The following is a 144,179-nucleotide window of genomic DNA, read 5'->3' as shown; positions in this document are numbered from 1 at the left end:
TGATTCGTTGTTTTTTTGAGCTCAGAACAGATCCGTTGGGATGGAAAAGTGATCTTATATTTTCTTCGACTTCAACCCTCCTAATTTATTTCTTTGCAGCTTGATTCTTTACGAAATATATTATTCACATATGCACGACATATCATATCGTTTTCAGCGAGCCGGCCAGCAAAAACCAACCAACCAACCTCATGTGGAACAGGTTTCAACAGTGACTGCTACAGTCGTTTCTTTCGCATCAGCATCACGACATCCTTTCGGATCGAACAGCAGCTCGAATACTAAATATTTCTGAAAATGGAAAACGACTAGAAATAAATACATAATTAGTTCACATTTCCCATCAGTCGTTCATTCCCGCCAATAATTTATGTATTTTTCATTTCCAACATCACACTCCGCCTCCGTACTCCGTACTGTCACCCTCTGTCGAAGTTTCATATCCGATGGTTTCCACCGGTTGCTTTTGAGCGATAGCAACCAGACACTCATTTGAATTCAGGGATGCTGTCCGTGCGAACATCGGTGCGGTGAATATGCACATCATGGTATCGCATCAATGTGCTTTCACGTGTAAGAAAACCGAAGACGGAGAATATGAGTCGCTAGTTTTTTTCTTCCCCTTACTAAAATAAAATTGCAAATCAGATTGATTTGTATGCAATCGATCAATCGCAAATGAAACGACGCGACGACAAAATTATGTGTCTCAGCATCAAGCACAATCCGAAGCCACGAACGGCAATCGAAACCAGTGGGGAAACCAATCAGCCATATGGTGATGATGTGGGAAATGCAGTTGATTAAATGTGCCTATCGAGGTGAGTGCCGTGGACATCCGAACACCGATGTTATGACGGTTGGAATTTTTGAATCCGGTTCGATCTGAGAAAAAAAAACATCTATTGCAATCAGATTGACCTAATAGGCCGCGGACACAATGATACTTGATGATATAGCAAGAATGACGACGCATGTGAGTTTTTCTCTATAGGCATTCGCACTACACGTCAGTATGGGTGTCTATGGCTGCACATTATTGAAAACTCCTATGCAGATTTCGGAGTTATCACGGTTTTCGCAATTATCACTATTTCTGATGAGAGTATAAAAAATACTTTTTTATTTGAACTCAAGTGAATTTTTGAATCAACACCTATCCCGAGTAAAATCTAACATCAAAATGAGAAAAAATTGAAATCCTTATATGATATCGACTCATCAAATTTTCAATTAATTTCACATTATGTTATCATTTTGCTGTTTAAAGGCAAAAGTTTTGTGAAACTCAGAAAATGGAAACATTAAAATCAACAACTTAGTGAATCCATAGAAATTGAGCAAATTTCAAATGGCAACACAAAAATACAAAGTTAAGTTTCAATGGAAGATTTTATTTATTTTTTTTAAATAACTATTTATTGGAATATGAGATAAATATTAAATTAATAAGATTTAAATTGGGTGTTCAGCCAGAAGTGGTGACTTTCCAGCCCTATTATATACATGATTTGATTATTACCATGAGGACATTATTTGCTTCCGCAATTCTGAGATTTTTGTGTAGGGAAAATTTTAAACCTACTTGTATTGTGTAATGGGGAAAAGGAACTTATGTACTAACTTACTAACTAATACAGAGAGCGAATCGATTCAATTGAAGATTGCATCGATTTTTGTCGGAATTTGTTTATAATATTATGTGACATTACACCTAATGGATCTATATTTGTAAGTCTGTGTAACTCATTTCTACTAAACCAGGGAGGACGCTTCAAAATCATTTTCAGAATTTTATTCTGAATCCTTTGAAGCGTTTTCTTCCTGGTGGAACAACAACTTGACCAAATTGGTACCGCATAAAGCATGGCTGGTCTGAAAATTCGTTTATAAATTAACAATTTGTTTTTTAGACAGAGCTTAGAATTTCTGTTTATAAGAGGATATAAACATTTAATATATTTATTACACTTTGCCTGGATTCCTTCAAAGTGATCCTTGAAAGTGAGTTTTTTGTCATACGTTAAACCTAAGTATTTAGCTTAATCAGACCATGTCAACTCCAAGCCATTCAATTTGAGAATGTGATTATTGTTTGGTTTAAGAAAAGAAGCTCTTGGCTTATGAGGAAAGATAATTAATTGCGTTTTTGCTGCATTTGGTTTAATTTTCCATTTTGACAGATAATCACTGAAAATATTTAAACTTCTTTGTAGGCGACTGCAGATCACTCTTAGATTTCTACCTGTGGCTAACAGACTTGTGTCGTCACAGAATAGCGATTTCTGACAACCAACGGGTAGATTTGGAAGATCAGAAGTGAAAATATTATCCAAGCAATTCAGATTTACAATTCTGATAGCTAACCTGATCAGTTAAATAATTTTGAATCATTTTGAACAAATAAATAGGAAACTGGAAATCTGACATTTTTGCTATTAAACCTTTGTGCCAAAAACTGTCGAATGCTTTTTCTATATCTAGAAGAGCAACTCCAGAGGATAACCCAGAAGATTTATTTGCTTTTATCATGTTCGTAACTCTTACAAATTGATGAGTAGTTGAATGTTCAAAAATTGAAAAAAATTGAATTCTCATTTATATGAGACATCATTCTCAACAAGATAATTTTTTCAAAAAGTTTACTGATAGAAGAAAGTAAGCTAATTGGTCGATAAGTTGATGTTTCTGCTGGATTTTTATCAGGATTCAGGATAGGAATTGCTTTAGCGTGTTTCCAACTTTTTGGGAAGTAAGCTAATGAAAAACACATGTTGAAAATTTTAATTCGTTGTCGAAGCGAACGAGCGTTTAAAATTTTTTCCCTGACAGGACATTTCAAATAATTGGATTTATGATTTCCATTGCAATTTGAACATGAAAATTTATCAGTGGTTTCATTCATTGGACAAACGTCTTTCGAATGCGATTTACCACAATTCAAACACCGAAGCCTTGGCAACGACGACATTGCGTTAAGTTTGCAATACGATTATGCCGTTTATAATGTTCCCAATGAATTTTAATGTGGGAAATGAAACGTACTTTTTCTAAAGTTTTCAAATTGTTTACATCACTTCGATTGAAGTGTATTAGGTAAAGTTCATGGGAAATTCCAGAGCGTGGTTTAGAAGTACCATTCGCTCTTTTTTTCATAAGTATTACTTGGGAAGGGGCAAAACCAAGCAATTCTTTTAGTTCATTTTTAATTTCATCAATACTTTGATCATTTGATAATCCTTTCAAGACAGCCTTGAAGGGTCTGTCTGATTTCATATCATATGAATAAAATTTATGAAGTTTCTCGGACAAATATCGAATAAGACGTTCGTAATCTTCCAATCCATCCACCAAGACTCGACATTCTCCTCTTCGTCCGATTTGAAATGAGACTTTTACTTCCGGGAGAAAAGTAGAAAGCTGTTTCTTCCCAGAACGACAAGCGTCCATTTTGGGAATTTTTGAAGAATTTTCTTCTATGTCGCTACAAACGGATTCAGGAAGAATCTCGTAAATATTGTTAGACGGCATAGAATCAACGGAAGGGAAGTCCGTCCGTTGTCTTTTATTTTTACATTCAGATTCTATAAGATCGTGAATGTTATTGGAAAAATGTTAAATAACGGATTGTGATTTATTCCGAATTGAATTATTTTTAGCCTTAGGCTTGTTGCCTTTCCGGTTGGACGCAGGCATTTTTAAAATTAATGAAATTTTAAATTAAATTAACTAGGCTAAATTAGTCTTCGATTAGACTCCTAGCTAGCCTTAAAAAAGGCTGATTAATTTCTTAGTCACTCTAATATCACTCTTTGTATCACTTAGTCACTTAGTTAGTGATTCAGGTAGCCTTGAAAAAGACTGAAGCCTTGAATCAATGAAACTCTAGGTAGCCAGAAAAAAAATTCCAGGAGCCAAGAGCTATACGCGTGCGGTGCGAACGACTGTTCAACACCGACTGAGGGAATAACACATTGTTTCACACTGTGCAAACTGTATTGAACCATGCATGCTGATCAATACCGACGCCGGCCACGTCCGAATGCAGATCTACTTGGGAGGGAAAGGATTGTTAGTTCGATGCATGTTGCTACTAAGAACCGAGGAATCCTCTACATGCATCACAGGAGAGGATACTTTGTTAGTAAATGTTTTAATAATGTTATCATGTGTTTATTGCTCTGGGTAGCCGGCTACCAAGAATGTTTTAAAGTATTATCGTTTTATGTGTTACTTTGTGCTGGCAATATAATGCACGAAACAGTCAATCTCCGAAATTGACAAAACTCCGGACAGCCGGCTGTCGAGTATGCAGTCACTCGTTTATGCATCTACCTTTCGCGTTTTTTTTAGTCATGCAAAAAAAACACATTCGGATTGATAAAAAAAAGGTATCATCTCACTGCTATGTGGATTAAGCACGTTTTTATAAATGAAACTACGTGATACAAAATAAACGAGCGAATAGGATTCAGACAAAAAAGTTGATTCATTGCATTGAAATATTCTAAACAGTTATTATAAAATCATTTTAAATCACCAAAAAAAGGTCAACAGATTTCACACGCGTCTTGATTCTTTATTATTTCCGCTTTATTATTTTAATTATTTATTAAAATTAATAATTGGTTATATTAGTTGATCTGGGCAGCCGGCTACCGAGAAAAATATTAATTTACTGTTTGAAATATTAATATCAAGTGTTTTTTACTATGTATTCAAAATACCGATATATGTTATCTCTGTTATTAACTTTGTAATATAAACGGATTTGCGCAATGGTTGATTTTTATCATTCATTTTATAATCCTGAAAGACAATCAATAACATGGAAGAAGAAATCATTCCTAATAAAACTTTTCTACGAAGCTAGACGGAAATTGATAGGTTGAATAAAGAGATGATTTAGTAAAATAGAGTAATCAGAAGTAAAACATTGAAAATATCTGATAACTGAAAGGAAAAAAAACTCCTGCAATTGTCGCCTTTTACGACATGGAAGCAGGAACCCAGTGGATCTATTCTTGGTTCATTTTTTTCCGCCGGATTCCACACGGCATCTAGGCTGGTACAGTCCGGAGAGAGCTAATAGGTACTATCAATCTCCTAGTGGACCCCAGCCCCTCAACAAGAACAATGTTATTGATTTGCGATAATAATCAAAAAAAAATCTTACTGATATACGTCATGATCTATTTGAAAAAAAGTTCGGTATGTTGAGATACATGAAATAAATCTGTATAAAATGTTCATTATGACCTAAGTAACAAAAGTAAACAAACCGAGATTTTTATTGCATTTTGTTAGGAATGTCCTAATACACGCACTACCCGAAAACCGTTTCTCGATTCACTAAAAAATCTGTCAACACATTTGACGTATATCGAAATCAATGAAAAATAATCATTAATGCTACTTTCGTCAATGAGCAATGTTTTGACCAATGTACCAAAGAATAAACAAAAGTGTATGCGCGGACTTACGACAAAATAGTTTTCCACGAAAAAGCAGATCTAGTGTGATATTAGGAAAGTGAGTCTTGCTATAGAATTGGAGATATTTAATGGGATCGAGTTGCTATTAAGCTTGTTGAAAAATACGCTGATTAATTTGGAAAGAAACTGATTTGTTTCCAATCGTAGAAGCCGTTTTGAATCCTTCGTCAAATAAAAGCGAAAGTTATCAAAACACACTAAAAACGAGTCGACTGTCATTTTTTCCCACTTGACAAGCAAAACTAGCTCTTACTAATGTTTTCGAGCAAAACTGGCTTTCACACAAGTGCGAGTTACAAAACGACGAATGAACACTGTGACTTTCGCAAAACGACGTAACTAACAGAAGCAAAACGACCTATGTGTTAAGTCAACCAGGAAAAAACGACCTAATTCTGTCCAATGTACATGATCAAATTACAAAACGATGTAAGTGTCGTTTTTGCCTAAAAGCTATCTTTGTAGTTGAAAATTGTGAATTAGTCACTATGATACGTTGCACGCATACAAATTGGACGATTTAGTGAAAAGATGAAGTTGTTTCAATTACTCATTTTTAAATATGATTTAAAATTGTGCGATTATTTTTCAACGTCGCTTTTCTCGGTTCAGCTGAAATGTTACATTCGTCGTTTTGAACATTTTATGCAGAAAAATCGTTGTTCCAATATAAACAGTATTTTAATATTGACATGTTCCGCGTAAAATCATTATTTTTTACAAACATATCAATTGCGCATAAATTCTTAATAAAAAACGTGCTTAATCCACCTAGCAGTGAGATGATACCTTTTTTTTTATCAATCCGCATGTGTTTTTTGCATGAATATTCTTCGGTGTTTCAGTTTTCATGACATTAATCTAATGACCGTCGTTTTAAGCGACAATTTGAGATTTTAATCACTCTTTACTCTGTAATGTCGAAACAGCAAATCGGTTCGAATTTGAATCTAAAAGTGTAGCAATCGATTAAACATTCCATGATATGTCGAAATAATTTCCACTTTAGAGTTTAGGGTAATAACCCAAACCCAATCGTATGGCCATATGACGATTAAATTGCAATATTTTTGAGTCCAACTTTGAATCTTTTCGGGATTGCTATCTTCTATATCGCCTTGAATTTTAAAAATTCATCATCCTACAATTCCAGAATCGGAAGTCAGAATTGGATAAAATTGGATTTATTTTAATTTGAACTTTTGTTTTTGAAATACGATTTGGCTTTTTTTTAGAAAACGATCGAGCTTTGAGAAACGATTCGATACTGGAACCGGAATTCAAAATTCGGTGTAGCCGAAGTCAGACAAATTCATCTGAATAGCTATGTAGTTTACATTTGATTTAAAATGTTTAAAAATCAGTGCAGACATCTTTGAGAAATCGCAGCGCAAATTAAATTTTTGAATACCTTCCGAATCGAAAACTGAGTACAACCAAAAATGAAATAAGTTTTTTTGATTATCGACTATACAAATCTGCTAACCCGATAAATCTGATTAATTTATTTGAAATAGACATTTTTATACTCGAAAATTCGTCTGGTTAACATATGTCATATTCGAACGATTATGTTGCCAAAAACGAACCGTGCTAAAATCGGTCCGAGGCGAAATATCATGTTGTACACAGTCTTTTGGAAACATAAAACCAAATGTATGTAACAGTATAAAAAATCGTGTTTTATGTTGTTCCCAAGAATTTCTTTGCCAGACAGCGCTCAAAACTTCTACTGCTGGAATAAAGCGAAAAGTCGCTTACACAAAAATATCGATATCTCCGTTAAAAATGGATGGATTTTAACAATCTATGGCTTGTTAGATAGCTATTACCGTGCGAAATCTAAATCTGAAAATATATTCTGTTTTCAAGGTCAATTGTGACAGATACTGTCAAAAAACTGAAAATTTTGACATAAAACTTCGTATAACTCAAAAAGTAAACATCCGATCTCAATACCATTCAATAGCGTTTTGGGTGACGGGGAGACCTTTCATTTGCGACTAGTTTGATCAAAATCGGTCCAGCCATCTCTGAGATCTCGACCTCTTAGTTGACAACACACACACAGACATTTGCTCAGTTCGTCGAGCTGAATCGATTGGTATATGTCATTCGGCCCTCCGGGCCTCGGAAAAATTTTCGAAAGTTTGAGCGAATTCTATACCTATTTTTTATATATATATAAAAAACGTGATTAATCCACCTAGCAGTGAGATGATACCTTTTTTTTATCAATTCGCATGTGTTTTTTGCATGAATATTCTTCGGTGTTTAAGTTTTCATTACATTATTTTAATGACCGTCGTTTTAAGCGACAATTTGAGATTGTAATCACTCATTACCCTGTAACGCCGAAACTGCAAAACATATCGAATTTCAATCTAGAAGTGTGATAATCGATTAAACATGCCATGATATGTAAGTTCCACTTTAGAGTTTACGGTAATTTAAGGTACTTCCAGAGCCGGTATTCAGGAACCAGCATAACCCAAACCGATTCGTATGGCCATATGACGAATAAATTACAGTTTTGAGTACAACTTTGAAGCTTAATTGGATAAAATTCATTAATTTTTATATGTATGTATAAAACTAATTAATTTTGTATATAAGTTTAATTCAATTTGAATTTTTGTTTCTGAAATTTGATTAGGCTTTTTTGAGAAAACGATTTAGCTTTGAGAAACGATTTTATACTGGAACCGAAATTCTAAAATCAGTATGGCCGAAGTCAGATAAATTCACCTGAATAGCTGTTTAGTTTACATTTGTTTCAAAATATTTAAAAATCAGTGAAGACATCTTTGAGAAATCATAGCATGAATTAAATTTTTAGGTGCCTTCTGAATCGACAACTGAATACCACTAAAACTGAAAAAGGTTAATTTTTTTATCGACTATCCAAATCTGCTAACCCGATAAACCTGATTAATTTATGTGGAATAGACATTTTTATACTAATCACCCTGTATCCCCGAAACCGGGAGTTGGATCTGACTGAAGAGCAAGATGTTTAAAAGAATCTTGAAACTTTTCATTTGCATCTTAGATCGGTTCAGCCATCTACGAGAAGAATGAGTTACACAATTTTGATTTCGTTTCATATATCATCCTGCAGTTCCGGAACCAGAGGTCGGAACCAAACATAATTCAGGAACTTTGTTTGGGAGCATACGAATTTTCGTATGAATCTGAATTAGTAGAAAAGAAATTTTCCGAGAAAATTGAGTGAAATTATTTGTCACACACGCATTTGCTGATCTCGACGAACTGATTCGAATGGTATATGGATGATATGTTCTTCCAGCATTTATTGCTGTAAGTAGTTTAAATCAATATAATTATGGAATTGCTTTCAACTGGAAAATGCTGCCATCATTTGGTTTACATATGCCATATTCGAACGATTATGTTGCCAAAAACGAGCCGTGCTAAAATCGGTCCGAGGCAAATTGTCATGAAAAAGGATGCTGTACACAGTCTTTTTGGTACTTAGAAACAATTGTATGTAACAGAATAGAAAATCGTGTTTTCCGTTCCTCCCGAGCATTTCTTTGTCATACAGCGCTCAAAACTCCTACTGCTGGAATAGGGGGAAAAATCGTTAACACAAAAATTTCGATATCTCCGTTAAAAATGGACGGATTTTAACAATCTATGGCTTGTTGAATAGGTATTATCGTGCGGAATCTAAGTCTGAAAACATATTCTGTTTTCAAGGTCAAGTGTGACAGATACTGTCAAAAAACTGAAAATTTTGACATAAAACTTCGAATAACTCAAAAAGTAAACATCCGATCTCAAAACCATTCAATAGCGTTTTGGGTAACGGGGAGACCTTTCATTTGCGACTAGTCCAAAAATCGGTCCAGCCATTTCTGAGATCTCGACCTCTTAGTTGACAACACACATACAGACACACACACAGACATTTGCTCAGTTCGTCGAGCTGAATCGATTGGTATATGTCATTCGGCCCTCCGGGCCTCGGAAAAATTTTCGAAAGTTTGAGCGAATTCTATACCTATTTTTTATATATATAAAAAACGTGATTAATCCACCTAGCAGTGAGATGATACCTTTTTTTATCAATACGCATGTGTTTTTGCATGGATATTCTTAGGTGTTTTAGTTCTCATGACATTATTTTAATTATCGTCGTTTAAAACGGCAAATTGAGATTTTAATCACTCATTACCCTGTAATGCCGAAACTGCAAAACATATCGAATTTCAATCTTAGCGTGCGACAATCGATTGAACATTCCATGAGATGTCGAAGTAAGTTCCACTTTAGAGTTTTTCGTCATTATTTATGGTACCTCCAGAGCCGGTATTCAGGAATTAGCATAGCCCAAAATGATTCGAAAAAAATGAAATTTATAAACTCATCATCTGTAATTCCAGAATCGGATAAAATTCACCAATTTTGTATGGGACCTTAAGTCTTGTAATTTGAATTTTTGTTTTTGAAGTTCGATTTGGTCTTTTTTGAGAAAATGATTGAGCTTTGAGAATCGATTCGATACTGGAACCGGAATTCTAAAATCGGTGTAGCCGAAATCAGTTAACTTCACCTGAGCAGTGTGTAGACATCTTTGAGAAATTGTAGTGCGAATTAAAATTTGGGGGTACATTCCGAATCCAAAAACGAATACCGCTCAAACTGAAATAAATTTATTTGGTAATCGACTATCCAAATCTGCAAACCCGATAAACCTGATTAATTTATGTGAAATGGACATTTTTATACTAATCACCCTGCATTTTCTAAACCAGAAGTCGGATCTGACTAAAAAGTAAGAGGTTTTATAGAATTTTAAGACCTCTCATTTGAATCATAGATGGTTCTTAGATTTCATTTGAATCTTAGATCGGTTCAGCCATCTACGAGAAAAATTAATTGCAATATTTTAATTCCGTTTCACATATCATCCTGTGGTTCCGCAATCAGAAGTCGGATTCAAACGTAATTCAGGAACCTTGTTTGGGAGTATACGACTTTTCATATGAATCTGAGTTTGTAGAAAACGGTTTAACCATCTCCGAGAAAATTGAGTGAAATTATTTGTCACACACGTATTTGCTGATCTCGACGAACTGAGTCGTATGGTATATGGAAGTCATGTTCTTCCAGCATTTATTGCTGTAAATAGTTTAAATCAATATAATTATGGAATTACTTCCAACTCGATAATGCTGGTATCATCTGGTTTACATATGCCATATTCGAACGATTATGTTGCCAAAAATGAACCGTGCTAAAATTGGTCCGAGGCAAATTGTCATAAAAAAGGATGCTGTACACAGTCTTTTTGGCACTTAGAAACAATTATATGTAACAGTATAAAAAATCGTGTTTCATGTTGCTCCCAAGCATTGCTTTTTCATACAGCGCTCAAAATTCCTTCTACTGGAATAAGGTTTACACAAAAATATCGATATCTCCGTTAAAAATGGACGGATTTTAACAATCTATGGCTTGTTGGATAGGTATTACCGAGCGAAATCTATGTCTGGAAACATATTCTGTTTTCAAGGTCAAATGTGACAGATACTGTCAAAAAACTGAAAATTTTAACATAAAACTTCGTATAACTCAAAACGTAAACATCCGATCTCAAAACCATTCAATGGCGTTCTGGGTGACGAGGAGACCTTTCATTTGCGACTAGTTTGATAAAAATCGGTCCAGCCATTTCTGAGATCTCGACCTCTTAGTTGACAACACACATACAGACACACACACACATACACACACACACACACAGACATTTGCTCAGTTCGTCGAGCTGAATCGATTGGTATATGTCATTCGGCCCTCCGGGCCTCGGAAAATTTTTCGAAAGTTTGAATGAATTCTAAACCTATTTTTTATATATATAAAAAACCCTTCTTAATCCACCTAGTGGTGCGATAATGCCTTTCTCTTCTTTCATAACAGTCTCATGAAAATATGTTTCATACTTTTATTAAATAATTTTGGATACTAATTTTGACACCAATTGATTCAGATTGATTCGAGTAGGTCACAAAAGCATGCTTCAGAGTTTATGTCACACAGTCAGCATCATTTTTCCAAACTAGTGCTTGACATTTGCGTTGCCTATTTGTATAAGAACAGTGATGCTAATCTAAAAAAAGCCTTCTTAGTCCACTTAGTGGGATTTTCATATATCTTGAAAAATCACCATAGGGGGGAGTACATGAAATTTTCGAAATCGAAAAAAAATTTTTGATGCCAAACGGCTTAGAATTGCATGAAACGTCAAAATATAGTGTCATCTCGAAAAAAAAATTTTTTGAAAATATCGACTTTTTGGGACTTAGAAAAAATATGAAAATTTTTCTAAGTCCCAGAAAGTTGATTTTTTCAAAAAAATTTTTTTTTGAGATGACACTAAATTTCGATGTTTTATGCAGTTTTAAGAGTTTTGGCATCAAAAAAAATTTTCGATTTTGGAAATTTCATGTACTCCCCCCTATGGTGCTTTTTCAAGATCGATAATTGTCAAACCTTTACCACCGGGCAGCACCCCTTAAGCATGTCCGATTTAGGTCAAATTTTGCATGAAGGCTTTTTTCGAGGTGCTTAAACTTTTGAGCACTAGAACTTTACGAAAATAGAGTTGATCCCAAAATTTTGGCACCCTTATATATACAAGAGCGGTAAAAATCAACGTGTTTTGTCGGTTACGTCACTTATACCATCATATATCTGGAACCAAAAGTCACAACCATTTGATCTTCGAACTTGATCAACGGCCCGACAGTAGCTTTCAAACGAGCCCAAGTTTGTTAAAATCGGATCAGCCATCTCTGAGAAAATTGAGCGCGTTCAAATACAACGCTTTTTGTCGGTTACGTCACTTATACAATCATATCTCCGGAACCAAAAGTCACAACCATTTGATCTTCGAACTTGATCAATGGCCCGCCAGTAGCTTTCAAACGAGTCCAAGTTTGTTCAAATCGGTTCAGCCATCTCTGAGAAAATTGAGCGCGTTCAAATACAACGCTTTTTGTCGGTTACGTCACTTATACAATCATATCTCCGGAACCAAAAGTCACAGCCATTTTATCTTCGAACTTGATCAATGCCCCGATAGTAGCTTTCAAACGAGCCCAAGTTTGTTAAAATCGGTTGAGCCATCTCTGAGAAAATTGAGCGCGTTCAAATATCTTCGAAAAGTGCACACACATACACACATACACACATACACACACACACACACACACACACACACACAGACATTTTCCGATCTCGTCGAGCTGAGTCGAATGGTATATAACACTATGGGTCTCCGAGGCTCCGTTCGAAAGTCGGTTTTTCCAGCAATTCTAATACCTTTCTATAGAGAAAGGCAAAAAGGTAAAACACTTTTCACTATGATTTTACCGTTTTTTACATTAGTTAAGATATTTAAATATGCACATATCGCAACACATTGTTACACAGTCACATATTTTGTAAATACCTTTCAAGTTCGTTCGTTAGAACATATTTTTCAAGCTATGTACCGACAACTTCAAAACTTAACACAATTCGAAAAAGGATTCTCAAATGAGTCTGGAACCAGTCACTTAAGATTGCGAAAAGATGAAGCAGTGCGGTGATTTTTCTAAAAAGTAGGAGAAACCATGAAGCATATGACTGAGACAAAACAATGACCTATTATCAGTAGTGTCAACACGAAAGTTTGAAGGTATTTAGGCGATGACATCGCACACCTTTCGTACGATGGTTTCCGACATGGAGGTCCAACCTCACATAGCAATAGAGAAAAATAATGAACAACTGACGATATAGACACTTCGTAAGAAGCAACAAGTGAAAATTTATGGAAATACCCAACTTAGAGAAACAAACATGTAAATACTGGTGTTAGTTCGCGGTTAACATCCTACGGTAAATCTAGTTTTAGTACTTACGTCTAGATTAGTCGATAGGTTAAAATACTCTGTTTCCTTGTAAATATTTTCCTATCTTTGTTCTCTCCCTCTTCAAAATAGCTCGTTTTCAATATTTAAAATTATTTTTGCTTCAGTTTCATTTCAATAATATTAAATTTTCTTCCGCCAATTTTCCATATTTCAACATCTTCCAGTAAAATATATTTGTTCCATAACAGATCCATGTATTCAATCATTTTCCAGTTCAGATTCTTGATTCTTCGCACATGTCTATCACCTGAAAATAAAAAACCGTCTTCCCTGGAAATAAAATTCTTATCAACAACCGATAAAACGATACATTATAAAATGCTTCCCTTGAATTGATGTAATCTGTAATCGAGTCCAAACGAACTGTATCCTTGTATCCTGACAAGATAGCCGCAGGGATGGCTGGTCATTTTTTCAAAAATCTGTGATCAAACCCAAAACCTGTCTGTGAAAATCTGTGACCGTTTTCCGTACCACAATAGCAGTCACTACCTCAGGTCTCACTACCAACACGCTCTGTACCTTTTTCCTCAACCGCTCTGTACTTTTTGGTGCTAAACTGTGCTCGATTTCCAAAATCTGTGAAAATCTGTGTCATTTTAAAAATCTGTGCAGAAAATTCAAAATCTGTGAAACACAGATTAATCTGTGTGTGGTGGTGTACACACGGCTCAAGACGAGAAATGTCTTTCCCCTCACAGGTGACAGCTGCGAACAGCACTGGGCGCACTGCGCACGAACACGCAGCGTATCCTCTTCCCTTTGGGCGGTCATTACAGTCGCGATTGCTGAAGCTGGTAAGTAGTAAGTCGTACGTCCTTAAATCGAGTGATTCCCCCGTCCTCATTTAAGATGGCTACCATGTGGAGGGCCGGTTTCAACATTGGCGATCCTGCCAGGAGCTGGATTAAATCGTAAGCATGAAAAGGATGTGTGAAATCACTCGACATAAGGAATATTTGGAAATAAGAATCCAAATTGCATGATTGACTACCGAAAGTAGAGAGCAAGCGTGTTTGGGACAACCGCCATGTTTTATTCTGCGGTGTGTAATGAAAACCACACAGACGATGAAGTTTGGCGCGTCGGTACGACCGCCGATGTTTGGACCGTTAGAATCAGAACGTTAGATGTGCGTAATGAAAACCATATCTAGACTGGCGCGTCGGGACAACCGCCAGGGTTCAAACTGGGGGATGTGTAAAGAAAACATTCTGGAAGTAAAAGCTTGCGAGTTGGAACAACCGCTGAAATTTGAATATGGTTTTAAGCAACCTCCAACGTTCAGATTGATGAATGACGAGTTTCTGAAATAAACCACCCAGAAAGCCGAAAATAGTGAGTTGGGACGACCGCTAGCATTGTGGCTATAGGGAATCACAGAAACAATACCGTTATTGTTTTAAAGAAAGTCCATTTCGTTGGAGGGAAGCTAGTTATCCATATCAGGTTGATAATAACGCAACTTTCGCGTTAAATGTCATTAGTTAACGACCCGCGATCGTTGAGGGAACGATAAAACAGACCTGAACCGACTCATGATTTCGTCATCTTTAATGTATATTTGTTTACAGATTCGTTGCTAAAATTTTGAAAAGGAAAATGTCAGGAGGAAAATACGTACGGTTGCACCATTCCGACGATGATGCTATCCAAGATGATAATCTTGAAATGAGCGAGTTTTCAGAGGCTGGGAGATTTGTTCGGGCCCCGGTATTTATTGATAACTTCGAAAATGTTACGGAACATGAGCACGATGTTAATCGAGTTGAACGTGACCTAAAACAAGAAAACGAGTTTCTGAAGAATCAGCTTGATGAAATGCAAAGGGTGATTCACGAGTTGTCTGCCGGGAAAACAAATAGTCAGTACCATAACGAGGTTACTGGTGAGGCAGAGAACAGCTGGAATTGTTTTCGAACTGAGTTCCCTCAGCATGACGGGAATATTCCGTCGATTCGTTGGGATCAAATGAGACCATTCCCAAAAAAACGTGGCCGCTAACAAAATGTGGGAAGAATGGACAAAATACATCGAAAATTTCGAAATTGCAGCATCTCTATCCAACGCTATCGACCCTGTGCGTCGATCACAACTTCTTTTCCTTTCGATGGGCGAAGAGTTGCAGAGAATCGTTCGAGCCGCTAGTTTAAGACCGAACTTGAACAATGCGGATTGCTACAGAGTGTTCATTAAAAATATTGAAGGCCATCTCCGTTCGATGACTGACACCGCAGCAGAAAACGAAGCATTTTCTGGTATGCAGCAAGAAAAAAGTGAGACGGTAGTTACATTCCATGCTATTCCATGTTGATGGCTAAGGTCCGCCTATGTCGTTATAACGCGGACGATCAGGAACGGTTCGTGCGTGCTCAGCTACTAAAAGGAATGGCCAACCGCGAGTTTGCAGAAACCGCTAGAACATTTGATTACGAAACAAGCTTTATTGTTCAATCGGCCACGCGAGACGAGGCATATCAAATAGAGACTGCGCAAGTAACTCCTACGTACGAGGGAACAATTCACCATATCCATGAAAGAATGCCAAATGTGCCAACAAAACGTCGAAATGACACCGATTATTCCGGAAACAGGCAGAGCAAACAGCCCCGTAACGAGGAGCAACCGGGTATTAGCCGCAGACAACGATGTTCGAGGTGCAACCGTTGGGCACACAGAAACAGGCCCTGTCCAGCTCTAGGGCAAAAGTGTAATAAATGTGGCAAATTTGGCCATTTCGCCGCAACCTGTAGATGGAAACGTGTGAATGCCATTGAAGATGGTGCCTTTTCTAATCTGGTCGCTGATACAAAACCTGAAAATAAAAAAGACGAGATCAGTGCATTAACTCTTGAGGATGTCTTGATTGATTGTTTGTTGGGTTCATCAGGTCCCATTAAATTCCTCATTGACACGGGAGCAGACGTCAATGTTATTGGTGGGCAGGATTGGATTTATCTAGAAAAGCAATCTATATCTGGTTTGCCAACGTTAAAATTCTCCGAGATAGCCTACGATCGAAGTTTGCGAGCGTATGCTTCGAATGCCCCGATGAAGATTGATTTCGCTTTTAGGTCGAAAATACAGGTGGTGAGGTCATCTAATTCAGTTATGGCCGATTTTCTGGTTGTCAAAAGTGGAAAGCGATCTCTCCTCGGAAGATCAACGGCCAGTGATTTGAACTTGATTTTTGTGGAAACTCAAGTGAACAGTTGCGAAATTACGAAACCCTTTCCTAAGATGCCCGCAGTAAAAATAAAACTCAGCATTGACAAAAATATCCCCCCAACCCGAAACGCCTATTACAACATTCCGGCTGCTTATCGTGAAGGTGCTCGACAGCGATTATTAGACATGGAAGCCAGTGGTATCATCGAAAGGGTTACTAAAGCACCGGAGTGGATAAGTGGAATGTCTGCGGTGGCGAAAGGAAAAGATGATTTTAGACTGGTTGTAAACATGAGAGCTCCGAATAAAGCCATTAAGCGGGAATATTTCCGCTTACCTATATTGGATGAAATGAAAATAAGACTTAAGGGGGCCAAATATTTCACTAAACTGGACTTGAAGAATGCGTACTACCATCTAAAACTGAGTGAGGAATCACGGGATCTCACAACATTTTTGGCGGAGAATGATATGTTCAGGTTTACTCGTCTAATGTTTGGAATAAATTGCGCTCCAGAAATCTTCCAACGTGAAATGCGTCGGATTCTCGAGACCATTAAAAATAAAATATATATAGATATATAGATGACATACTACTTTTTGCGGATACTCTAGACGAGCTACACAGAACCGTAACCAGGGTACATACAATCCTAAAGTTGCACAATTTGACCCTTAATACTAGTAAGTGCGAATATGACAGAACTCAAATTACGTTCTTTTTTTTTTATTCAATATTATAATATAATTTTAAGGCACACTGCTTAAGCTCTAAGATGCCAAGGGTATTTACTAATCTTAATTACGACTAACTTAAAACTAGAATAGTATCATTATGTAATGTAGCGGTAGCGGATTCTCGAGAAGCGATCGGTAGTGGCCGGTGAATTGAATATTGCATGAGGGTCTTCCATATGCCGTTGGCGAAGATCCATGTTGGCCGCATCATTCGGTCCGTGTGGGTCCGCGGGAAACACCCCCAGGCTACGAAGGCCCGGCGGGTGGCCCGCGTGCTGGTTTTCGACTGGGGCGGCCTTCCGTGGACGATGATGGTGATGTTACGGAAGAGAATGAAAAAAAAAAAAGTAAATATTGTGGAAACGGGGTAAAAAGGGGATGTGGGAACAAAATGTTTGAAAACGATAAAGATCTAATTAGTTGCCATCGAGATGGTGAAGAGACAGGGAAGGGGTAACGAAAAAGTTAGTGACAAAAATAGATCTTGTTAGTTCCAATGAAGATGGTGGACAGGGACGGGGATCGAGAGAATCGGGCGGATGTTAGTGTCGAAGCTGTAGGTGGAGTTTATACTTTCTGAGCGAGGGATAACACATTACACTTGTATATCAATGTGTTTAAGGTACTGGTATATGAGAAGCATATATAAACTATCCCGACTCGCCAACACATCCCGAACCGGAACCTCAGGCGGTCTACCTCGGGCCCTAAGGGATTCCAGTAGCTTCGACCTGGCGTCACGATACTCTACGCACGACCACACGACATGCTCGATGTCCTGATAACCGTCGCCACAGGTGCAGAGACCGCTCTCCGCAAGCCCAACACGCCGGAGATGTGCGTTGAAGGTGTAGTGATTTGACATGAGCCGCGACATAACGCGAATGAAATCACGACTCACGTTCATCCCCTTGAACCACGGTTTCGTTGATACCTTAGGAATAATGGAGTGTTGCCATCGTCCCAGTTCGTCATTCGTCCATGAAGTTTGCCAACTTTCGAGAGTTTTCTGACGAGAAATACTGAAAAATTCATTGAAGCAGATTGGTCTTTCATAAATATCACCTTCTAATGCGCCCACCTTAGCCAATGAGTCTGCCTTTTCATTGTCTGGAATGGAACAATGCGAAGGGACCCAGACTAACGATATTAAATAAGACCGTTCAGATAAAGTTCGCAAGTGTTCCCGTATTTTCCCCAGGAAATATGGGGGATACTTTCCTGGCTTCATTGCCCGGAGAGCTTCTATTGAGCTTAGACTGTCCGTGACAATGTAGTAATGGTCTTTGGGCAAGGTTTCAATGATCTCAAGGGTGTACTGAATAGGAGCTAATTCTGCGACGTAAACTGAAGCCGGATCATTGAGTTTGTGAGAAGCGGTGATGTTTTGATTGAAGATGCCGAAGCCTGTGGACCTGTTGATGTTTGAACCGTCAGGGTAAAACACCTTTTCACAGTTGGCTGTTCTAAATTTATTATAAAAAATATTTGGGGCCACTTGAGGGCGCACGTGATCCGGGATTCCACGAATTTCTTCTCTCATGGATGTGTCGAAAAACACAGTAGAATCAGAAGTATCCAAGAAATGAGCACGATTGGAAACAAACGAAGAAGGATTAATATTCTGAGCCATGTAATCAAAATACAAGGACATAAAACGGGTCTGAGAATTGAGCTCGACAAGCCTTTCGAAGTGTTCAATCACCATCGGATTTAAGATATCGCATCGGGTTAGCAATCGATATGAGAGATCCCAGAATCGATTTTTCAACGGTAAGACGCCCGCAAGCACTTCGAGACTCATCGTATGAGTCGACTGCATGCAACCTAAGGCAATACGTAAACAACGATACTGAACTCTTTCCAGTTTAATGAAATGGGTGTTCGCGGCGGATCGGAAGCAGAAGCATCCATATTCCATTACGGACAATATCGTTGTTTGGTACAGCCTGATCAGATCTCCTGGGTGGGCACCCCACCAAATTCCGGTTATTGTGCGAAGAAAATTGATTCTCTGCTGGCATTTTTGTTTCAGATACCTAATGTGACATCCCCAGGTGCCTTTGGAGTCGAACCAGACCCCGAGATATTTAAATGTGAAGACCTGAGCTATGGTTTCACCCCCTAGTTGAAGCTGTAATTGTGCTGGTTCTCGCTTCCTTGAAAATACAACCAGCTCAGTTTTCTCCGTAGAGAAGTCGATACCAAGTTGAAGAGCCCACGTGGACAAGTTGTGGAGTGTATCTTGTAATGGTCCTTGCAGATCGGCAGTTTTGGATCCTATAATGGACACAACGCTGTCGTCGGCAAGTTGTCTTAGCGTGCAAGATGTGTTGATGTATTCATCGATATCTTTTACGTAAAAATTGTATAAAAGAGGGCTTAAGCATGAGCCCTGAGGAAGACCCATGTAGCTAAATCTTATTGTCGACAAATCACCATGTGCGAAATACATGTGTTTCTCGGACAATAGATTATATAAAAAGGTGTTCAAAACCGGCGAAAGACCATGCTGGTGCAGCTTCTTAGATAGGATATTTATAGAAACTGAATCAAAAGCCCCCTTGATGTCTAGAAATACTGATGCCATTTGTTCTTTACGAGCAAATGCCATTTGAATTTCTGTTGAGAGCAACGCAAGACAATCGTTCGTTCCTTTACCCCTGCGGAAACCAAATTGTGTATCTGAAAGAAAGCCATTAGTTTCGACCCAATTGTCTAGACGGAAGAGAATCATTTTTTCGAACAACTTCCGGATACAGGAAAGCATAGCAATCGGCCGATACGAATTGTGATCGGAGGCTGGTTTCCCAGGTTTTTGAATGGCGATAACTCTCACTTGTCTCCAGTCGTGTGGGACAATATTACCCTCGAGGAACTTGTTGAATAAATTCAGCAAGCGTGTTTTGGCGGTGTCAGGCAGATTCTTCAACAAGTTGAATTTGATTCTGTCTAACCCCGGGGCCTTATTGTTACATGACAAGAGCGCAAGTGAGAACTCTACCATCGAAAACGGTGTTTCGTTTGTATTTGATGTCGCGGCGCGGGAGATCTTCTGTTCCGGAACAGAGTCTGGACATACTTTTTTAGCGAAATCGAATATCCAACGGTTGGAATATTCGTCGCTTTCGTTCGTGGTGTTTTGGTTTCGCATTCGTCGGGCTGTGTTCCAAAGAGTGCTCATCGATGTTTCTTTTGTTAATCCGTCAACAAACCGTCGCCAGTAACCTAGTTTCTTTGCTTTAACTAAGTTCTTCATTTGCTTAACTAGCGCTGCGTAATTTCTATAATTATCAGGTATTCCATATTTTCTGAACTTTTTGAATGCTAAAGATCTTTCCGCGTTCAGTGATGAGCACTCTTTGTCCCACCACGGATTGGGAGGAAGGATGTTAGTTTTCGCGCCGGGTACACGTTTCGTCTGAGCTTGAATCGCGGAGTCGAGAATCAAGCCAGCCAAAAGCGTGTACTCTTCCTCCGGAGGAAGTTCTTGTGTTGTTTCCAGTTTCTCAGACATCGCATTTGCGTAATATTTCCAATCAATATTTCGTGTGAGGTCATACGAAACATTGATTATCTCCGATGGTCTTAATCCGTTGGCGATTGAAATTACGATAGGTAGATGATCGCTACCGTGAGGATCGGGGATTACCTTCCACTTGCAATCCAACCGTAGCGATGTCGAGCAAAGGGATAAATCCAGCGCACTTGGTCTTGCTGGTGGTGCAGGAATCCGTGTCATTTCTCCCGTATTCAATATTGTCATATTGAAGTCGTCGCAAATATCATGGATCATAGCTGATCTGTTATCGTCATGAAGACAACCCCATCCCGTACCGTGTGAGTTAAAGTCTCCTAAAACCAACGTTGGTGCGGGAAGGAGTTCTATGATATCACTGAGCCGCTGATGCCCAACCGAGGCTCTAGGGGGAATGTAGATGGAAGCAATACAAAGGTCCTTACCTTTGATTGTAACATGACATGCGACAACTTCAATACCTGGTATCGAGAGGAGGTTAATTCGATAAAAGGAATAGCACTTTTTGATTCCCAAAAGTACTCCTCCATAGGGGGTTTCTCGATCCAAACGAATAATATTAAAATTGTGGAAGTTGAGAGATATTTCAGAAGTTAACCAAGTTTCGCACAATGCAAATGCATCGCAATTCGTGGTATATAATAGATGTTTGAAGGAATCAATTTTTGGGATGATACTTCTGCAATTCCATTGTAAAACAGTGATCAAATCCTTGACCTCATTGGATAAATTAGCCATCGAAGGATACAATCGCTGAAAGAAGGGGCCATTTTACAGTCAACTGTTTCAAAAACGTCTCAGCTACGGGTACAAAGGTCATCAAAATACCTTTCAAGGGGTCAGAGATATTGAAAGTTTTAAAAATCCAGTCCACTATATCAGAGAATTTAATAAATCCAGCATTTGGTTGATTCTTTGACTGGTCTTTAGGGGCAATTGAGTTTTTGTTTGTCTTAGGAAGTGTTGGAAACTCCTTATCAGATCTCAGTTTTTCTAGATCAGGAGCTATTCTTTGCTTCGGTGTTTTACTAACACTACCATTAGCTGTTACTTTTGGAGGCCCCTCAAGGGCCACCTTCGAACCCTTACTAGGTAGCTTATGAGAGGAAATATTTCTCCTTTTCCTGTTGCTACGAGGGATGGCCGAAGATGTGCCTTCGAGAGGGTCGTCTGAATCGCACTCGTCTGTTGACAAGCAAGCATAGGGATTTGCAGATGGGCTTGGTGGTGTAGCACTCTTTAGCATTTCTGCAAATGTGCGCTTGGAGCGTTCCCTCAAAGAGTGCTTTAGCTTATCTCCACGCAATTTGTAGGTGGGACATGCTGAGAGATCATGCGGACCCTCACTGCAGTAGAGACACTTTTCAATGTCTCTTCCGCAAGAGCCATCCGCATGACGCTCTCCACACTTCGAACAACGGGGCCGATTCGCACAATGGGAGGCTGTGTGTCCTAATTGCTGGCAATTAGTACAGTTCATAACCCGCGGCACGAAGAGACGTACGGGTAGACGAACCCTGTCCAGAAGGACATAATTTGGCAAAGCCGAACCAGCGAAGGTCACACGATACGAGTTCGATTGAGGATAAGATTTTGACCCATCCTCGGCGATCGATACTGAATGCAAGCGTTTGCAATCCAGTATCTTCAGATTCTTGAGTAAGGGGTTTTTGAAACCGCCAACCCCGTGCTCAAGAATATCTGCGCAAGTCAAACCTGCATCTGTGACCACGCCGTCTATTTCGACTTCGCGGGCTGGTACATATACGCGATAATCCCGCGTAAAGAGTTCATTTCGAACGATCTCATTAGCCTGCTTTAAGCTGGTCAACGAGACCCTGAGTTTGTCGGAGCGCATTTTTACTATTTGTGTGATAGTCGGGTAATGTGACGTCAGGTTCTTATTTAATGTCAATAAATTCAATGCTTTATCTTTAGATTTGGCCCGGAAGTACACCACATATGGACCGGTCGATAGCGAGGGTTCATCGGAATATTCCTTAATCCGGGGGGTTTTATTACTGTCAACAACAGGCGGATTAGGATCTGTCTTCATTTCTTCGTCTGGAGGGGGAGGACTCATTGTGCTTACTGTAGCACGAGGTTATATTTAGGCAAGTGGTAAATTATAAGAGGGATGCAACAATAAACTGTAATAAGTAATAAGAATAAAGAAAAAGGCAATACTTAGCTTGTTGTACAAATGCAAGGAACGGTCGCCAAGACCTGCTCTTGGTCGATTGCCACTTCAATTGATGCCAAAAAACCTCTACGAGGAAAAGCACAAAGCACCAGCTAACGGTTCGGTGCGAAGGTGCAAAAAACCTCACCGAGGAAAAGGCACAAATAAATTGTTTATAGTTTGTATGGACTAACGGTATCACTTCACTTCAATGTTCGATCACAATCGACACAGGGAACAATGGCCGCTTGTTTATAATCCGCACACTTGGCCTTGATCGGCGGAACAATAACCGGCTAACGGTACCGTTTCGATCGACCGCTCACAATAAGGCACTGTTCTATTATATAACGCGAAAAAAAACCTCTCAGAGGAAAAAGCACTATTGTCTATCACGCAATATCGTCCGACCACTTTATCACACACACAACTGGTTTTCAATGCTTTCGCAGTAAATCCAAATCACGTCTGTTCGCTCGGAAGGTTGAAACGGCAATGACGAGCGGTTGTTAAATGCTAGGGACACCGAGGCAAAACTTCATTCCAAGGAGTATGAGGATGCTCGGCGAGGTGTTCAACCATGTCCAATTCGTCGTGGAGACACCGTGGTAGTTGAACGACTATGTAGAGCAAAAGGAGAACCAAGATTCGATTCTACTCGATACACAGTGGTTAATGAAGATAACGGTAACCTAGTTCTGAGCGACGAAAGTGGACGACAAGTACGTCGTCATGTTACACAGACTAAACGAGTACATCATACGATAGTAACAGAGCAGAGTACGGGCGACTCGCAAGCAATAAAAACAACGCGGCCCTTGAGAGAGAAAGGAGTTCCGTCCAATTTATCGGACTATGTTAGAAAACTAGAAATGTAAGTGTATGCGATACTCACGAGTCAGCTTTCTGGATATAAATCTATCTTGTCCAGCGTGTAATTTTTTTTCCCATGAAATCGCGGAATCGGTTTGATTTTTATTTGGTATCAGATAATTGTTATGTCAGTGCTTAGTTTAATTCCATTCAACCTAAAATAAAGAGAAGTTTAATACTAAATGAATTTCACTTACCTTCAAATACTGAATCAATCGTCGGGAAGGTACGATTTGGAAGTATATTTTGCCATTCTGCTGTGATGCACGTGGTGTTTAATACTTAGCAAGGATGCCAGTGGTCTTGGACGTCTTATATAGATAATTTACAAAGGAAAAGGATGCCAGGAAACATCCTACCGGAATGGTCACGCAGAAGTTAGTTCGTTCAAGTTAGCGGTGTTAACTTGAGTTGTTTTTGCAGAAATGACCATAAAAAATCGGAAGAAAGGAATTTTATATTTGCTATAATTATGAATACATGCGAATGATACATATATTCTTAAATAATCTGCTTACTGGAAAATAAGACCGTGATTAAAAATGTGAAGTGGCATCCCTGTTCGCATGATTAACTGTGGACTAAGGTTGTCTACCCACTAAAACTTGACTGTAGCCCTCTGGATATGAATAGCAAAGCTAATCAGCACAGTAAAAACAAATTCCTAATTTTTCTTTTTTTTTGTGATGTGTTAGAATATCGAAACTGCGTTTTGTTTAAGTAGGGAGAGAATGTGGTGGTGTACACACGGCTCAAGACGAGAAATGTCTTTCCCCTCACAGGTGACAGCTGCGAACAGCACTGGGCGCACTGCGCACGAACACGCAGCGTATCCTCTTCCCTTTCGGCGGTCATTACAGTCGCGATTGCTGAACCTTGAGGTGGTAAGTCGTACGTCCTTAAATCGAGTGATTCCCCCGTCCTCATTCAAGACGGCTACCATGTGGAGGGCCGGTTTCAACACTGTGAACCTGACATCCCTGCTTAACCGTCCTTATAGTGACACCACAGAAGAAAAAAAAAAGAATTCACGCCTTTTTTTTCTTGAGAACGGCCAATAAACCATCCATCAACATTCACTTTAGGCATGGTTCAGGGGATTGGATGTGAGTAGAGATTTCATTCGTGTGATGTCCAGACTCATGTCCAATCACTACACGTTAGATGCACATCTCCTTCGAATTGGACTTTCCGAGACTAATCATTGTGCTTGTGGCGAAGGCTACCGCGATATTGACCATGTTGTTTGGACATGCGTGGAGTATCGTGATGTCAGATCTCAACTAATAAATACCTTGCGTACCCAAGGTAGACTATCCAATGTCCCAGTTCGCGACATTCTTGCTTGTCGTGACGTTCCTTACATGAAACTTCTTTATTATTTCATTAAGTCCATTGGAGTTCCAATTTAAATTTTATTTTATGTTAGATTGTTTTCTCTTCCAAGAGTTCAACCAATAGCCAGCTATCTTATATTAAATAAAAGTGATGAACTGATACAAACAAACCTGAAATAGTTATAAGATCATGTACAAAATAAATGTATTTCATTTAATGTAATTTATAATAGCAACTCGCTTGATAAAAACAGTGTTTAGATTAACTAATGAATACCAACATACTAATAGGATATTCGAAATGTATTAGGTTTAAAGTACTATGTATTGTAGATGCCACGGCGAAGAAAAATTTATGTATATTGCCTATGAAATAAACGTATTTATGAAAAAAAAAACATTCACTTTAAAGAGTAATTTCGAATGACTCGGCACTCGCTGAGACTAAGTCATAATAGTAAACGACAGAGAAAAGTTTTCTCTTTCGTCTGGTGTTAAATTTAATACTCTATCTTCCATAGCTCGCTTGCAATTTCTTTCAAGAGTGGAAGTTGACAGGTTGGTTATTGGCCGTTCTCAAAAAAAAACGCGTGACTTTCTCTTTCGATTATTGCGAAATATTCCTGCTTTTTTCGGTAATTTCTTCAGTGCAGATTAAAAGATGATCGCTTTAGTTATTATTATCGATAAATAATTGAAGAGAAGGATTGCTAAGAGTGCCGTAATAATCGAAAGAGAAAGTAAACAAAGAGAATCTCTCATTGTTACATACGTCGTTTTGAACATTTTATACAGATTTGTCCTTTTTCAACATTTTATACAGAAATGGTATTTGACTAGCGGAACGTTGCCATGTCTACCGATTTACCGGTGTTTTCATATTTTTGACCTAACAGTTCGGCTGAAAAGTTCGTATCGTTTAATAGAAACACACATTTTTTTGCCAAAATTCGTTTTTATTATTCAACCTAATTGCCATCAGAGACGATACAGCGATTATAGCGAGCTTTAAACTTTTCGATACCATTTTTGTAGTACGATTTGTCCTTTGCCTCAAAATAGGCCTCAGTTTCAGCGATTACCTCTTATTGCTTCTAAATTTTTTACCAGCGAGCATTCTCTTGAGGTCTGAGAACAGGAAAAAGTCACTGGGGGCCAAATCTGGAGAATACGGTGAATGAGGGAGCAATTCGAAGCCCAATTCGTTCAATTTCAGCATGGTTTTTCGTTGTTGTTTTTGATCGATTGTGAGCTCACGCGGCACCCATTTTGCACAAAGCTTTCTCATATCCAAATATTCGTGAATAATATGTCCAACACGTTCCTTTGATATCTTTAGGGTGTCAGCTATCTCGATCAACTTCACTTTACGGTCATTGAAAATCATTTTGTGGATTTTTTCACGTTTTCATCGGTAACAGCCTTTTTTGGACGTCCACTGCGTTCATCGTCTTCGGTGCTCATATGACCAGTACGAAATTTTGCAAACCACTTACGAATTGTTGCTTCGCCCGGTGCAGAGTCTGGATAACACTCATCAAGCCATTTTTTGGTTTCGGCGGCACTTTTTTTCATCAAAGAGTAGTGTTTCATCAACACACGAAATTCCTTTTTTCCATTTTTTCCACAATAACAAAAGTAGCTTCACTCAAAATGCAATATCTCACAAACTAATAATCAGACAGCTGTCAAATTTATACACGTATCTTTTGAAGGTTGGTACTAACTGAAAATGGTATGGATTTAATTCTAGTGGCGCCCTCTCATAGAAACGATACGAACTTTTCAGCCGATCTGTTATAATCTCTATACAATAATATCGATACGCTCTCCGAAAATACCCGCGATTATTCACAATTGATACAAATAAATACTGATTTTCGGTTTTGGCTTGTTTAGGAATAACGAATTGTAGCTGTGGGGCCTTTTTGCTGTTTGAAATTAACTCCATTCACAATTTTCTGATACAAACGTTGTGTGCAGATTTTTGGAACAACGACCTGACCACTCTGGTGCGTTGCCGAGAGGTTTATTCGATGTCAATGCAATTCTTTTGAACTCGATTCAATCAATTCAAGGAGACAGTGGCGGATATGAGGCTACGATCCTCTAACCAAAAACAATAAAATACAACAACAACAACAAACAATTCAAGGGAAGTATTTTATTATGTATAGTTTTATCGGTTGTTGATAAAAATTTTATTTCCTGGGACGACGGAGCTATGTGCGATAAATCAAACATCTGAACTGGAAAATTATTGATAAAATGGATCTGTTATGGAACAAATATATTTAATTGGAAGAAGTTGAAACAAAATATGGAAAATTTGCTGAAGAAAATTGAATATTATTGAAATGAACCTGGAGGAAAAATAATTTAAATATGGAAAACGAGCTATTTTGAAGAAGGAGAAAACAAAAATAGGAAAATATTTACAAGGAAACAGTGAGTATTTTAACCTATAGACTAATCTAGACGTAAGCACTGAAACCAGATTTACCGTAGACACCAGTATTCACATTTTACTGCGGAGGGATTGTTGAAAAATTCTCCCTTTGGATATTTTTTGTTTATCTAAGTTGGGTATTTCCATAAATTTTCTTTTGTTGCTTCTTACGAAGTGTTCTTACATATCGGTGCAGAGTCTGGATAACACTTAGAGGAGCATCCCCCAAAGATACAAAATTGACAATTTTCCATGATTTTGAAACACGACACGCGTTATCCTTAGTTATTAATTCCTGGAGGATTACTGTTATCACAAATTCTCACACCTCTCTGCGGGAGATCAACGATATCAGACGTAGATCAAAGCTGATCGAATCATCCAATGATTGATCTTTCATGAATCAATAATCATTTTAGCTCAAAATCGCTACCGATTTTGTGTGACGAAAGATCAGTACCGGTTTTGATCGATGTAATTTGAAGATCACCGATCTTAAAAAGATCAAATCAGTAGTGATAATTATTGGTAAAAATCACAAGTGATCTTCTTTGGCAGTGATCTCGATTGGACGATTTTTTAATCTTGCTTTTCCAGCCCAGGTTATTAATAAATGTGTTCTTAACTGTTATCAACTATATGTTAATGTGCGCTTATGTCTAGTTCTGCGCGTAGAGCTTCTACGCATTGCAATCTTTGTTTTCATTTTTCGGGCCAAAGTAACTGTTGTTTTATTCATGAAAGAAGATGGACATTTTTCTGTTAACGTTAAACCAATCGAATGAAGCATAAAACTTTTGCGCATCCCTGAAGGATTACGAGATGATCATTCATTAACATGGATTTAACGAAAACGATTAAGTATAGACAAACGCATATACATTTGATTGAGGACATTTCATTATTAGCAATCTTTTTAATTTCAATATCTCTGTACAGGAGTACAAATGTTCATGAATTGTTTGATTTTTGTAACACCAAATCAGTCAACGTTTTGAAATTTCTTACCAACTTATTTTAATCTTAAACAAGGTAAACTTTATCACAACACCTCTGTTCTATAAACACTTGTTATGGAATCATAAATTTCTTCAAATCGAATGAACTCAATTTTCGCAAACGCTTTAACCATCGATGTTATTTTCATTGACATTTTGAAGCGACGCGAACAGATTTCAACTAAAAAAGTTGTTGATTTTGCATTGCGATTATTGTTTTGCTTTCAGCTGTCTCCGGCATTTGACAGCATTTAAATCAACAAATTTTTCAACTACTTTAATATATGCAAATTAAAAACCATAATGGTTGAATCAAAAAGAAATTAGTTGAATCAACTATCGCAAAAATCAAAAACTGCGATATCGCAGTTTTATGATCGGAGAGTTTTCCGTGCATGAGACTATGGATTTTGTGATAATCAGCTCAGCCATCTCCGAGATCACAGACACTTTTTACGTACTCGACGAACTGGCTCGAATGTTGGTTTCACTGTTGCTTTTTCAAACTTTCTGTATGAGAAAGACAAAAAGAAAGGAAAGTTATGTTATGGAGAATCTAGAAATGTATAAATATTTTCTGAATGGGGAAAAAATTTAACATTTTTCGAGGCTGGTTGTAAAAAAGCAATCATCCCCCGATACATCCAATCGAATATCAAATTTATCAGAAGTCGAAGTTTCACGACTTCGAAACTTTGAAATTTTATATAATTACATATTCCTGTAATATATCTATATTGAAGCAAAAAAAAAAGATAAATGCAGTAGTACGAAAAATGATTAGAAGAGAATGGCGATTATTTGGAATGAGATATGCAAATATAACATATTTCATACAATTATAACCGTTATATGACGGAACGGCTCCTTATTGCGAACTCGCGTTATTCCAATCCTTGAGAGTAGAAGATCCCGCTTCGATTCCCCGACACATCGTAAAATTAGTCCTCCCTGTTCCCAGTTCCAGTCGGAAGAGGCACATGGGAAGTTGTAAATATACACAGGTGCAGCATTAGTCACGGTTTTCGTCATCACATATCGAAAGAGCAGCGATAAAGAAGAAAGGTGACCCGGGACTGCGTTGGCTAGTCGGGTCGTTTTTGAACAGCGCAGTAGGCGATGATAAATTATAAAACAAACGAAAACAAGCTGTTTAGTGTCTTTCTCATTTCTTCTTAATAGGTTTAAAATATATGTAATGGGAATTCCTGTATTGTAAAAAGATACTCAATTAAAATTTCCCCTTTCCGTAAATCCCACCATGCATGTGGGGCTAGGGTGGTAGACCAACTCTTTTTTTACAACCTTAATTAACAACCTTTCTTCTTCTTTTGGCTGAGGATCTGGACAAGGTTGATAAATTTCTGCTCACCTTCTAAATTCAACTAATATTGTTAAATTTACGGGGCTAGGTCATAAATTAGATTTGAATGAGTGCACCGCTTTTCAGGGATTTCTTTCAACAAACGAATGCGACATTTTATTACGGTCCTCCAGTTAGCACCGGGCGTTTCAAATGCATCCTAAAATTAAAAATTATCATAGATTAAAGGTAATAATCATTGTTGAAAATCATGCAAGCAAATATTATTTTCACCACATTGTTACCAACCGTCCGGAATATTATTTAATCAAATTAAATTACCAAAATCACTTAAACCAACGGGAGCCTCGAGCCTCGGCAATGCAAACGTGTAATGTTCCACATACGGAAAGTGCTGTTTGGAGGTGCAAGTTACTCATGCCAGCACGGGCATCTTCATTAGTCGACCATTAACCATTAAAGCTTTCAACCGTAACGGGACGATTCTCTGCCATTGGTAAAAACTGCCTGGCTCCAGATCAGGGAAGTTGTTTCTTTTTTTTTTTTGTTGTTGGTGAAATTTTCATAATAACAATTAAGCATTTAACAACATGTAAAAAGTAAATGAGCGACGTCGATAGCCCACACAAATTTCCACCCGAAATCGTGCTGTTGGCATTTCAGCTGAAACACGAAACAAAGGTCTCATTTATTCACTGCAAATATTAAGATAAAGTTTGGAAGAAATAAAAACCTGCCAGCAGGTTCGTTGACTGCCGCCTTATAATGGGTTTCCGCAGTTTCTCGGTGCGCTCCCGGTAATACGATGCAATGGTTAGTGACCTGCAATAAAAACAAGGTTATGTTATAAATAAGGTATCAACAGTTCGGCACAGACTACTACGACGGTTGCGCAAAGGTTTCAAAATAGTGAGAATTTTATGGCAAACATTATTCGAATAGATTACCTTCGCGCGAAATTGATCAAAGCAACCAGCGCCGTTGAATTCATTTTCGCTTGAACAGAGAAAGTTCGATTCCAAATAGCACTGTTATTGGATGCGACGCACCAGCGAACACAAACATGTGTCAATAATGCAGTTTGCTTTAGGATTTAACACTGAAGAAACTTTTTTTCAGAATTTGCATATAATTTACCTCAACTTTTTCACTTGCTATGTTTACTAAACTTACCATAAAGCGCTTAAATATTTTTTTTTATTTTTCTTCAATTATTTGGTTTCAATTAAAGTACACTTTTATGAGTTTTAGTCCTTATATTACTTTTTAAAACCCAGAAAAGTAAAACAAAAACAGGACCGAACGCCTTTGGATCTGTTTCGGTATGTCGTCCACCAAATATTTTGAGACTATATATCTAGCTCTTCCCATGAGTGCTCCAATGCTTCAGAATAGTTATTTACATCAGAACAATTAGTTTTGTCAGCCGTTCCATCGATAATCGCTCACAAACTTTCAACGGGGATCGGAATAAAAGTCATCTTGGCAGTATACTTTGGATCGTTTTCCTATTGGAATACGATATTCTCTGCATGAGTCGATTTGTACTTGTAAAAACAAATAATGGGAAGAAATTATCATGATACAAAAAATATCTTTGAAAGAAAACAATAGATTACGACTTTCGGTACATGGATTTACATAAACAACTCGAAAAACTATAGAATATAATTTACAATCGTTGAATTGTTTGGCGATCTACGACGGTTTGTTTCCTCGATAAATTTTCTATGGAATTGATCCACACTTTTCTTATTTCAACAGACGATGTTCTATTGTATTATGATAAAATTAAATCTGAGCGGAAATATATATTGGAGAAGCCAAGTGAAAGAAAAACTAACAGACTAACTTCTTTCACTTGGCTTCTCCAATATATATTTCCGCTCAGTCATTGCAAAAACTGAACATAGTCATGGCGGCTTTACGTCAAACTAAAAATTAATAAATCGATAAAATTAAAGTCAGATTAAATACCAAGTTCTTTTCTACCGGAAAGTCTTCTCAGTTGTGTATTTGACATCCACAGTAGTTCAGTTGGCAAAACGATTTCCCAGAACGATTCGACTTGTAACTGCCTTCAGTTTGAAAATCAAACAGTTTATCTGCGACCCACAAGGTTTCAAGGAGAAAATGAATATAAAAATAAATTTTTAGGGATAAAGATGTGAATGATTGTGTCTATTAGTTTTTAAAGAATTTGGTTCTATGATTGTTAGGAAAACTCGCAAGTCCTCTCACTCAATAATAATAAGGCGCTATCTAGATCTGTATTCTGGTCCTCAATACTGAATCTGGTTATCGAACAAGGTTTCTGGGTCAGAATACTGAATCTGAACCTGGATTCTGGAGTAAGATTATTTATCATTTATTAGTATATGGTTGAACTCGAAGCAGAATTCAGTACTTTGATTCGGAACATGGTTCTGGATTCTAGACCTGGACAGAGATTGTGCACCTGAACTCCTGCCAGATACCCTAACCTAGATTTTGAACCTGAATCTGAATTCGAAACATGGGCTTAGATTTGGATCTTGGAACTTTTGACTGAGTTTCTGAAACTAAACTTTTAACCTAGACTGTGGCATGAGTTCTGTGCCTGGATTCTAGACCTGAGTTGTCTAGAATTCCTCAATTCTTAACTAGAACCTGAATTATTTTTTTTATTTAAAAGATGTTTTTTATTCAGGCCTATTTACGTACAAGCTTTACGTGGCCGAATTAGCCGATTTTTTAAATAAACAATTTTTCGAAGTGGATCTCGTTGTCACTCTTTTTCTAGGAGGAGAAGAGCTTCCATTTCCCTCCTGCGAGGGTTGAGGGGCACTTTGTTCGTGGCTCGTCTCGTCCTCCATTGCCGCATCGGTGGTTTTGTTGTTGATTTCCGTCTTCTTTTCGTTTTCCTTGTTGTTCGCAGTCTTGAGCTCGTTGCTAGTTGCTGTAGGAGCGCCTTGTTGTACATTGGTTGCAGTTGTTGGTTGGTTTGATGGTGAAACAGGAGTACTACGCTCATTAGTTTTCGTTGTTGAACGGTTGACCTTGTCTTTTGTTGAAGATGTTCTTTTCGCAGTTTCAGTGCAAGGTTTACCGTAGTGTGCAGGTTGTTCACAAAACTGACATGTAACCAGTTGATTTTCATATATAATCAGCGTTTTACACGGATGTTTCCCGTCTTGATTACAAATGATGTAAGATGGAATTGCTTTACGTAGTTGCATACGTACCACTCGCACGCCATTCCGGATACCCGGAAAAAAATTCCGCCATACTTCCCTTTCGATGGAAAGAACTTCACCGTACTGCGACATACTTTCCCGAACATACTTATCGGTGGACTGCGGGGGAAGGTCATGCACGCGTTCTTGTATGGCATTGTCCACCATGTGCACAGGAATTTTGTATTTAATGTTGTCACACTCAACGCTGTGCACCTCGTTGTTAACCGAAGCGAATGCAATTGCATCGCTTTCACGTTTAAACATAATGTACACACAGTTAGACGCCTTGTTGAATTGAATCTCAGTTACATTATTAGCGTCTAGATGCATTCGTTCTTTAAGTAAGATTTCAATTTCATTTGCTGCTGGTCTAAATTTGCAACGCTTGAAATCTATACAAATTGAATTTGGCCTTGTTGGCCAAGTTTCAGGCTTTGTTAAATCGTATTTGACCATTCCGTACACTCTATTGTTCACTGCACTGTATTGTCTTTGTTTCTTTTGCTTCGACCGCAAACGATTTTCGACTGTGTTGGCTGAGATGCGAGCTCGAACTGATGGACCTGAACCAGGATTTTGAATCCCAGCGCCCGACAAGTTTTCTGGTTGTGAATTGGACATGGATTTTGAGCCAGAATTTTGACAGAAAAATCTGAACCTGAAGCAGAAATCTGCACTTGGATTCTGAGCATGGATTCGGATTCTGAACCTAGCCTAGTTTCTTCACTTGAACTACTGACGTAGAGACTAAATTCTGGACCTGTATTCAGGATTCGAAACCAGTTTTTTTACTCTGATAATTTGACCGAGATGGACATGCACCAGAATCATGTACCTGGACTTTAACCTGGATTTTGGATTCCGAGCCTGAACCTGGATTCAGGAACAGAACTGGGATTCCAGATCCAAATTTAGTAGTCTGATTAAGAACTTGGATCTGAGTTCTGTACCTGCATTCTGGATATAGATTCTGACCTTGGATATGTATTCTGACCCTGAACCAGTATTCTCTGCTTGGATTCAGAACCTGGACATGAATGAAGTAATTTGACTTAACCTCTGAATATGAATTTGAGATCTAAGTGCAGAATCTGAATTTTGAACCTAAATTCGGGACTGCGATTCGGGACCAGAATTCTTAGTCTGGACCTGGACTCTGGAACCAGATGCTCAACTCTTGACCTATGGGAATGAACTCTAAACTTGAACCCAGATTCTGGACCAAAATTCTTAACAGATTTTTCGCCTGAACTTGGATTTTGGAAAACAATTCTCTACTTGGACTTTGGTTCTGGGCCTTCTGAATCCAGAGGGAATGACAGAGTTTTGCAACCTGAAACTAGATCCTGTACCTTGACTCCTCACCTGAATTCTAGACTTAGTTTCAAAACATGGACCTGGATTCCTGAGAGGAAATAGGGATCCGAATCCAGTGCCTGAAATTTGTACCTGTGTTCTGGACTTGAACTCCTGACAGGGATTCATAGATTTCCTTGACCTGAATTTTGAACATGGACCTGGACTTCAGTTTTGGACATGAATTCTTATTCCAGACCTAGATTCCTGGAGAAATTTTTGATCAGAATCTCAATTTTGATAATTCTGGATTTGAATTTTGGAGATTTTGGACTCGAATTCTGAAAATTCAACAGAGATCCGAGGCATACATCTTGTTAACGATATTCGTCGTCAAGAGTACTTGTGAACCATCTGCCCTATCCCTCGCAAGAAAGTTACCACAGGGAATAAAAATTACGTGACTCATGCTCATGTTTGACAGACGGTAGGAGTGAAAGAGAAAAATAGAAATCAATCATCGTAAGCAGTTTGATAGCGCGCAGTGAAATTTATTTATTTCCCCATTGTTCAATTATTAAATTTAAATTGATTCATCCACGTAGTGAGTGGAAAAACTAGTTCAATTGAGGTACGTTGTGAATTGCGAAGATTTACTTAGATTACTTACCTGAATAATTGAATTACACTTTCCTGAAAAGTTGTTGAAAAATACTTACCTGAAACTTAACCTAAAACTTACCTATTGTAGATTGTGAGCAATCATCCTTCCGTGACAATACCTGAAAAGAAAGAAGAAGAAAACACTGAATATGTATGAAATAAGTATACTTACCATAGAATAATAATTAATTAATTGAATAAATTACAGCCTTTTGGCTGCTTAGTTTGGCAACTGTAAAGACGGTGTTTACTTTCTGGAACACATCTGAATCATGAATGTGAACCTGGATTCTGATTCTGAATTCTGAACATGTACCTGAATTTCCTTTCTGTAATTTGTATGGATAGATTTTTGAAAGAAGACGTGATTTGAATTTCTAATAAAACATTTAAACTATTTACACTCATTCGTATTTGACTAATTTTTGACCGGAATACCACTTAAGCATTTATCTTATCACTTTCATTCTCTTGCTCACAAATCTCACAAGAATTCAATGATTTACTAATCACATCATTCTTACAACAAATATATTGGCTTAATTCTGGATTGTGTTTCGCAATGATAGTTTTCCACATTTTTTCAGGGCTCAGAAAGTTTTTTTTAACTAGCGGAACCCACTATTTGCGACTCATTGTTCACCTGTTGTAAATTTTGAGTTTTATATCCACTAAAAATAAGCTAGAGCCCACCACTTTTGGAATCATTGGTTTTGGTCGTGAGGCTTTCAAACGACTAAGCTATACTCAATGGTTGAACGAACAAGTAAACAGTAAAGTCTATCAATGGGTCGAATCCGTACAGTTTCGAACTGTGTTAATCAGTATAAATTAGGTGTAGTTTTAATGTACCAATTAATTAACTCACAATTAATGAAACTACTGAAATTCTAACGTTAACTCTGCACAAACAACTAATAATGATTCTACTGCACTGTTCATAAAGTAATGACCATTTGGCAGACAATGTGCATCCTAACATCGCAGTAACAGTTCAGAATTCTCGTTGGAAGCTTTTTGAACATCCAACTTACGGTTCAGGCCTCGCAACCAGTGATAACTTTCTTTTTTTACATCATAAAAAAATGTCTCGGAGGACTACGCCTCGAAAATGACAAGAAACTTAAAAACATCGATGCTTTTTGAATATGGTACGAAATTAATTCCCCGAAAAATCGTTCAATTTCAAGCCGCGAGAGTGAGGAATCGTTCGGATTTTTAAACACTGTCTTGTCAATCCATTTCGAAATATGAACTATTCCACATAAATTGTTCAATAGTAGAAGAGAGAATACAGTGTGACATATATTTCGTCTGAACGCAAAAGTGCAATTTAGTTTGGAAAACAAGTTCAAGTAATTTTAAATGCAAAAATCGTTCAAAAACCATTGAGTGCAAAAACCGGACGCGGAGTTTTTAATGCAAAAAATGTTTAAAAACTATTTTGAATGCTATCGCTGTTATTTTTAAACAATTTTTACAATTTTGATTTTGAAAGAAGAACGGGTTTTTTAAATAATTGCATTTTGTGTACTTGTGCATTCATCCGTTGATATGATTGGTAGCTGGAAATGAATTTGTCCGTTGACGATTTCTTCGGTATTGTAGAATTGAACAAACATAGTCGAAGTTGTAATGTGAGGTCGTCTAAATAATTTCTAATAACTTCAACTAACGGATGCTTATCGCTTTACCGAGTAAAACGAATATTGTTAGAAACTGAACAAGTGCCAAATACAAATTATAATACGGAATACTTCGACAAATTTTCGGGGACACGTTTTTACAATATGTGGTTCACTGTCGAGGTACACTATCAGAGTGACAGTGTATTAGAACGAATTTCCCAAAAAACTAGCAACGGTGAAGAATCAAAATCAGTTCACCATAGCTACTGTTTATTATAATGAAAAAGTAAGATAAGTTTAAATGCGTATTGCAGCTTGGATTGATGCATTAGGTTAGTAAATTTTATTAAATTTGAATTTTTCTTGCACAATTCCAAATACATTGAAGTATTTTTTTATGTGAATTTACGTACCGCATAAAAAAACCGCATAACTCTGAAACTTCGCAAAAAAAAGTCGCGTAAAAAACCGCATAAAAAAGACCTCAGTGTACAACTAATGAACCATGATTTATTTGCTGTCGGGAAGCTAGCAGATGACTTCAACGTCATCCAACTAGTTCAGCCACTCGACAAGAATCCGTCACAAATCACAAAATGCAGAACGGCGTTGAATTATAGAAACATTTACGTGTTGATGAACTCGAAAATCATGAGCGACCGGAATACTTAAGACACCTTGCGGTTGTCCTTCCATGTGATTTAGTCCGCAAATTTATGATACGAATCAATTTTGCAACCACTTCGGTGACTTAAATTCTAATAACGACTCGCTCGCAGACCCGGTAACTACTATCTTTGTTATTAAAGTCTGACACACCATGAATAGCTACAAACTTAGACTAATTTTGCTTAATAAAATAAAAAGTATAGGAATTTTATTTATCCCTTTCATTCGCAGGGTCAGTTATCACATAACCTACATCCAACAATCATTTGTTATCTCTAATCAAATAATTACACTTTTTTCGAACCAATCTTGCAACTGAACTAATTTTACCAAATTCTTATTGATATTTTATATCGGTTCCCGCTTGGTATGTTTAGCAATAGCCCTAGTGGATTGTACCATCGATTTCGTTTAATAGTGCACAGACTGAAGAATTCCATTCCCAGAAGAGTTTTGCCGGACTATTAAATGAACATAATGTAGAAATGTGGATCTGAACAATTTCGTGGGAAATTAAGTATTATTTTCAACATACGCATATTGTTAGATTATTATATAACACATGACAATGTAGTATGTTTGCAATCACCTTTTCTTTGCATTTTTGAGCTGTAGATCTTACATTACATTTTAAATTACATTTTATCAAGACTATCTATTCTTAATTTCAATATTGAAAAACATGTCACAGAACTACCGCGGAATGTTTTGAATATATTTTTTTTTTTCGATGCAATTGGGTGACTTATTGAAACATTAGATTCAATTGCTCTTTTCTTTCACTTGAAGACGAACACTCCTCTTAAAAGTTCGTAGTAATAATCAAAATTGAGTTACTTCTTTTTGGGTTTACAGTCTTTCCAAGGTTTCCATTTCTAGGCTTAACTTCGCATAACATTTTTCTAGTCATGCCGATAAAACTAGTCCATTCCTAAAAGCTTCGTGCAGCAGCAGTCGGTCCAAAATTTGCACTTGATATTGAGAGCGACAGTTTCTATTTGAAGTAATAAAAAAGCAGCTATAAGGGGTATAAATTTCTGCAAAAGCTTCATTTTTACCTTCTCGTATTTGTTTATCGAGCAACAGTGTTTTAATGTGGTAGATGATTTCATGATTTTTTTCAAACCCAACACAGCCTACTTTGATGTCATAGCGTTGCTAAAAAAATTCTTTTTCGTCATTTCTGTGCTGTCACTACAAAACAAAGTAATGGACTTGGCCAACTAGTTGATTCGGTGAACCAAAAAAAAACATTCGTTAGTATGGGACGTCCCGATCAACAAGGGAGAAAATAAAATTGTATCTGAGGTTGTTTCGTTTTTTCTATTTAAATTAGTCATAAACTTGGCCTCGTTAATAGTTAAAATAACAAAAATCATAACTCAATTTAACCTAGGTGATAACAAAATTGGTACAAACCTTGAGATATAAATATCAATATTATATCTAAATTTGTTAGAAATTCAGTACGACTTTTCAGCTGTTATTACCCTTTTTTTGGGGGGGAAAGACTTTACCGTGCAAATCTAAAACTAGATTTCGCGAAGTAAGATAAAATTGCATACCTTCAGACGATTTGATTTGCCATACAAAAAAAACATGCAGGGTTAAGCGACTGGTTTCGAACCGGGAAGTTTCGAGTTGCCAACATACGCTACGATTGCATCGGGGCATGAGAACCGACTGAGGTTGAAAGGATATTTTGGCATCATATAGTAACTAGTGTAAGTCCATATTGCTACAAAAATAATCTATTGCTCTCCACCTCTTTCGTCGTTTCCTTTCAACCGGCATAGGAATGACAAAAGGGCTATTTTAGAACTATGAGCAAGCTTTTTTATGGCACTGAAGAATAGTTGTAAATGAACGGAAATGACTAAATTCAGTGAAACATAACTACCTTACAGAATCTGAGGATATTAACTAATGAATGATAGTTTTTTCATTTTTTTTTTCTTCATACCAAAAGGGCCGACTTCCAAATAACAGTGAACTGAGTCGAATGCTATATAACTTCTTCCAATATTTATTAGTCGAGTATTAAAGCTTTGCCTTACCTTGCTTTGTTCGTAAGAGAAAAAGCGCAAAATCATCTTTAAAAAAAATTATTTTCGATTTAAAATTAATATTTGAATAAAAACTTTACACGATTTAAGTAGGAACGTTCTCAAATTTAAAATTTAGGCCATCATTTAAAAATCAAATATCAAAAGGTTGTTTTCAAAAGCTTCTTTAGGTATGTGAAATTGGAGAATATGTTTGTTACTGCTCTTTATTGAAGTATAGCATTTTTCGGGTTGAAAGATAAAAACATGATCGACAAAAGTGTTTGAGTTCTTTTCTTCTCAATTCTCTAGTATAGCTTTACCTGAAATATAACGGCCCTTAACATAATATCTGGACTTGCTATAATCTTAATAAAATCTGAATGTTTGCTTCTGATTTGGAATCAGATTTATAACATAATGATATATAAATATTAAGATCACATACAATTTTGATAGAACCCTGTTATGCTCTGCTAATCGGGACCTAGGGGTATTATTATTTGTATTTGACAGTACCTTAAGGTACGCCAAACACGGGTGTAAAGCGTCAAAAAAAATTTTATTCCGGAAACAATACTCAGTATCCCAAGTAATGAACCAGAATGTGTAAAGTAGAGTATCTTAAACCAGAGTGACGACATCTCATCCGTAATGTTGGCAACAATTCAAAATATTTAATACGAAATGATGGCAGTTTCGTTAGCTCGTTTGGAACAAAGCTGTCATTCCAAACGAACAGCTGTCGTTAGTCTGGTTTTAGGTACTCTAGTGAAAACTAATTCTATATGGAAATATGTCTAAAAAAACAGCATCAAATAAGTCAAAATCGAAGCCAATGATCAATGATCTGCATGATGAGGGAATGATACCTGATATACCTGATTTAAAAAAAATTATACTGAGAAAAAAACAAAACTAATTAACAGATCAGTCAAACGATTAAACAAACTTCATTTTAATCAAGAAAGTACCCATACTTTTATGAAAATACATCCTGAGTAAAAGCCTAAGCTAAGTAGGTTCTAATTATTTTTAGTTTCCGCCAAAAAAAATAACCGAACATCGAAATCATTTCATAGATAAATTTTATCCTTATCCCGGTATTCAAAACCAGTACTTTAAAGTAAACATAACTAAATCAACAGTCAACAGAAATAAACTCCACAAACTCAATATCAAAGATTAAACATTCTCGGTTTTTTTTATTGTAGCACCCTGTAACGATAATGTTGCAAGTTTTTTTAGCGTTGAAAGTTAAGGAGCAAGACTCTTTGAAAGCGTATGAGAAATGCCAACAATGTATGCGAATGATTGAAAAATAAACCAATCGGATCATTCTGCTTGAAATTGCAATTCAAGAAAAGCGAAAATCTTAGTCTAAAACTCTTCCGCTTTCCTTAAAACTGCTCGAGAAAAAATATTTCAGTTTCTGCTTACATCCACTAACACATTTGAATAGCAATAAACACATTCCTATATGGATTTCCTCTTGCAGAAATTATTGCGATATGAAAATTTACGTACCTTCTATAAGTAAACCCGCAAAATAGGAACCTTTAATTTAACACGTGAAAGTGATTGTGTAACCTTTCTATATGAGAAAGGCAAAAAGGTAAAATGATGTATAACTTTGCCAGGAAAGTACAAACCCATGCACTACCTTCAGTAAAAATATGAAATTTTTTTATTTTCTACAATTATTTCAAACAAAGTATGCATAACAAAATAACTCGAAACAATTTATGAATAAAAAACTGATTATTAGAGGGTTGCCATAAAAACGCTTTGTATATCCCAAACGGTACGGCCTAGACTTTTGGTATATTTGACAAAGTAAATTATTTTCAATAGTTCTAAAATCAAATTCTAAAACCACTGTGCAGCGGTACGAAAAATGTTGAACGTGAACATTTGTGAAAAGGGATTATTGGGAATGAAACTAAAAGAGGAGAAATCTATTTCAGATGATTATTATATATAATATGATCATATCGGCCGTCGCTTTTTGAATATTGTACGAAAATGATTCCCCGAAAAATCGCTCAATTTCAAGGCATGAGAGTAAGGAACCGTTTTTAAATACTGTCTTGTCAATTCATTTCAAAATATGAACAATTCCACACAAATAGTTCAATAGTAGAAGAGAGAGTGTTTCGAATATGGTATGGCATATATTTCGTCTGATTTTTATACAAAAATCGAATAAGTAATTAGTTGGAAAAACTGGAATTAGTTTGGAAAACCTGTTCAAGCATTTTTGAATGCAAAAATCGGATAAAAACATTGAGTGCAAAAGCCGGACGCGGATTTTCGAATGCAAAAATTGTTTAAAAACTTTAAAAACAACGATTTTGAACAGCAGTTCCAAAACTTTTATAAAAATACACCCTGAGTCAAAGCTTAAACTAAGTATGTTCTGATTATTTTATGATTACTGGATTATTCCCGGGTCCCGGGTTGGTGGTTCAATGCATAGGGCGCTGGTCTTACAAACCTGTTGTCGTATGTTCGAGGGTAACTCGTAGTGTCAGTAGACTCGTAGCACTAGCCATGCAACGGTTCTATACACTCTGAATCGGCTGCGAAGTCTGATGAAACAGAAGGTCAAATTCCACTAGTTTTTTTTATTTTCTTGGATAACTATTTAATGGAATATGAGTTAAAATGAAATTATTACGATTTAAATTGGGTGTTCAGCCACAAGTGGTGACTTTTCAGCCCTATTATATACATGATTTGGTTATTACCATGAGGACATCATTTGCTTCCGCAATTCTGAGATATTTGTGTAGGGAAAATTGTAAACCTACTTGTATTGTGTAATGGGGAAAAGGAACTTATATACTAACTTACTAACTAATACAGAGAGCGAATCGATTCAATTGAAGATTGCATCGATTTTTGTCGGAATTTGCTTATAATATTATGTGACATTACATCTAATGGTTCTATATTTGTGAGTCTGTGTAACTCATTTGTACTAAACCAGGGAGGACGCTTCAAAATCATTTTCAGAATTTTATTCTGAATCCTTTGAAGCGTTTTCTTCTTGGTGGAACAACAACTTGACCAAATTGGTACTGCAGAAAGCATGGCTGGTCTGAAAATTTGTTTATCAATTAACAATTTGTTTTTTAGACAGAGTTTAGTATTTCTGTTTATAAGAGGATATAAGCATTTAATATATTTATTACACTTTGCCTGGATTCCTTCAATGTGATCCTTGAAAGTCAGTTTTTTGTCATACGTTAAACCTTAGCTTAACGTATTTAGCTTGATCAGAACATGTCAATTCCAAGCCATTCAATTTGAGAATGTGATTATTGTTTGGTTTAAGAAAAGAAGCTCTTGGCTTATGAGGAAAGATAATTAATTAAAATTATTTAAACTCGTCTGCAGATCACTCTTTGATTTCTACCTGTGGCTAACAGACTTTTGTCGTCACAGAATAGCGATTTCTGACAACCAACGGGTAGATTTGGAAGATCAGAAGTGAAAATATTATACAAGATTGGTGCTACGCTCGAACCCTGCGGAACACCGGCTCGTAGGGTAGCAATTCAGATTTACAATTCTGATAGCTAACCTGAAGAGTACGATCAGTTAAATAATAGGAAACTGGAAATCAGACATTTTTGCAATTAATCCTTTGTGCCAAACACTGTCGAATGCTTTTTCTATGTCTAGAAGAGCAACTCCAGTGGATAACCCAGAAGATTTATTTGCTTTCATCATGTTCGTAACTCTTACAAGTTGATGAGTAGTTGAATGTTCATGACGACATCCAAACTGCTCTAGTAAAAAAATTGAATTTTCATTTATATGAGACATCATTCTCAACAAGATAATTTTTTCAAAAAGATTACTGATAGAAGAGATTAAGCTAATTGGTCGATAACTAGGTCAAATTCCGCTACAGGAATGTAATACCAAGGCTATAGATAATTCTGAGATTTTCCCAGATCAGGGTAATTCTGGTTTGTGTCTCACTGCGTTTGGCTTTTGGAAACCCTTGGGAAAAAGTGGTTATTTCTGATATTCACCGTCAGTTTTTGCAAGTTGATATATGGATTATGAGAACCTTCACTTTTGCTGCGTTGATAGGGAAAAGATTACGGTAGTTTGAAGAATTTTTGGTGCATATTACTCAAATTGGAAAACTGTTATTTTTCAATACATGAGGGCAGAAAAAAAAATCATGACCTCGTTAGCTCGTTTTGTCACAGTCCAACCGATAAATGCAAGACATTAACGTGTATAAATAATAAATGAGTATAAAAAACAACTGGATATCAATAAATGTATTGGTTACAGTTACATATTTAGTAGATCCCTCGAACAGTAATAAACCACTTGAACTCGTACGACAGGCGTATTGACTGATATATTCAATAATAATGATAATTACACTTTGCGACTAATGCCACAAACACGTTATCAAGCGACTGCATATTTATTTACTGCAACGTGGCTCAGCACTGTTGTACTCAAGATACTTAAGGTGATAGTTTTCCCATTGAAATCAATATTATTACGCAGTAATTATTATGATTATGCATTTATCTGCTGTGGCAATCAGGTCCACGTCGAGTGTGTTATAACCGGTCATGTCTGCACAAACGTCGAACAGGTGCAAATGCTGCAGCCTACGAAGCACGTACCGACTGTCGCCATGGTTTCCGCGCTTTATCATATCAAAGCCGTGCAGGATGCACTGATGGATGCTGGACAGAATGATCAGAATACAATTTTTTAATTACTCGTTGCGACAAAGTTATACTGACTACTTCGAACACATTTTTTTTTTGCTTTTTCACATGATAGAAACCGTTCGTATCCATGCATCAGATCCTTAATCAACTATTCGCGCAATGCCCGCACTCTTCGATCATTTGCGAACGCAGCAGGCAAAACCTGTTGAAAAAAATGGGTATCTACGGACAATAATGGATGCAAGAGAGAAGCTGCGCAAGCACAACTCAGGCCACCTCATAAATATGCAACAAGGAGGCGGCGTCTAATCATAAATTCAAATCTCATACCGGCTCCAATGGCTGCCATTTCGGCCAATAGCAAGCCAGCAAACAAGCGCTAATATTGTTGAAAGCTAAATTAGAAGCCGCGCCGTAAAACACACGGCCTACTGCTCCCATGGTAGGAAGAAAAATGACTAGGCGGTGGTGGTCTGATAAATTTAAATTTAATTACATCTTATTAAATGATTATCAAACTGAAACGTATCATTAGCTAAAAAAAAACCATCCCACTCTAACCTATCTGGTCTAATGATTTTAACGGTTGTAATCCTCAGCCAATAAAATTACTCTCCTCGCTGCTTCACACACACACACATATTGAAGGTTGTTTAAAGGTTGCACATAACATGGGTTTTTTTTTGGAGGTTTCCACCTTGTATTATTTAAAAGCAACGATCGCTCATTAAGGTGCAATAATTGGTCAAATAGCGAGAAATATTAGTTTGGAATTTCTTACGGCCCGTGAACTCTATCGAAACGCACAGCCCATGTCTAAAACGGTGGAAATTTATTCAAAACGTAATTTCACCGGCCCCGAAGCACTTGCATTAGATGAGATGTAATTAATTTATTGGCCGTATTGTTTTTTACGTTTATAATTTTTGACTTATTTCGTGGTACCACCCAAAAATCATTTTTCTTCTATAACCACATTACCGCTACATAACACAATGGAAATTGTAATACAATATCCTTCACCTGGCTCTCAAACAGCCGAAACAAGATTGGGAACTCCAAGACTCAAACTATTTTTGATTCACCTTGTGTCAGCCACATGACAGCTTTTGGCACTTTCCCATCCCTAGTACATATCTAGAACTTGATTGCAATCCAATTCCAAGCTTGGGTCATCGTCGTCGTCGGTGAATTGGATGCAGTCCAAAATGTGCTAAAAATAAAACTATCATAAGACAGCAATCGACGAGCGAACCGTGTTCCAACAAAACTGCTCTAATTGATTTCCTACGTCAGACACAGCTACATGTGAGCCAGTACAGCTTGGCCAAATTATGTGATGAGAAAAGTTTGTCTTCTGTTAGTGCCACCTGTAAAACGACAGAAACAACAAAAAAAAAGTTAGTTACAATTATACCGCACGGGGTATGCTGTAAGAGAATTGAAAATGAATATCCCTATATTTTTGTTCCGAAAATGTCCAACGAGTTACAAATAAAAGAAAAACCCGTCTGGTACAATTTTCCCTCTAAATCCTATCAAACCACTTTAACGATCGCAGCAATCCACTGCGTATCCAATTATCGCTAATGTGCCATCATTACCAAGCCAAAATGCACAGCCAACCGAGATCGGGCCGCGCCAAGTCACGTGCTTGTAATGCCGCGCATTTAAAGAAATTGATTACCCCATCAGGGACAGTTTTCCTGCCGAACGCGACCAAGCCAACCTCCTCTAGCTAGCCTCGAAGCAAAACGACATATTCATAACGCTCGTGATCATCATCATCGTCGTTGCCGTCAGGGGGCGGGGGGATGCTGACTGGAGCGGCTTATCGTAATAATGATAACCATAATAACTATCGGTTCAAAAAAAAACACACACACACACTCAGTCAGTCAGTTAGGCCACCAGCACCAGTGCAATCAAATAATCTCGAAACAGTTATTATTCAAGCAGCATGACCGCAGTTCCATCAGTCGCACCATCTTTCTCCTTTCCGGGGACATCGTGCGGGGAGTCCTGATGGGACGCGTAACGACAGCATCCTTCTATACTTGCTGGTGGTCACAGTAGGCAATGTAAACGCACCCTCTCAAAAGTCGACGATACAAAACAACAACGAAAAAAAGACACATAGCAGGCCACTGCTACAATTGCTTTGCTTCGATTGTGTCCCGAAGGGGGAAAACCTAAAAAAATGCGATACATTTTTCTAAGCAGCACAAAAAAAAAACTAGGGGATAGAAAACTGCGGTTTACCATTCGTATTATAATATCAAATATTATTGTTATGTTTATATTCGCTTTTTACGACGGTCGGAGAAATCGATTTTTGCCATCGCAAAATGCCAAAATAAGACAACGCACTGACCGAAGGATTGGGCTTTCCAGTTGATTTACACGGTGATTGGAACTGAACTAGTCAAGCATCGAAACGATGATCCGTTGCGAATTTTAATGTTTATGTGAATTCAATTTGAAACATTACAAAACAGTTACAGCATTATTTCACCTTTAGATTTTGACTTTTGAGGCGATAATCTGCGAGAAATCAAGAAGCATTCTAAAGAATGTACTTAATAATTACTAAAATGTAGAAATTTCGTTCGTTTTATGATGGCGAATTTTGCATGAACTCGAACAAATCCTGGCAGCACCCTCTCAGAATTAAAAATCAGCTCAGTACTCATCCTTGTGGCATCTGTTAGCTCGCGCACCTTCTACTTCCACTCATTTAGTACTATTTCGTGTGGTTTTGACCAATTGACATTATTAGCAAGCACATCGAAGGGCCTGCCACTGCGGGTTTCATTGGTAGTGCAGTCTCGTTCACCACTTAACCCTCGAAACCACAATTTCACGGAGTAATCTGAAAGAGCACTACACTCATGAAATCATATCAATGTTAACTTCCCTCTCTGAGCAGCCTAGATAGCCGTGTAGTGTCGGTAGCGGTTTCCCAACTGGCTAAGAATAACGCTACGGTCCACCTGTACCGGTGGTATAAGTCCACCAAACAGGTAAGCCGTGTGGCATCCGGCGGAATTATTTTTTACCAAGAATTGATCCACTGGTTTCCTGTTCCATGTCGTAAAAGGCCACAAAAATAGGAACTCCTAAGTCAAGGTGTATTTCCGTGCCGATGGCTGAATGGCTGCAGGAGGTTAAACATTGCAGTCGTGAACGGAATATCTTGGGTTTTTCCTCAAGGTGGTGTACTATCCCCACTTTCATGGAACCTAGTCACTGATAGTTTGTTAAGGAAACTTAATAACCTCGGATTTCCGACTTATGGTTTTGCCGACGATTATCATATATTGATGACCGGTATAAGCATTAACACTCTCTTTGATTTAATGCAACAAGCCCTGCGATCTGTTGAACAATGGTGTTGTCAGGTTGGATTATCTGTAAATCCGGGTAAAACATCAATGGTGCTTTTCACTCATCGTAGGATAATTACAGGAGCTCGTCCGTTGCAGTTCTTTGGTTCAGGGGTCACTGTGGTCGATCAAGTTAAATACGTCGGGGTTATTCTTGACTCAAAACTGAATTGGTCTGCTCACATTGACTTCAGGATTGAAAGAGCTTGCATGGCTTTCGGCCAATGCAGACGAGCTTTTGTAAAATCGTGGGGACTCAAACCCAGATATATTCATTGGATCTACACAACTATTGTTAGACCAATTTTAGCATATGGATGTCTTGTATGGTGGCAGAAAGGAGAAGTCGCGACAGTTCAGTCAAAGCTAAATCATCTCCAAAGGATGGTCCTAATGGCGATGACAGGAGCATTCACGACAACTCCTACTGCTGCTCTAGAGGCGCTACTGTGCATTAAACCACTACATGTGTTCCTAAAACAAGAAGCATTATCTTGTGCATATCGTCTTAAGGTTACAGGGCTTTGGAACAGTAACCCTTTGGATTATGCTACTAGCCACACTCGCTTGTGGTCTCAAATGGTTACGTGGGATGAGTATTTACTCGCTCCTAGTGACCTAACTCTCACATGCAGTTTTCCTTTAAAAACATTCAATGTGAGCTATCCTCTTCGTTAGGAATGGTTGTCTGGTTGTCTGGAACGACAACTTGATGAACACATAGTTTGTTTTACGGTTCTCTGTTGAATGGTCGTGCTGGTGCTGGTGTCTACTGTCGTGAAATGAGGCTGGAGCAGTCTCATTCACTTGGTAGATACTGTACTGTGTTCCAAGCAGAAATCTACGCAATTCTGTGTGGAGTACAATCGGCACTTCAGCAGAGGATCTGTGGTAAACGTATTTATTTTTGTTCCGACAGTCAGGCAGCCTTAAAAGCACTCAGTTCGAATGACTCACGGTCGAATCTAGTGATCGCATGTCGAACTCAAATTGAAGACCTCAGCATTTCAAATGCTGTTTACTTCTTATGGGTACCCGGCCATTCTGGTATTACTGGAAATGAATGGGCTGATGAGTTGGCTAGAGCTGGTGCAACGAATGATTTCGTTGGTCCTGAACCAGCTTTACCACTTTCAACTAGTTGGATAAAGCACAAGATACGTTCTTGGGCTGCATCCAAACATGCCAGCTACTGGCGCAGCTTGCAAACTTGCGCTCAGACAAAAGCATTTCTACCAGATTTAAATCTGAAAATGTCAAAGTGTCTACTGCATTTCTCCAAGTATCATTGATGTATTCTGGTCAGAGCTCTGACTGGACATTGCAAACTCAATTATCACATGGCTACTATTCAACGTGCTGAGTATTATTCGTGTGATTTGTGTAAATGCGATTATGGTACTTCATATCATCTGATATGTAACTGTCCCGCATTGACGCAGCTACGTATCCGGGTTTTTGGTTCTCCATACACGGTTGAGTCTGTGTATGCGGAGCTACAATTAAAGGATATTCTCTCGTTTCTCACCCAATGTGGTAAGGAGCTATAGTCAGAAGGGTTCATCGTTCTTCCTGGAGTGAATGAATCCCTTCTGTATTCACCTTAAATAGGGTTTAGCAGATTGTTTGGCATCCTTTAGGGGGTACCGAATTTACTTCTGCTCGTACATACTGCGAATCGTTCTGCATTCTTCCGGGAGTGCAGAATGGTGTCGCTTTTGTAAGATCTCTAAATCCTCTCGGGGGTTGGAGGTTTTATTAACAGCAGACTGTTCGGGACCTCGTAGAGGTTCAGAATTTCCTTCTGCTTCCACTAAATGTGATCCTCAGCAGATTGTTCAGCATCTCTTAGGGGTGCAGAATTTACTTCTGCTTTTATGTGTTTTTGTGTCGTCAATTTTTCCCATCCTCCTAGTCCAACCCTTACCATTTCCTTTCAATCCTTCCCTCTTATATATCGGGAAAATGATGCTAAAAACATATTGATGGCAAGGCACAAATCTCCAAATATCAAGGGGAACGTGCCATTTGAGCCAATTTGTTCTGATTCCTGATAACCCTCGAAACCACAATTTCACGGAGTAATCTAAAAGAGCACTACACTCATGAAATCATATCATTACTTTTGTTAGGGTTCCTTCACCGTTTTCAGCCAAAAACTTTTCCATCTATATTATTCTTTATAGATGTGTAAAAAATACATTAAAAAACAATCTATAACTCCTATTTCAGAAGGATGCTATTTATATTGATATTTACTTAGTTTTTAATAATGATTTTCTAAGTTGCCATCGTTTGGCGAATTTTCAACGCACGAAATATTCAAATTATTCCAATGTTATTAAATCGACTTACAGCCTGGAAATGTTTCTAAAACAGATTGGAAACGGAATCAATTAATGATTTGTGCAAACATTCCACTGATTAACGTTTTTTATGATTCGTTGTTTTACTAAAACTCCAGATATGTGAATCTTATCATCTTGATAGATATAATTATTGCTTCCACAATGCACTGAGACAACAGGATCAGCACACCTCAGCTGCCACTTCAAATTAAAACCGTTAACTCAAACACCAAAACTGTTCGGCTCTCTACTTTTTGAAACAATTCCATTCGAATTAGAAGGAAATTTTCTCGGCTTAAATTTTTCATAAGCATTTCCCATGCTATACCTTTGAAGGATTTTTTGGACGGGATTCTGTGTAAATTTTTCACGAAACGACCTGCAAATTTCGTCAATTGCTTCAAATTGCAAGTTCGGTTATTTATTTGAGTCCAAACGTCTTCAATATCAACCCAGAGTACTTTGAAATTTCAAATTATTTGCATTTGAGTGGCTATGAACAGGTTCGTCCAATATACTCGGACCGTTTGCCTTCTGTTTTTAAATTACATCGATTGAACCGAGATTTGTGAACTCATCGACATATTTTATCTATTCGAATGATCCACTCTCTTGCTCATAAACCGTCAAATTGATTTTGGTAGTATTTCGCTTGAATCATTTGGGACTTTTAAGAGCAGGAAAAACTGCTTTAAAGTGCGGAAGTGTACGTCCCAAGTAACAATTTTTGTTACGCTAGCTTGTTTGCGACTAGTTTGCAATCAGATATTTGAGTAATTGTTACTAACATCTAACCACTTGCATGACTCAAAAAGCGCAGTTTCTACTAGTTGTTAAGTCGGCTAAAATAAGTTGTCGTTACGTTGTAATGCCATACTGAAATAACTTATCTTTTCATAACTTGAAAATAACTTGTTTTCAAGTAAACTAGTTGAAACTTAGTCACCATCGACATTATAAACATTGAATGAATCCAGAATACTTTTCTATCTTCAATTAAAAAAAAACGTGATTAATCCACCTAGCAGTGAGATGATACCTTTTTTTATCAATACGCATGTGTTTTTGCATGGATATTCTTAGGTGTTTTATTTCTCATGACATTATTTTAATTATCGTCGTTTTAAACGGCAAATTGAGATTTTAATCACTCATTACCCTGTAATGCCGAAACTGCAAAACATATCGAATTTCAATCTTAGCGTGCGACAATCGATTGAACATTCCATGAGATGTCGAAGTTAGTTCCACTTTAGAGTTTTTCGTCATTATTTATGGTACCTCCAGAGCCGGTATTCAGGAATTAGCATAGCCCAAAATGATTCGAAAAAAATGAAATTTATAAACTCATCATCTGTAATTCCAGAATCGGATAAAATTCACCAATTTTGTATGGGACCTTAAGTCCTGTAATATTTGTTTTTGAAGTTCGATTTGGTCTTTTCTGGGAAAATGATTGAGCTTTGAGAATCGATTCGATACTGGAACCGGAATTCTAAAATCGGTGTAGCCGAAATCAGTTAAATTCACCTGAGGAGTGTGTAGACATCTTTGAGAAATTGTAGTGCGAATTAAAATTTGGGGGTACATTCCGAATCCAAAAACGAATACCGCTCAAACTGAAATAAATTTATTTGGTAATCGACTATCCAAATCTGCAAACCCGATAAACCTGATTAATTTATGTGAAATGGACATTTTTATACTAATCACCCTGCATTTTCTAAACCAGAAGTCGGATCTGACTAAAAATTAGGAGGTTTTATAAGATTTTAAGACCTCTCATTTGAATCATAGATGATTCTTAGATTTCATTTGAATCTTGGATCGGTTCAGCCATCTACGAAAAAAATTAATTGCATTATTTTAATTTCGTTTCTCATATCATCCTGTGGTTCCGCAATCAGAAGTCGGATCCAAACGTAATTCAGGAACCTTGTTTGGGAGTATACGACTTTTCATATGAATCTGAGTTTGTAGAAAACGGTTTAACCATCTCCGAGAAAATTGAGTGAAATTATTTGTCACACACGCATTTGCTGATCTCGACGAACTGATTCGAATGGTATATGGATGATATGTTCTTCCAGCATTTATTGCTGTAAGTAGTTTAAATCAATATAATTATGGAATTGCTTTCAACTGGAAAATGCTGCCATCATTTGGTTTACATATGCCATATTCGAACGATTATGTTGCCAAAAATGAACCGTGCTAAAATTGGTCCGAGGCAAATTGTCATAAAAAAGGATGCTGTACACAGTCTTTTTGGTACTTAAAAACAATTATATGTAACAGTATAAAAAATCGTGTTTCACGTTGCTCCCAAACATTGCTTTTTCATACAGCGCTCAAAATTCCTTCTACTGGAATAAGGCTTACACAAAAATATCGATATCTCCGTTAAAAATGGACGGATTTTAACAATCTATGGCTTGTTGGATAAGTATTACCGAGCGAAATCTAAGTCTGGAAACATATTCTGTTTTCAAGGTCAAATGTGACAGATACTGTCAAAAAACTGAAAATTTTGACATAAAACTTCGTATAACTCAAAAAGTAAACATCCGATCTCAAAACCATTCAATAGCGTTCTGGGTGACGGGGAGACCTTTCATTTGCGACTAGTTTTATCAAAATCGGTCCAGCCATCTCTGAGATCTCGACCTCTTAGTTGACAACACACATACAGACACACACACACATACACACACACACAGACATTTGCTCAGTTCGTCGAGCTGAATCGATTGGTATGTGACATTCGGCCCTCCGGGCCTCGGAAAATTTTTCGAAAGTTTGAGCGAATTCTATACCTATTTTTTATATATATAAAAAAAGGTAAAAAAGGTAAAACAGAAGAGTACTTTAAGTCACAAACTTGATACAAGGTACAAATTTCACAACGATCCAAAAATTGTCGAGCGGAATTCAATTTTACTTAACTGTTTTTTATGCGCCTTCAATCAAAATCTGTTTATAAAGATATAAAAAATAAACAACAAAATAACCCTAAGTTCGGAATGTTCAAAATTATTCCAAGTAGCGCGATTTCTCATCATTTTAAATTCATATATCATGAGAATTATAATATTATCACAATCGATTTTCAATCCCTATATTATTTGCATAGAACAAAATTGACTATTCTTCCTTTCACTATTTTCGGCAAAAAGTAGTTTTGAAAAAAGTAATATCCTGGTTTTATTTACGTTTCATACACTTTGTGTTCGCCATATTCAAGCCAAGAAAGGTTGTTTTGTTTGCATTTTCGTTATCATAACGTTGGGAAAACCTACCGATAACTATCTGAATCAATGAAGATATTATATGTTATAATCTTATAATATCTAAGTTATTACTACATCAATTCACAGTAACGATTTACATATACGCTTATGTATTTATAATGGTTTCGCAACGGAAAATAAACCTTTTTTCAACTAGTACCTAAAAGCATAGCTGTGATTAAAGATATGTTAGAATCAAGTAACGATAACTTACAAATGATAGTTAGTTTAATGTTTACGTTATAAAGAAACACTGCTGTCACCTTGTTTTAACCAGTATAACATAAAAAACATGTTCGTGCTCTTGTTGCAACATAGTTTGGACTTTGTCGTATCAGAACTAGTTGCGAATTGCTACTTGGGGTGTGTACCTGATTTGGGGAAAAATGTTGAGATCGAATCGAAAACAATTGTCAGATGATTCATTTTTACAGAACACTCCACCATTCTACTACCATTCACTAATCTCGAGCAATCATGAGGGTCGTTCGATTATTCTAATTTAAGAGTATTCGAAATAATTTCCACCCAAAGATAATTTTTGAGCTGTAAGAAATTCACAGGGACAGCTACAGATACAGAAATAAAAGGAACAAGTACAGAAGCTAAGTTCAGGAAATAATAAAGAAGGTACAGGAACAAATGCCGAAAGTACAAAACCAAGTACAGAAATGAGAGAAACAAGTATAGGAAGTCCTGGCACAATTGAGTGCAGAAAAAGGTACAGAATGTGCAGATGGTACAGATATAAGTACAGAAGTTACAGGACCAAATACAGAAAAAAACGTGAGTTGGTACAGAACATACAGGAACAAATTTTGAAACAAGCACAGAAAGTTCAGGAACAAACACACAAATTACAGAAACAAGCACACAGAGTACAAGATAAAGTGCAGACAATAGAGGAATAAATACAGAAAAACGTTAAAACTTCAAAAGTTAATCGCAAATGTTGTCGAGACAACAATTTTGAATGGCAAATTAGAAGAAAAAAAAGTTTTCATTCCCCGCATTCCAACGATTCCAACTGCTATGCCATTTCAATTTGAACGTCATTTTCTCATCCGTTTAACTTTTCTATTACCGTCAATAATCGTTATGAGTCTGTAGCGTGAATTTAGAGTTTTTTCGGATGGTAAATTGTACGCTGCCTGTTTGCGTTTCGGTAAACCATCGGTTTTATATACTAGCAAACCCCTGCACACTTCGTAGCGCAATAATATTAGATTAGATGTAAATAAATCAATACTTCTTTCAATCAATTTTAATGGTTACTGTCAATAGAACGGAGCCTTTTTATATCGCGGACCACAGGTTGAGAATAACGGCTCTGCGATAAAAAACATTTTTTGTTTCTCCATTTTTGGTAAAAGTATGTCGAACCGATGGTTTGCCAACACGCGAACAGGCAACATACAATTTTCCATGTAAAAACTCAAACTTCATGACACAAACTCCTTATGATTACACTTGTGCTCTATTGACGGTAATATGAAAGCTAAACGGATGGGAGAATGACGTTGAATTTGAATGACATGTCAGTGGGTATCATTGGAATCGTTCCCTCGATGACATTTGCATCAACCTTTTAACTTTGAACTTTTTTTCTGCACTTGGTTCTGTATTTTCTATACTTATTGTTGTAGTTTCTGAACCTGTTCCTGTTCTTTCTGCTCTTGTTTCTGAATTTTATGTATCTGTTTCTGTACTTTCTGTACCTGTTTCAGTACTCTGTATTTCCCTGTGCTTTCTCTACATGTTTCTGTCTTCTCTGCACTTGTTCCAGTATTTCCAATATTTGTTTCTCTCATGTCTGTATTTTCTGTATATTTTTCACTTTTTGTACCTGTTCCTGTACCTTCCACACTTGTTCCTGTGCGTTCTGCACTTGTGCCCCTTATTTCTGTACCTACAGCTATGCAGGCGAACTTCGCACCGCTGAAAAATTATCTTTGGATGGAAATTATTTCGAACACTTACGAAATCAGAATAATCAAACGACCTGTGTAAAAGTCGGTTCAGAAGAGTGTGGTCATGATTGTTCGCGATCAATGAAGTTGAATGATAAAATGAGTCTCAGCAATTTTTCATTTCAAGGAGGTGAAAAATGTCAGTGTCGGTTTTCCCACTTCTATCGATGATGTCCGTAAAAGCAGCAGAAAATGTTTGTTATAGTATATTGTACGGAACTGTTCATAGCCACATAAACGCAAATAATTTGAAAAGTCGAAGTACTCAACAAAAGCCGATGTTTAGAGAAAAACATGCCCGAAAACATCTCGAACGGGTTGATATAATTTGGATCGTGTCTGGGCCAATTGAAGACGTTTGAACTCAAATGAATAACCGCACTTGAAATTTGAAACATTTTCCAAAATTTGGAGGTAATTTTGAGAAAAATTCGCACAAAATCTCCCAAGGTGTCAAGCCATTATTGATGCTGAAGGTGAATGGATTTGACAGAAATAGTTCGAAAATTGTTCAGTACTACTGTTATAGCGACGCGAACACCTATTTTCAACTTACCCTGAAAGTCAATCTATCGAACAGAGATAGCAGACCTCACTCTGACAATAAGTTTTCGCATATGAAATGACTACTGGAGTTGCGATGAACGGGAGTGCCGTCACCCTTCCAAATTATATTCGCATTTCACACCAAATTTATTTCATTTATCAATTGAATGTACTATTTATAACAGTTTTATTTGGGTGATGCTGGTGATGCTAATTTCATTTTTCGGGCTGCTTATGTAGAATTTAAGCCGAAAAAACATATAAACTTACTCTTACTATTTCAGTCGTAGACCACGCGGGTCTCTGCTGTATACAGGAGGCGTCTCCATTCAACTCGGTTCATGGCTGTTCGTCGCCAGCCTCGGTAGCTGCGAAGGGTCCGCAATTCGTCCTCAATTTGATCGATCCATCTTGCCCGCTGCGAGCCTTTTCTTCTTATACCGGTCGGATCATTATCGAGAATCATTTTAAAACAATAACGTGCTCGCGTCAATCACTTTCTTTTTTATTTAATTTGAATTGACGGCATTGAACACAATTTACATATCGAAAAATGGAAACCTGTATGCTGTTCATTTGGCGCTCACACCTAATTGAACATGCACGGAACGACCGGAATTAGCTCTGCGTCTAATTCGTATTACTGTTTTTGAATTAGTTGATTTTAACAACAAAATTTCCAAAATAACTATAAAATTGGTTAAAATTGAGAATTTACTTTGCTGAAAAAACTCTTATTTTTAGAGAATGTGTTTAGTTGGTGAATATCCTGGACACAAACCAGCAATATTTCAATCCAACACGAAATTCTCATTGACAACTAATTTTGTTATTAAAATCAGAAAATTTGTTTCTATTTATCTATCACCATCATTACTGAAGGACAGCACAAAGAAAACAAAACTGAAATGGGTATTATTAACAAGTTTATTGGCCAAAAACTCATGAGAAGTGTCAAAGCAAAACAATCCATTAAAAAGCTAAAAAGGAGAGTCTTATTGAAACTGCTTGAAAATTGTTTAGATGTTTTTCGCAAGTGTTCGATATATCTTTATTTAAATTTCTAAACCAATATGTAAAAATGTCGTAAACTGTTATTGGAAATCGCATTTATTCAAAATGTGTGCGAACTTAAAGCGATTGTGCGTAATAATGTTTTTACGCGGAACAGTGAGGTGAATTTCGAATGTTTCACTCTAATTGTGATGAAGTTTTTTTTGTATCTTCAAACCTTCCGAGCTGTCCGTCCGGTGTACTACTTGTATTCGGTTTTTGTTTTCCGAGTGCTAAAAGTTTTCAGCGAGAATGAAGAAAACAGTGATTTAGAAGAAAAAAATTCAAAAAGATGTTTATGTTTCGTTTATGTCTTTTTCTTAAATACAACATCGTATTTATACCTGCCAATATAGAAAAGACAACCGCGTCTGAAATTTTTTCGGCAGCAGTGTGCCATCTAGTGGCTAGTAGTCATTACGGTGTTACCGTTTCGGTGACAGGGCGCCATATAGCTGCAGATTGCAGAAGCCAATTCAACCATTCATATTGGTTGAAAACAACATTTTATTTCCTTGATTCAACTAAAAAATTAGTTGAATGGAAATGAAATGTGCCTTAGCTAAGAAATGACAGCACGTTTAATTTGTGAATTCAACTAAAAAAAATAGTCATTTCAACAAATATTTTATTATTATTAAGGGAATGAGAATAAAAAATCTAAATTTGCAAAAGTAAGATTTTTTTAGTTGTCTCAAAAAATAACTAACTAAAATCAGCAAATCAACTAAATTTTTCGCGAAAATGCTGATTTCGGTCGTTCCGTGTGTGGTTCGAAATAAAGAAACACGTGAATCAATAAAATTTGAACACAAATTAGCTCGTTTGGCGCCAAACGATTTTCATAATAATCTAGTGTTCATATTTTGCTCTCCAGCGGGCAGCAGCATTGCATAACTCGATAGGCGCCAAACAATCATCGTAGATCTAGCATGCATTGAGTGGAAAATTTCCACGTCGATGCATAACATTTTTCTAGATTCTCTCCACTTTCCTGAAGGATTTTGCTTATGTAATATAGCCTAAAACCTCCGCATAAATGTAAGCTTTAGAACAAAAAACAATATTTGCAGATCGGTCCACGCATACCAGAGAACATTAGGTACACACACAGAGAGCAGAATTGTCAAACGTTTTATGCTGTTCATGTAATGTATTCTTCCATCATTTTACTGATTACTCTGCTGCAACGAATTCATAAAAAAAATATTGTGAATATGTTAAAAGCTTTTGTTACGCAAAAATAAGCGAATGCACCGATCACCATATCACCTTTTGAGTCAGTGCATCGAACAGCGATTGTAGATCTCTCTCAAACTAATGGTTTCGACATATGGGAAAAAAGTGAAGAAGAAAAAGTAGCAATAACAAGCAATTTTAGCAATAACACTTTTTTTTACTTTTTATTTAGGACTTAGTAATGATTTAGTAGATTACAGACATATCAGAGGCTCGGATGATTCGCATCGCTAAGTTCGACTCCTCTGGTAGAAGGTAAAAGTTTAGATGCGAGAAACCTTCTGTTTATTCAAACACTGCATTCGTTTATTGGTTGTATCAACATTCGTCTCATTAGTTGATACCTCATCATTTTGCTTAGTACTCCACCTACAATTATCGAATGGTGGAGTTCGTTGTTGAGAATGCATATCAGAAAGTTTTATATGAATGGAATGTGCAATTCTTCTGTTATAGCGGTGTGAACATGAGGTGTGATTGTACCATTATCCTGCTTATCGTTCGTGTCAATGCATAGAATCTCACAACTAATGGTTTTCAATCCATCCTTGAGAATTTACCCGATTCGACTGAACGAACTTCAGCATGCTATAAAAATCGTTCTATAATTTGATTTGTTCAACTCACACCTACGATGGCCATCATTAATCGTCTAACTGATTACATTGCAAAACCGTAAAAAAATTTCAAAATCGACCTCAAATCTTCTCCAAATGATAGTTTAGTAGTAGTAGTAGTAGTCAAACAAATCGATTTGGGTGATTCTTTCAAGAATCGCAGAAAATTATTTTGAAGAATACCACAGTATTATAAATGATAGTATGATTGATATGAGAAAGGCATCATTACATAACTAGGTGGATTAAAACAGATGTTTTAAATTTCTATTGATTACTTACAGCTTCTTCTTAGACACAATGTTTGTGGAATCTGTAGATTTTGAGTTATAATTGTTTAAAAATAATGTGTCTTAAAACACATACGCCCCTTTCAAAAATTAGTCTTTAATGGAAAAAATCAGTGAAAAATACTATTTTGTCACACACGAAAAGTTTCATGCAAATCAAAGGAGGTCGTGCCAGAATTTTGCCATTTCTGCCATTAGAATTGTTTAATATCAAATTTGTTAGTACTTTTTGGGCACTATAGCATTTTTTTAGATGTTTTAATTTTAAAGAACCAAATTTGAACAAGTGAGACCGAACCATCCGGACTGTTTCATCATACTCCGAATTTCAACTGAAAATTACCCTCCGACAGCCCGACATCTGGCAAATGACCGTTTGCGTTTCGTTATTAGTCAAGCGGGTTGATTAGCCAGACGGTTCCCAAACTATCATCTCCTTTTCAACGACGCCCGCTCGTTCCAGCTTCCCGATTCCAAGGCCAGGGTGGAGACAGCAAACAGCACCACCCCGAACGCAACGGTGTGAAGAGCTCCAAACGTGTTTTCCGTGTCTGCTGCTGCTGCTGCTACTTCCTTCGAAGTCGGAGCACCAAAGGCACAGGATCCTATTCACATGATGTATGGTGCAAGGGGTGTTATGTCTCAATTACGACTGCAGACATTATTTCGGGGAGCATTCGTACACCCCGTGCTGCTTGCAAGGAAGGCTTCCATAAGAGGCTTCTGTGTTGGTTGGAAACAAAACACGAGGAGCAGATAATTTCACGGTTTGATAACTGCGCGGAAGCTCCACATCGGCTTTGGTGAGTTCTCTGATTTATAGAATGGTTCATTAGAATGATTTAATAAGGTAGCCATGGTCTTAGCAAGCGTTGGGTTTGGCACACCTTTCCAAACAACCGTCCGTTGCCACAGACAACCAACAGCGAAACGAAATCTTTGCTATCCTGAATACGAATTAGTCCCTATTTCGATAGTAACCATGGTAACCAGAAGTGTTGGTAGTAGTAAAGATAATTTAAATATGCCCGTCGCATATGTCTTCCGTTCGGCAGGAAAATGTTGGAGGGATTTTTTTTTCTCCTCAAACCAAACGGTTAAGACTGGTCCTGGCACGCACAGTGAAAGTGAGTAGAAATAATAAATTAAATATGCAGAAGAGCACCCAGAAAGAGCATTTAATTAAACAGTATATAACAAGGGGAAATAGATGTCTCCGTTGCTTGCTTCCCTGTATTCAAGAAAAAGACATTTCAATAGGTGCCTTCGTAAGGATTCGAGCACCAATTTCGACAAATGCTGAGTAGAATGCTGAGAGGGTCATTCCACCTTAGCAAATATGCGCACATGTACTTGCATATATTGACAGATATCGAGATTAGAATAATTGCATTTCCTTATCGGTTCGAGACAGACGTATTTCGATGACGGTGAAGTAGGTTTCTATGAGCAGGGGTTTCGAAGAAGAAGTAGTTCCGTCTCTGAGCAAACCGAATGAGAAAGTTCCCCTAATTTTTGCTGGCTGGATAGCAATCGAAAAGTTCAGCAGTTTTTCGAGGCCAGTGTTTCGACTGGTACCATTGGGAAATAGTAAAGTAGGTTTGTTATCATTTCAAACTAAAGTATATTGAGTAAAATAAGGCCATGAAAGTCGGATTTTTTTTTCTCTTCATCATGGGTTAATTGTTACATATGATGAATTAATACATGCCGAAATTTCACATTTGTTACCATTTTCCATGTGAGTCACATGGGCAGTTTTAGTATATTAAATTCATCAAACCTTGACTCCAGAACCGAATACTGGATTCGCGCAAAAAGGAAAACCACACGGAAAGACCAAAATCTGTATTTTGGCGAAAAAATTAGTTGATTTTCTGATTGTAGTTAGTTATTTTTTGAGACAACTAAAAAAAATCTTACTTTTGCTAATTTTGATTTTTTAATTCTCATTCCCTTAATAATAATAAAATATTTGTTGAAATGACTATTTTTTAGTTGAATTCACCAATTAAACGTGCTGTCATTTCTTAGCTAAGACACACATCATTTCCAACCAACTAATTTTTTAGTTGAATTAAAGAAATAAAACGTTGTTTTCAACCAACATAAATGGTTGAATTGGTTTCTGCAATTTGCAGCTATATGGCGCACTGTCATCGAAAAAACGTAAAGACCGTAATGATAACTAACCACTAGATGGCACACTACTGCCGACAAAAATTCCAGTCGCGGTTATCTTTTCTATATTGGCAGGTATAAATACGATGTTGTATTGGAGAAAAAGACATAAACGAAACATAAACATCTCTTTGATTTTTTTTCTTTTAAATCGCTGTTTTCTTCATTCGACTTTGCGATATCGACTCTCTCACTAAGCACTCGGAAAACAAAAACCGATCACAAATAGTACACCGGACGGCGTAGCCCGGAAGATTGGAAGATACAAAAAACATCATTTGACATATACAATTAGAGTGCAACGCGTAAAAACATTATTACGCACAATCACTTCAAATGCACACAAAAATACATTTTCCACTAAGAGTTTACGTCATTTTTACATATCGGTTTAGAAATTTATATATGAATATATCGTAATACATGCGAAAAACATCGAAACAATTTGCAAGCAGTTTCAACACGACTGTCCTTTTTAGGTTTTTAATGGATTGTTTTGCTTTGACACTTCTCATGAATTTTTGGCTAATAAACTTGTTGATAAAACAAATTTAATTTCTGTTTTCTTTGTGCTGTCCTTCAGTAATAATGGTAATAAATAAATAAAAACAAGTTTTCTGATTTTAAAAATAAAATTAGTTGTCAATAAGAATTTCGTGTTGGATTGAAATATTGCTGGTTTGTGTCCAGGATATTCGCTAACTAAACACATTCTCTAAAAATAAGAGTTTTTTCAGCAAAGTAAATTCTCAATTTTAACTAATTTCATAGTTATTTTGGAAATTTTGTTGTTAAAATAAACTAATTTAAAAACAGTAATACGAATTAGGCGCAGAGCTAATTTCAGTCGTTCCGTGCACCTACTTTGCCCGGATGGAGAGACCAATTTGACCCAAGACCGATTGTTACAAAGGGTGGACGATTTTTCGCACGCATCTTCATTAAATTGTCGTTATTCGGGAACTGTCGAAGTGGACGAAGCATGGTTTGCTTGTTTGTTACGGGCAATTTGATCTATGCTGCATTACCACAGTGGCAGTTAGTAAAAACTTTGAATGCAAAAACCGGATAAATACATTTGTTTTGGAAGGACCGGTTAAGTTTTTGACCGGTTTTTGCATTCAAAGTTTTTCTGTCCGATTCTTGCAAAAACAATTTTTTAAACGATTTTTGCATTCAAAAATACTTAAACGGGTTTTCCAAACTTAGTTGCACTTAGCCGATTTTTGCTTTCAGCCGTTCAAATGTACAAAAATGGTGGCCCAGGAGAAGATGACGAAAACTTTAAATATGCTGAATATTTGGTTGAAAACATTAGAAAGCTAAACAAGGAAAAACAAAATTAAAAAACCTGTTCTAATCCACCTAGTGGTGTAATGATGCCTTTCTCATATCAATCAAACTATCATATATAATACTGTGGTATTCTTCAAAATAATTTTCTTCGATTCTTAAAAGAATAACCGAAATCGGTTTGTTTGACCGTCTACTGATAAAAACTATCAATTGGAAAAGATTTGAGGTCGATTTAGAAAATTGTTTAAGAGTTAGAGTTCGGATCAGCAATGTTAACTTTTTAAAAACTAAAATTAAACACTTTATTTATGAATCCGGAGTAGCGGATACTAACTAGCTATTACGAACACTCGGCAGAGAAAGAGGATGAGCGCGTGGCTCAGCTACCTTTTATAATGTAAAAACTGCTAACTATGCGATTCTAACGGCGTGTACTCGTGGCTCGCTGTAGTTGGTCGGCAGTGTTTCCTAACGGCTCCCCTTTTTGAAGAAAAGCTGTCCTCAGCGTTCTGTTTCCAAATCTGTGTTATTCCTGTTGTATGAATGGCACCTCGGGATGTCCGCCTGTTGTTGCATGTGCTGAACTCGTATCTTCTCTGTTCCCATCTTGTAGAATTACTAGTGCTGACCTGCGAGCGATGATTACTTTGAGGGCCCATACTGCAATGAATATGATTAGGCTTATAGATATAGATGATATGCCGCCAAATGATAACCATCCAAAAGTTTTGAGGTTCCAGTGGAGATTTTCTGTGGTCAGGTTTAAAATATTGATATGTTTTCGTTGTTCCAAATGAAGTTCCTGTAAGTATTCTAATGGAATGCGGTTTATAACGAAGGTGGAATTTACCTTCACTCCAGTGGTCGGTATGAATGACTTTGCCGAAATTTCTAGATTACTGTTGGAGAACTCTTCCCCGTCTAGTTTTAGCATACAACTGGAAAATTGTATGAGGAATGTGCCTTTCAGTTCTCGTTGATGATTGGAGCAGTTGGATGTTAGCACTACATTCGCATCGTTTACCAGTATATTTCCTTCGTTGATTTTTCTGATGGTTTTACTGTTGTACACTCGTTCTGTAGGACATTGTGCGTTTTCACCTTTAATTATTTGTTGCACACATTCTACCACTGGCTCCAGTTGTGAGCTTGGACAGATATAAATGTGTTTGTATTTGGGGCATTGTGATTTTGTACTATATACTATTGGACCGTTCAGGTAATAGGTTGATGTTAGATGAATTCTTGTTTGGTTGGAAATTATTGATTCCACGAAGTTCATAGTGTACTCCGCGTTTTTTATTTTGGGTATTTTCAGTATGTATATGATGGTTTCTTTACTGTACATGACGTAGGCGCTCGAGATGTCCAGAACATTTTCTACGATTGTTGTTTCTAGTCCGCTTCGAAGAAGGATCTGCTTTGCTGTCTTCATCTCTTGGTAGCTAATGAGCCGACTGCTAGGAATACTTTGCCTGGCCAAATCTATAGCTTCTTCTATGTATTCTAAATGTTTAATGAGCTCGTCAATGTTGAACAGAAGGTTCAATGAATCGAAATAAGTGCGTGTTTCTTTAGCTGTTACATCAAAATTTCTAAGTGTCATTACAATATTGTTTGATATATTATTGATTCTATTTTCGAAGATGTGATTGGTAGTGATTTGTTTATTGTTCTGATCTATTAGTAAATTTGAAGTTCTATTAATTATTCGTAGATCTTCTGCGTCCGGGCTGCCGGACACATACTTCCAAATTTTACCTAATGTTTCCCATCTTTTAGTTCTAGACTGGGGTTGCAACTTCTGGAAACAAGAGTTTAACGTTTCTATTTTAGCGTTTAATAGTGAGCTCATTAACTGTTCTGTTTCTGTCTGTTTTTGAACCTGATAATTTAGTCGCTCTATAGCGTCCTGAATGAGACCTAAATCAATCCGGTGCATTATTCTTATAAAATTATTGCTAAGTCGTGCTGGTCCTAGGGGTATTATTGCCAGAGGGTTTTTGGTCAAGTCGTGTATTTGTATGTCGGTGGTCCCCGTCTTTATCCATGCGAAAAGTCTGAAAATTTAGAAGAAGGACCTGTCTTGAGTTTTTGTGTTTCTCTTATGAGTCTTGATTTGTTTTTCGTCAGTAATAGTTTTGTCTGTCTGACTCTCAATCTTTACAAGTCTGTAGCGATGTCCGTAAGGAGAGGGCTTCGCTCTGCCTTGGCTTATTGATTTTTCTGAATTCATCAGAACGCATAGTTTCCAACTTTGCGTTGTGACTATCGGCCGAAACTTTTATATTATCTTTGGCAGTTTGGATTGTTTTTTGCTTTGCCAGATTTATCTCGTCAATGTTTAATGAAGTGGATGTTCCATATATAATTTCTCGTGGTGAGAGATTTGTAGCGGAGTGCTTTGATTCGTTATATAATGCTGTAACGAGAGAGAGGCCCTCGTACAATGTCATGGTTTCGACCTTTCTTCTATTTGCCAAGTACATTTCGAGCAATGTGTTATGGAAGCGTTCTATAATCCCATTGCTGTTGCTGCAGCTGGCAAAATGTAGAAAAATATTTTGTTTTTCCAAGAAGTCTTTAAATTTTGCGTTATGAAAACCTTTGGCTTGATCACAGGTGATCATTTTAGGGATTCCAAAAATTTTGAAATATTCGACTAGGGTTTCAATTAACTCATCTGCCGTTTCGTTACGGATTTTATATATTTGGGCGAATTTTGAAAAAGAGTCCACGAGAGTAAGGAATTTTTCAGTTTCTTTGACGTAAACATCTATGAATACATTTTCGAAAGGTTTCTCGTAAACTCTTCGAGTGATCGGAATTTTGAATGGTTTTCTTTCATACTTGGAAAATTTACAATCTTCACAGTTTTTTATGAAGGATTTAATTTTTCCAAGCATTCCAGGAAAGTATACTGATTTGCGAGTTTCCTCGTAGGTTAGCTTGTAATTTCGGTGGTTGAAGTTATGGCATCTCTTGATGAAATCCTGTTGGTCCTGAAATGAAACTAGATCCGGTAGTTTAATATTTGAGAATTGTATTTTTATTCTTTTAAAATGAGATCGAATTATGTCTTCACACATTTTTGCAATTCCAGGTTCGGCGAAGATTCCATTAGATTTTGTTGGATCGAGACATTTTTTAAGTAGGTCTGTCAGGTCGTCTTTCGTGTAGTCATGTCTGTGAAATATATGTCTAAAGTGATTGGGAAATATCATACAATTTATGTACGGACTTTTGGAAGGGCTATGAGATTTGCGTATAATGATTTGAACTGGATATTTGTTAATAATTTCTGAGTGATACACAGGATCATTTTCGAACAATTCGTTACACAGTTCCTCGTTTAAGTTCAATTCTGAGGAAGGAATTCTAGAAAGACCGTCGGCAACGACGTTTTGTTTCCCTTTTTTATAAATTATTTTGAAATCAAATTGTTCCAAGTAGAGTCTCTGTCTGGTAACTCTTCCTGTGGAGTCGGTCAATTTCAACTCCTTCGTAAGAGGTTCATGATCGGTGTAGATCTTGAATTCTCTTCCGTATAAATATGGTCGAAAAGACTTTGCCGCAAAATAAATGCCTAAGAGCTCCTTTGCAGTAGCTGAATATTTTTCCTCGGCTTTTGATAATGTGCGGGAGAGGAAGGCGATTGGTCTTTCTTTTCCATCGACAGCTTGGGCTAGAACGGCACCGATTGCCACGTTTGAGGCATCGGTCGTTAAAATAAAAGGTAAGTCGAAATCAGGGTATGCTAGAAGGAGATCGGAAGACATGATTTCTTTCAATTTTTCAAATGCCTCTTCGAAGTCGGGCGTTATCTCGAACGATTTTGGGTTTCCTCTTAATTTTGAAGTGAGAGGTTTGGCTACATGGGCAAACCGTGGTATAAATCGTCTATAGTAGCTTATCGTACCTAAGAATGATTTTAGTTCTTTTGGGTTTTTGGGAAGAGGCCAATTCTTCACAGCCTCTACCTTTCGTGGATTGGGTTTAACTCCTTCGGTTGTTACAACGTGACCGAGAAATTCCACCTCTTTTCTTAAAAATTCGGATTTGTCGCATTGGATTTTTAAGTTTGCGTCTTGAAGGGTTTGAAGAACTTTTGAAATGTCTTGTAGGTGCTGTTCTAATGAAGATGAGAAGATGATTATATCATCCATATAAACGAAGCATCTTATACCGAGATGTTTTCTCAGTACAGAGTCCATTAACCTTTGAAAAGTTGCGGGCGCATTTTTCAGCCCGAACGGCATACGAATAAATTCATATTTCCCGTTGTCCACGTTAAAAGCGGTCTTAGGGATATCGTCTGGTTCCACCTCAATCTGGTGGAAGCCACTGGCAAGGTCTAGCACCGTGAAATATTGTGCTTTTCCAAGCCGATCTAAAATCTCGCTGATCTCCGGGATCGGATACCTATCAGCGGGTGTAACTTCATTTAACTTCCGATAGTCTACGACTATACGGTATTTTTTCAAACCAGAATTGTCGACTTTTTTGGGTACGACCCAAATTGGAGAAGTCCACTGGGATGAGGATTCCCGAATTATTCCTGTGTCCAACATTTTCTGAACTTGTTCTGATACGATTTCGCGGAGATGGTAAGGATATTTGTACGTTCTTTGATGAATAGGTTTATTGTTGGTTGTGTTGATAGAGTGCTTGACTTCGTGTGTGAAAGATAACTTCTCCCTATCATTAAAAAATACCTTTTTATACGGCTTAAGGGTTTTCGCTAGAAGGCGAATCTCCTCATTATTTAAATGACTGGCTGGAAAATTTAGTTTGCTTATATTGCTTTCGCTTTCTAGTAAATAAGAATCGTTTTTAAATGGCTCAAAGCTGAAGTTTTCTTTTTTGCCATTCCTAGACAGAAAAACCGTCGCTTTGTTGTCTCGGGCTTCATATAAGCCGGGGTTTATAGTAACCTGAGAGCTAAGATTAACCTCCTGTTCGATCAAAAATGAACCGTTCGATGTGGTTGAGATCTCAAAAAAAATTTCTTTACATTCGTGGAAATTGAAATTGGATGGGTAATATTTGGAGAAATGGTATTTCTTATGGCCAATTTGTACAAAGTGATTTGATGTGTCTATAACTGCCTTCATTTTTGCTAGGTTTTCGTAACCTATGAGGCCGTCAAAAAATTTGTGGAACTGAAATACGTGATACGGCAATTTCTCTTCAAATGAATCGTGGAAAAGATTTAAACTTACTACGCTGTCTAGCACGAATCTACCGTTCTTATTAGTTACTATTGCAGGGTTGGTGGTTTTTTTCGCTTTAGCCACGTGTTCGGGATTAATGTATGATTTGTTGGCTCCCGTGTCGACCAGATAGTTGAGATAGCCTTTCGTAGTCGGGAACCGCAAGTACGGGATAAAGTTTAGACTGGTCTTGTGTCTAGTCTGACCAGTTGAAAATTTACGTCACATTCTTCATGAGCGCAATTAGACTCCTCAACGTCGTCGTCATCGTCGTTGTCGTAATCATCGTTATCGTCATCGTCATTGTCATTCTTTTCGTCTATTGCACCTTTTTGCGCTTCGTTATTATTTTGTTCTGTTCGCGTGGCTTTAGGTTTGAATGGTTTTTTATGAAAGGATTTACTGGAATCGTACTGTGGAGGTTTGAAAGTGAGTTTTGCTCCGTTTGCATTTTGATTGCTATTATTATAATGGAAAGAAGATTTCGGTTTTGTCGTGGGTTTGCGTGTTTCAGCGTTTTGATTTAATAGAACGGACTGATACACGTCTTCTACACTTTTGGGGTTAGAACTTCGGATTATGCTTGCCAGTGGTTCTTGGATATTATCCAGATACTTAGTCACGGTAATCTTTTCGAGAAGCTCTGTGGTGGAAATAGGATTAAGTAATAAATTTGATTTTATTCTCGACTCTAGCTCTTTCATGTCATTGTAGAATTTTTGGTGGGACCGCTCACCCTTCTTTGTCGTGAACAGGTGATTCAAATTCGTGGCGATATCGCGCTTGTCGCCATAGTGCTCCATCAACACTTTTTTTATTTCTGGAATCGTATTTGGATTCCCGTTGGTGCTAAGGGTGATTCGAGCTTCACCTTTAACTTTGTTTTTAATGGCTTGAATGTAATATGCATTCATGGTGTCTGGGCTACCATTTCTGCCTTTGATCGCGAATGTTTCATAAATTTGATCAATTTCGTCGATCCAAATGAGAAGTTCTCTTCTATTACCGGAGAATTCCGATAATTGTTTTATGGGATCCGGCACGTGGTATACACTAGTGCTATTGGTCACCAATTTTGTAAGCTCGGCCACTTGTTGGCGGAGCTGCTCTAACTCTGTTGTTTGCCGAGTTTCTACCATTTTAAACTGTGAGTGCGATAAAATAGATATAAAGTACTTACAATATGAAAACTGGTGTTAGCATCCGTAGTAATGAGTAGGTCGTGTTTCCGTGGTGGATCTTTTTTACAGTTGTGTCCTAATCGGTGTCGCTGCTTTTGTAGATAATCAACCGTTGCTTAGCGTGACCGGTTAGTTCTTCTAATAAATGATCACTTGCACAACACTGTTATATGTTTTAAACCACTATCACACAGATCCTACCGGCTGCGCCAGTTAGAGTTCGGATCAGCAATGTTAACTTTTTAAAAACTAAAATTAAACACTTTATTAATGAATCCGGAGTAGCGGATACTAACTAGCTATTACGAACACTCGGCAGAGAAAGAGGATGAGCGCGTGGCTCAGCTACCTTTTATAATGTAAAAACTGCTAACTATGCGATTCTAACGGCGTGTACTCGTGGCTCGCTGTAGTTGGTCGGCAGTGTTTCCTAACGAAGATTTTTCCCCATTTTCAGAGATGGTATACAATTTTAACCCACTTTACCCTATATTTCCGGATCCGGAAGTCGGATCCGCATGAAATTCAGGAGCTAAGTACTGAGTCGAATGGTATATGACACTCGGCCCTCCGGGCCTCGGTTCGAAAGTCGGTTTTCACTGTGATTGCATAACCTTTCTATATGAGAAAAGCAAAAGGTATATACTGAGAAAAAACCTTCAGTTTATTCAAAATACAAAAATAAATAAAAAGTATTCAGTTATTCCACCTCACATCAAGTTACAAGGAAACTAAAGATGTTTAAAAAAGAAATGATTGGTTAAAAAGTTATTTTGATAGGATTAAATCTGTGCTCAATTAAAATGTACACTCATTGAAAAATCCAATAGAAAGCTTTTTCCTGAATGCATTCATTCATTTTCGAGGGAGCGGGTCATTTCGCCGAAAGCCATTTCGCCGAAAGTCGTTTCGCCGAAGAGGTCATTTCACCGAAGAGGTCATTTCGCCGAAAGGGTTATTTCGTTCCACATATTGAATTGGAAAACTGCAAATTCTGGTTGTTCATCAAAATTATCTATTTGTTTTTATGTCTCCTGGATAATTTAATGTGGCTCAGCCACATAACCGAAACCAAGCACAAAGCGAGGTCGGATAGCACACTAGCAAAACGATGTGGCGGAGCCTGCTAATGCACCGATGAGCTGAATGCAAAACGTAAATGATTTATTTTAATAAAGTCAACAAGTTCTCTTGGAAATCTCGTTCTGAAGATTATGAAAAAATAAATAAATAAATCATGCAAGTCTTTCTGGATTATTTCAGAAGTACGATTTTAATTCAACAAAACGAGAGTAAACATTATCATTTTTTATTTGTCTTTATTTCAAATCAGTTCCAATTACGATATGAAGACTATTGAAGAATTCGGCAAAATAACCCTTTCGGTGAAATGGCGTTCAGCAAAATAACCCTTTCGGTGCAATGGCTTTCGGTGAAATGGCTTTGGGGCTGTCCATAAAAGACGTCACGCTTTTTTTGACGATTTTTGACTCCCCATCCCCCCTTTGTCACAAATTGTCACCGAAGCAAAGACCCTCCATCCCCCCTATGTCACATGTCACGAATTCAAAATAAATAAAATTCATCTCAATACATTCTCAATATGTATGACAAACCATACAAATATGAGGGAAAAATCGATTTATTACATGCTGTAATTAGATTAAAAAATATCCCTAAAACTACAAAATCATCGGAATTATTTTATTAATATCAATTATATAAATTAACAAAAGTATTTGGTTGGAATTGATGAAACATTTAAATCATTATTTTTTTAGGTAAAGAATAATATTTCCTTAGTATAGCATACAGGGCTGAGGAAATAAAGGCCAAAACCTCATCAAAACGAGATCACTGACGGAGAGTCAGTGAATTTTAAATCACATCGATCAATATCGGTACTGATCTTCCGTCACACAATGAGTAGTGATTTTGAGATAAAATGATTCTTGATTTATGTAAGTTCAATCATTGGATGATTCGATAAGCTTTGATGTTGGAGGAGGAAAATCACATATGATCAATATAAGACATGACATGATCTACGTCTGAAATCGTTGATCTCCCGCCTTTTTTCAAATGGAGTACAATTGAATAAACTGCATCAGAATCAGATAAGAGAAATTCGTATGATATACTATTATCAATGCTAGAAAATCAAATTACTGAAAAAAATTTCAGTGCATAACTTAAGTTAAACCGTTTGAAGGCATCTTTTTCTTGTTTACTCATATTAGGCAAAATTTATTAATTTCGCTAATTTACTCGCTCCTCCGTGCACTTTTGCTGATCACAACAAAAATGACTTCCTGCATCATTCATTTCCGAATTTACAAGAAGAAGCTTTCACATCAACAAATACACGTTTTCCTATAGTATGTAAACGCTTATTGTGGAGATTTTTTCAAGAAATAGGGCAAAGCAGTAATATAATTAGGTATTTCAAAAATGCGCTCATTGAAAATATTGGACGTCACATTCCAAAAACCTCCCCCCCTTCCCCCTGTCACAAAAGGTCACGTTTTATGAAACACCCCCCTCCCCCATGCGGCGTGACGTCTTTTATGGACAGCCCCTTTCGGCGAAATGACTCTAATCCCATTTTCGAGTTACACGAGAAACAAATTCTAGAAAATGGATATTTCATGCGAATAAGTCTTTTTTTATAAATTAGTCGAGGTTCTCTGTCATTGTCAGATTTATTACTTTTGGAATCCTCATGAAATTTTAAACGAATTCTTCTTTGAACGTCCAGACAATGGGAGCGGTTGTTTTCGAGATATTTTGAAAAATTAAAAATTAATCACTGGTTTATAAAAACGCACATTTTTTATAAATTAGGAGCGGATTTTCATAATCAAGGCGGACTGTATTCAAGTTTCAATGTACAACATTGAAGGTATAATTTCCAATTTGCCTTTTTGTAAACCAACTTTATTATTTCTCATCGGCTCATAACTGATTACAGTTATATATTTTCATCTCTTGATTATCTTAGTAATTATATAGACTATGTGAGGTGATTGTAACGACTAGTTTGTTTTTAATGACTGTTCACGGCTTATACAATAAATGCCTCAATTTACAGTTTCCCATAAAAAAGGCCACTAAAAACGGCCGAAACGTCGGGCAATTTTAGAGATTATGCGTTTCCCAATAGAAAAGATGCTGACATTTTTCTATTGGCAGACGATTTATTTCTAAAACTGTCCAACGTTTCGGCCGTTTTTAGTGGCCTTTTTCAAGGGGAAACGTAAATTGATGTATTTATTGTAGATATTTTGTAAATAAAATTAATTTTTGACGCATACGTTGATTTCTAACGAAACTTTACATTTGGCGGTCGATATCAGTCTGTGTCTGTTGAAAATAATTTCGCAGGAATCTTAATTTCTGTCACTGGAATGAAGCAATGATACTTTCGTGCACCTTGAATCATTTTTGTTTGTTGATAAATATCTGTCCATTCTACAGCACCATCGTCATATTCCTCTTGTGACATATAGCAAAACGAGATTGCTGTGAATTCCTTTTTGGAAGCTCGTATAATCGAATGTGTATGTTTTCTTGCCAAGCTAGCTCCTGTTTGTCATTCTCTTCAATGTTTCACCAATTACGTCACATGGTCCTTTACCGTGCGAAGATGCGAAGAAATGCCATTTCGAATCAATGTTTTTAATTCGGTTCTAAATTTACAGAGGCTTGCGGATTTTTTTCTATTTTAATTTTGAGAGGCTACATCGTCCGATACAAAAATTGTTGTTTGAAAAACGTTATTAATTTGCAAACGAAAACTTGCACAGCGGCAAGACTTCTGATATTATAATGAAACTAAAGTTTTTAATTGTGTCTAATTCTTTATAATATAATACGAGTGGATGAATTGTTGCTTGATCATTGTTCCAATGATGACTTTGAACAGCATCTTGAAGAACGAATGAATCGTTCTCGAAAAAATCACAAATTTCAACAACTTCTCCTTCAGTTAATGAAGATATTGTTTGTATTCAAAATCGAGATTGTTGTTTTTTTATATAATCATGAGTTACAAGTTTTTCTAGTTTTCTAGACTGACTTCTGAAAAGTTTATCCAAGACTTGAAAGCAAAAACCGTTTCTGAACTGGTTAACGGCAGCCATAGTTCTTCTTATATCATCGCCATACGTTTTATATCGAAAAACATAAAACTTAAGAGTTTGGAAACCTTTGAAATTACGTAATCGACGTGGTTCTTGAAATCAAGTTTGCTGTCTAAGATTACTCCTAAGTCTTTCACAAACGATTCACGTTTGAGAACGCTTTGCGAGAGGTTGTAGTCATACAACATTACTGAGTGCTTTCGGGAGAAGAATATAACGGAATGTTTGGAGGCATTCAGTACCATGACATGACACCATTTTGCGAAAGCATCAAGTTGAGCTTGTAGAAAGCATGCGTCATCTACACCATTTATCAGATGATATAGTTTGAAATCATCAGCGAATGATAGCTTGAAACATTTAACAGTGAAGTTGAGATCTTTGAGATAGAGTAAAAATATGAACGGTCCTAAATGACTTCCTTGAGGAACTCCAGAACTAACAGCAAATGGTGTTGTTATCCTGTTTCCTATTTTCACAGACATCTCACGACCAGTTAGATATGACTGCATCCATTCCAGTAGAGCACCATTAAGTTTAGAAAAATTTTACGTCCTACAATCGTACTTCTGAAATGACCCAGAAACTTGAATAATTTTTATAGATTTATTCATGATCCTCTGAACGGAATTCCCAAAAAAACTTGTTGACCTTATTAGTGTACCTATGAGGCAATTGTTTGCGGTATTTTCAGATAACTGAGTGCAGATGAAAAATATCTAATACGGCTTCGCCACATCGTTTTGTTCGTATGCTATCCAACCTCGCTACCGCTCGTTCGGACTTAACTGAAGCAAAGAAACCTAGCTTTGACTAGACCGGGCAAACGAGGCGGTTACAGGTTTGTATACCGCTTCCGATCTTGGCTTCGGTTATGTGGCTGCGCCACATCAATTATCCAAGAGATATAAAAACAAATAGATATTTTTGATGAATAACCAGAGTTTGCAGTTTCCTAATAAATTATTTTAAGTATTCAAAATGACCCTTTCGTAAAAATGACCCTTTCGGCGAAACGACTTTCGGCGAAATGACCCATTCGACGAAATGGCATTCGGCGAAACGGCTTTCGGCGATATGACTTTCGGCGAAATGATCCGCTCTCAATTGGATCATTGGTCAAACCGTTTTATGGTACATGTTTTAAATTCCAATACTGGCCCTTTTGGGATCTTCATTGGAAAAAAAAAATTAAAACAGGTTTTTTTGTTTCAAATTAGGTGCCGTTTTCCAATTTCAATAATAACGCCGAAAAATAATAAGACAATTGTCAAACCAACATCTTTAACCATTGTTACGCCCTTTGCTAACATTCTTCTTCCCTCAGTTGATGGTGCCCCCATCGAGCTGATAAAATGTGTCTACGCCAATGGAACGGAAAGGACGATGATACAACTGTCAAGCAAGTCACGTAGTGAAAGTGTAGAAAATGCGTAACAAATTGTCTTCTGTGAAATACTTGATTCCGCTCTTTATCAGTATATTTTAAAATTGAATTCTAACATAAAGGTACGAACTGTCCTGCTTAGATTACGATGTAAACATGAAATATCTAACCTTAATTATAACCTAAAAATGACCGTGCGTGAATCAGTGATGCAGGAATTTGCACGTGTAGAAGGAAACAAAACTAAACGTAAGCTCTAATACAATTAACCCAATTAATTCCAAAAAAATTGAATTTTACAGGTGACTTAATCCCTCATACGATGTAATTCATAAAGACCTAATTTGTCAAATAACGGAAAATTTTATTTGTAATGACTTTATGTTAAATTAACTTGAATTTTACTGGTTTCGAATGTAACTTGCGTTCTTCTAGCAGGTGCGACTGTATGAATTCAAATGCACCGTTTACCAGCCAAGCAGACGCATGCTTCTGTGGCTCGGTCGATTAACAGACGTACTTGCGATCCAATGATTTTCGGTTCAAGTCGCGGTGGTTGCTATCAGTATTTTTTTTTATTCCAATGAATTTCATGTCATGGCATTTCAGACACAATATTAAATGTTCTTCCACGTAAATTTGCGTGAACTGCGACGCTCCATTTATGTGCATCTAATAAGATGTAAAATCACAGGTTTTTTTTAAACATTTTTCAGATTAGATCAGCGTAGACAAATGCTATAGATTTTGTGCAAACCCAAAGTAACAGATATTTCGATCTCTCGAATGAAAACAGATCGTCCGGAATGATACGTCGTAAAGCGAGATTTGAACCGATCAATAGGATATCTAGGACAGTAGTCTTCATATCTTAATCCCCCGGGATCACTTGAAGACTGTTGCACTTTACCTATTGTAGTTTCAGTTTAAGTTTCGATGAAATATGACTTCCGTTCTGTCAACGACCAAAAACTGGCGTTAGGTTTCGAAACTACTCGATTTAGGCCCTAGTGAAGGAACAAGCCGCCACCTACGGAGAGGTCCACTGAAAGGCGTTGGAAGCTCTGTGTTCCTCACGCACTTCCATGAGTAGACCAGAAGGGTGAAGATCCAGCGATTCCATTTGGTCGGATCAATTCGTCGTAATCTACTCATGTGAATTCCAACAGCGGATGTAGACTACACCGGAAGAGAGTTTCCCGACGAAGGAAGTTCTTTTGATTCTAAGCTTACAAACCAGTTGTCTTGTGTTCAAGCCCCGACCGGGGAAGATGTCAATAGGGCAGTAGCACTAGACATGCGATGGTTATTTATGCTAGCCATCAGTTCCGAAGTCTGCTGAAAAATTTAATGGTTGAATTCCAGAAAAAATGGGATCCCAAGACTATACTTTACTTTGCATATTAATTTTTAAAGAGTGCATGTATGTGTATATTGTGAGCACTTTTATACGTTTTTCTTGGATAGGACTGAACTGATTTAAGTAATCTTGGGCTTGTTTGAAAGCCATGCTTAGTTCATTGATCAAACCGTTATCTGCTATATGTTTTAAATGCCAATTCCGACCCTTTTGGTAGCGTCAATGGAATCTTTCAAAACAAGGCACGAAATATAAACAGAAACAGAAACAGATTACATTCTTCGAATGGTATAACATCGCCAGGACTCTGATAAATCAGATGCAAATCCTTCTTCGATTGATCTTCATTATGCCAGGATTCAAATTTCACTGCTCAAACTATTCCATCAATCTTACGCTTGTTGACAAGAACATGTTGCTGTGGCATTTTCACTGATAGACTAATGACAATGTAGATCCGGAATTTTGCTCGGTGCATTAGGCAAAATGTCAAAGTCCACACTTTCTTCTTTATTCATTTATGACAGTGGGGTCATCCTGCCGGACGAGACAAAAATGATATGCGTAAACAGTCGACAGTCATTTTGTATAATCCAATCATTTTTCATCTGGCTGGCAAGAATCGCCCCACGCGCTCTAACCTGTCCTCGGTTGGCAACTTTTGCCCTGCCTCAGAAGCTGTGATGATTCGTTTTTTATGACACCCAATTTTTTATGCCCTTCCAAGCCAGGCCAGCAGCAGGGCGTGCGATGCGAAATGATTGATTGAGTGGTCAATTTCGGAGGTGGAAGGTCGTTTTTTTATTGCCCGGCAATTTCGACAGAGCAACGCTCTCCGGGCCCATTAGATCGCGATCATCAGAAGAAACTAGCGGAAAGAGGGGAAAAAACAGTTCGGGTTTGATTGTTCGGTAATCTTGTATGTAAACTCATTTTACGAAAATCCATCATCCATCAAAAAAACAATAAAAACGAAATTATACAGCAAAGCGATATCGTTCAAAATTTATACCGCCATCACTCCTTCCAGCAGTTATATTTATCTCCATGAACGGTAAGGATTTTCCATTACAAAACCAGCTCTGCGAAAGAAAGTAATAATTCATACATAAGTGAAAACTTTTCCCCCATTTCGATGCTAAAGGTAAGGCGTGTACCATTTGCGGTAAGGAAATGGAAAAATCATACACGAAAACAGAAACTTTTCATCCTCCCGGGCTGGTAAAAACAATTCCCTTAATATAAATATAACATCCCTTTGTTTCGTTCTGTTTCTTCTGTCTATCCACTAGAAGGGGATGTACGGGAAAACATTGTTCCGAAAGCTGGCGCAATTCAGACTGCAGCAAAACAACACTTTTAGTGCTAAGGATTTTAATAACCCGACCATGCCACTAGGAATAATTCAAAAACACAATTAGCTTTTAAAACATAATCTCAACGAACAATATTCCATGTTTCGCAATCAGCCAGTAAACAGTAGCAAAAGTGTCACATTCCACCTCTGGCTACACAGCCCCAACCCCAACGACGCTTCTTGCAACAAGAAAAGGAGCTCACGCGGTCCAACATCAAAGCAAAAATGCTAATTTCTGGTCGGTGGCTGACTTTGATTTCTTTGATACACTTTTTATCCTCGTTGCCTGTGAGCTTCTGGTTCATCCTTTTGCCGATCGGATCACAGCAAGCCGCATGTGTCATTTTTTATTGTTTTTTTTTGTTGGTCGCGAAGCGACAAGACTCTACGCTTATTCATCGCCGTATTCTTCGCATACTTTGATCACGTGAAAGCTTAGGGAACAGAAAAAAAATGCAAGCTTCACGAAGCGCGCGATGTAAGCCATGCGACAGAAAGGAACATAAAAAGCTTACGAACTGCTTGACTGACTGACTGATGGATACGAGTCAGCAAAAAAAAATTGAACGACCATGTGCTTACCAGTAGATAGGTAAAGAGCTCCGTAGTCCTGTTTGTGTTTGAACTAGACCAAGGTACGGTAGAACATCTCCCGTCGGTTTTTTTTCCCTATCGTAACCACCCTCCGACTCGGCAGGATGCTCATACTCCGGCCCCCCCATCCACTGAGTCACACACAATCCACATTCTGGACATCACCGCATACGAAAGACAATATTCTCGCCGATGCGAAGAGCCAAACGCATAAACATCTCTGCTGACGCTGTAAAGTTTATCGCTGAGGCACGCAGACTCCACGTTTTTTTTCTTTTTTATTTCGTTCACCCGTCTCTCCAGGAAATCAACCTCAACCACCCCCGGGAGGAGACTTTTCCTGCGTCCCACGCACAAAAGTCCAATTCGAGAGAGGCCCTTTTTTTATTTATCACAGCGGGGATTTAAATTCCCGTGCGTCGGTCGAACGGTCTTCGTCGTCGTCGTCGTCGTCGTCGTCACAGCCATCTTCGTTGTAGTCGTAGTCACCTTCATCCTCGGGTTTATCGTTACCGTCGGTTTTTGTCATCGTAGTAGTCGCTGGAGTTTGCAAATAAACAAGGGTATAAATTATGACTTTTTGCGATTGGATTTTAAATTTAAATGGGGCGTGGCATGTTGATTGTGTCAAGCTTACCACGATCGGTCGGTCGGTCGGTCGGTGTGGGTTCTGTTCTGTCCTTGATTGAGGTGTGTTTACTGTGTTGGGGGTTTTATATTATTTTTAATAAAGATATAAGCATTAGCATCGGATTTTTTTTACCATGGACAATTTTGGATCTACATTAAAAAAAAAACAAACTTACACTTAACGTAAATTCAAGCATGCCGAGTATTACATCTTTAAACATGTAAAAATAAATAAAGACTGTTCCAGAAGGTATGGACGCACTTTGATTTCGCTGTTAGATATTCAAATTTTATTCGATATACTGATAATATTAGACTACAACAACAGAATATTATTCTAAACATTTGCTACTTAGCCATTGTAGACTAGCTGGCGCACTTTCTTGCGAACGTTCCTCATTAAATTCCGTGCAGACTTCTTGGCGACAAGTTTTGACCCTTTTTTCCAATCTTTTTCGAACTGTTGAATGGTTTCGGCTGCCGAGACATGTTTCCTAAGACGTGCCTTCGTTAATACCAAAAATTTCTCAATTGGTCGAAGTTGTGGGCAATTTGGTGGATTCAAAGTGACATTTTTGTAGTATACCATTCTACCGTTGATTTCGAGTAGTGGCAAGCAGCAAGATCTGGCCAGAAGACAATAGGCTTTGAATCATGGGTAGAAGTCGTTTTTGTAAACATTCCTTGATGTATATTTCGCTGTTCATTGAAGCAGTGGTGATGAAGGGTTTCGAAATCTTACCGCAGCTACAAATTGCTTGCCAGACCATAGCTTTCTTACCAAAGTTTTCAACTTCAATCGATGTCTCGGACTGTTTTAACACTTGCCCTTCTCGCACCGTAAAATATTGTGGTCCCGGCGAGGATTTGTAATCGAGTTTCGCGTAGGTTTCGTCGTCCATGATTATGCAGTTCAAATTTCCAGCAAGAATCGTATTGTACAGCTTTAGAACCCTCGGCCGGATCGATGCTTCTTGTTTCGGACTACGTTTTGGTTGTTTCTGCTTCTTCTTCTTTCATTTGCGACTTGTTTGATCAAAATCGGTCCAGCCATCTCTGAGATCTCGACCTCTTAGTTGACAACACACATACAGACACACACACGTTCGTCGAGCTGAATCGATTGGTATATGACATTAGGCCTAAAGTTTAAGCAAATTCTATACCTATTTTTTACATTTATTAAAAAAGGTATAAACATTTAAAATAATATTTCAACTAAAGATAAAGTAGTAGGAATACTACATATTAATAATAGTTCGATACAATATTGACAGTAATAAAGAATTCGATAAAAATAAAGGGGGAAAAGATGTTAAAAAACACAAGAGCACATTATTAGGACAAAAGAAACATAAGAACTAGCCGGCCTGCTATTTCAATGCCGTTCTATTACTAATAGCGGTAAATTACTATGAGTTTCTGGTTGGTACAGCGCCTTATGTATCGGAAATATGCAGTGATTAGGAGTGGAGTACAATAGAGCTGTAAGATGCAAATGAGGCAATTTAAAAATAGGTTCAAGGCATCTAGTTTGCAATATCTGATTTTTTGCAGGCTCATGCCTCAGTCCGCTCCTGTATAATTTCTATGTAAACGACATTGACAGCTGTCTAGTAATCCCATGTACACTAAGACAATTGGCAGATGATGGCGTGGTTTCAGTTACTGGACCCAAAGCTATTGATCTGCAAAAACCATTGCAAGATACCTTAGATAACTTGTCCGTTTGGGCTGTTCATCTGGGTATCGAATTCTCTGCCAGGGGACGGGTATAGTGTGATGGGATAGTCGATGCCTTTCACGCAGCCCGCCTGGGTTCGATTCCCAACCCCGCACATAGGGTCAGAAAGATTTTCTGGTCCGAAGAGGCGAATGACCTAAGATGTTAAAGCCTCTATAATTGAAAAAAAAAAAAGAATTCTCTGCGGAGAAAACAGAGTTGGTTCTGCGCAGCTTCAGCTTCATATGATGGAAAGAATGATCCAACAGGTTTTAACTTTTAAATACCTCGGGGTGTGGTTCGATTCCAAATGCACGTGGGGAGGACACATTAGGTTTCTGATAACGAAATGCCAACAAAGAGTAAATTTTCTTCGAACAATAACAGGATCATGGTGGGGTGCTCATCCGGAAGATCTAATAAAATTGTATCAGACAACGATACTTTCAGTGATGGAAAATGGATGCGTTTGTTTTCGTTCCGCTGCAAACTCTCATATTATCAAACTCGAGCGAATTCAGTACCGTTGTTTGCGAATTGCCTTAGGCTGCATGCATTCGACTCATACAATGAGTCTTGAAGTTTGGGCTGGAGTTCTTCCATTGAAAAATCGTTTTTGGGAGCTTTCATCGCGACTGCTAATAAGATGTGAGGTACTGAATCCCCTGGTTATTAATAACTTCGAAAGGCTAGTTGAGCTTCGATCTCAAACAAAATTTATGACAGTATATTTTAACCATATATCACAGGAAATCAACCCTTCAAGATATATTCCTATCCGTGTCAGCCTCCTAAATGTCCCTGACTCAACTTTATTTTTCGACATATCCATGCAGCGCGAAGTGCGTCGAATCCCGGAACACCTACGCTCGATGGAAATTCCAAAAATATTTTCAAGTAAGTTCTGGGTCGGTGGATGCACTCAATTATTCCGAAAATATCGACAAAGGCATGGTTCAGGGGACTGGATGTGAGTAGAGATTTCATTCGTGTGATGTCCAGACTCATGTCCAATCACTACACGTTAGATGCACATCTCCTTCGAATTGGGCTCTCCGAGACTAATTATTGTGCTTGTGGCGAAGGTTATCGAGATATTGATCATGTCGTTTGGACATGCGTGGAGTATCGTGATGTCAGATCTCAACTAATAAATTCTTTGCGTACCCAAGGTAGACTATCCAATATCCCAGTTCGAGACATTCTTGCTTGTCGTGACCTTTCATACATGAAACTTATTTATCATTTCATAAAGAAAACTGGAGTTTCAATTTAATAAAGGCCCCTTTCAAGACTTAGCTCTGATCCCAGCTGCGTCCATGAGTTCAACCAATAGCTAAATTAGAATAAAAATAATGTAATGATACAAACAAACTCGAAACAGTTTATGAAATTATTAACAAAATGTCTGAAAATAACAGCTTATTTTATAATTTATAGAAGTTAATCGTTTGGTTCAAATAATATTTCCGAGTAGATTTCATAATTAATGACGAGTTACCTAAGATGATATTTAAGTAATAAGAGAATATGTTTTAATAAATGCAAAACGTTGTGACTATGTTAGAATTAAATTAGGATAAGAATATTATGTAAAAGTGATGCTACGGCGAAGAAAAACTTATGTAAACTGCCTTAAGAAATAAACGTATTTATGAAAAAAAAATAGAAGTTAATCGTTTTGTTCAAATAATATTTCCAAGTAGATTTCATAATTAATGACGAATTAACAGATCGGCTGAAAAGTTCGTATCGTTTCTATGAGAGGGCGCCACTAGAATTAAATCCATACCATTTTCAGTTAGTACCAACCTTCAAAAGATACGTGTATAAATTTGACAGCTGTCTGATTATTAGTTTGTGAGATATTGCAGTTTGAGTGATGCTACTTTTGTTATTGTGAAAAAAAAATGGAAATAAAGGAATTTCGTGTGTTGATGAAACACTACTTTTTGATGAAAAAAAGTGCCGCCGATACCAAAAAATGGCTTGATGAGTGTTATCCAGACTCTGCACCGGGCGAAGCAACAATTCGTAAGTGGTTTGTAAAATTTCGTACTGGTCATATGAGCACCGAAGACGATGAACGCAGTGGACGTCCAAAAGAGGCTGTTACCGATGAAAACGTGAAAAGAATCCACAAAATGATTTTCAATGACCGTAAAGTGAAGTTGATCGAGATAGCTGACACCCTAAAGATATCAAAGGAACGTTTTGGACATATTATTCACGAATATTTGGATATGAGAAAGCTTTGTGCAAAATGGGTGCCGCGTGAGCTCACAATCGATCAAAAACAACAACGAATTGATGATTCTGAGCAGTGTTTGGAGCTGTTATATCGAAATAAAACCGATTTTTTTCGTCGATATATTACAATGGACGAAACATGGCTCCATCACTTCACTCCGGAGTCCAATCGACAGTCAGCTGAGTGGATTGCACGCGATGAACCGAACCCAAAGCGTGGAAAAACTCAACAATCGGCCGGTAAGGTTATGGCGTCTGTATTTTGGGATTCGCATGGTATAATTTTCATCGACTACCTTGAAAAGGGTAAAACCATCAATAATGACTATTATATAGCGTTATTAGAGCGTTTGAAGGACGAAATTTCAAAAAAACGGCCTCATTTGAAGAAGAAAAAAGTTTTGTTTCATCAAGACAACGCACCGTGTCACAAGTCGATGAAAACCATGCTGAAATTGAACGAATTGGGCTTCGAATTGCTCCCTCATCCACCGTATTCTCCAGATTTGGCCCCCAGTGACTTTTTCCTGTTCTCAGACCTCAAGAGAATGCTCGCTGGTAAAAAATTTAGAAGCAATGAGAGGTAATCGCTGAAACTGAGGCCTATTTTGAGGCAAAGGACAAATCGTACTACAAAAATGGTATCGAAAAGTTGGAAGATCGCTATAATCGCTGTATCGCCTCTGATGGCAATTATGTTGAATACTAAAAACGAATTTTGGCAAAAAAATGTGTGTTTCTATTAAACGATACGAACTTTTCAGCCGAACTGTTAGATACTTTTTGGCCACGCTTGGCAATTGGATATGCATTCCGCCTTATATTTGCACCGTTAAAATTCTACAAGTGATGCATTGAAAATTGGAAAAATTCACACAACCAATCTACTAGTACGAGTGATTATCAATATTCGGAAGTTTCTATTCACGTGATCCAATTGTGCCTCTGACATGTTCAAATGTATTAAATTTAAAACTTCTTCAATTTCAACCACTCATCATTCTTGATTAATCTGTGTTCTGTCTGATTTTCGTCACTCCGAGGGATGAAAAATAAACCCCTTTCGGAGGAAAAGTTTCACCTTCCATCTCCACCTGCCCAAGATAACCGAGGGTCATGCGCATGCGTCAGTTCAAATTTAATGTATGAAATAAAATATAATATATGGAAAATGTATGCGCTGAATATATAATGCCTGCACACAAAGCAGGCGAGCGAACGACCGTCCGTACGTCCGTCCGTCCGACCGGGCGAATGTGAATCCCTTCTTAGCTGCTGTTTCCTCCTATTATTCTGCCATGCACTACTATACTGTTATAGAAACGCTTCCGAAGGGATGCTGTCACTATGCTGTAGAACTATGGTTGGGAAGTGGGTGGTGTTGAGGTACAAGAAAGGATCATAAAATAAATTACACATGAGTATTTCGCGCTGAAGCTGCTGCTGCCGGGTTACTACAAGCGAGTGATGTATGCGCTAGAGTGAGACACTTGGTACTCCTCATCCTTGCTTCTCAGTCAGCAGTCGGTTATCGCAGTAAGCCGGTTTGCAACAGGGAATGGCGGTGAGTTGAATAGGGAATGATGCCGTCATATCGCAGGAAACCTTCTTTGCGACAGAGGCGAACTGTGTGTGAATAATATGACTTCATATAGGGTTTGTGCGATGGGTTTCCTTGGAACGTGCCGATAAATGTGAACGGATGTGGTGTGAGTTCAGCAGAGGGGTTGTTGTTGTTGTTGTCGTTGTTGCTGCAGCTCTTGATAGTTTGAAATGATGTGAAAACGAAAGACAAACTGTCGAATCTGTTTTGATATGTGACACAAGCGCATCGTTTGGCGTTCCACACCCGCGAATCGTATAAACGTGTCAGGTGTTCTACAGGAAAAAATATTCGTATCTTTGTCAGACGAAACTTCCAGTTTAGACGAATACTTCCGAACAGAAATCAAAACTCATTTCCTCACTATTTTATGGAAACGATATGATTCATACTATGAATAAAACAACAAACTGCGCATTTTATGCGTGTTTGTGTTTTCACTTAATCCTCCCACTCCCACTTCTATTCACCATGGTAACCGTTTGAGACGAGACATTCAAATCATACTCCTTTATTATTCTGCCTTTTCGTCGGATAGCAGCAAAAGATAGAAAAAAAGATTGCGAAAACTCTAGGCACTATCAATGCCAAAATTTAGATGATTGTTGGTAGGATTGGCGAAAACACAACCAGAGCAAATGAGAAGATACGTCGACTGGTTTTGCCTGTAATTCGTCTTCGTTATGCTGGAATCGAAGCAGTGGCGATTTACGGTACCTACGGAATAATGTGGAAGCAATCATTTCACCTCTCAGGCTTCAGGGTTTGCTTCGTATTTAATGATATGACCAAATATAGGCAACAAATTATTCGGTCCACACGTGTCAGCAAAAATTGAACGTCCGATCCGCTTGCTTTGTTGATTATGATGGTAACGGTGACGATTGGTTGACAGGATAACAACAGTAGCAAAGTAGGCTTTCGGGTGCTCATTAGAGCGTCGTTTGCTGAGATTCCGATCCGGCGGGTATTACGATATCATTAGGGGTTCAACGTCACCGTTTGCTTTGATCTATATTGGTACCAAGACGAAGCACAAACAAAAATATAAAGGAAAATATTCTAAGCATGGTGGAAAAAAAATCCCGAGCATAAATCAAATTCAGCTCAATCGACTCGCACTGGCTGCACTCTATCGCTCATAACTGAGATTTATGGTCGTTTCTTTTCGGGCACTTGATTGTGAAATCCTTGCTGATAGCGTTTCCGAAATCCAATTACATATCGGAGAATTTCAAGAACGTTAAGCGCTTTACAGAATATTTTTCATCATTTCGCCCGGACGTTTTTTTCCCGGACCATTCCCGAAGGCAGCATCCAGCATAGCTTAGGATATGACAGAAAGTGTGCTTATACATCAACATAATCTCATTACGTACGTGAATCGTGCCGGAGTGTAAATGGATGTCGAGATAGGTTCCGAAGGATGAGGATGATGGATTATTCATCCCTTAACATAATTTTGCACTAAAATCGTAACCCTTTCACCGCAGTGTGCAGCATGAGCCAGTGCTTCTATTATGACGCCTGCTTTATTCAATCGTTTTGTGGATGTGTGTGTGTGCGAATAAGTGTGGATGTGGGTGGAGTGTTTACTCGACGGGACTCGGGAGCCATTGTCGGTGGATTGTCGGGCAATGGAATGGGAAAATGAATGAGAATTAGACAGCATTATTCATCATAACAAAGGACGGCGCTGGTTCGAAAGCAGCAAGGATGTTGGATGTTTCGAAATATAATGATTAATAATCGGCAAACATTGCATATGTAAGATTTATGAACGAAATCGATGGGGTTCCGAAAGAACGAAAACAAAGCGAAAGGGTTGAGCGGTCTTTTGTTCGCAAGGATTGTGTTACATCACAAATACATTAAACATACCTGATGAAACTCGTAGTAGATTTACCCTTTTTCATTGACGGGATTGCATTTACAGATAGATTCGTGTAAAATTTCCAAGCGCTTTGGTTCTTTGGTCGGAGAATTGTACGAATAGTCGTCCTGTTAGTCGACTCAGCATATTATTTTGCTTATTACACGGTCGACAATCAACGGGTTGCATTGTAATCGATGGATTTGCTTCGGATCCTTGAAGCTATATTGAGGTTAAGTGTTATGATATTCCCACCAACCCTCATTGATATTTCCAAATGTATTTTTAAAATGTATTTTCTTCAATAATGGGGATATTTGATTACAAAAAAAAAAAATTTTCAATGGTTCGGGTAAAAGTGACCAAGATTGTTAGATCAAAACAATCACGTTCCCGTGTTTTACATTAGACTTAGATATAATGCAGTAGAGCGATTCCACCGTAAATGACCGATTTGTTTTTTTTTAACTAAATGTTTGTATTTTTGCCTTTCTCTATAGAAAGGTATTAGAATTGCTGGTAAAACCGACTTTCGAACGGAGCCTCGGAGACCCATAGTGTTATATACCATTCGACTCAGCTCGACGAAATCAGAAAATGTCTGTGTGTGTATGTGTGTGCACTTTTCGAAGATATTTGAACGCGCTCAATTTTCTCAGAGATGGCTGAACCGATTTTAACAAACTTGGGCTCGTTTGAAAGCTACTGTTGGGCCATTAATCAAGTTCAAAGATAAAAAAAGCTGTGACTTTTAGTTCCAACGATATAATGGTATAAGTGACGTAACCGACAAAACACGTTGATTTTTGCCGCTCTTACATATATAAGGGTGCCAATATTTTGGTATCACCTCTAATTTCGTAAAGCGCTAGTGTTAAAAAGTTTAAGCACTTCAAAAAATGTCCTCATGCAAAATTTGAGCTAAATCGGACATAGGTAAGGGGTGCTGCTCGGCGGTAAAGTTTTGAAAATTTTCAATCTTGAAAAAGCACCATAGAAATTTCATTTCAATTACATGAAATTTCCAAAATCAAAAACTTTTTTGATGCCAAAAGTCTCAAAACTGCATGAAACGTCAAGATTTAGTGTCATCTCAAAAAATTTTTTTTGAAAAAATCAACTTTCTAGGACTTTCTAAGAAATTTTGATATTTTTTCTAAGTCCCAAAAAGTCGATTTCTTCAAAAAAAATTTTTTTCGAGATGACACTAAATCTCGACGTTTTATGCAATTCTAAGCCTTTTTTCATCAAAATTTTTTTTTTCGATTTCGGAGAAGAAATGGAATTGCTTTCAACTCGAAAATGGTGCCATCTTTGGCACCATCTGGTTTAGATATGTCATATTCGAACGACTATGTTGCCAAAAACGAACCATGCTAAAATCGGTCCGAGGCAAAATGTCATGAAAACGGTCCTTTTGTTACTTAAAAACAATTGTATGTAACAGTATCAAAAATCTAGTTTCACGTTGCTCCCAAGCATTGCGTAAACGCGTAAAACTTCTACTGCTGGAATATGGTGAAAAGTTGCTTACAAAAGAATGGCGATATCCTCGTTAAAAATGGTGCGGAATCCAAGTCTAGAAACATATTCTGTTTTCAAGGTCGATTGTGACAGATATTGAAAATTTTGTCAATGCCGTTAAGTCAAGTTATAGAAACGACTATAATACTATGTTCACACTATGAGTTAAAACATGTTATAACTCCGATTTCATGATTTAACCGAAATAACATGTTTTCCCGAAATAACATGATATATTAATCATCAGTCAAGCACAACCCTCTCAGCACTTTCCGTTCATGTAAGGTTGGCTCCATCTAGTTTTTTTTAGATTTTTTTCCACTCGGTTCCGCGTTTTTATTTTCACTTTTCTCAATTTTTTTACCGGATTCATTTTCAATTCCCCTTTTAAAAACAGATTTGAAGGATTTGTTCTATGATGATTACATGGCTACTTTGATTAAAAAAGGAGTTCGACGCAAGCTTGTCAATGACTATGTCAATTGACAAGCTTGCGTCTATGTCAATTGACAAGCTTGCGTCGAACTCCTTTTTTAATCAAAGTAGCCATGTAATCATCATAGAACAAATCCTTCAAATCTGTTTTTAAAAGGGGAATTGAAAATGAATCCGGTAAAAAAATTGAGAAAAGTGAAAATAAAAACGCGGAACCGAGTGGAAAAAAATCTAAAAAAAAACTAGATGGAGCCAACCTTACATGAAATTGCTGGTGGAGTTGAGGGCAGATAAAATATCGGATCTACTCGGTAGCCGCAAAAATAGCCATGTTTACCAAGAAATAAAGCATGAGCTTGGCGAAAGAGGTTTTTTTTGTAGGAACTAAAGAGATAAAAGTGAGAATTCACAATCTCACTTCTAAATATAAGTAAGTAAAACCTGAGTAAAATAGGAAAAAATCATGATTTTTGCTTTTCAGAAAAGAGAAGGCACTCATCGGTCCTTCGGGGGGATCACCGTCGATTTGGCCTTTGTACAATAGAATCCATTCATTTCTTGGAACGTTCCATATAAATAACGTATCAAATCAAATTGAAGAGAGTATATTCGAAGCATCAATTGGTATAAAAAAGTTTCCTTAAACATTTTAAATTCATAAATGAGAAAATATGTACTTGTCTATCCATATATATAAAAATGCAGAGATCATTCTTTGTAATCGCATCACGTAAGAACGGATGGACGGATTGAGATGATTTTTTTTTGTTTGATCAGTTTTTACCCCCACCGGGTTCGTACATCAAAAAAATTAGGAAAACTTGCCGGAAAAGTGGGAAAAATCCATAAAATTGTTTTGTATGGACAATGGAATTTTCCGTTGAAAAAGTCGCCAATGATTGCTAGATCTACGGTTAATGTTTGGCGCGAAACGAGTTGCATAAGTGTTTGGTCGTCGAAGAAAAGAATACTAGATCGTAGAAAAAATCGTTTGGCGCGCAACGAATAGTTTTGTGTGGAGATTTCACATGCATATTTGATTCATGGATATCACAATTATTGCTTGCCAAATGACTCAATAACGGAATGCATATGACTGTTCAAGAAAACCGCTGTAGACAGGAGAAAAGGTTCTGGTATCGTTTATCAGTTGATGGATTGTGTGTAATGGAGTTAGATAAATAATATTGGTCACCGTGAGCGAGAGTTCAACAAATCAGAAAATTTTTGATTGAATCAATAAAAAGATTGTTCTGTAAAAGCGCTTATGTCAAACTAATAGATTTTCCTTGCTTTCTGATGATTTAGCGCACATAATAAGTGGTAATTAGATATCAATGTTCAATATGATTGCTATAATGGATTTATACTGCCATTTTATATTCCATATTCTGAGAAGAATATTAAAATTGGCAAGATCAATATCAAATTAAAATTTAAGCGACGTCTCTCTAAGCAACCAAAAGTTCCACAGTACCTGACAGGCCCGTGTGGGGTTTCAAGAGAGAGTTCAACAGAAGGGGGAAGATGCTCAAGAGGGGGGAGGTTCAAGGAGGGTGGAGACTCAAGGGTGGGGAAGGCGAACGGGCCCTAAAGAACGCGTGGCACTTTTTGGCAACTTGAATATACAGAACAAGTTCTGAGAACACTTTCTTGCTACTTAAAAACTGTACAAGGACTGCTTCAAAGTTGCGTCGGGTGAACATTCAAGTATGAGTAATTCCTTTAAACGGACTGTTCAGAATGGTTTGTATGCTTTGTATGTATGTGTTAAGTTTATCAATACAAAATTCTGATTAGTGAGCTTTTTATCGATTACCGGAATCAAGAATCACATCTGGAAGAGAAAGCGTGGCACCTTATATCCATTATGTCGAAGCCATTAGAGAGAGATTCTTTATTGACTCAAAGGATGGGATGACAATCTGTGCATTTGCTCAATTTTTTCTTAACAGAAGTATTTCACATTTTCACATTATTTTTGGTGATATTGCATTTTGAGCTGAAGCGAATGTGTGTCGAATTCCGTTGATTGTAGGATAAGTAATCAGAAAAATAATACTTAGTCATTTGACAATTCTGCTGTCCGAAAACATAAACTCGAACAAATAATTTTTAGGAGAGACGAAGTTCGACGGGTCAGGTCGTATTTTATACAAATACGAAATTGCAGGTGCGAACGACTTTGAAATCGTCGAAGAATGTTTGGAAGCTTCAGATCCAGAATCACCTCATCAACAATCATCGGATCTTGAGCCGGCAACCCAATTAAGGGCTGGAAAAAAAGAAAAGAAAAATTTATTTCATAATGAATTACTAAAACGTTGGAGTCAAATGGATGGAGAAATCAGAAAGCAGCAAGACTACTTGGAAAGGATTGATGAAAAACTGTTCGAATTAGAATCACGACGAACAGATCTTCTTGAAACATTAGTAGCTAATACAACAGAGATGAAAAATGCTTTCATTACATGTTTAAGCTCCAGAGATTAACAGAGAAATTAGTTATTAATAAAATGATTTGTTCTGAATTACTAACATATTCAGCTATGGCATGCCTTATATGTTCAGCGTTGTCATCATTATCGTTTATAATTGCTGCTTCTTCGGGAATATCTCGATTCTTTTCATTATTTTGCTGATCTATAATCCACTTTGAATTTATACGATCGTCTTTATCATTCAGGAAGTTATGTGGAACACAACAAGCCTTAATGATAAACGATACATTCTCTATTGTATTATCTATTCCTTTACCAATTCGACGAAATCTAGCCTTGATATGACCAAAAGCATTTTCAACGACCCTTCGAGTACTGGCTTGGGCAATATTATAGTTTTTTTGATACTCATCCCCCAGGACGTTGAAAGGATAGGGTTTCGTCATTGAAGTAGCCCAAGTAGCAATTCGCAACTAGTTCTGATGCGACTAAGTCCAAACTATGTTGCAACAAGAGCACGAACATGTTTTTTATGTTATGCTGGTTAAAACAAGGTATTGGTAATTAATTGATATGTTATTTAGTCCAACCAGAAGTACAACTAGCAAGACCATGTTTCCAGTACCAAGTGAGTTCCTGACTGCACTCATGTTCGCACTGGTAATAACTGTTAGCTATAGCGAGTCCGGTGTCAATCGGGAATGTTTATAGGCTGGGTAATTAGGATGGTCAAATCATTTTTCCCAACATTAGCGCATGCATTTTTTTTCTTCTAAGTATAACCGGTTATCCTTTTAGAGCTCGTATCGGGAAGGTCGAAAAAAAAAATAAAACTGCCGGAAAAGCAGGAAAACTTTCGTTACGATACTGGATCTCGTCCACGAGCTTAATTGAATTGAACGGGTTAACACCCATCGTTTTAAACTAAAGTACAACTAGCAAAAAGAAAGTGAATCACTAATGCATCAAATCACGTCTCGTTGGAACCCGCCGGCCAGGTAGATTAACCGGATCACGCTTCAATTAATTCCGCCATCATGTGAGCTAATTGAATGACGCCTAAACGGCCGGTAGGTGAAACTACGCCACTGGGCCACATGGCTGAGATGGGCGGTGAAATTAAACAACTTGTACGAACTTCACACATTGGAATACATCCGTAGCAATGGGAATGGTCCATCAAAGTCCGAACATGTGAGCAAGCAGGCAGCTGATCCGACCACTTTCCAGAAGATGGCGCAAAACAAGTTCTCGAGGTGGGAATGAAATTGCAATGCGATGCCGCATTTTAATTAACCATACGAAGAAATGACTGTTGACATCTCGGACTTTGTCCAGTGTGTCGTTTATTGGGACAACCGCGGATGAGAGAGATGAAGAGATAAGCCTGTTCCTTCATGGGTGTGAAAGCACCGCGTCGCCTCGTGCCGTTCAGGAATCTTGCAATAGCGCGGACAGGCGGTAATCTATAGCCTTAACTGTTGACACAACCCAGCGAACCATAGGCGGCGGTCTAATAAATGGTAATAAATGCCCATTCCTTAATCGATTGTCGGACTGTGTGTTGAATCTGCAGGAAAAAAGTCTATCAAAATGTTTACGTTGAACCTTTTTTATGGGTTCATTGTTTCATGTTAAGGTAGCTCTCTCTTTCGGATTTCATATTCCATTTGACTGAAAATTGGCAAAATTGAATTATGATTAGCAGTTTTTTGTGCGTGAATATTTGCATGGAAAACAACATTTTTAATCTATTCAAAATACCTTTCAGCCTAAAATAGATCGACAAACGCAAACCCGTATTAATCAACCGATTGGTGGTTCCATTTATTCGCAAGTTAATATAATTGAAATAACTTTATGACGTTGATGATTTGTGGTCTGAGGTTGAAATAAATTTCACCAACTTTCGAAGATATAACACTATTCAAAACTGAGAAACGGACAAAGAGAATCTAAAGACTCCCTTCTCTAACCACTTGTGCAGTTGTTTATTCGTTTTCATTAGTTTGTTTCGAAATGCGTGGACTTTCAGCAGAACAACGTCGGAAAATTGTGTACAAATGGTGCAAAGAACGCGGACTGTCACTGAGAAAGACACTCAGTTGGATAAACGTATACTGAAGGCGTTCGAGCAAAAGAAGGAGGTTTCAGTTCGGGATGTGGCCAAAAAAGGGGGCAATTCGGAGTCAAATGTTCTTCGTGCTAAATAACGTTTGAATCTTCGAACCTATCAGAAGCAGAAACAACCAAAACGTAGTCCGAAACAAAAGGCATCGATCAGATCGTTAAACCAGTCCGAAACATCGATTGAAGTCGAAAAATTTGGTAAGAAAGCTATGGTCTGGCGAGCAATTTGTAGCTGCGGTAAGATTTCGAAACCCTTCATCACCACCATCACCATTTTCATGAACAGCGAAATATGCATCAAGAAATGTTTACAAAAACGACTTCTACCCATGATTCGAAGCCACAAGGATCCTGTTGTCTTCTGGCCAGATCTTGCTTCTTGCCACTACTCGAAATCAACGGTAGAATGGTATACTACCAAAAATGTCACTTTCGTCCCAAAAGACATGAATCCACCAAATTGCCTACAACTTCAACCAATTGAGGAATTTTGGGCATTAACGAAGGTACATCTTAGGAAACATGTCTCGGCAGCCGAAACCGTTTCAACAGTTCGAAAAAGATTGGAAAAAAGTGTCAAAACTTGTCGCCAAGAAGTCTGTACGGAATTTAATGAGGAACGGTCGCAAGAAGGTGCGCCAGCTAGTCTACAATGGCTAAGTAGCAAATGTTGAGAATAATATTCTGTTTTTGTAATCTAATATTATCAGTATATCGAATAAAATTTGAATATCTAACACTTGTGAACTATTTACAGCGAAATCAAATTGCGTCCATACTTTCTGGGACAGTCTTTATGGCAGCAAAAAAATTCGACTGCGGATTTCTCAAAAAGTCTCAGAAAGGCGTTTTTTTAATATTTATTTTTAAATAACACCACATCTCAATGGTTCATGCAATTCTAAGACATTTAGCATCAAACCACTTTTTTTTTAATCCCTGGAATTTCATGTACCCAACCACCGCAACATGATCGAAAATTTTCAAACTTTAACCGCCGGACTCTCTTTGCTCATATCCGTTTTAGGTAAAATTTTGCATAGGGACTTTTTAGGTTCTTGAACTTTTGAACACTACCGCTTTACGAAATTAGACCAATTATTGGCACCCTAATGTATATGGGACAGATTGGAGTTGATATTTCTCCACATTTTAATGAGCATACCGAAAATGTTTATTGCAACTTTCAAAAGTATGTTATAATTAGACGTAATCTATCATGCTAACTCTAAAAAGACCAAAATCGATATGGAATATGCGAGTAAGGGCAGTGTGGAAATTATAGGAAATTAGTAAGGGTCTGATATTTTCATTTTTTGCACATTTTTCCCGATTACTCCAGAACCGGAAATCTGATCCAAATAAAATTCAATAGCAATAGACTATGAGACAATGACATTTGAATTTAAGTTTTGTGCAAATCGAGTGCATGTTTTTGTCATTTATAGCACATTTTTTCTCGTTTCTCCGGAACCGAAAGTCAGATTGTGCGGTATTGGACTGAAACAAATAGGCGATAATGTTATCAGGTGTACAGTTTTGCTTCCGCCGTTTTTTTTTTCCAAAATTAAAAGCATTATTGCGAAAAAATGCTTACAGATGTATTATTCAAAGTATTGTCCGTCGCTAGCGACAACTTTCTCCCATCTTTCCGGAAATTTTCGGATCCTTTTCTTTTGATGCTATCCATGAAGCAATCCATTTTTCCAACTCTTCGAAGGATTGAAAATGTTGATCTGCCAGGCCGTGTGCCATCGAACGGAATAGGTGGAAGTCAGAAGGGGCGACATCTAGGGAATACGGCGGATGGGGCAAGACTTCCCGTTTCAACGTTTCCAGGTACATTTTGACCACTTTTGCGACGTGAGGCCAAGCATTGTCGTGTTGAAGGATGACTTTGTCATGTCGCTCTTGATGTTGTGGCCGCTTTTCTTTTAGTGCGCGGCTAAGGCGCATCAGTTGCGTTCGGTAGCGATCTCCTGTGATGGTTTCACCCGGTTTTAAGAGCTCGTAGTAAATCACACCGAGCTGATCCCACTAAATACAAATCATAACCTTGGCGCCGTGAATATTCGGTTTTGCCTTCGACGAAGTAGCATGCCCTTTCTCGAAGTAGGCTTTCTCCATGATTTTCTGCGTTTAGGATTATCGTATCGAACCCACTTTTCATCTCCGGTTACGATTCGATGTAAAAACCCCTAACGATTTTGTCTTTGAAGCAGTTGCTCACATACAAATAGACGGCGCTCGATGTCCCTCGGTTTCAACTCGTACGGCACTCAGTTTCCTTCTTTCTGAATCATGCCCAGGGCCTTGAGACGTTTTTAAATGGCTTGCTGACTCACTCCCAACGATTCGGCAAGCTCTTCCTGGGTTTGGCACGAATCTTCATCAAGCAATGCTTTTAGTTGTTCATCTTTGAAGGTTTTGTCGTGAATACGACTTACTTTACTATGGGGTGCCTTTTCAAAATTAGCCATATGGAAGAATGGGCAGAACTTAATCGTGAATATCTCGACTTGTATTAATGGTAGCAACATAATTCTTTCACCATTTCATCAAAAATATGATCAGGAATTTAGGATAATATTTTGAACAGTGTGAGATAACCACAAACAACTCAAAAATTAAGTTTTCTCAAAATTTCAAAATAATGCGGAAAACTCTTTACTTTCGCTTGGGTTTTTAGCGCAAGGACGACGATTTTGAGGTAGTTAGGCACATATCTTCAACTGAATTCGTATAAAAGGGGAACCGTGGTGAAAATCGATCATTTCTTTTCGTGCGTTCGATGGGAGCAGACGTCGTGGGAGTTAAACCTTCAACCAGCAGCGACGGAGAGAGCGCCTTTTGCGTGGTTAAAACCTCAAACGCTCAGGTAGCAACTTTCATTCGCTTGCTGGCCTTCAAGGCGAGCAGACTGCCATCGCAAGAGTTAAGGGCACTCCGCATTCGGCCGAGCCAACCGATCCGAGCTCTCCGGTGTTGACTTCGGCTATGGCTGAGCTATCAGCGTGCGCATGTATAGGTACGCCGGACCCGACACGATTGATACGGTGCGAAAAGCTCGGTGAGGAATATCGTTGCCAAAGATATGGATTTTATGTCGGGTCCGGCGTACCTATACATGTGCACGCCGGCAGCTCAGTCATAACCGAAGAGCGAAAAAAAGATCGGCTATGGAAATGTCGGCCGAATGCGGTTTGACCCTTAAACCATCAACCAGCAGCGACGGAGAGAGCGCCTTTTGCGTGGTTAAAACCTCAAACGCTCAGGTAGCAACTTTTATTCGCCTTTTGCGTGGTTAAAACCTCAAACGCTCAGGTAGCAACTTTCATTCGCTTGCTGGCCTTCAAGGCGAGCAGACTGCCATCGCGAGAGTTAAACCATCAACCAGCAGCGACGGAGAGAGCGCCTTCTGCGTAGTTAAAACCTCAAACGCTCACGTAGCAACTTTTATTCGCCTTTTGCGTGGTTAAAACCTAAAACGCTCAGGTAGCAACTTTCATTCGCTTGCTGGCCTTCAAGGCGAGCAGACTGCCATCGCGAGAGTTAAACCATCAACCAGCAGCGACGGAAAACACGGCCGTCAGTGTTTCTTTTTAACATAAACATTAAACTAGCTATCATTTGTAAGTTATCGTTACTTGATTTAAACATATCTTTAATAACAGCTATGGTTTTAGCTACTAGTTGAAAAAAGGTTGCGAAACCATTATAAATACGTAAGCGTATATGTAAATCGTTACGGTTAATTGATGTAGCAATAACTTAGACATTATAAGATTATAACATACAATTTCTGCATTGATTCAGATAGCTATCGGTAGGTTTTCCCAATGTAATGATAACGGAAATGCAACCTAAAAAAACTTTTGTTGGCTTGAATATGGCGATCACACTACGGAGTCGCAAGAAGTGTATAAAACATAAATAAAACCAGGATATTACTTTTTTAAAACTGCTTTTTGACGAAAATAATGAAAGGCAGAATAGTTCTTTTTGTTCTATGCACTATTATAAACTCCAAGAAAACAATATAGGGATGAAATCGATTATGATATTACAATTATCATGATATATGAATTTAAAATAATGAGAAATCACTCTACTTGGATTCATTTTGAGCATTCTGAACATAAGGTTTTTTCGTTGTTTATTGTTCATATTTTCATGAACAGATTTTGATTGAAGGCGCATAAAAAAACAATTATTTAAAATTGAATTTCTCTCGATAGTTTTAAAATCGTTGTGAATTTGTACCTTGTATCAAATTTGTAATTTCAAATACTGTAATGTCTTTTTATTGTTGATAGAAAAACAATATGGATTCATTCAATGTTTGTAATGTCGATGGCAACAAAGTTTCAACTAATTTACTTGAAAATAAGTTATTTTCAAGTTATGGAAAATAAGTTATTTCAATATAGCATTACAACGTAACGACAACTTATTTTTAACCGACATAGAAACTAGTAGAAACTGCGCTTTTTGAGTCACGCAAGTGGTTAGATGTTAGTAACAATAACTCAAATTTCTGGTTGCAATCTAGTCACAAATAAGCTAGCATAACATAAATTGTTACTTGGGAGTTTTTATTTATTTACATTTAATCTAATACTATTGCGCTACAAAGTGTGCTGGGGTCCGCTAGTCTATGTATATATATATATATATATATATATATATATATATATATATATATATATATATATATATATATATATATATATATATATATATATATATATATATATATATATATATATATATATATATATATATATATATATAAATTCAGAGATCATTATTTGTAATAGCATCACGTAAGAACGGATAAACGTATTAACATGATTCTTTTTTTTGTTTGAGCAGTTTTTACCCCCACCTGGTTCGTACATCATAAAAATTGGAAAAACTTGCCGGAAAAGTGGGAAAATCCATAAATTTGTTTTGTATGGACATTGGAGTTTTCCGTTGAAAAAGTCGCGTATGCTTACTAGATCATCGATAGGTGTTTAGCGCAGAACGAGTTCCAACGAGTGTTGGCCGTCGAAGAAAAGAATACTAGATCGTTGAAAAAATCGTTTGGCGCGCTACGAGTTGTTTTGTGTGAAGATTTCACATGCATACTTGATGTGATGTGATTCGTCATTACGTCGAACCACGTGCTTAAAGGGCTCTCTGCATTCGGCCGATCCGACCGATCCGAGCTCTCCAGCGTTGACTTTTTCTCGGCTTCGGCTATGGCTGAGCTACGGACGTGCGCATATAGGGCAACGGCTTCCTATTTCATCTGAGCTCCTATTTCCATCTCATCCCTTCACCTCATTACTTTGAACATGAATAATATATTAAAACCTACCTGAACCAAACTGTGAAATGTTTTAAAATGATTATAAAAGCTATTGTCACACTTTTCTATTGAAAGAAATGGTTTTAAGTTCTTCGGTTATCGTTTTTTTCATTTAAAATAAACTCACTTTTCAATTTAGGACACATTTTCGTCTCAAGATTTACAGTTCGTCATGTTTCTGATTATCTACTAATCGATTCGTCTCAAAACATGATCACTTTTTCGCACAATTACACTACCATTGAATGCTGGATGACTTCATAATTAGTAATGTTCACTTGCCACTTGTTTAATTAACGATTTAAAACTTCAAAAACCACTCGACAAACAATAAAAGTCTTTAAAAATATGAGATGAAAGTTTTTCACTTAGTTCACTTGATTGCGCTTTGTTTTCATCTCATTTGGTTTCGCAAAGTTGCCAAGTTTGTTCATAATGTTACTAAAAATAAATTGTTTTTCTACTTCAAATTATTATCAAAAAGTATGTTTTTGGTATCCGTGACATTAGTTTAATTATATTATTGATATTAATACTTCAATAAACCTGTTTTTGCTTCGAATATTACCAGAAAGAGCGTGTTAAATACTAATGAAATAACCATTATGGCAAATCTAGTAGCACTGATTTCATTCCGCTATACGTCAACATAACGCTGTGAAGTGTGTGTGTTTCATCGGCTGTGCACAGAGATGCCAGATATTTTCATAGAAAATATGTATTACGTTGCATAGAAACTCCATATCTGGTCTATCTGTTTTCACTTATAAAATAATGTTAAATCTGTTTTCACAAATAAAATCTGTTAACATCATTTTATTAGTGAAAGCAGATAGACCAGATATAGACTTTATATGCAACGTAATACATATTCTATGAAAATATCTGGCTTCAAATAGTTCAAATTGGTTCCAAATTTTTATATAAATGTTTGTCAGTGTTCATAATCAATTATCTACATAAAAGATTTCCACTCTAACATGTGATTTGCCCGTTGATTAATAAACTTTTAAAGAATCACTGCAATCAAATACTAATAGATACTCAGAGAGAAAAGTCTAATTTTGTACTTCTTTCTTTCTATGAACCTGTGCAAATCTGTATTAAATTTAGGAAATCTTTACAAAATCGGTACTTTGATTTAAGCTAGTATGCGAACGCAAAAATCTATACAATACATATAAATCTGTATAAATGGCATCTCTGGCTCTACACTTTGTTTTAAGAAGGGCTAATGAATAAATAGTAACAATCACAGTTTTGTTTTTATTTAAAGTTCACCAAATTAACTTTTCAGTAAAATTTTAAATTTAAAGCGAAAGGTAACGGAAACGACTGAAAAATTTTTAAACGTTGAAATGATTTCAAACTGGTTCTAAAAATATCGTGTGTTGTCGTCTCATAGTTTGCATTAGACCGTTTTTAAGAAGAATTCTGACATTTTGAACCTGAGAGTGTATTAGTGGAATATTTTGTTTTGATTGCTGTCGCCATTGCTAATGTGTAGGATGAATAAAGGATCAACGATAGGATGGATAAAAATCCATTGAGATGGAATTAGGAGCAGAGTAGTGAACACATCATAAGTGTTTTTAGCTGTTTTATGAATATTAGTTAAATTTTCAAGAAATGTGAATCAATTCTCAACGTGGAGCAAGGCGAATGAAGCAGTAATATGAAATAGTTATAGTGATTTTAGTGGCTAAATCGGGGTTTGAAGGCGACGTCCTTACAAATGAGATGAAATAGGGAGCCCTTACCCTATAGGGTATCAAAATTATTGCTTGCCAAATGACTTAATGACGGAATGCTATGTCATATGTTCTATAAAACCGCTGTAGGCAGGAGAAAAAGTTCTGATATCATTTACCATTGAATTGGGTGTTCATTGGAGTCAAATGGATAGTATTGGTCATCGCGGGGGCAAGGTTAACAAATCAGAAAAAATTTTTCAAGAATCAATGAAAAGACCGTGCTGTAGAAGCGCTAAGGTCGATATAAGAAATTTTTCTTGCATTTTTCTTTCTAATGATTTAGATTAGACTAAGCGCACACAGTAAGTGGTTATTAGATATCATTGTTCAAGATGATTACAATAATGAATTGAGACTGTTATTTCATGTTGCATATTCTGTGAAGAATGTTCAAACTGGTAAGATCAATATCAAATTAAAATTTAAGCGTCGTCTCCAAAAGTTATCAAAAGTTTCACAGTACCTGAAAATATCCACTTTATTAGAGCTCTAAAGTACGCATGGTACGCTTTTTTGATAACTTGAACGTACAGAACAGATTCTGAGAAAAAAAATTAAAAACTGTACATACCGAATTATTTTTTTTACGGATGTCGGTACAGTTTTATTGACTTCCAAACAGCTGAACACATTCGGTAATCCGTTCAGTAAAAGTTTTATTTGCTGAATGAGAGAGTAGAGTTTCACTGAACTTCGATCTGTCATAATTCTACTGACTTCTTCATCATTCAATACCGACGAGATTTACAAAACAATCCTAAAGCCTATGTAAACGTCTTGACCCGTAAAGTATTACTGTTTTTTGGTAAATTGTATTAGAGATCTGTGAAAGGAAGGAACAATTTTGTTTTCAAAACATATTTCCATCCGATTAATTAATTTATTTGCGTGTGATGAATGGATTGAATTACATTTGCTCTCCAGAAATAATTTATACAAATAAAATGATCAAATATCTTTCGGATGCAATTCAGTAGAATATGGGATCACCCTTCATATTTTTAGAATGCTAAAATAAAAAGTTGTAAAAGGCTTTTTGAATATATTCACTAAATGAAAAAATTACCGCTAGGAATCAGTATTATCTATTTTTCGCAAGCAATCAATTCGCACCAATATTTTTTCTCTAGAAATCAAAAAAATTTCATATTTTTGCGTCCGAAAATTATGTTATTTGACAGATCTGTATTTCTGCTGAATGTATAGTGATGATTACTGAAATTCTTCAAGAGAAATGACATTTCAGAGTTCACAGACCGTGTCAGTAAATGTGTCGTAACTTTTACATAGGATTTTCCAATATTCAATAGTTCCTTAGATAGATGACCGTAAGTTGGATAAATTTTACGTATCTTTCAGTAAAAATAATATTTTACAGATCGTTGCCGCAAAAATTATTACCGAACACAAAAATTGAATTTTTTTGTGTATAAGAAACTGCTTCAAAGTTTGTTGTTCTGTCGGGTGAACATTCACGTATGAGTACCTGTTCCTTAAAACGGACTGTTCAGAATAGAAATCTGTGAATTTGTTCAATTTTTGCTTAACAGAAGAATTTGACACTAATTTTTTGTGATATTTCTTTTTTGGGCTAAAGCGAATTAAACCGAATTTCGTTGATAGTAGGTTAATTGGTTAGAAAAATAATGGAGAAAAACGTTAACCACATAATCGTAGGTTGACAATTTTGCTATCCAAAACCATAAATTTAAACAATTAATTTTTGGACGAGGCGAAGTTCGACGGGTCAGCTAGTACTGAATAAAGCCCATGTCAAAAGTATCATTAATATATGGTATCCAACTCAAAATCAATTGAACTAACAACTACCAATGGTCGTTGTACTCAGTTTAATCAAGTTCTTGATTCTTCTTGCATTTTTTCATCTTAAAAAAATAGAGCGAGTGTTCCCGCATCCTATAAATTCAAAAAAAAAGACACCCTCTTCCCTACTAATCCGGCTGTCCGGTGCAAAACCTCTTGAGGATGCAAAAACATGTACATAATTTAGAGGACATGTTTTGCTAATGCTCGAAAAAATAAATACAATTCGATAAAACCCTTGTCCGAAACGGAAAAACGCACAACCCCTCTCTGACATTTCACATTTTTATTGTGTTTCACTTTAGTTTACATTTTCTTTCCACTCGGAAGCTTCGGATCGACGAATCCCCCCCCCCCTTTCCCGACAACAAAGGAATAATATTGATCCTACGCAACATTTCCTATGAATTTGATTTCAGCCACAATTTTGCACATTTGAAACATCATTTTTGCGAACGCACGTCCAGCTCCCTGTTCACAGTTTTATAGCCATGTATTATGATTATGTTTTCAAATTTAGTCCATTGTCATGGAAAATTGACAAGTTTTCCCTACTCTTTTTTTTATTTTATTTCGAATCGTCGGATGATTCGCTTGAGGAGGTTAACCCCTGAGGTTTATGATAATAAATCCCATTTTCATGGTCGTTCGGTCGTTTTTGCTTGCAGGCCCGGAGGATAAAGATTTTTAGATTTTTGCAACCGAAGGATAAAGAAAAATCCGATACCCCCCTGAATTGGCTAGTCCAATTTCAAATCAGAAGAATCGAATTCGACGTAATTCAAGCATGTCAGTTTCATTCCAATGAGAACCGAATTTCAACAGCAGTGCTGCTGTTTATCTACTAATAGGACTTTCCTCGCTAGCAGTGACCATCAATGTGTCGTCGTCGTCGTCGAAATCGAGATCCGTTTTCCATTTTGTAAAGAAATCCAATACGAATGTGCGGATGAAAAACGAGGAAATTCATTAAGCACTTTCCAAAAAATCACGATTAGAGTGAGCAAATAAACGAACGAACGAACGACCGACCGAAGGAACGTCGTCATTCTTCACTTCACTTCGTAATCAGGAATTGGCTGCTTCATTCAGTTTACTCGGCGTGTACCATTTATGTGGGTAAGGCGGTGACGGTGCCAAAATTTGAGGTTAGTTTACGATAAATTCGGGTAAGCTCTGTTGAATAAACTTTGACGTTTTCGTTCTTAGATGGCGATTCGGTTATGTCTCAAAATTAGAAAGAAAAAAAAACGTCAAGTATCAAGTATATTCTGACAAAATCCCAGATTCGAGCTTCGCTTTGAATCCACATCATTGCCGCTGAACCCCGGGCACCCAAATCAGCATTAAATTTACTATTCCACCAAACACACAATAAATCAAGTAGAAACTTCTAAAAGTCAGCGCCAGAGTCCTTGGCCCTGGTCCGAATCCAATATAAAATGGTCCCCTGAAGCAGTGGTGCCGAAAAAAATCCCCACCCTCCCCCGAAACTTCGACCACACTCTCAGGTTCAAGCATTGATAGGATCAGAGGTGGAAGGAGAAGTATTGTCCACTACTCCAGAGCACAGAACCGGCGGTTAGTGAAACGACAGACAGGCAAAATCTGAGGGCAGGATGGATGGAAATCTTTCAATTTGATTTGAAGAGTTTTTCATTTGACCGTTCCCATTTTCGGAACCAATTTCAGCTCATTCTTATCCTGCGAAGATGGCCTTCTCTTTGTGCTCTAACGACAACCGAGCCACGTCCCACGTCCGCCCGTCACCGGCTTTTTTTTCCTGTTCGATTCCGCTTTCTTATCAGACCTCGTTATTCCAATTTCAATTTCACATTTAACTTTTAGCACACTCGAACATCTTGGTCCTGGCAGGATTTATCGATGGGTGGATGGAAATGGATTGCAGACACAGCGAAAAAAAAGCACACACAAAAAAAGCTAAATAAATTTAACTAACATGGATTCCCTTTTCACATTTTTCCTTTTTTTTATTAGAAATTCCAACATGGACACAAAAATGACGACGTTTCTTCTCTTTGGCTGCCAAATATTCCCCTCAGCACTTTTATTTCTCGATTACACAAACTCACACACACCCACACACGCACTCGTCGTTATCGGGATCACAATTCCAATTTTCTAATTACACTTGAGTTCTTTGATTTTTCCTCTTCAACAATGGACACTTGAGTTTTCCTTTTCTTTCAGCACAACCTCTCAGAAACATGCACCTGCCAAAATCTCGGACTACTTGGATAGGGATAAATTCCTGAAATCCACTCCAAACGGTGAAAGTCTTGTTCACAAGCACGCATTCCAAAGACCTACACAGAAATACGGATTGCTTTGTTTGGAGTTTTCTGCACTGGCCGGTAATAGCTGTCAATCATTCGATGAACCCCTGTCGAGCTGAAAACTGACACTTTTCACTGCTAATCACCCCAAATCGGAAATGTGGATGAACATAGATTGCCTAACGTTACCCCACGCCGTTACTTTACAGGGAAACAAAATCTTCCGAAGTTACGGAAACTGATTCTACGAGGATCTATTTCGGACAATGTGTTGTAATATAAATGATAATGAGAGTGACAAGAGAGCATCATTTAAATTTTTGTTTGTTGTTATGTATTTGAAATCCTTTAACAACAAATCAGTGATTACTACAACTTAATAATTTTTCAACTTTACCTATGTCATAATTATATACTCCAGACCTCACCTAAGTCAGAATACCACGCATTTCAGTGTTGAATTTGATCTTCTGCATAAACAGGTTTCGCAGTCGATTCATTAGAGTAAATAACAAGTACACGACATATCATGTCATGTCATATCTAAACTATTTCTTTTATTGACACTTGATAGAAAATGCGCGATGCTGAATGCTAGTGCGTGCATTCAGAATTCTGAATAGTAATCGAGTTTCGAAATGAAAAAAATTAGAAGGTTGTATTCAAGACACGACCGAGCACAATAACATTAAAAATGAAACGTTTCTAGGGTCTTCATAATAAATACAAAAATAAAGATGATAATGATGATGATACACTAAACTTCACTACACTTCCAAGTTACTTGAAAGCTCAATTTTAGATACAAACAAGCTAAAGATTTAAACCTGAACAAATGAAACTATTTTATTTTATGATGATAATTTTCGAGAAACGTACAAACTTATTAATTTGATTTGATTTATATCGTTTATTTACCCCCAGTTTTAACTTAATAATGGTCGTTCACTGGGTGGACTTATTAATTTTATAAACAGTTAATCGATCCAAGAGAATGTTGTACCAGTAATCTAAGTAATGGTGTATTTTATTAATCCTTGACAAATTAAAACATTTTTAAGCTTACAATATTGAAGCTTTCGAATCATTTAAATTAGGAAAATCCATTAACAAATGATCGAGGAACAAGCGCTGCAAATTAGATCCGAAAAATCTATCGCCGATAATTCTAAATTGGCCTAATAGTTACCAGAGAACCAAAATAAAATACTCAATTCAAACCAATTTTTCAATGGTATGCATAGGCATTTTTAATGGTAAAATCGACCAAAAATTTGATAAATACATGGTATATTTCAAAAGAATCGGTAATCACGCGGATTGGGTTTTTCAATAGGTAGATGATATATAATTTACTCAAGCGAACACGGTGTTGCATAGACAACAGGAAATTTTACCAACGCATAATGCAAAAGCGACAATCCAGCAAGTGAACGCATATACAATCCAGTCATCAGCTCACTGGACGAACTACTTGTTTCATACACAGTCAAGCATCGACTAGGCAAAGAAATATTGTGCACCCTATATTTATAGATTTCTCTTCATACTACGCATAACGATACAGTGTTTTTTATGCATGACGCAAAGCCTTCTATGCCGAACAAGAAGTTGACATCATTTTATACAACAGGGATTGGTGGATGAAAACATAGGTCGATTCCAACCATTTTTTCAATAGTATGCTATTGAAAGACTGAAAAGACGTCGTCATACATGTTTAAGTTAAAAGTTTCCGAATCGATTGGTTGTTAAATTATAACAATCCATCAACAAATGACCGAGTTATTAACGTTCAAAATTATGACACAAAAAGGTTACGCGACGGCCCCATAAAGTGAAGAGTAAGGCATTTTTAATGCCAAAAAAAACATTCTGTGCTCATAAGAAACTATTCTTTAAAATGATGATGATGGTCCCACCTTATACCCCTACAAAGGTGTAAGCTGAACGAGTTATCTAAGTGATAATTATTGAACGACCGAAATAAGCTCTGCACCTAATTCGTATTACTGTATTCGAATTAGTTGATTTTAACAACAAAATTTCCAAATTAACTATGAAATTAGTTAAAATTGAGAATTTACTTTACTGAAAAAAAACTCTTTTTTTTTTTTAGAGAATGTGTTTAGTTGGCGAATATCATGGACACAAGCCAGCAATATTTCAATCCAGTACGAAATTCTCATTGACAACTAATTTTGTTATTAAAATCAGAAAATTTGGTTTTATTTATCTATCACAATCATTTCTAAAGCACAGATCAAAGAAAACAAAAATTAAATTGATTTTATTAACAAGTTTATGAGTCAAAAACTCATGAGAAGTGTCAAAGCAAGACAATCCATTAAAAAGCTAAAAAGGACAGTCTTGTTGAAACCGCTTGAAAATTGTTTTGATATTTTTCGTATGTGTTACGATATATCTATTATCTATATATATATATATATATATATATATATATATATATATATATATATATATATATATATATATATATATATATATATATATATATATATATATATATATATATATATATATATATATATATATATATATATATATATATATATATATATATATATATATATATATATATATATATATATATATATACATATATATATATATATATATATATATATATATATATATATATATATATATATATATATATATATATATATATATATATATATATATAAATCTATATATATATATATAAAAATGCAGAGATCATTCTTTGTAATCGCATCACGTAAGAACGGATGGACCGATTGAGATGCTTTTTTTTGTTTGATCAGTTTTTACCCCCACCGGGTTCGTACATCAAAAAAATTAGGAAAACTTACCGGAAAAGTGGGAAAACCAATAAAGTTATTTTGTATGGACAATGGAATTTTCCACTGAAAAAGTCGCCAATGATTGCTAGATCTACAATTGATGTTTGGCGGGCAAGGAGATGCTCAGTATTTCGCCGTTGAAGAAAAGAATACTAGATCTTTGTAAAATCGTTTGGCGCGCAACGAGTAGATTTGGATGGAGATTTTACATGCATGATTGATTCGTCATTTGGAAACACGTGCTTAATAGGGTATCAAAATCATTACTTGCCAAATGACTGTTTTAGCTATACCTTAAACAGAAACACAAGTTCTAATGTCATTTACCAGTAGATGTAGTTAGATGAATTATGTTGGCCATCGTGGCCGTGAGTTGAACAAATCAAATTATGTAACGATTTTTTCACGTATCAATGATAGGATTCGGCTGTTGAAATAATGAGTTCAGATGAAAATATTTTCCTTGCATTTAGCATGCTGAAGTTTGTTCAGCCGATTCGGGTGAGTTTTCAAGAGTGGTTTACTTCAAAACGGATGGTATTCATGACATTTGTAAGCTGCTTAAGCCAAATCATTTCATTTTCCGAACTTTGGATTACTTGACGAATTACCATATGCGAATCGTGAATATCATATCTGAAGGAGAAATCGTGGCATGTAAGAACCATTAGTTGCGAGATCTGCTGTTTTATACATTGGCTTTAACGATAAGAAGAATACTGGTATAATCACTCCTCATGTTCACTCCGCTAGAACAGAATATTGATTCTCAGGACTGAATACTAAGAAAAACGATGTGGTGACTCGACGAATGAGAGACCTTTTGATACAATTCTTGAACGAATCCAGCGTTCATGTCAAAGCTAATGGACACAATATTTAATAAAAGGGTAATTTGAACTTTCGAATGTTCAAGTATTTTTCATTTTATCGCTAATTCGTTAATCAAAAATTGATCCTGTCATTATCCTGCTACGAACATTCATCAAACACGACTAAATAATATCACTAGCGGTGAAGCAGGTTATGGACAACCGTTCAAAATTTGTTTATTACTTTCGATAAGGATTTGCTATTAAATTTTCAAATCAGTACAAATAAGTCTTAACATTCAATGACAAACAACCATCCCCGAGGGCTGCTTTTGGAAATTTGTGGGGTAAATTTAAAGTATTTATCTTGGTCATCTCTTTTTCATCCATCTGTTAATTTGTTTATTTGTTTATTTAGGAGCAAGGGAAAAGCCTGCTGGAGCTGAGATTTTAGTTCTCCTTCTCCAGCCGGCATAAAACCTTCTCATCTTTTGTATCAACAGATAACATTTGTCCAACTGATACATAACGAAATCTTTAGTTACCCTTATTTAAACTACAAAGCTAACTAACAACTATTCATATCGTCTAATTATATAAATAAAACTAGCGGGAAAACATTCGGAGATAACGGGTTTTAATGGTGTTACGAGATAAATTGAAATCAAATTCATCAGAGCAAGTATTGAATACGCGGCACATACTCGAAAACGGTTCATTGAAGCCATAGTTAGTTCTAGCACGAGGAATTCTGAGAAAGGGATTAAACCGCAAATTACGCCGAAGAATGTCAAAACTTAGCTGTTGTAGGAGATGTGCACTATCAATTCGAGATTGGATGAGGTCCGCGACGAAAACAGCTTTTTGTGTGGACACGGCGGACAGATAGCAAATCGAAGTGTATGAGCCTACAACGATTTTCGTAGCTTGGAAGATTAAATGGATCTCTCCAGGCGACGCAAAGCAAAACGAATGAACTTGCACTGAACAGTTTCAATGCGTAGCTTATCTGTTTGATAATATGGTGCCCCAACAACAACAGCATACTCGCGAACTAGAGCGCAATATAACGATTTCAGGCAGTATATGTTATTGAAATTTTTTGAGATGCGAAAGATGAATCCTAGCATCTTTAATGCTTTAGAGATTCTATGTGATCTTTGAAACTAAGTTTTGAATCTAATAACACTCCTAGATCCTTATTTGATGTCTCCCGTTTTAGTACAGCTTGCGAAATAGTGTAATCATACATGATCGTGGTTCGTTTACGAGAGAAGGAGATAACGAAACATTTGAAGGCGTTTATAACCATTCTGTTGACGTTGCACCAGTTAAAAAATACATCCAACTGTGACTGCAAGAAGTTTCAGTCTTTCAGATATTTGATGAGATGAAACAGCTTGAAATCGTAGGCGAATGATAGCTTCACGCATTGCAATGCGAAATTTAGATCATTTACATATAGCAGAAATAGGAATGGTCCTAGATGGCTTCCCTGAGGAATGCCAGAGCTCACGATGAATGATGGAGTAACGCAGTCGCCAATTTTCACGGTCATACTACGACCAGTCAGATATGATTCAATCAAATCCATCATCCCACATGTCAAATCTTTAGTTTGAGAGAGATATACAATCTCTGTTTAATACACTGTTTCGAAGGATGAGATGGCAATTGGTGCATTTGTTTAGTTTTTGCGTAACAAAAGCATTGAACATATCCACAATGATTCTTGATGTTGGATATGAATTTGTCGTAATTCGTTTATTGTAAGCCAAGTAATCAGTAAAATAATGGTAAGAAACATTAACGTTTGACAACTCTGCTGTCCGAAAACACAAATTTAAAAAAATAATTTCAAGCGAGACGAAGTTCGACGGGCCAGCTATATATAAATTTCTAAACCGATATGTAAAAATGATGTAAACTCTTAGTGGAAAGTGTATTTATTCAGAATTTGTGCGAATTTGAAGCGATTGTGCGTAATAATGTTTTTACGCGGAACAGTGAAGTGAGTTTCGAATGTTGCACTCTAATTGTATATGTCAAATGATGTTTTTTGAATCTTCCAACCTTCCGGGCTACGCCGTCCGGTGTATTACTTGTATTCGGTTTTTGTTTTCCGAGTGCTCAAAGTTTTCAGTGAGAGAGTCGATTTCGCGAAGTCGAATGAAGAAAGCAGCGATTTAGTAGAAAAATTTTCAAAATGTAGTTTATGTTTTCTTATGTCTTTTTCTCCAACACAACATCGTATTTATACCTGCCAATATAGAAAAGACTACTGCGACTGAAATATTTTTCGGTAGTAGTGTGCCATCTAGTGGCTAATAGTCATTACGGTGTTAACGTTTTTTTCGGTGATAGTGCGCCACATAGCTGCAAATTGCAGAAGCCAATTCAACCATTTATGTTGGTTGTAAACAACGTTTTATTTCTCTAATTCAACTAAAAAATTAGTTGAATGGAAATGAAGTGTGCCTTAGCAAAGAAATGACAGCACGGTGAATTCAACTAAAAAAATAGCAATTTCAACAAATATTTTATTATTATTAAGGGAATGAGAATTAAAAAATCTAAATTTTTTAGACAAAATGCTGATTTCGGATTTTCCGTGTGTTGTTAGATACTTCAACCAGTAATCAAAAATTGGAACGAGTTGGTTAATTTAACAGACATAGATTTTCCTCCAATAGAACAGCTGAACAAAAAAAATACTATACTATGTTATAGTACATTACTATCAAGAGTTGATCAAGAAAATTTCCAACACGGGAAGATTCTCGGAAAAATAGGAATCGAACGCAATATCTCGACCAGTAGAACTAGGATCACGATTCTTGCTGGAAATTTGAACTGCATAATCATGGACGACGAAAGCTACGTGAAATTCGATTACAAATCCTTGCCGGGAGCACAATATTATACGGTGCGAGAAGAACAAGTGTTAAACCAGTCCGAGATATCGATTGAAGTCGAAAAATTTGGTATGAAAGCTATGGTCTGGCAAGCAACCAACTCGAAACCCGTCATCAAGACTGCTTCAATGAACAGCGAAATATACATCAAGAAATGTTTACAAAAACGACTTCTACCCATGATTCGAAGCCGCAAGGATCCTGTTGTCTTCTGGCCAGATCTTGCTTCTTGCCACTACTCGAAATCAACGGTAGAATGGTATACTATCAAAAATGTCACTTTCGTCCCAAAAGACATGAATCCACCAAATTGCCCACAACTTCGACCAATTGAAGAATTTTGGGCATTAACGAAGGCACATCTTAGGAAACATGTCTCGGCAGCAGAAACCATTCAACAGTTCGAAAAATATTGGAAAAAAGTGTCAAAATTTGTCGCCAAGAATTCTGCACGGAATTAAATGAGGAACGTTCGCAAGAAGGTGCGCCAGCTAGTCTACAATGGCTAAATAGCAAATTTGAATATCTAACACTTGTGAATTATTTACAGCGACATCAAAGTGCGTCCATACTTTTTGGGATAGTTTTTATTAGCAAGAAACAAAATGGATGGACAGAAGTCAATGTGTGGTGATAAGGTTGATTTATACAGAAAAAATTTACTACTGATCATTAGTCATTTTTCAAACGACACAATACTCCGTACTTTTTGCCAATCTCCCTGATTACGTTATTCGTGTGAGATTTGAGATTTGTTGGCTTTTCATCAATTATAACTCCAAGATACTTCATCTCTCTAACACGATCAATAATTTCATCATCAATTTCAACGTTAGCATCATGCCCATGTATTTCGCCTTCAATTTCAATTGCTTGAATGTTAACCAACGTGCTAGATAAAGTAGGTCTTCGTTTAAGTGTGCAACAGCTTCATTCATATCCTTAGATGCAATAAACAGAACCGTGTCGTCAGCAAATAAATTGATATCGCAAAATCGTAAAATTCGTTTCATATCATTAATATACATAACAAATAAAATTGGTCCTAGTAAACTGCCCTGAGGCACTCCAAGTGAATTATCCAGAGAACTAGACACAAAACTTGTTATTTATCGATTGAGTTATTTCACTAGTTTCACTGACCTCACAGAAAAAAAAATGAAGTTTCACCCTGTTTCACGCACATTCGTATGTCGGGTAAAATTCACAGCGCAACCCAAGCAAGGAGAGCTGCTTTGTTCGTTCATTAGTTCATAAAGATGAGATTAGCATTTGATGAATGGTTTTCATATTGAAGATGCCTATGAGAAAACTAAACACCTAGACAAAAAATCGTGTAAATTTACGTCTTCTGAGACCGACATATAAGAACGTCAAAAATAACTCAATTTTACAGTAAATATAACTTATATTTAATTCCCTTTTTGCCTTTCTCTATAGAAAGGTATTAGAATTGCTGGAAAAACCGACTTTCGAACGGAGCCTCGGAGACCCATAGTGTTATATACCATTCGACTCAGTTCGACGAGATCGGAAAATGTCTGTGTGTGTGTGTGCGTGCGTATGTGTGTGTGTGTGCACTTTTCGAAGATATTTGAACGCGCTCAATTTTCTCAGAGATGGCTGAACCGATTTGAACAAACTTAGGCTCGTTTGAAAGCTACTGTCGGGCCATTGATCAAGTTCGAAGATCAAATGGCTGTGGCTTTTGGTGCCGGAGATATGATTGTATAAGTGACGTAACCGACAAAACACGTTGATTTTTACCGCTCTTATATATAAGGGTGCCAAAATTTTGGGATCACCTCTATTTTCGTTAAGCGCTAGTGCTCAAAAGTCTAAGCACCTCGAAAACAGCCTTCATGCAAAATTAGAGCTAAATCGGCCATGCGTAAGGGGTGCTGCCCGGTGGTAAAGATTAGACAATTTTCGATCTTGAAAAAGCACCATAGGGGTGAGTACATGAAATTTCCAAAATCGAAATTTTTTTTTGATGCCAAAACTCTTAAAACTGCATAAAACATCGAAATTTAGTGTCATCTCAAAAAAAAATTTTTTTTTTAAATCAACTTTCTGGGACTTTCATATTTTTTCTAAGTCCCAAAAAGTCGACTTTTTCAAAAAAATTTTTTTTCGATATGACACTAAATCTCGACGTTTCATGCAATTCTAAGCCTTTTGGCATCAAAATTTTTTTTCGATTTCGAAAATTTCATGCACTCCTCCCTATGGTGATTTTTCAAGATATATGAAAATTCCACTAAGTGGACTAAGAAGGCTTTTTTTAGATTACCATCACTGTTCTCATACAAATAGGCAACGCAAATGTCAAGCACTAGTTTGGAAAAAAGGTTTTTAAACCCTCAAGCATGCTTTTGTGAACTACTTGAATCAATCTGAATCAATTGGTGTCAAAATTAGTGTCCAAAATTATTCAATGAAGGTATGAAATATATTTTCATGAGACTATTATGAAAGAAGAGGAATGGCATTATCACACCACTAGGTGGATTAAGAAGGGTTTTTGTGTTTTATGTTTGTTATATACAGTGTAAACTACCAAGAAACAATTTGATCGTTCTGAAAACGGGCTCAAATGCGAAGTATATTCTACACAATGTTTGAAATATTTTTGAAATGTGATCAAATTTGGTCCTGGAGTACAAACGTTATGTTCAAAAATTATTTCTGTAACTTACACTAAATAACATGTTTTAATCCACCTAGTGGTGTAATGATGCCTTTCTCATATCAATCATACTATCATATATAATACTGTGGTATTCTTCAAAATAAATTTCTTCGATTCTTAAAAGAATAACTGAAATCGGTTTGTTCGACCGTCTACTGATAAAAACTATCAATTGGAAAAGATTTGAGGTCGATTTAGAAAACTTTTTACGGCTTTTCGCCCTTTTCAGTGAGGGTATAACATTTCTAAAACACTTTACCCTATATTTTCGGATCCGGGTGAACTTCAGGAATAACGTATGAGACCACAGAATCTTTCATTTGAACCTAAGATTGTGAAAATCGGTCGCGCCATCTATGAGAAAAGTTTGAACACATAGTTTCATTATTTTGCACATTTTACCCCATAACTCCGGAACCGGAATTCACATCCAAATAATATTCAGGAACTTTGTATGGAACCACAAGACCTTTCATTTGAATTTAAGTTTGTGAAAGTCGGTTCAGCCATCTCCAAGAAAAGTTCAAAAAAACGTTACATACACACAGACATTTTGCGTACTCGACGAACTGAGTCGAAAGGTATATGACACTCGTCCCTCCGGGCCTCGGTTCAAAAGTCAGTTTTCACAGTGATTGCATAACCTTTCAATATGAGAAAGGCAAAAACACCGGTAAAATTACCTGGATGGCCTTTCATCGCATCTTGTTGCACGCCGTGAAGCAAAGTTCTTCATTCTCATACAGTACTAACGAGAGTGAACCCTTCATTTCATTGCATTGTCATGGATTGCTTAGTTCATGTGTTAACTGAGACTGAGAGCGCAGGCAATTTTCCAAGCAAGGGAGTTGATCTGCTCAGTAGCATATACTCTCACGCATTCAATTTCTCTCTAATATAGGTCTCTCGTTCAGTTATGTCAAGCAAAGTGTTCACAGCGAGTGTTTTTTTTTTGTTGCTTCGTTCGTTAGATAATTCACAATACAACACTTATCCCGTTTCAATACTAACCGTTTGGGCTGCCATCAGACTGCTATGAGTGTTTTTATCAACCTTTGTTATTACATTATATTTGTTATATCTTCGAACGCAACGCCCTCGCTCTGACTTCTCAAAAGAAGAATATCGATCACTCACTTTATCCTAATGACCGAGCGAATCTTACTATTATTTGAAGCGAAAACTGTTTCGATTTTGTGAGTCCTCTTGAAATCAATATCAATACTACAACACAAGTATTGTCTCAAGATGACGGTACCGAGATAAATAATAATGGAATAAGGGCAATTATGAAAGCTCCTAAGAATTCTATTAAAATCCAACAGAATCATCTAAATTATCCTTTTTTTTCATTATGAACATTCACTGTGTTGTTTTTTGATAACAAACAGTTCGGCTGAAAAGTTCGCATCGTTTAATAGAAACACACATTTTTTTTTTGCCGATACAGACGATACAGCGATTATAGCGATCTTCCAACTTATCGATAGAATTTTTGTAGTACGATTTGTCCTTTGCCTCAAAATAGGCGTGCAGTCCACTCAGCTGACTGTCGATTGGACTCCGGAGTGAAGTGATGGAGCCATGTTTCGTCCATTGTTATATATCGACGAAAAAAAATCGGTTTTATTCCGATATAACTGCTCCAAACACTGCTCAGAATCATCAATTCGTTGTTGTTTTCGATCGATTGTGAGCTCACGCGGCACCCATTTTGCACAAAGCTTTCTCATATCCAAATATTCGTGAATAATATGTCCAACACGTTCCTTTAATATCTTTAGGGTGTCAGCTATCTCGATCAACTTCACTTTACGGTCATTGAAAATCATTTTGTGGATTTTTTTCACGTTTTCATCGGTAACAGCCTTTTTTGGACGTCCACTGCGTTCATCGTCTTCGGTGCTCATATGACCAGTACGAACTTTTTCAAACCACTTACGAATTGTTGCTTCGCCCGGTGCAGAGTCTGGATAACACTCATCAAGCCATTTTTTGGTATCGGCGGCACTTTTTTTCATCAAAAAGTAGTGTTTCATCAACACACGAAATTCCTTTATTTCCATTTTTTTTCACAATAACAAAAGTAGCTTCACTCAAAATGCAATATCTCACAAACTAATAATCAGACAGCTGTCAAATTTATACACGTATCTTTTGATGGTTGGTACTAACTGAAAATGGTATGGATTTAATTCTAGTGGCGCCCTCTCATAGAAACGATACGAACTTTTCAGCCGATCTGTTAAGGAAGCTCTGATGCTTTCTGATTTATTTATGTTTTGTCTTTAAGACGATCTCAGCTATAAGCTGGTTCGCCTCTGTTTTGATTTATTTCAAGTTGAATCTGTGTGGGACAATGAGTTTTTTTTTCAAAATTTTGACTGAACTTCTCGCTCAATCGATTCGAAATCGGGAATTTCCTCCGACTTTTCATTCTTTGAATCATTATACTGAAAATTCCTTACTCAGATTTGGGTTATTTTTTCCGGGTTTTCACTAAAAATCCTCGATTTTTTTCCCAGTTTCACACAATCTTTTCGCGCTTTCACACAATCTTAACAAGTTTATTTGTTTTTCCGTGTCGTCTTTGGCTCATCGGTACGTTAACAGTTGATATTGAACTGTACTAACAAGACTCAGCAGTTCAAAATAAACCTCTGGACAAACGTAAAGTAAAGGGAAATTTTCGATCCCTCAAATTACCAATCTAAACAAAATTTTCGCTGCAAGTCTGTCATTTCGAAGAAATAATTTCATTGTGGATCAGTAATAACGATAAATATTATATATATATATTCCAAGGATTAGCCTAAAGACTAGGGAAACTAGACTTAAATGGATGAGATACAGAACGCACCTAGAAATAAATACTGTGATCCCAAGATGATGTTGTATTAAGAAATTTGGTCGACCAAAAATCTAGAGTTTGGCGAGATTTAGTGAAAAATGAGAGCAAATTTTCATCATGGTAAACTCATCTATCCATAACGGGCTCAAATCTATATCCATAATTAGTCTATACACATAGTATGAGCACTTCATTTTAATCATAATCCAACGAAAGTGTACAAACACAGAATCTAGGTGAAATATTGAGATAGTTTTAAACCAGTTGTGGGTAGACGAGAATATTTTGCAAAGTTCAAGATTTAAGTGTTTCTACATTTCTGATTACAATAGAATTATTTAACTTTTTACTTATCACACTCTCAGAGAGTTTCAATCCGATTATTTTCATTCACTTTTTCTATCGAAACGCACGTGTGTATGATAAACGCCATGGCCAACTAGGATAGAATCTATATGCCAACATTACTAATTGTATACATCAAAGTACCTTGGCAGATTCCATCCTGCATCAAATAATCCAAAAGAAGTCTTCTTTCTTTCATCACTGGTACTCCAAAATGCTCCAATCCTGGTAGATGTGTTGCTTCCATGCCGATATACGAACGACTGAAGGACGTTTCGTCCTCTGGGCAAGCTGTTTTGCATACCGAATCCCGATTTGAATACGACAGACCCGTCGTACAAACATGCGCATTTTAAATTTTAAACTGAGAACACTGCTCGATTCGGTAATAAAATATGTCCGCCCGTCGTCATCAACCTTCCAATCAGAACTAACGGAGTATATCATTTTTTAACTGTTCACAACCCCTTCAAAAGTTAGCCTAACTATGTTTTTTTCCGGACTCCGGAATAACCCTTCTTTCCGTCTCTTTCGCGGATTAGCATGCCATCTCAATCGCTCCTGCGTCATCAAATTTCAATGTTCGGCAAGGGTGCCAACCTTTGACAGTCGAAGAAAAAAATAAAGGGTTACTCGAAAGTCCGCACCCCTTTATCAATGTTCGTACGTAAAAAAAAAGCTGTTCTAAATTTAACATATAATGCGCGGACGCAGGAAGGGTTGGTTTTTTAGCACAATTTCTGACGCAAAACAAGGGTTCTGAAGGTTGTAACTCACGAGTGACTTGTTGGTGGTATGATCTTTGATTTTAAATATAGTTTATAACTTTTACAGTCATGTTACGGTTATAAAAATTGCTCAAGTTAGGACCATTTAACAAAGTTTTCATTGATAAATGATTGCAATACTACCCAAAAACTAAATTTTTCTTACATACAAAACGAACACTTAGTAGCTTTGATAATATTTAAAACAGCACTTCAAAATTCTATCAGTCACCCAAACTTGAATCCATTCATCCCCTAATCATACAACTCAGGTAGGAAATTAGTCAATTAGTTCACAAATTATGCGATCATGATTCTAATGAAGTGTTGATAACCGCGTCGATGACAGGCCGTTTCGAACGGAGGGGGGTAAACAAAGCAGGTAAAGCACGCGACCGGTCGCGAGAGGAGGAGTGACGGCGCATGTAAATGGTAAATGGTTCCGTTCGCTATCGGAGTGTGAAATTTAATACCTTCGGTGCATTAACTCGTGTGTTTACATTATTTTAGGGAACGGGAAGTGACGCGACCCTTTTGTCACCGACGACAAACGCCTAGTAGACAAATTAGCCTTCACAGCGGAACCGTATGGAAAGTATGGCATTCATTCAATGGTAGCGCACACGATCGACCGGAAATGGTGATGTCTATCAGCGTGTGAAAGTTTTTTGTGGAGGTCCTTGGGCAATTGATTCGTTCAACTACCACAGAACGGAGGGTGGGCGTTTTACGTGGAATAATGACAAAATCCGGTTGCTAAAATTTTTAACTGCGCCCAACTTATTCCAACACTTTGACTCAAATATAAAAGTGATTTCCTATTCCTATTTTTTTTTCTTAATGGCGGTGAGAGGTATTTGCTATTTTACGACTCTTATTAATTCCGGCCGATTACGAAGTGTTGCAGTGCTGTGAAATTTCCATTTTAACCTTCGGTTTTTTCATTGCTCTCATTTCAATTCCTTCAGTTCAGGGTGTACAAACAAGCACGCATCGTAAATGGAACCTTTTGATACTGCCATTTGTGGCATCGTAAAAAAAGTTACTTCCCGCGTGGTGTGAAGAGCCTTCAAACCCAACAAAACAAAAAAAAACATGTAGTTTTACTAATCAATTTATTTATGCAAGTGGATTTTTGAGCAATGAATTTAGCTAAGCCGAGGCACCTTCTGAGCAGCAAAATTTTATTGAGCTTTTTGACTAATGGAATGATCTCGTTTTTGGGCTTCCTGTATAGACCTGGGCCGGTCTAGCAGAACGCGTTTTATAGCTCGATGCTATTGTGAAAACGTAATAGTTTAAATAAATTGTCAGAGAAATTTTTTTTTACTGTCAACAACACTTACCAAAAGCTAACGGTTGTAGGCTATTTCAGACTTATTGTTCCATTACACAGTATAAATTAGTGTACTGAGCTGAAAAATAAATTATTAACTTAATCAGATGAACATCCGCGGATTTTGGTCAGTATTCAAATTAGCCTACTATGTTGCGGAGGTCCCTCGTTCGTCATCAGTTCGGTGTAACTACCCGAGCAAAGTCAAACATCAAAACGAGAGCAAATTGAAATCTTATTATGATGGCAACATCACATTGAAATCTTTATTTGATATCAGCTTATCAATTTTTCAATTGATATTACATTATGTTATCTTTTTGCTGTTACTTTTGAAAAAAACTTGTGAACCAAAATTTTGGGAAACTCCAAAAATTATTATTCAAAAGCAACAACTTAATAACTGCATCAAAATAGGACTAGTTCCATTAGGCGATACAAAAATGCAAAAATTATTTTTAAAGGATCAATTATTCCTTTAATTCTATGTTGCGTTTTACAAAAATGCTTCCTGTGGCAGTTGTCCGGAACCATAACCGTGATCAATGAAAAGATTGTTGTCAACACTTTTGCCGCTTTTACACCAATAATCCTCTATATTTTTGCTTGCGAGATTCTTGTTGAAGCACCACACATCTGGAGGACATTGGATAGCTTGGCGATCATTGGTGCCACGTTTATCTGAAGCTAGTTTATCTCCTTTAGTGATCTCCTGGCATACTGAGCCTTCACCAGATCCGGCCAAAAGCCCTCATTCTCTTTCGAGGACGAATAGTGGCTTGGGCATTCTCATCTCGCTAATCGTCAGCCACAGAAAGACCTTCTTCAGGAACTTGATATCAAAAATACATTTGACGTCAACGATTTCCTCCTGGTGGGATACGTTAAATATCAGATTCTCTAACAGTTTTCGCGTTTAATTAAAAAAAGATGCTGAATGTTCTGACTATTATTTTCGGTTGTTGTTTTGACCGTTATTGTCTGTGGTTCAGAAATCGACGACGGGTAAAAACACCGTCCAAGCGAAACAATGGATTGAAAAATGTTATCCGGACTCTTGTCCATCAAAAGCAACGATTTGTCGGTGGTTCGCCGAGTTTAAACGTGGTCGTACCGACACAAATGACGCGGAAAGCTCAGGTTGACCTGTGGAAACCGTTACACCGGAAAATGTGAGTGAAGTGACAAAAATTATAATGAAAGATCGCAAAGTGAAGCTCCGTGAGATTGCTGAGATGACACAGATATCATATGGGAGTGTATTTACTATCCTTCAGGAAAAATTAAGCTTGAAAAAGGTTTTTTCCAAGTGGGTGCCGCGATTGCTTTCGATGGAACAAAAACAGCAACGAGTCGATGATTCAGAAAGCAGTTTATCGCTATTTACTCGCAACAAAAAAGATTTCTCGCGTCGTTACGTGACCATGGACGAAACATGGATACATCACTACACTCCAGAGTCGAAGCGGCAGTCATCTGAGTGGCGCACAGCTGGCGAAAGCCGTCCGAAGCGTCCGAAAACGCAGCAGTTAAAGTCATGGCGTCAGTTTTTTGGGATACGCATGACGTGATTTTCATTGACTACCTCGAAAAAGGTAAATCGATCAACAGTGATTATTATATTGACTTACTGGTGCATTTGAAGGAGGAAATCGCAAAAAAACGACCGCACATGCAGAGAAAAAAATCCTTTTTCATCAAGACAATGCACCCTGCCACAAGTCGATGAAAACAATGGCGAAATTGAACGAATTGGGCTTTGATCTGCTTCCCCACCCCCCATACTCGCCAGATTTAGCCCCCAGTGACTACTGGCTCTTTGCTGATCTTAAAAAATGCTCCAGGGAAAAAGATTTGGCTCAAATGAGGAGGTCATCGCTGGAACTGAAGCTTATTTTGAAGCGAAAGATAATTTTTTTTATAAACATGGTATTGAAAAATTGGAAAAAACGTTGGAACCATTGTATCACCCTAAAAGGTGATTATGTTGATGAATAAAAAAAAATTTTGCAAAAAAAAATGTTGTTTCCATTGTTAGTCTCGGGACTTATTGATCCATGTGTTAATGATTATTTGATAACGAAAGGCTGTTAGATAACGAAACTACGTTAGATAACACTTCCGTTCTATAGAATAACGATTCAGTTAATTCAAATGTTATCGTAAACTTATTTTCATCAGCTCGGTTCTACCGTTTTCTCAATTTATATGAAAAATTGGACATTATTTTTATGATTTCTTCGTCAATTCAAATCGATTTTACCTCCCTTGGTTAAGAACATTTATTCCCCCTGCTTCTTGTGAATATTTTTGTGACCCTCACTTAGTTGCTAGAAATATGCAGTACTGGTCAGTACCATTTTTTCGTAAAATCCGATCAATTCACTTCCCATGTTTGTGACACTTGCTACACTCCTTCCCTTTAATCTATTTTGATGTGAAGGTATTAATCTGTATTAATCAAGAAGTATCGTTTCTCGTCGAATGAATTTTACATTGAACTCCCCTTTTGTTAGTGAGCTTGCAACAGCTCTCTGCCCTCTGAGTAATGTGAAAAGTATATGTGCTCGTCAAAAAAAAAAGAGAGAGGGGGGGAGGGGAAATGAAAATTGATTTTCGAGACTCTTTTCTGCTGGTCTATATCCTCCCTCGTTTGTCGACAAATAAGATAAATTTAACAATAAACCTCTTTTTAGAGGCTACAAACTCCAACCTTTTGTTCACCTGTGCAATGAATATCTGATCTCAACAAGAAAAAAAAAATAACTTTATTACCACATCTGAATTGCAAAAAGTATCTCTGCCAAGTTTGGTGATAATTTACTGAGTAGCTATGGAATTATTCCGATATTTACAAGCAATTGAGCTACTAGTTTGAAAACCCTATTCTCCAAATAATCAGATTTCCATGAATTATCTATGTTTAATCCATTTTATCTGAAGCAAGCAAATGAATTGCTTAATGTTCGCTCCGAAATTAATCTTCATCGAATGATCCCGAATTTAAATCTACACAAGAATTAAAAATTTGCTAAATCAGTGTGATGCTGTCTGTTGGCAGAAGTGAGATACTCGTTCATTGTCCCAATTAGTCGAAATAAGTAAGATATTTTTTTGGAATCGAAATAATATATGATCTGGGATTGCTTTTTGTCAGATTCCTAATTCACGTCTTCAGTGAGCCTTTGCTGTGAAAGACTTCACTCTAAAGCGCTCGCTCTTATGAGCCTCGAAATTCGTATTTCAAAGTGATTACATACTCGAGTAGAGTGAAATCAAATAAAACACTCAATTTGATATTAGGGGAAAGTGTTATAAAGCGAATTTGCGAATCAAAATGCTTGTCATATGATCGAAAATTCTCCATCTACTCACAACTTAACGTCACAGTCCATACCATTCGCAGTAAGTTCGGAATCCAAATAACCTAGGTTCGAAACCCAAGTCAAGTCTCTCTCTCTGTGGGAGATTGTTGGTTTGGTGCTTTTTGACGTTTTTTATTGTTACAAGTAATATCGCCTAAAGGTATACTATCCCGGGTCTTTTGCCCAATCTATTTTTAGCTTATGCTCGCGACTTTTTTGTTTTCAGTAATGTCTTTTTAAAGCAAATCAATAACTGATTATGCATTCCAGTTTTGTTCTCGTTGTTTGATAATAACTTCAAATTGAGAGTTTTGCTATCAACAAGAAAAAATCTATATCTTATTTAGATTTCAGTTTGCTTTCGCTGTTAGCAAACATAGTTTTCTGTTTGATATCATCGGAATATCTTTTTGCTTTCGATTTTGATTTTTTGCCTCTTAAAACGACCAAAACAACAGCAAATTGAGTAATCGATAAATGCGAACATCACAACATCAAAATGAGTTTTCTATTTGATCTCACATTCTGCTCGGGTAGCAACCAGGCTCTCGGGTAGCCAACCTTCTGGATCAAGAGATGTGACACACAAAGGAAACGTGCAATAGAATAACCTCAATCGATCAGCGTGAATATTAATTTGGGCGAAATTTAGTTAATCTGAACACTGAAATTGTAAGAATAATTTATGATGAATTCCTAATATTAATAAAATTTTATTTCAGCTTTGAAGCTTACCGTAAAGGTCTGCTGTGAAGAACGTGTTTGATTTTTGACAAAAGAGAATTTCGTTACAAATTCTTCAAAGAATTTCATCTATTAGTGAATAATGGAAGAGTCATTTGGATTTGACTGCATTTTTTGCGATCGCGAAAATGCCTCGGAAAATATGGCACAATGTGACAGGTGCCAGTTATGGTGCCACTATAGCTGTGCCGATGTGAATGAATCTATTTCTGAAACTAACCGAAGTTTCGTTTGCATGAAATGTAAGTCAACCGTAGACCGACATACCGAGACAAAATCACAGCGCAGTGGTAAAAGCAAAATCTCGGCAGCACCGACAGCATTGCAAATTCAAATGCTAGAAGAGCTGAAAACATTGCGTTTGAAACGGCTAGAGGAGGAGGAAGAATACTCGCGAAAGATGTAGGAACAAAAAGAAATGTATCGGAAGAAACGCCAAGAGGAGGATAAAAGTTCCTACAAGAAAAATTCGATTTGATGACCTCAAACTTAGAAGACGACGAGCAAAATATTCGTAGCGTAATGGATTTAGATTTTTAATGGATTTAGATTTTTTAAAAAACATTTTCACTGAATTAATAAAAACGATAACATTGAAAGAAGAAGATACAAATACTGAAGATAAAAATCATTCATTTAACAAAACTAAAAATATATTTGTTCAAATTTAAATTTTTTTTATTTTCGCATACGTGTTATTATAATTATAATTAATATATTTTAAACCGATCAGCACTAGCACCCGATTCATCTGGAAGGCTTTGCTTCTAACCATTACGACGACAGTTTTTTCAAGTTTTGATCTGCTTTTTGAAGTTGGTCGTATTTTTGTTGTTGATAAAATGGTTCATAATAATCGAATGATTTATTGCCGAATTTATATAAATCCACTTACACTGATTACACCAGAAATTACCGAGCGTGCTATTTTTCTTTGAAATAAATTCCGAACTGTAAAACATGTCGCAACATTGGTCGTATGTATGCGGATCAAAGATAGTTTCTTCGGGCTTCTTGCCCTTGACTAAAATAACTGAAAGACAATTGGTTGACTAGTTGATAATGTTTCAAGAAACTTACTTTCCCACTCCATGGTAGTAAAAATAATATATTTAATGAGGCACTCTGCTTTAGTTTTAAGATGCCGATAGTAAGGTTTTCACATATAGCACTTAGACACCTGAGACAATGTTGCAGAGAAATCATAAGATTTATTGTTACATATTCATTGAAACTTTTCCATTGAACATAAATAGACATTTCAATATTCTGTATAAACTATGTTGGAGTCGGTTGAGTTATTGTACTAATTTTCGTTAGTGTATTCAATGAATTGTACACAAACTTTTTACAGTGAAGTGTGTAGGTTGTTAAGTATCGTAACAATTAAAAGCTTAATTTTTCCCCGTCAACAATTTTTCGGAAAAGTATCAAGTGTACAGTTTGAATATATTCACCATTTAGCAGCAGAAACCAACATAAGAAAATCATATTGCACAGTGGAAATCATCATCAATCATCATCAAAATACAATAAATTGTATTTAACCGAAAAGTTCCGATTGAGAATCACTTATTTCCTCTATGGAATTGGTTGGTGAAATGAAAAATACAATAGTTTATTGATATAAGAAAATGTAAGAAAATTTTAAAGTTGAAAGTATCAATTTCATATAAAATATCGTTTGCTGTGAGATACACGACTTTTCCGTTTCCATTCAAATGCAAATTATATTATTGTTGAAAACCTTTATAACCTTTCCAAACGATTCCACAATAAATTCATTTAAGCAGCCAGAAAAGTTAAATTTTAATAAAGTAAAAACATCCAGCGCTTTGATTTATTTTTGTTATTTATTGTCTGTAAAAGTAATGATTTTAAAATAAATTTCCACGATTGTTTAAAATAATATTTTTATTTACAATAAAATTGATTGATAGTGAGAACATGATTGACTTCTACACAAAAAATCTGCAGCAAAGTATGCAGATGATTAAGTTCTGCATTGCAATATAGTTACAGAGATTTGTTGGTTTCCATCTCCATAGCAATCCTGGAAAAAGACGCTTGTAAAAAGAAAAAAACTCCATGGTAGAATGAAAACTTTCTTGTCAAATTTTGATTTTGAAATTTTGATTTTTTTCATTGTACTGATTAAATCTGAGTTTTTTTTTTCTTTAAAAAGCGTCGTCATTCAATTTCAATTCAGTTCGATTTTTTATCAAACTGATTGTTTAAGATAGCAGATACAAATAAAATATAATTGGTCCGATATACGGATTCAAAAAGGTTTTGAATTTATTAAATCAGGGGGGCAATATACAATACTAGAAAAATATAATTGGCCACAATAATTGTTTGTCTAAAGTAGAAACTGCCCTTACGTTACGTGAATTCTAAGTCTACTACAGACTCTTACTTCACTGAATACTCACCAAAGTACTCTGACACCAGGTTTTCCAATATTTCCATCGAGCATCATTCTAAATCACTGATTTCGTATCACCACCACAATACGTATTAAATAGAAACCTTAAACGTATAACTTCAGTTAAAAAACGCGTTTTGTTTGCATTCTGTCATTGACTTTTCTGACAAGTTATCCAAAAATATTTTAACAATTGGAGGAAACGCACTGATCATTAATAATAAAATCATGCTATGTTATGTTTCCTTCAACATTGCGAATCATCAAAGTTTCATTTAAATTTCGAAAGAAGAAATTCTTCTGTGTTCGATTGTACGAAACACTGCAAAATGAAAATGATACATGCCTGGAAAGATTTTTGTTACGGGAATATCATATAACAAATTCATTTCGATTTGATCAATTTTACATACAATTATAATACAATTCCATATATTTATGCCAATCATATAAATGATGGAAGAAAATCAGAAGAAATGAGTATGAAGCTAATTTTTCGCTAATCATAAAATTATTCGAACTGTTCTATAATTCATTATTAGGAATAAACTCTTCTCAGGGATTAAATGACAATGGGTAACATACATTCAGTAACTGACAGTCATATAATATATGAATGGTAATCACACATATAAGACGTAAAACTCACTGCATATTGATCATATGATCATGCAGATTGTTTTATCATTCAATAGTCGGAATTTTCAGTTATTTATCGCATTGAATGAAGTTTCATTCAAAATGCGGCTAACGTTTTATTTCAGTGTAGTTGAACATCAGAATGGAAGGTTTGTTCGAACTATTGCTTATGCCCCCGGAGTCACAGCGTGCTGGCTGTTTAGCCTAGGTTGTAAGCGGTATTCAGTAGCGCTGCACTCACCGCTACCGGATGGAAACCCATAATGCTATTTTTACTTTTTCACTAATAGAGATAGTGGAGAATTAATTGTGTACGAAAATGCAGCCGCAAGTAGAAAGTAACCACTTTTGATAACTATACGAAAGTTAAGTTAGTAAAAGATTTCAGCTTTCTAAAATCAACCTTGTCACATCTCGCCTTTCCATACTTTATCTTCACATAAATGAAATCACTCAAAATCTTTTGACGTTGGATTGCGTCTTTGTTTTCTATACCCGATCAGATGGTAATAACAGAATTATAACAACTGGAGTCATTCATTTCAGAAATATTTTGTAGCAAATTTTGAAGTATTTTTGGCTGGTAAGCTGTTAAAATAACAAAAATCATAACAAAAAACTACAAGGATCAGCCCCATGGGGTTGTTCGAGCCGTTGATGTGGAACAAGGCAACCAAAATTTCTAATGATCTACAATCAAAAAGTTCAATCAATCCGACCCAACACCGAACATCATTTATCTTGATTTGCATTTGTTTTATGACCGACGAAATTACACCATTATCCCAAATGCATGCAATTATATCTTTGTACATACTTGCGAATTCGATAATTAAGCTTTTCTTCGCCAAGCTTGTGTTCAAGTTTTTTATGCAAGCAGTTTTTTTTAGCGTTAAGTTTCTCTGCGATTTCGGTTGAAGCGATAAACTATTTCTCATTATCAATCGGGTTCATCTAATATAAATTAGAAATTAATCTTAAGCACCCAAAATTTATCCAGGGGTAGTTGTCAATTTCTCATGGGGAAACGACATAACATGGAATTCCGAGCTTGCATGACATAAGATCAGAGTATACCAATTAAGGGCTGACGCAAGTGTGTTTTAGGGCGTTTTAAAGGGCTATTTTCACGCTTCAAATCTGATTTTCTCAGAAACGGTGACGAATATCAAAAAACCCAACAGACAATCTCTAAGAAATTGGCGCCATTTTAGTTCCCTAGTAACGTAACGAAACATGAGAGAGAAATAAAATCGGCACATCAAGGCTGCCAAACAAGCGGTAGCTTTATTGGATTTTATGTGATGTAGCCAAACTTGTAACCGAAAATATCAAAACTTTCTTGGCCACCCGGCCACATCGAGAGTCATTTTACACATTTACGAGAGAGCATGAAGAGAAATGTAATACGCACAGCGAGCGACACGGTTTTACGCTAACAACTGGCATTAGCCCTTAAAGTTTCAAATCGTTTTATGGCATGTTTTTGTTTTGCTGTCTAGCAAAAACCTACCTCTAGCATGCTAGGAATAGGACTGAAACGTTAGCTTTAATTTCGCTTCTATTTATAGATTCGTGTGCTTTCAACAGCTTCGCTTTTGCATCGATTGACCAATCAGAGCGATGCTCTCTCTTTGATACATCGCTTACTCCTTCAAAACCGTCGACTATGGCAGGGAAATCCAGTAGGCTGGAGATTTTTTGCAGACAAAATAGGACACTGCTAGCTATTAATCAACATTTCAATGATATACAATTAAAAATACATGGCTATGAACATTCAAATCAATACGTAGAAATATTTCCTATCATATGATGAAATAATATTAACAATTGATACAAAACAGACTGAGCTGTAAGTGTTTAAAACCTGACCACATTTCTACGTGTAGTTTGTGATTTGCACCCCTAATAAAGATGTGTTCCACATCAAAAGACTCTAGCGGGAACGAAATCGTAACATAATTTGAAACGTTTGTATCACAATTATTATTGAATTTGATATGACTACAGAAGTCCGAAAGCAGAAATGCCTAATAATAGTTGAAATAAATTAGATAGGAAATTTAACACAGAAAAACTATATCACAGCCAATTTTTAGCATCGTTCTAATTTAAAATTGTTGAATTATTTTTTATACTAAATGGATAATTTATTTAGTGATCTGGTTTCTCCTTTTAGTTCTTCGAAATTCTGATTAATATAAGAACTCATTTTTTCAATTAATGAACTTTATCGTGAGTTTTGGAAATGAAAATAAAACGACAATACTGATTTTGTGATTATTTTGTTATAATAAGTATTAACTTTCAATTGTTTTCATTTGTTAAATATCTCAAAATAACACAAATGGTTATATATATAACTGTTGATATACTTGTGTTGTGATTTTGTTATGTGCATCTGATCGGGTACTGGGGTACAATTATATAGAAGTAAAACCATACAGACAGTGGTTAGGTTATGAACAACTACAACTCAACCACGAACAATGTCTAATTCTCTCTGTTTTTCAAACCATTGTCATTCCTTTAATTGATATGACGGTTTCGTATACATAAGTTCACGGTTTCCATATGATTTCTGCTCTTCAATGAGTGCGTTCGCATTTGAGAAAATTACTCAAAGAAAACCAAATTCAGAAGGTTGCTTCCACATCGTCCAACAAGTTCAGGAACTAACTAGGAAAACAATATTTCTTGAGCAAAATTTCTTTATTTATTATCTAAATTTTGTACATCATACTTATAGAATGATTTGTCCGCAAATGAAGCCTTAAAATAGGCTTCAGTTGCGGCGATGACTCTCTCAGATCATCAAATGAAAAGTAGCCGCTGGGGCCTATGTTATTGAGAATATGGTGGGTGAAGAAACAGATCGGTGCTCAATACGTTCAATATGCCCATTATTTTAATTGACTTGTGGCACGGTGCGTTGTCTTGGTTAAAGATGATTTTTTCTGCTTCATATGAGGCCGTTTTTTACGATTCCATACTTTAAACGCATTAATAACTAAAAACTTTTGTTGGTACTTCCTTCTCAAGATAGTCGACGTTAATTATACCTCGAGCATCTTAAAAACTGACGCCATACTTGTTGCAGCTACCTGTTGTGTTTTCCCCGTCTAATTGTTGAAACAACTCCGGAGAAAAAAGATAGATCCATGTTTCGTCCACTGTTTCATAGCAACGCAAGAAATCCTTTTTATAGCGACTAAACAGTGCTGACCAGTGCTCTCTGGATTGTTGATGCGTTGTTGCTTTCGATAGATTGTGAGCGAACGAGGCACCTATTTGGAAAAGATTTTTTTCATGCCCAGATTTTCGCATACGATCCTAAAAGCACCTCCAGTTCAGTAGGACTTTGATTTTGTGTTAATCCATAACGATTATCAAAACTTGCTCCGATTTTTTCCGGATGACTGCTTAATTTGGTCACGTTAAAATCAGAATACCACAAATCTTTGTTTTTAATCTGAGTGCGGGTAACACTTCTTAAACCATTGCTGGACTTGCCCGGTTTTTCCTAATAGGAAGCAATGTTTTATCAATAAACGAAATTCGTTATTTTTAAGTTTTCGTAAATCAAAAAGTAACGTCACTTATATGTCGGTAAGTTTAGTGTTTGACACTTGTCTTCTGAATGATTATGATAGTTTGACATTACAAACGTCATCTCAGTCGGTCCCGGGACTTTTTTTTAACAATGTGCTATGCACATCAGCGGTAGGATTTGTTTTGTGCACCGTTCGATTCGCCCGAGTTTGCGGTTCAATGCATACGGCGCTGGTCTTATAAGCCAGTTGTCATATGTTCGAGTCCCGACGTGGAATGATTCATAGTGTCAGTAGGATCGTAGTACTAGCCATAAAATGATTCTGTATGCTAAAAAAATCGGCTGCGAAGTCTGTTGAAACAGAAAGGCCAAATTCCACAGAAGGAATGTAATGCCAAGACATTCAGAACAAATTGGCTCAAATGGCACGTATTTAACTCTTAAATGCGCAATTTTGTTTTACAACAAAATATCGAAAACGCTTCAAGCTTCGAATTTACGCATCTCATACAAAGTTATATCGAAACAAAATATTATTTAAAAATCGACTAAATAATACTTCAAAATAGTGGGTCGTTCTCCCCGGTACGAATAATTACCCACCTGGTCTTAATATGTGTCACCGGCTCTGCTAACGGTTGTAGGCCATTTCAGACTTAGGGTAAAGTGTTATAATATGCCCCCCTTAAGAAAACATTTAGATATTTCCAAGTGTATTGATACATTTTCCTCGAGAATGTAAGTATTTCATTGCAATACGGATGAGGAAAATAATTTTCAATGACTCCAATAGAAAATATGAGAATTGATAGATACAAACACATTTTCCAAAACGGCCACATTCTTAGTTTTCTTCGCTCGTCTCAGACATAATGCCCCAGCAGCCGTAAAATATGTCTCACAACAAATCAGTAGTATGACACACAACAAAAGACATTTTATTCCACAACAATAATGCATTATGCTTTTTCAAATGTCCATAAAGTTATTGTTTTGAGATAATCAGTATGTCAGAGAAATGGCGGATAAAACATCTATTTAGTCGAAGCAAAACCTTACATCGAAAAGCTGCCAAATGAAATTTTTAGTTTTTTCTTACTTTCCTGCAAACGACAACCACCAAACTTGCATAGCAGAAAGATCCTACCAAAAGATTGTGTTAGTGATAAAACTTTGGTTCAGAAAAGTCTTCAATGCTTAAGAAAGGAAAGGGGGCATTTTGGCTAGCAGGGGCGCTTTATAAGACTTTCCCCTACTGTTCCATTACACAGTAAACCCAAACCTCCGTTTACGAACACTTTTTATACGTTACCTCTTTTTACGTACCTCTTTTTAGGAACCAAATCGCAAATAACGTAAACTTTTTTTACGAACCTACTTCGTAAAAAGAGGTTTTGTCATTCATCGAAAGCGATTTCCAACTTCATGGAAACTACTACAATATGGGTATTTTTGGAACGGGGTTAATGACTAGATGTCAGAAAACGATATTTGAGGTGGTTCTTAAATCCAAGATGGCGACTTCCGGTTGATTGATATTCCATGAAAACCCTTGCAATATGGGTATTTTCGGAACGGGATCGATGAGTAGATGTCAGAAAACAATGTTTGAGGTGATTCTTAAATCCAAGATGGCGACTTCCGGTTTTTTTATATTCCTTGAAAACCCTTACAATATGGATATTTTCGGAACGGTATAGTGTTTTAAAGGAATACCAAGTTAAAGGAAAATGGCAAAAACTTTCAAAAGATACTAATAAACCGGAAGTCACTGTTTTGCATTTCAAAACCACCTCAAATATAATTTTCCGACGTCTACTCTTAAATCTCTTTCCGAAAGTACCCATATTGTAAGGGGTTTCAAGGAATATCAACTAATCGGAAGTTACCATCTTGGATTTAAGAACCACCTCAAACATCCTTTTTCTGACAACTACTCATAAATCCCGTCCCGAAAACACCTATATTGTAAGAGTTTTCAAGAAATATCAATAAACCGGAAGCCGCCATCATGGATTTTGAAACGAGCCCAAACATCATTTTCTTGCACTTACTCTACACATCCGTTCCGAAAATAAACATATGATGCGTGGTTTCCACAATAATCACACAAAACTTTTTTTACGAAGTAAATTCCAAATAACGTAAACTTTTTTTTACGAACTACCTCTTTTTACGAACCCCCGTTTAGTTCGTAAATGGAGATTTCGGTGTATAAACTAGTCTACTGAGCTGAAAAATAAATTATTAACTTAATCTGATGACCATCCGCGGATTTTGGTCAGTATTCAAATTAGCCTGCTACGTTAAATAACCTTTCGAGTACATAACCAAATAAGCTGCGCAACAATTTGCTTATCAAACAATCCCAGTCTAGCCAGTTTTCCGCCTGAGATCTGTATAAATTAAACAATTAAACGATGTAAACTTTCGCTTGATATAATCTATATTTTTATGCCAACAGGAAAACAGCCTTGGTTCATAATTTTCCGCTCTTGTTCACATTGCAGCGATTTCCAAGCGGAAGCCCCAACCGACTGAATTTGAATACCTCCACCACCACCATTCACACAATCTACATTTCTGATTGCCGTGATGGGTATTTGCATACATCGTTGGTTTTGGCGTACCACTTTTTTTTGTTGTTGTTGTTGTAGTGGTAGAACAATTTGAAACATTTTAAGCACCTTGTAGTACCTTATCGCTCTTCAACCATCTCCTAACGAGGTAGGCTTTGAACTAATTCGCGCCCGGCACTCATCAGCATATCATCAACTGCACAATTCCACAGCCTGCTGCGACTATCTAACCGTTTCCCAGTTGGGAGACATTCAACTTCAAGCACTTTTTTTATTAATGGTTTTCCCTGAATGTGTGGTAGGTCGATTAACCGCAGAACCCGGCGCCTCGGTTTGTGGTTTCCAGATCGCTGCCCTGACACTGACCGTAAAGTACGCAAACATAAACTGCGTATGCTAGCAGACAGACAGACCCGGTAAACGGACACAGACGGGAGCATAATGAGCAGCGTGGATGCAGCTGATGCATGCAAAATTGCATGCTGCATTCGGTTCAAAGCTATGATTACCATGCAAGACCTATCCCAATCGCAATAAAAACTGTCTGCTGGTTGAAGCTGTTAGTTGATATTGAAATTTCCAATGGAAAATGTTGTTTGTTTTATTGCGGGGTTCTCGAGAACGATTCGACTTTGACTGCTACAATTTCGCTTATTCCTTCTGTTCCATCCGTAATTATCAGTGACCAACCCAATTGATATTTATTTAACTCAATAAATGCAATGGTTAAAATAATAGAGCTATAAAACTATAAATTTTCTAATTTAGTAATCGGTAACAAATTCGAACAAACTGTGACACCGTTTCCAAATGCCACGAAATTCTCCCACGATTACTCAAGCTCCCATTTCATTTCCAGCACACCAAAAGCCAATTTCCGATCCGACCGTTCCGCGCAGCATCGCATCTTCAATCAAACGAAAAAATTGATCAATTATAAATTATACATGCAAAATTTTTGGTTATTTTAACAACATCACCACCCGAAGGTGTGAAGCATGTTTCCTCGTTTCGTTCAAGGAAACCAAGGAAGCGCAAATAATAACGGATAATGAAACGTTTCTAATCTGTTCTTCCCGTTTCCCACGAGCCAAGCGAACGCCGTGCGAGTTCTCACCTGATGCGTGTGCAGCATGTTTTTTTTTAATTTTTTTTGAAGCCGTATCCGTTAAAAATGTCTTAACGGTGGCCGTACCTAAGGGGAAGAGTAAGAAATTCGTCCATTCATGGGTTCCATTCAACTGATTATCGCACATATGATTGCACAGATTATTTCTCCGGAGAGGTTGTTGCTTTCCTCAACTATACTAGACTCAATCGCTACCGATTGACGGTACCTTTGTATTGAACCAAACTCTGAATAGTAGGCTATGACGTTGTTTTTTGCTGTACAATTCGAAATGGATGTTTACAATTAATAAATCTGCTTGCACTGTATTCTAGCTGCTGGAGAACACGGGGAAAAATGTTAGATATCAGACGAAAAACTACAAGATAACTTCATCTAGCATTCCACTAATTCATTGACCTATATAATCATATAGAATTGCAGTGGCTATTACCAAAGATGAACTCAAGATCCCATACGATCCATCGACAATTTCGGACAATTCCCTAATGGTAGCCAGTAAGCTTATAAATAGTGTAATTTTATTGATCCTTTGTTAAAAAGCGTCGATAGTAATTCGACAGCTTCGCTAAATACAATACAATACAAGTTTGGAAGCAATTACATGTTGAGGATGAGCGAATGTGAAGAAAAAGTAATTTGTAGATCAGTTAAATTAAAAGTATGGCGAAAAATAAAGCTTTGTGAAATTTTGAATTTGCTTCGGTTTTTTGGACGAATATAAACGAGCACGAACACGTGTTTTTATATAAACTATTTCTGCTACGCAAGAGCTCCCAGTGGAATAAAAGATTCCTTTTGAGGGGCTTTTTCTAATATTAAAAAAAAATATAACAATACTAAAAACTACACTCTTAGAAAAAAAAAATTATTCTCCACATAGTGGTGTAATGACGCCTTTCTCATATTACTTATGTTTTTTTATCATTAGGAGTTTCTTTCAAGATTTTCTTTTTCAAACTTGAATAAAATCAAAAAATTTCTTTGGTGTACACTAACATCCCCTTTTCAATTTGTAAACAGTCATGTCGACCAGCTATGCGAGGGAGCCAACTCCAACCCATGGGGCGATGCCTACAGGATGGTAATGGCCAAAACGAGAGGGACGCTAGCACCCCCTGAACGTAGTCCGGCGAAGTTGAAGGAAATCATAACGGTTCTCTTTCCCCACCACGACACGTCCTCTTGGCAGCCAGCCCCGCTACCAGCGATCGAAGTTGAAAAGGTGACGAACGAGGAGTTGCTCACTGCGGCGAGATCGCTCGATACAAAGAAAACCCCGGGGCCAGACGGTATCTCGAACGTGGCTCGAAAGGCGGCTATAATGACAAAACCGGACATGTTCAGGGAGGTCATACAGAGATGTCTGGACGAGCGTATGTTCCCAGACATTTGGAAAAGGCAAAGGTTGGTACTATTACCGAAACCTGGGAAACCCCCAGGGGATCCATCGGCGTATAGACCAATCTGTCTGATCGACACTGTGGGTAAGCTCCTTGAGAAAATCATCCTCAACAGGCTATCCCCCTTCATAGAGGAGGCAGGAGGACTGTCCAGGCAACAGTACGGGTTTCGCAGAGGCAGGTCGACGGCGGACGCCATAACATCGGTGGTAACCACGGCGGAGGTAGCTATACAGCGCAAACGACGAGGGATCCGCTACTGTGCGATAGTAACGCTAGACGTTAAGAACGCGTTCAATAGTGCTTGCTGGGCAGACATTGCTGATTCCCTACTTCGACTAGGAGTACCGGAAGGGCTGTACAAGATTTTGGAAAGCTACTTCCAGAACCGAGTATTGCTCTACGAGACCGACGAAGGCACACGTAGCACTCCAATCACGGCTGGAGTACCACAGGGATCTATCTTGGGCCCGATCCTGTGGAATATAATGTACGATGGAGTACTGAGGTTGAGGCTCCCTCCGGGTGTCAAGATAGTCGGGTTCGCGGACGACGTCACGCTGACAGTCTACGGCGAATCCATCGAAGAGGTCGAACTGAGTCCATCACACTCAATCTGCTTGGTGGAGGACTGGCTGCGTAGCAGGAAACTGCAACTCCCGCACCACAAAACAGAGGTGATGATGGTAAACAACCGCAAATCAGAACAGGATGCGTTGGTACATGCCGGAGATTGCGTGATCCCCTCCAAGAGATCACTGAAGCAATTGGGTGTGATGCTTGACGACAAACTCAGTTTCAGCAAGCACGTTGAATACACCTGCAAGCGCGCATCAACAGCGATCGCGGCGCTCTCCCGTTTGATGGCCAACAGCTCGCCTGTGCGGTCCAGTAAACGAAGGTTACTGGCAGGAGTGGCAGTTTCGATCCTCAGGGTCAGCAACCCGGCATGGGCGTCGGCACTAAATGTGGAACGCAACGCACAGATGCTGGAGAGTACTCACAGACTGATGTGTCTTCGCGTAATCAGTGCATACCGCACTGTATCGAGGGATGCGGCCTGCGCGGTTGCAAGTATGATGCCTATCGGTCTGATAGTGAAGGAAGACGCGGAGCGCTACAGCATGCGAGGAGACAGGAACGCCCGTAGGGCCTCCAAAGCCGCTTCTCTACGCAGATGGCAACAAGAGTGGGACAGCTCAACCAAGGGCAGGTGGACACATCGGCTCATACCTAGGGTCTCGAGTTGGTTAGATAGACCTCACGGAGAAGTGAACTTCGGCCTGACGCAATTCCTCACAGGCCACGGGTGCTTCAGATGGTACCTCCACAGGTTCGGCCATGCGACATTCCCTGTATGTCCTGGCTGCCCAGACGAGATCGAGACGGCAGAACACGTCTTGTTCGCATGTTCCCGTTTCGCGGCTCAAAGGAGTGAACTACTGGAGGCATGCGGCATGGACACCACACCGGAAAACCTGATCCAGAGAATGTGCCGCTGCGTAGAGAACTGGAACGCAGTGTCGACCGCGGCATCCCAAATTTCGGACATATTGCAGCGGAAATGGAGTGCGGATCAACAACAGGCAGCCGCGACCACTAGCCGCGACCACTAGCCGCGTGCAACCGTAGTAGGCTCAAGAGGGATCAGCGAATAAACGTCGGTCCGGGAGAACCTTCTTCGCCGGGAAGCTCTTCGTCGGAGTAGTCTAGATCCATCGTCGGGGACTAGACGAGTAGTACGTAAAACTGCTAGGATCGTCGTGGCGCCAGTGAACCGGAAGCTATCCTCCAACCGGTATCACTGGATCGACCCAGGCATCCTCTCGGTCGGGCGTTGACGGGTATCGAAAGCGTCGGTTTCGGGAGAGCCTCCTTCGTCGGGGAACTCTCTGTCGGTGTAGGCTAGATCCTTCGGCGGGGGCTAGTCGAGTAGCCGCCACAACACCGATTCGAGTCGTCGAGGCCAATAGCCTTCCACCCCGAAGTAATACCTAGCGGTGGTGCCGGGGAGGTAGGGTTGGAGATCCAAGGTGTTTTAGTGGGTAGTTCCAATCAACAGTTGGGTAGTCCTGTGGAGAGTCCCACACTCCGTGCGTAAATGCTTTTCACCTTGAAAAAAAACAGTCATGTCGAGTTAATATAGATTTAAATGTGGCAACCCTGCACGCTATACAAAATTGAACAAAGCATGCTAGGTGGGTGGGTTTTCTTCTTCTTCCGTACCACCACGTACCGATTTTGCATCATTTTGTATGACAGTTTGAAAGTTTTGATGCTCATTGCCCTATAATTTCGGAACCGAAAGTCGGATCTAGATTAAATTGCACAGTGTTTTGAAAGACACCGAGAGCTTTCATTTGAATAATGATTTGAATTACCGTTGCTGAGAAATCGAAGTGAGTTCCGTTTTTGGAGCTTTCCTTTACTATTACCGGTGCGTTCGGAAGCGGAAACCGGGAGCGGATTTATATATCCACCAACTAACAAGATCTGGCAACTAGATGAATTTACCAGTAAATTTTATAAACATGTGCACCTCGTATCGCCATCGCTTGTGGAAAAATACTCACGAAATAGAAAATTTTTACTAATCGCACTGAATAATAATACCGGAACCGGAAGTCGCATCTGGATCAACTTTTCGGAGACTTTTCAAAGAATTTCAAGATCTTTCATTTGCATATTAGTTTGTAACAATCGGGTAAGAGATTTCTAAGAAAATTGAGTGCGCATTTTGTCATAGATTTGCACATATGCCTTGTAGTTCCGGAACCGAAGGTCGGATCGAGATAAAATTTAATAGTGATCTATGGGACTATAAGACCTTTCGTTTGAATCTGGGTTTGTGAAAATCGGTCATGTCATTTCTGAGAAAAGTGAGTTACTTTTTTTTTGTGGATAAAATTCAATAGCGATCTATGGAACCGTAATATCTTTCGGTTCAGTAGCAGTGAGAAAATCGAGTGACATTATTTGTCACATACACACATACATACATACATACATACACAGACATTTGCTCAGTTCGCCGAGCTGAGTCGAATGGTATATGACATTCGGCCCTCCGGGCCTTGGTTAAGAGGTCGGTTTTCTCAGTGATTGACAATACCTTTCTCTATGAGAAAGGCAAAATAATAACAATACTAAAAATAATAATTACTTAATGATCTACTGAGCAGGAAAAAAGACCCGTTTAGATGACTGCTGTACAGCACTCAACTCAATAAGAGAAAGAACCTGCTCCTCTTCTTATATCGTACTCAATGATAAGTTTAATGAAAAATTTAATTAATTAATAAATGAATTAATGACTGAATGAATGAATGAGAGAATGGATGAATGAAAAAAAAACATTAAAATAACATTTCAACTACAGATAGAGTAGTAGAAAACCAATACATTAATAATAGTTGGATACAATTTTGACACTAATGACTAATTCGATAAAAAGTAAGGGGACACAGATGTTAAAAAAACACAAGAGCACATTATTGGGTCAAAGGAACATAAGACTAACAAAAGTGATAAACAGAAAAATACAGAAGCAAACACATAAAATTTCCAGGGTGGCCAGTGACCGAGAAAATCGAGAATTTTTGTGAAAAACCGGGAAAACTATTACTAGCTCAAATATAAGTGACATTTGTTAGCATCATGATTTTATTTTTCAACAAGTGAAAAGTAGGAGGCAATACCAAATTTTGCGTTTAAGCGACATGTCCAGTAAAAGCGTTGAAACAACTTATTGTCCCATACAGGTTCTATACATTCCATTGGAAATTGGGTCATCATCCCAAGTCTTGTCCAACGATTTTTAAGGGTTTAATAACAGTTTCAAATCAATCATGAAGCACCCGATCTTTCTTAGTTGTTATCAATAACAGCACAATGAAAGCTCATTTTGAAGAATGAGGATAATTTGGATGCTTCTGTTGGATTTTTATCAAGTTTTAGAATAAGTATTCAACACATTTGCCAAATTGATGGCAAAGTCTCAAGGTCTGGTCGGTCATCGATGGAAGTTGACCATCAATGATTAAAACATTTAAAAAAATCCTTACATGGTTCGCTATAGGCGATTATAAGCCAATATATTTGGTTTCTTGTAGTTGTTGTACGATAAGTGCTGAAGATGGAGTGTTCATTATTCTAATTGATAATGGTTAGAGTAGCACAAATCAATCTTCAGCATAAACGTACAGCAACTATAAATCTATCCAGACTTCTGCAAGAAGGTAAAGCTTCTATAGCTTTGGTTCAAGAACCATATTTCCAAAAGGGAAACTTCTACGTTGAAAAATTGTTAAACCCAGTCTTTGTTGCCTTCAACAAGACCGGTATGACTAATCCACGTGAAATGCCTCGAGCATGCATACTTGCAAATAGTGCTCTCGATGTTTCTCTCATATCGGAGCTCACAACTCGGGATATTTGTGCTGTCACAGTTGGTATGACTATTGATGGCATAGACAGGAAATATGTCTATTGTTCGGCATATTTACCGCATAACCAACCTTCGCCAAGCGATGACTTCAAAAAGGTTGTATCATACTGCTGCAAGAGTGATTTACCGCTTGTAATCGGCAGTGACATCAATGCTCACCATATCATTTGGGGCAGCACAGATATAAATTCGAGAGGCTCTGATATGATGGAATTTGTGAGCAGTACAAACCTGCACATAGTCAATGCAGGAAACCGTCCAACTTTTGCGAGATCTGGAAGAGAGGAGGTTTTGGACGTAACTCTCTGCTCTGATAGTTGGCTCGTCTCCGATGAGCTCGAACCTTCGTTGTCTGATCATAAGTACATATTCTTTGATCATTCAAACGTTAAATTTGATATTATCACATATCGTAATCCCAAATCTACAAACTGGGACCTCTATGAAGAGGGCTTGGCGACTAGATTTTACGGGTACCAACCAACAATTGAAACCCCAATTGATTTGGAAAATGTTGTCGACGAGACAAATTCACTCATAGTTGCAGCATATGAAGAGGCTTGTCCACTTCGGATTGTGCGAGCTACTAGAGGAACTCCTTGGTGGAATGCTGAACTTGCTAGACTAAGGAAACTATGCAGAAGAGCTTGGAACCACCGACGCAGAAATGGGTCGGAGGCATTCGTGTCGGCTCGAAGGGCTTACAAAAATGCTCTTCGATCGTCTGAGCGAAGTGGTTGGAAAAGCCTCTGCACAAATGTCTCTAGTCTCAACGAGGCTAGCAGATTAAATAAGTTACTTTCGAAGTCTAAGGACTTTAATGTCAGTTTCTTAAGAACTTCAGATGGTGAACACTTGTCTGATGAAAGTGATGTACTTCACTGCCTTTTTAACACTCACTTTCCAGGATGTATGGATCCATCACTGACAGCTCTTCCCGAGACTTTTTCAGGTAGTTACGATTCTTGGGCCCTTGCTCGAAGCGTTGTGACGATTGAATCGGTCAAATGGGCAGTTGAGAGTTTTCCCAGTGTTACTGCAGAAAGGGTATGAACATTTCAAACATGTTTTGAAGAAAATACTTACTTTTAGTCTTGCGACAGGATATATTTCAAGAGCCTGGCAGGAAATAACTGTCAAATTTATTCCCAAAGGCAGTCGCGACACTTATGAGGAAGCGAAGAGTTTCAGGCCTATCAGTCTAAGCTCATTTCTTCTTAAAACAGTGGAACGCATAGTAGATAACTATATCAGGAATGTTAGTTTGGGCGTGCATCCGCTACATGGAATGCAACATGCTTACCAGCGTGGAAAGTCCACTACAACCCTGTTACATGATGTTGTGTACAACATTGAAAAAGCTTTCTCACAAAAGCAATCTTGCTTGGGAGTTTTCCTAGATATTGAAGGTGCCTTTGATAACGTGTCTTTCAATTCAATTCTGGAAGCAGCCCGTGGTCATGGCATACCTTCAAGTATCACAAATTGGATACACGCAATGCTTAGCAATCGACTTCTTTGTTCATCGCTTCGGCAAGCAGAGATTAGAAAGCTGAGTGTCTGTGGGTGTCCTCAAGGTGGTGTACTATCCCCACTTTTATGGAACCTAGTCGCTGATGGTTTGTTAAGGAAACTTAATAACCTTGGATTTCCGACTTATGGTTTTGCCGACGATTATCATATATTGATGACCGGTATAAGCATTAACACTCTCTTTGATTTAATGCAGCAAGCCCTGCGATCTGTTGAACAATGGTGTTGTCAGGTTGGATTATCTGTAAATCCGGGCAAAACATCAATGGTGCTTTTCACTCATCGTAGGACTGACTCAAAACTGAATTGGTCTGCTCACATTGACTTCAGGATTAAAAGAGCTTGCATGGCTTTCGGCCAATGCAGACGAGCTTTTGGAAAATCATGGGGACTCAAACCCAGATATATTCATTGGATCTACACAACTTGGTCTTGTATGGTGGCAGAAAGGAGAAGTCGCGACAGTTCAGTCAAAGCTAAATCATCTCCAAAGGATGGTCCTAATGGCGATGACAGGAGCATTCACGACAACTCCTACTGCTGCTCTAGAGGCGCTACTGTGCATTAAACCACTACATGTGTTCCTAAAACAAGAAGCATTATCTTGTGCATACCGTCTTAGGGTTACAGGGCTTTGGAACAGTAACCCATTAGATTATGCTACCAGCCACACTCGCTTGTGGTCTCAAATGGTTACGTGGGATGAGTATTTACTCGCTCCTAGTGACCTAACTCTCACATGCAGTTTTCCTTTCAAAACATTCAATGTGAGCTATCCTCTTCGTGAGGAACGGTTCTCTGGTTGTCTGGAACGACAACTTGATGAACACATAGTTTGTCATACGGACGGTTCTCTGTTGAATGGTCGTGCTGGTGCTGGTGTTTACTGTCTATCAGTCTCATTCACTTGGTAGATACTGTACTTATTCCAAGCAGAAACTTACGCGATCTTGTGTGAGATAGCTTAAATCTGAAAATGTCAAAGTGTCTACTGCATTTCTCCAAGCATCATTGCAGTATTCTGGTCAGAACTCTGACTGGACATTGCCAACTCAATTATCACATGGCTACTATTCAACGTGCTGAGTATTATTCGTGTGATTTGTGTGAATGCGATTATGGTACTTCATATCATCTGATATGTAACTGCCCCGCATTGACGCAGCTACGTATCCGGGTTTTTGGTTCTCCATACATGGTTGATTCTGTGTATGCGGAGCTAAAATTAAAGGATATTCTCTTGTTTCTCACCCAATGTGGTAAGGAGCTATAGTCAGAAGGGTTCATCGTTCTTCCTGGAGTGAATGAATCCTTTCTGTATTCACCTTAAATAGGGTTTAGCAGATTGTTTGGCATCCTTTAGGGGGTACCGAATTTACTTCTGCTCGTACATACTGCGAATCGTTCTGCATTCTTCCGGGAGTGCAGAATGGTGTCGCTTATGTAAGATCTCTAAATCCTCTCGGGGGTTGGAGGTTTTATTAACAGCAGACTGTTCGGGACCTCGTAGAGGTTCAGAATTTACTTCTGCTTCCACTAAATGTGATCCTCAGCGGATTGTTCAGCATCCCTCAGGGGTGCAGAATTTACTTCTGCTTTTATGTGTTTTTGTGTCGTCAATTTTTCCCATTCTCCTAGTCCAACCCTTACCATTTCCTTTCAATCCTTCCCTCTTATATATCGGGAAAATGATGCTAAAAACATATTGATGGCAAGGCACAAATCTCCAAATATCAAGGGGAACGTGCCATTTGAGCCAATTTGTTCTGATTCCTGATTCCTGAACATGGAGAACAGACGCTCGGGTAGGCTCGCTCTCTGTAAAGAGAAGGCAAGCCCCCCCCCCCCCCCCCCCCCTTCCCTGTCAGCATACGACCAAGGTCCCTCCGGGGTTGGTTACCCGATCTTTCCTATAATTACTCGTACCCCAGCCGGTACCGCGGGGAGGTAGGGATAGGAGTTACTGGACAAGAGGCTAAGAACCACATTGGGGCCTGAATTGCGCATTGTCCAGTCGTTTACCAACCAAGACGTACTTATCCTCAATAGTAACAATTCGTAGATGCTACACCCAAACCTCCGTTTACGAACACTTTTTATACGTTACCTCTTTTTACGTAACTCTTTTTACGAACTAAATCCCAAATAACGTAATCTTTTTTTACGAACCAAATCCCAACTTTTTTACGAACCTACTTCGTAAAAAGAGGTTTTGGCATACATCGCAAGCGATGTCAATGACCTGAAAAACATACAAGAAAGAATTCATGTTATGTGTCTTCTAATTTAAATTACTCGCACATATGAAGACTAAAGTTCATTCCTGAATCGGTGTGCAAATATAATAACCAGAATCTTTGCAAAGTTTATAATCAATCTTTTATCCATGTTGAATCGATCGATCGATCCGATGTTTCATTCCCTGGAAATTCCAAAAGGCGAAATCTATTTTCAGATATTTATTAGATTAGATTATTAAGATCTGTTTCTGGGCAATACTTGAATTCTGTGGAAAAACAATACTTTTAATTTATTTATGAAGACGAAAACCTGAAGAAGAAATCAATTCATTCTGCGAGCCCCGTCCATTAAGTTGATTCCAGGAGTAATCAATCAATGTTGGCAACCCGTTATTTGGTCTCACCGTCCGAGAGATGCAAAATTCTAATTTCGAGTGTACAACCCCATTTGCCTTTTCGTCCTACAATTCGCAGGTATTCAAATTCTGCTTAACTCGGAAGCAAGGCTGGTATGCACCGGTCATTCATTCAATACAGCATTTCATACGTATTTTGGTGTGCGTGTGTGAGGTGCTTTCGATTTCAATTACGATAATTGCAAAACGTTAAAACATCAATTGAAATGAATCACGCCAGAATTTTCCCATCAATTGAATATCACACTGTTTGTTTCCTCGCCTTGCTATTAATGGATCCGAAAAAAATAAATTAAAAATCCACGCCACTTTGTTCAGATCGATATGCGAATCTAGATTGAGCACCAGACTTCTGAGCCGAGCTTGGGTTGGAAATGCATAATAATTATAGCGTTCGCGCGCATGTTCATTAGGACACCGCGCGCATACACAAAAGTCTTTCGTGATCTTTGTTTTTAGACCTTTTTTTTATTTACACAAATTTTTCCCTTCTCACACCGATCGAGAGCGAAGGCATGAAACAGCACTCTTTCTTTCTTTCTTTCTTTCTTGCATGCTTTCTGCCAGGGCTTTTTTTTCTGCAGATTACTGGAAAAGTGCACAACATTTCATGCAAAACCCGACAAGAGGCGAGCGAAGAATTATTTTTATGAGAACTTTTATAATTAGCGCCCAATAAAGATCCCGGCCGGCAGATAGATGATGTACGACTTCCGAAAAGTCTTCACCGCCGTGTACGACTCGAGAGTTTGCTATTAGCTTTTGATTAGTTCGGCTGCCGCTTGTTGTGCTCGGAAATATGATGTAAATTTTAGGATCCCCCTTCCGAATGGCGCATGAACCGCATCAACGCCACAGTTTTCCGTCGAGTCATCGCGCGATGAGACAGTAGAAAGATTTAAATGCGGCCGATCATCCACCGTCGCGACGTCGCGGTAGTCCAACCGACGATCAACCGACGAACCGACCGACCGACCGACCTGATGGCCTTCCAGAATGAATTAAAGAAGCCGAAAAAAAAGTCGATTATGAGGGCTTCCTTTTTGTCGGTCCGCCAATACAGGGTTTCGATATAGGCTGAAGGTTGAGCTGGAAAATCAAATAAAAACACTGATGACTGGTCGGAATCGGCCCTTCTGCACTGATTGAGGATGAAACCGGCTGAAGCCACCTCGGTTCAAGGTGGCGCCAGTCAATCCGATCGAATCGACTTCGGAACACTCGAGAAGAAATGTATGAATTCGATATTTTTTTGTCGTGATGCATCAGGACCAGTTAAAGTGAATTTCGTCGTTTCCCAATAAATGCGAACTTTGAAATACACGGATTCAGATATTTTCTTCTAGATTGCTCTGCTACTTCATTCAGTTGTTCTTAAAAGCAAACAGTCTAAAGGTTTAGCAACAAAATAACTAGTTTGACATTGTAAAGTTCGATACAAGAACTGTGAAGTTTCCTATGGAGCAAATGCAACTAGATCTAAAACGAGTGCATTTACTTCAACTGAACGAAACCAATAACGTCATACTCATTTGATTCTGAATATACGATTTGGGTCGCAATT

The 144,179-nt window shown here is 37.4% G+C and overlaps 1 protein-coding gene and 2 long non-coding RNA genes across 5 annotated transcripts; 1 reads left to right on the top strand and 2 right to left on the bottom strand.

Moving 5' to 3' along the window:
- Positions 1 to 26,272: 26,272 nt before the first annotated feature.
- On the bottom strand, positions 26,273 to 116,451 carry LOC131432043 (uncharacterized). Of its 3 annotated transcripts, none has more exons than XR_009229777.1 (5): positions 116,178 to 116,451; positions 45,368 to 45,652; positions 30,782 to 30,870; positions 30,370 to 30,711; positions 26,273 to 30,247 (listed from the first exon to the last, which is right to left on the bottom strand). It is a non-coding gene; the product is annotated as an uncharacterized LOC131432043 (long non-coding RNA). The 3 variants fall into 3 exon arrangements; XR_009229776.1 differs by having other exon boundaries at positions 26,273 to 30,711; positions 45,368 to 45,495; positions 45,554 to 45,652; XR_009229775.1 differs by having other exon boundaries at positions 26,273 to 30,711.
- Positions 62,841 to 64,440, bottom strand: LOC131432042 (uncharacterized). The gene is made up of 2 exons (XM_058598083.1): positions 63,349 to 64,440; positions 62,841 to 63,248 (listed from the first exon to the last, which is right to left on the bottom strand). The coding sequence occupies exons 1-2, from the start codon at positions 64,438 to 64,440 to the stop codon at positions 63,180 to 63,182; spliced, it is 1,161 nt and encodes a 386-aa protein (XP_058454066.1). The 3' UTR covers positions 62,841 to 63,179.
- A 482-nt stretch (positions 116,452 to 116,933) lies between the features above and the next one.
- Positions 116,934 to 122,138, top strand: LOC131428099 (uncharacterized). The gene is made up of 4 exons (XR_009229341.1): positions 116,934 to 117,072; positions 117,150 to 117,232; positions 117,311 to 119,731; positions 122,039 to 122,138. It is a non-coding gene; the product is annotated as an uncharacterized LOC131428099 (long non-coding RNA).
- The last annotated feature ends 22,041 nt before the right edge of the window (positions 122,139 to 144,179 follow it).

Source organism: Malaya genurostris, chromosome 2, assembly GCF_030247185.1.
Source record: "Malaya genurostris strain Urasoe2022 chromosome 2, Malgen_1.1, whole genome shotgun sequence".
NCBI lineage: Eukaryota > Metazoa > Arthropoda > Insecta > Diptera > Culicidae > Malaya > Malaya genurostris.
This window is presented reverse-complemented; position numbering and strand designations above follow the sequence as displayed.

Bases quoted from the DNA above. Each gene is read 5' to 3' on its own strand.
- LOC131432042 (XM_058598083.1), bottom strand. From the start codon at position 64,440: ATGCACCGGATTGATTTAGGTCTCATTCAGGACGCTATAGAGCGACTA. The intron at 63,249-63,348 runs GTAAATTCCACC...ACCTGACCACAG, and splicing joins TACCGACCACTGGAGTGAAG to AAAATCTCCACTGGAACCTC.